A 144,179-nucleotide genomic window follows, 5' to 3' on the forward strand; every position below is an offset into this window, starting at 1 on the left:
AGTTCTTAATATTCTTGTCTCCGTGGTTTTACTCAAATAATAAATGCATTTTATACATTCTGGGATATTTCGCAATGGCTTGCATTTTTACTGCATCTATAGATTCATTATAAACATAATCCGAAGAGTGCCTTTAAATTTAATTCAAAACACTACATCAAAAGCTGTGATTTGGATCGAAAATTGAGTGCATCCTAGCTCTGTGCCGTGGAAGCAAAATGGAGGGCATCCTAGTTGCGCGATCTCTTGTAAAATTCATAAATGAATTCATAGAAAATACTGTACACTTGTAGTGATTTAATTGCATTCGCGGATGCAAACTTTTTGCTGGGCCTCTCTTATGCTTGGTTTACATTTACGAAATCCACTCGATTTCAACTGTCAAATCCATAGGTTAAACGTCAAATGAAATCAAGATGAGATTTCATTTGACGTTTGAGCTATGGAATTGACAGATGAAATCGAGTGGATTTCGTAAATGTAAACTTAGCATTATTTTTAGAATAAATATTTTCGCCAGCGGTGGGTAGGGATCAAGCAAGTGTTTTTTTTTTGTAGGGATCTCTAAAGCAACTGTTTATAAATTGTATACAAGGGAGTGCATTTTTCATAACTCCGTGTGGACTGCATCGAAGGATGTTGTGAAAACATAACTTCACATGCACATCTTCCAAAGCAAAATGGAGTTCATCCTAGCTCTCTTGTAAAATTCGTAAGTGAATTCATAGAAAAAGATGTACTCCAACGTCACTTATAGTGATTCAAGTGCACATTTTTTGCTGGGTCTCTCTTATTTTTAGAACAAATTATTTCGCCAGCGGTGGGTAGGGATCAAGCAACTGTTTTTTTTTTTTTGTAGGGATCTCTAAAGCAACTGTTTATAAATTGTATACAGCGGAGTGAATTTTTCATAACTCCGTGTGGACTGCATCGAAGGATGTTGTGAAATCATAACTTCACATGCACAACTTCCAAAATTTTTTGCTTGGTACTCCAACGGCACTTAAGGCCTGCGTACATAAGCTGCTTTGCCTGATTGCCTTGCTTACCTGCTTCATTTCTGACGTAATAAAAATAATAGAATAAAGACGAAATTTCGAACTGGGTTGCCATCAGTTGGAAATTGGGTCGGCCTTCTTTGTTCTTTTATTTTTTTATTGAAGCAGCAATGCAAGGCAATCAGGCAAAGCAGCTTATGTACGCAGGCCTTTATACTGTACGCTTGTAGTGATTCAACTGTATTCGCGGATGCAAACTTTTTGCTGGGTATTTTGACAATGTGGCATACGTAATCATCTAAGGCACAATTAGGACATTGCACAACAAACAATACGTCCATATTAAAGGAGCGACAGCTTTGACAATTCATTTCCACCCTTCACCCGCTTTGTAGTAGTTATTTTTTTATAATGGTAAGATTTTTAAATAAAATAAAAAAAACTTAATTAAAATACACATTATTACTATTTTAGAACATGAAAATACAGCGTATACGAACACCATTTCTCCTGGCATTTGTTGCTGTGCTGCTGGCTGTGACAATGGTAGATTCATACGACAAAGAAATGACTGTTCACATTGATGCAGGCAAGAAGGAATGCTATTTTCATCCTGTAAAAGCCGGCGAAACTATTGATATTGAGTATCAGGTAATAGATGGTGGTCATGGCGATTTGGATATTAGTTTTTCACTGGCAGATCCCATTGGACTGATCATTGTTAGTGATTTTAAGAAGCCGGAAAATATACATCGACATGATGTTCAAAAAGAAGGAGACTATCGATTCTGTTTTGATAATAGCTTCAGTACCTTCAATAGAAAAACTGTATTTTTCGAACTAATTGTGGAAAAGGAAGGCGAACAAAATCTTGGCGATGATCAATGGAATGATGTTTTCGAAGGTCTAACACCAGAGGAATTCTATGAAATGAAAGTACAAGACATTATGGATTACATTGGACGCATACGTATGCAAATGACCAAGGCTAGACAAATTCAGGATATGTTAAGATCGCATGAGGCACGCGATCGTAATTTGGCAGAATCGAATTTTATTAAGGTAAATACATGGTCATTGTTTCAAATTTGTGCCATGATTGCTGTGGGATTGCTTCAAGTGTTCTTGGTGCGTAGTATATTCGACACAAATACCCGGATGAGCAAGCTGTGGCAACGTATGCATCTGTGAAATTTAACCATAGCCCAATATACTTTAATTTCATCTATTGGTCCTCTGGTTAGTTATCTGCCTTTCCTCTCAGTGTAGCTCCCTTATACTGTCTTACCAAAGATTTTTTACTATTATTTTTATTTTTAAAATTCAAATGGAATTCAGGGTTTTGTGAAAAAGTTCCATACGTTTTGATCCTTATAATGAAAAATACTAAATGAAATTCTCCCACCTTTATTTTTGGTTTGACTTAGGCTAATAAAAGTTTTGTTTTAGTTTATATATTCATACACTTGCCATCACATATGTATATCTATAATATAGCAAATAAGAACACTTCCATAGAAAAAACCAAGTAACATGGAATTCCCAGTGAAGAATTATGTATAAATTTATTGTGCTGTGCAACTTTAAACATTTGTCGGTGTCTCGATGTTATCAAATAGAAAAATCATTTGGCACTTTCTTATCTTGAAGGCTAGTTTTTATGTTCTTTGATAAATGAAAAGAAAAATGATGTATAAAAAATAACATGTGTTTAAATTTATCTTAAATTTATTACATTTGCCATTGAATAATTATAAAAGATATCAATACAATCAAATAATGTTCTTTTTCACATTGTATTTTAGGTAGTTTGAATAAAAATAAAAGCAATAAAAATAAATAAATGAAAACTATCTGCATTTAAATATATACAGCCCAATCATGAACATCATCTCACCGTGAGTTTTCTCACTCTCGCCTCCTCCCTTATTATAAACATCATAAGGGAGAACAAAACTCACGTTCGTGAGAAAAGTAGCTATCATAAATGTCAAAAAAGTGAGAATGTGAGGCAATTTTCTCTCACCACAGAAATCAAGGTGAGTTGAACAAAAAAATGTAACTATGGACATTTTTTATAGAAAAAATCGACAAGAAACGAATCTTTTGCAATGATAATCAATTGTATTTATTTGTGTTTTACGTTAAAGGTAACAAATAAAAAACAATTAGAAATTCTTTTGGCAACTATACATGTTCATCCGTGTATCAATGAAGCAAGGAAGACCTCAATCGAGTTTGGCGTAATTTGGAGGTGGAGTTGAAGTTAGCCAAAATTTTTCAGATATGGGAACTGTTGATGCAAATCAGAATCATATGATGAAAACAGTAATGGAAGAGGATCCTATCAGGAGCAACACCTTTCTAAAATTTTTTTTGTAGGTACTTCCAAACTTTGCGGCCTCTCAAGATGATAAGTGACATATTTTAAGTGCCTTTGTATTGTTCTTTATTCGCTAAGGTTCCCAGCAAAATATTCGATGCCAAAGATTCTATTCAAGCATGAGTGCAAGTTATATGTCACCTTTTTACCACCTTCGCCCATTCTTTTTACAAGACTGTGACCCCTAAAAGATCCAAATCACATTGGATGGCATCTTCAATAACCCAGTGGAATGGTATCTTAACAACCACCTTGGCATGGCATATTCCACGAACAAGCCACAATAGGAAGGATTAAATTCATAAAAAAGGGCATGTTTATATTATATAGCCTTTTGCAGGGTTAACCTTCTTGAAAATTGAGAAATTGTATTTAAAATCCATGAAATTGGTTCAAATGTTGAATAGGATCCGAATTTCACGAATTGTACTTAGCATTCATATGATTGGTCCTATTGCTGGAGAAGAGATCGGATGTTTCACGTATTGTATTTATTTACAATTCTTGAAATTCCTTCCAAATGCTGAAAATGGGATCTTTCACAAATTCATTTGAACTAATACAAAAGATCCAGTGAGATATTGGCATGGAACGACTTCCACAAAATTTTGCTTGGTTTTCTTTGTATTCCTCAGCGTTTGTCGTTTCGCAAATCATTCAAAATGCAATATTAAACATTTTCATTTCTTTTTGCCATTTAATGACCTTTAAACGGTTTTTGTTCACTTTTTTGCAAATTGCAGAAATTCTTCGGGCGTAAATAAACAATTTTTACATATGTATGTATGTATCTGTCAAAACAAAACAAAAACAGCTGTTACAGATGTTGCCACATATCAAACATTTAATATTTTTATCAATTACCAAGTATTTTTAAAGTGGATTGTTGATAAAAATTATTTTTCGTTTTAGAAATATTAATTTAATTTAAAATAAAGTAATGTTTTATAAAAAAATTACGAATTTAGTTATTGCAAAATCATTTGTAAATAAAATAACGATATGGCAACGCAAATTATATTTTCAAGGGTTCACAAAATGCGGCACTATTTTCAATTTTCAAACTTGTGAACCCCTCTTCACTTTTTTCGCTCCTCCCTTGTCATTTGTGATAGGTCGAGACGTGAGAAGTGAGCTGCAACTCACTCGTGAGAAGCTCCCTACGTGAGTATTCATGATCGCTATGATATTGTTTTGTTCACTTTGGAAATTTCAGAAATTTGTAGCATTCTTTTAGGCGCTAAATATAATACGAAATGGCAATTTAGAGAAACAAAATAAAAACGTTTTTTGGTATTGTATAGGAGGTAATATATGTAATGATTACTGAAAAATTCTTCTGGAATTAAAATGAGAATGAGATTTTATGATATTACTTTACCCGGATCAAATCTGTGCAGAACGGAAGTTGCTTTGTGTTATTTAAACTTCGTTGTTCCTCCAAAATGCAACAAACGTTTTTAAACACGAATCTTTGCAGTTTTTAAGTACTACAGCGCTAAGAAACATAATCAGCCCAATCATGAACATCATCTCACCGTGAGTTTTCTCACTCTCGCCTCCTCCCTTATTATAAACATCATAAGGGAGAACAAAACTCACGTTCGTGAGAAAAGTAGCTATCATAAATGTCAAAAAAGTGAGAATGTGAGGCAATTTTCTCTCACCACAGAAATCAAGGTGAGTTGAACAAAAAAATGTAACTATGGACATTTTTTATAGAAAAAATCGACAAGAAACGAATCTTTTGCAATGATAATCAATTGTATTTATTTGTGTTTTACGTTAAAGGTAACAAATAAAAAACAATTAGAAATTCTTTTGGCAACTATACATGTTCATCCGTGTATCAATGAAGCAAGGAAGACCTCAATCGAGTTTGGCGTAATTTGGAGGTGGAGTTGAAGTTAGCCAAAATTTTTCAGATATGAGAACTGTTGATGCAAATCAGAATCATATGATGAAAACAGTAATGGAAGAGGATCCTATCAGGAGCACACACCTTTCTAAAATTTTTTTGGTAGGTACTTCCAAACTTTGCGGCCTCTCAAGATGATAAGTGACATATTTTAAGTGCCTTTGTATTGTTCTTTGTTCGCTAAGGTTCCCAGCAAAATATTCGATGCCAAAGATTCTATTCAAGCATGAGTGCAAGTTATCACCTTTTTACCACCTTCGCCCATTCTTTTTACAAGACTGTGACCCCTAAAAGATCCAAATCACATTGGATGGCATCTTCAATAACCCAGTGGAATGGCATCTTAACAACCACCTTGGCATGGCATATTCCACGAACAAGCCACAATAGGAAGGATTAAATTCATAAAAAGGGCATGTTTATATTATATAGCCTTTTGCAGGGTTAACCTTCTTGAAAATTGAGAAATTGTATTTAAAATCCATGAAATTGGTTCAAATGTTGAATAGGATCCGAATTTCACGAATTGTACTTAGCATTCATATGATTGGTCCTATTGCTGGAGAAGAGATCGGATGTTTCACGTATTGTATTTATTTACAATTCTTGAAATTCCTTCCAAATGCTGAAAATGGGATCTTTCACAACTTCATTTGAACTAATACAAAAGATCCAGTGAGATATTGGCATGGAACGAGTTCCACAAAATTTTGCTTGGTTTCCTCAGCGTTTGTCGTTTCGCAAATCATTCAAAATGCAATATTAAACATTTTCATTTCTTTTTGCCATTTAATGACCTTTAAACGGTTTTTGTTCACTTTTTTGCAAATTGCAGAAATTCTTCGGGCGTAAATAAACAATTTTTACATATGTATGTATGTATCTGTCAAAACAAAACAAAAACAGCTGTTACAGATGTTGCCACATATCAAACATTTAATATTTTTATCAATTACCAAGTATTTTTAAAGTGGATTGTTGATAAAAATTATTTTTCGTTTTAGAAATATTAATTTAATTTAAAATAAAGTAATGTTTTATAAAAAAATTACGAATTTAGTTATTGCAAAATTATTTGTAAATAAAATAACGATATGGCAACGCAAATTATATTTTCAAGGGTTCACAAAATGCGGCACTATTTTCAATTTTCAAACTTGTGAACCCCTCTTCACTTTTTTCGCTCCTCCCTTGTCATTTGTGATAGGTCGAGACGTGAGAAGTGAGCTGCAACTCACTCGTGAGAAGCTCCCTACGTGAGTATTCATGATCGCTATGAATACTTCACTCATAAGAAGTTGCCGTCCACCATCTGAAATTAAAGGAGGGTGTTGGTTTTAGATTTCATTGCTTACTGGGTCGTTTACGATTTCAGGGACCTTATAGCTGACTTCCGAAACGTCAGTTGCAATTTCATAAAATTACACCAGTATGGAACTCGATCTAAGATCCCCTGGTTTCAGGCACGACTACAAAGCATCTGACGTTTCGGAAGTCGGCCTATGTCTAGATGCGATTTTTATGGAGTTCGCTTCCGACAATCGTTTGAATTCCTATCTTATGACGTCTTGGGTGATTTCATGCTATCAAACTGTTTAAGAGAGGTTCATTTGGTTCCAATTTTGGTAAATTTCTCATATATAATGACAGCATAATTTTAGATACACATATGAGATCTTTAAGAACGGTTGGCTGAAGTCCTCCTTGCAGACAAATAAAAATGCTCGACCCTAAATTAATTCAGTCCCACGGCAGCGGGTTCTTTCGTTCCGGATTAACCCGAAACCATAGTGTTTCGGGCAGCGGCTGCTACAACAACAACCGGAATTAAATTTGTTACATATATCTGATGGCATAACGCTCGATTTCAGTTGATAATCTTGCGATTTTGGGTTCAACTTAAAATTGATTATATCAAGTAATTTCTCTTTAATATTTAAATAATGGTCTATTCTATTATTAACTGTCCATAAGCCATCGAAAAACATCTAAACAAATAGATACCAAAACGATCTAGTTTTGTTAACAACACACACAGAACACTTGAACAAACAAACGAAATTGAGAAAATGACTTAAGAACAACAATATTTTGGGTTCTTTAATTAATAACACGTAAAAAGCAGAATACCATCATAAACACTGAGAGACTAAGAAAAAGGCATGAAACAGAAAACCGGTTCAATTTAAAACTTAGCTGAAACAAAACATGTTAGCGGGGCAAATATGTTACTGTGCGAAATTCATCTTAAAATATGATTGTATATATTCAAATATTCACCAAAGGTCAATAATCTTTTAAGTATTACAAAATCCAATAGACAGAATGTAGACTCCAAACAGAAATATGTAAGTTGCTTTTTCCATTGGTATTCTTAAACAGAGTAAAGAAATAAAATGGAGCATTATAATAAAAAAGGTTATAGCCTAGAAAACAGTACTTAGTTTAGCGATAGTTTAAATTATGTCCAAATCCTTTAGTTTTTCCACTTGTGTTATAATAATTGAAAATGAAGACGAGGAACAGTTAAGTAATAAAATGAAAAGGCGTTGTTTAAGCTGTTGCTAAACAACTCAAAAGTGTAATTTTCACCTATACCTAATACCTTTTGTTGGTAAAACGTAGATCCAAAAATTGCCTGATGTTATACCTACAGCCAAAGACAATACAAAATTGTAAATGAAATCCATTGAAATTTCAAAACTTTAGAGACCCATATTTTGGACGTGAGCAAATCCTCCTCATGAGCTGTAACAATAATACACATATCAGGTCTAACTCTAATAATAATACCAAAGGAATCCAGACCGTACTTCTGAACGTTACCAAATCTCCTTTAGAGAACCGATTTTTTAAATAAAACACTTTTCGTTTTCTATAAAAAATGATACTAAATTATTTTAATTATTTAAAAATGAAGTGAAAACACTGGTCTTATAAATAAACAAATTCTTTTAAATTAATGCAAACATTAAAAAATCTTTTTTTTTTTTAAATTACATACTTAATATAAATATATAGTCACCTATGGATGTTTAATCTTAAGAATAAAGCCTATTTGTTGTTGTTTCTTTCAAGTTTAGTCTTCAAATGTCATACGCCCTGGGCCATGATTTTTCATATATCTACGGTAGGATTTATAACGTGGATTCTCAGCCATCTTCTTTTTCAACTCCTCCTCTTCTTGTCTGCGCCATTCTTCAAAGTTCTCCTTAATCCACAGCTCTAATCGAAGGAATTCCTCAATTTGTCTATCTTCCTGGGAATTGAATTGATGTTGACCCATTTTCATGTGACGACGTATCAAATACAGTTTCTCTTCCCGACCATAAGGTTTTTTACAAATTGTAAATTTCCATGTCCACAATAGATTCCACCACAACCATTTTGCCAAGGTATAGGGGAATATGATTATTTGTACCCATAAGACATCCCAAATTGTTGGTTTGGCACAACCACCCTTAACATCCATTTTCTCTTCAATCACCTTGATGATGATCTTTTCAATTTCTTCCTTTTGATCGGCTTTCGATAGACGATTTTTGCCCTTACGATTGTGTACCTTTTCGTTGATTTCCTCTTTGGCTATTTCCAAGGCTTTATTACGATATTTTGGAACAGTTGCAAAATATTTTATGGCCGAATCATAACGCTGCCAACCGGAATAATATTGTATGACAGAAATGATGGTCAATGTGACCACAATAACAATTCGAACATCGACTTTGGGAGCTACCCTTCTGCGATAATAACGATAGTAATGGGCATAGTATTCATCGGGATTGTCCAACATGTAATCATAATCTGTACGAGAATCATCATCTTTTAGAATTTCGTATGCAGTGGCAATTGCTTTGAATTGTTTCTCTGCTTCCTTTTTGGCGTCTTCTGTCCGATGTAAATCCGGATGATGTTTGCGGGCCAAGACACGATAGGCCTTACCAATTTCGGCCTTGGAGGATTCACGAGTAACACCCAAAACATCATAACAATTTTGTTTACCACAATAGAGACCTTCCAGTAGACCGAGGCAAACAGAAGGTAATGCCAGCATTAACACCATACTCAATAGCAGGTGACGCTGGTAACGTGGAGGTAGCATGTTGGTGCGCTGGTAATCTCTTCACACAAACAACTTTAACAACAACAGGTATAAATCATTAAGACCATTTATGATGATTGGTTGCCACGTTTATCGTTCTCTATTGTTTCGCTTAGAACTCATTGACCGGGTGGGTTGCTGGGTGACGACGAGACGAGCTTGATGACTTGAACCAACTTGTTGCTGCTTACGCCACTGCTTCTTTACTACTGAATGATGATGATTTGTTAAAACAATTCGATGAAAATTAACATTAAGCTGTCAGCAGAGTTTATGAAGATGCTGAGCAATGTTAAATGAGATGAGACATGGGAACTTTAAGATTTTGGCCTATGAACTAAAGAAAGTGAAGAAAGTTGTAGACTATGGAGCCGCATTGTTGTGTTACTTACGGCCGCTGTTGGCGACTCCATCGGCGTCGAACTACAGTTAAACATGCATAAGGTGACCCCCCATACCACTGCTATCGCAAACGATTCGTTTTCGAATGTTTTTCGATAGTTTTGCGGATATTTTGTTCGAAGACGACACACGAGAACGAATTGAAAACGATTCATTCGTCGCTCAGTTTGTGGCAGGAAAACCTTCGAATTCGAATATCATTAATAATATTAGGTATGTTCGTTTACTCAATAATTTGTACAAATTTGTACAAGTCCAGTAACTTCTTGTAAATGGCCAAAGTCTTTTGCATTGTACTGGAGAGTAAACGAACAACATCCAGTAACAATTTGTAAAAATTTTGAGTAAACGAACACACATATTAGGTGTGTTCGTTTACTTTTCCCGTAACATTTACTCAGCAAAAAGTGACTGAGAAAAAAAGAGCAATTTGACTCTCACAAGAGAAAAAAATACAAAAAGTAAACGAACAGCACATTACAAAACATTTGTAAGATAACAGCTGATCAATAAAAACAAAGAGATTGGCGCAAATAAATAAAATCGTAATTTCGAGCGCTGAAAAATAAAAAAAAGGAATTGAAAAATAAAAAAAAAAAATAAATAATGAAAGGAAACTGCTATATCCAAATTTTAACCGATTTGTATATAATTCGGCACACTTATTTCTGGAGTAAATACAGTCGCACATTCCAAATTTAATTGAAATAGGACATATATAGCGTGTTTTCTTGCACCATATGCCTTAAATCGAGCTAAAATATATATGGGGGCTATATCCAAATCTGAACCGATTTCTACCAAAATAAATAGCGTTCGTGCTTTGGCCAAAAAACTATCTTCCCCCATTTTCATGCGAATCGGACGATAAATGCCACCTGTACTTTGTTTAGAAAAATACATGGACAGACGGAAAGTGATTCTATGTATATCCCTAAAAGGAACTATGGGTCTATCTCGTTTCCTTTTACATGTTACAAACTAATGCACAAAGACATAGTACTCCTTACCACAAGGTGGTGTAGGGTATAAAAATTTCAAGCTGATTTAAGTGTGAAACAAATATTACGGTGCGCAAAAGTTTGGATTAAGAAAGCATTGATTTGTCCACGAAACACATTACATCACTGTAAACAGGACAGATGTTTCCAATGAAAACACTCTTGGAAGTCGATGTACGTTTGGAAGAAATTTTATTATTCCAAAGTTCCGGACTTGATTCAACTTGGTCTAAGTTTGGACAAAATATTACATCAAATCAAATTTGGAACAAATCAAGAGTTATCCTGCGTTCCAGCCAGTCGGACAGACAGATTGGCGGGTATGGTTTAATTGGCTCCAAAAAGTCCGAAAGGGATTTCATTCAAACATACTTGAGGTCAAACTATTATTTCAATGGGGTACATTTCCATAGTATCAAAGCTCCAAGAATCGTACCAGGACATTCAGTGTGCAAGACGGATGGCTACCTTCTATTCTAAACAAAGCCAAAAATGTTTGAAGACTGTTGGGTGCCACGATTAAATCCTATCCCTCTTGCACCTTTCAATTTTTGTGTGGGAGATAACCTTAAGATGTTCAAAAATACTTGGGGTCCAAAGCCGTTATTTCGATGTAGCCTCAGGGGGCATTACGACCACAGCCTGTCCTAAAATGTAAACATTACAAATCAATTACCATTAATTTGTTCCTTCAGAATCTTCAAATGACAACGGGTTGGACATATTCAAAGATGTTCCAGTCACTCCACTTGTTTTGCCACCTAAAATAAAAGTTCAGCGAAAGTCTTAAGTTATTTATTTTTACTTACTTTTTTCCGTCCATAAATTTTCCAATTGGCAAAAAAATCAAATGTAAATTTGTATTTTAACAACTCTTGTTTCTTTTTGTTTACAACAAAACAACTCAAATCAAGTGATTATTCAACAGCTGATCGAACTTACGAATTCTTACTGGACAAATTTTCCCAGCAAGAATTTGTAAGTTCTCAGTCACACAACTGTCAAAAGTGCTCTCTCAATTCGCTCTCTTTTGCTGGATAATTGTGTAAACGAACAACACCTCGTAACAATTTGTGCAAATTTGTACAAATTATCACGTAAACGAACACACCTATTATTTGCGAATGAAAGATGATAGTTTTTACGATAGTGGCGAACAACATTTTTGGTGGATGTTTCTGTTATGTGCCTTTTTCGTCTTATATTATATATACATTTACGAAATCCACTCGATTTCATCTGTCAATTCCTTTGTGTATACGTCAAATGAAAACTCATATGAAATCGATTGGATTTCATTTGACGTTTGAGCAATGGAATTGACAGTTGAAATCGAGTGGATTTCGTAAATGTAAACATAGTATTAATTTCTTTATTTGCTGGTATCCTGTGGTAGAAGAGAAAGTCATTTTCGATCTCTCCACTCTCACTCTCACATGTTAACAAATGGGAAAAATGGTAACCTCAGGTAAGTAAAGGAACACAGCTTTTATCAACACTTGTGCTAAGTTTACATTTACGAAATCCACTCGATTTCAACTGTCAATTCCATAACTCAAACGTCAAATGAAATCTCATCTGGATTTCATTTGACGTTTAACCTATGGATTTGACAGTTGAAATCGAGTGGATTTCGTTAATGTAAACTTAGCATTATTGTCTAAATTATGCGTAGCATTTATATCGAAATTATTTGAAAAAAGCAAATGGGAATTTTTTACAAAAAATATACATTTTTTTGAAACAAAAAAATTTTCAAAGTAAAAAATTTTTCTCGAAACAATTTTTCTTGTGAAGAAAAAACATTCGCCAAATGTTCGAAAACGATATCGTTTTTAAACTTTTGACGAACAAAAGAACAACGTGCTTGTGTACACCCGAAAAACATTTGCCAATTCTTCGAATGTGATATCGTTTTCGAAAGTTGTGCCGAACATTCGAATAATATCCGCAATTGGTATGAGGGGACCAACAAGGTTCATGTACAATGATATGCCAGTTCCAGAACCTGCAAGAAACTACTATGATAACAATATATCCTTTATGATATCGAATAAAACAGTAAAAATTAGTAGCAGTACCGGAAAAGACCACATGTATTTCAAAGTCTTGTGCCAGCCTATGAAAATTTTCATTAGAAAATTCTTTGTAATTCTCTTTTAAATTTTCGTTGACGTCCACACACGTACACATAGCCCAGAAAGTCTGCGTTAACCTTGCTACTTTTTAAAAATTATAAAGTCTGTCTGGTTACTTTCCCAGCAAGAACTTTCTCAGAGAGCAAGGGGTTTATATTCTCTTTTGCTTGAAAATTGTAAAAAGTAAACAGACACCTTCCCAGCAAAAACCAGCAAGCAATCAGCTGGCTTGCCAAAATAGAACAATTTGTCCGCCAATAAAGAAAGCAAACACGTTGTATTTTATTAAAAATAAAAAAGAAAATGAAACAAAATATTTTTCCACTTTACAACTTTGTTCTCCATAAAACAATACAATTAGACTATGTTATTTCCACAATAAAATAGTTTTTAATTTTCACAAACATAAATCAGCAACAAATTAAAAACAGATGATTGTTTTCAGGAAGAAGAATTGCTAGTTGCTGCTAGAAGAAATTTGTCCAGCAAAAATTTGCAAACTCTCAGTGAAAGAACTGTCAAATGTCTCTCTCGAATCGCTCTCTTTTGCTGGTTTTTTGTGTTAACAGACGACTTCCAGCAACAATTGGTACAAATTGTTACAAATTTTAGGGTAACCAGACAGACCTATACTAAAACATTACATAAAAATTCCGTCATGTTTATAGTTAACTACTACCCTCTGTATGGACTAATATGTTCTACATACATTTTCACCAATATATCGATAGCTTCTTCCATAAGTCCCGGTCCACACTAGCGTGAATTTCATTAAAAAGTTTCATGAAATTAGGTGTTCTTAAATCGAATTCCCCACTACAGCAATTTTATGATTTTACTCTGCTATGGACGTCGATCTAGTGACGCATAATTTCATATCAAAATTTCAATGAAATTACTGTAGTGTGACCCGGGACTAATTTACCTAGAATTTTCCTTTTATCAATGATAATTTATTTTCCCTTGTTTTCCATTCTTGAAATAATTTACTTTTTTAAGTTAAGTGTGCAAAAGAGCTCACAGAATGATCAGTTGTGACAAAAAATGGGAGAAAACCTCAAAAAAATTTAAAAAACTAACAAATCTTTGACATGAAACTGAGCGTGAAAATAGCGGCGTATTTCATTCTGTTCACACCTTTAAGCTTAAAATACATTGAAGTTTGTTGCTTGCTTCATGCTCAACTTTATGTAAATGAATAAAGGGCAAGTACTACCTAATTCAAATGCTGCCTAATTAATTTGAATTAGGTAGAACTTTGCCTTTAGTCTTTTACATTAAACTGAGCTTTCCAGCACAGAACGCAGACTTTTTTGGGCTCTAAAGGTGTGAACAGAATGAAACACACCGCTTTTATTTATTTATTCATATTTAAGTTATATTTAATATAAGGTAAATAATATGGGAAATACACATTTTTTGTCCTTGTTTTCAATTTTATGATATAGTGTTATAGCAGAAGTTTTTTGTTGGAACAATTCAGCGATGCATCTACCTTTATGATTGCCTAATGTCAAAAACAGCACAAAATGTCAACCTTGCTTTTGACAGATTAGGCCATAAAAGAAAAAAATTGTAATCAGCTGTTAGCTGTGGCCTACCTTCACTTTATTCTACCATGTTCTGAAAGTCATTTAGGACTCGGTGACTAATTTCGAGAAAATTAAGGGCGGTTTAGCCGTAATTTTTTAAGAGACTCCTCTGCCTTCCCTCCCAGTCCTTGGTTTGCCTGGCTTATGTATTTCACGAAATCGATTATTTCTGCATTTTCGTAACTTTTACACATTAGTTGTGTCTTTTTACCTTTTCAGTAATAATTATTCAGTAACTTCTTTTCAGAGAGTAAGAGAGATGTTACTCTTTAATACGAAAATAGAGAAAAATGTAAAAAGACAGCATTTCGTAAACTTTAGCAAGATAACAGTTGATAACCAAAACAAAAACATTGGCGCCAATGCATGAAAGAAAAACTAACTTTAGAGCAATGAAAAAGTTCTTCAATTTTAAGCAAATAAATAAAAAATAAGTAAAATATTAATAAAATAATCAATAAATATAGCTGAATCGTAATATTTATAGTATTTTTCCACAAAAATCAGATAAACATTGAGCAGCTGACCATTACCAGATGATTAAAAAACAGCTGATCGAACTTGCTAAATTTTGCTGGGAAAAATTCTTTCAGCAACTTTTAGCAATTTCTCAGCACACAACTGTCAAAATGGTTCTCTCACTTCGCTCTCTTTTACTGAACTTTTGTGTAAAAAGACACCATTTAGTAACATTTCGTAATAATTATTACAAATTATCACGTAAAAAGACACACCTATTATGTCAACTAAATTCGACTAAATATTCAAAAATAAGCAAAATTCCCTTTATTTCTGCCGTTTTTATAAAGAAATATAAACAGTTTTCTCTTTTCTAGGATAGCGTTTTTCCTTAGCCATAAATTGTAATAATTTGCTATGAAATATAATATTTTTGCACACAGGAACAAAGATTCTGTTCGCAATTATTGAAATTTATACTGTTACGAATGTAACTGATAGATTTATGTTAAATTAGTTTAATTTCCGTTAATTTAAAAATTTGAATTGTAACGTAAAGTTTTTATTACGCAGTTACTTTATTTAAGCAGCAACAACTACCATGTAGAACTCTCTTCATTATTCTGGATGTTACTTTACCTTTCATTAATGTGCTTTTATTTTGTTTCGCCATAGTCATGTAATTATTGTTTAGTTTGTCACTTCTTTTCTTACACTTATTTGTTGTTGTAATTACGTCATTGATCATCCCCCATGTATGTATGTGAGTATGGTTGTTCGCTTAGTGCGAATGTGCGTCTGTGTGTTCGTTGTACAGATTCGAGGTGTTGCCATATGCTCTAGATATTTCTCGAACAGGGAGACTTTGGGATATAAATGCACTGGAACTGGCAATGACGAGTAGTCGTGTTTTAAGCGTTGAACTGAACAGATCGGTTAAAGAATTGCTGCGTGCTAACTAGAGACGAGCTGCGTGCTTAGTAATTAAAGTCGGTTACGAAGAAGTGTAATAAAGTAAATAAAGCATTGTAGAAACGTAATCTAAAACGAACCCTGTTTTATTTGGTACAAATCGTATCGGGGAATAAAACAACGTCTACACGGACATTAGTTAAATCTAATTCCGTAACAATTGGTGTCAGGAAGTGAGATTACGATCATCCTACAATGAAGTTTAAGGATCTACGAGTGGAAGACTTGAAGAAGGAGCTAAGTAAGTTGGAGTTGTGTTCTACTGGCAACAAGGCCGAACTACAAAAACGCTTGTTGGAAGAGTTCGAGCGCCGTGGAATGAACATCGACGAATATGAGTTTGATATTAGAGATGAAACTTCAGACGCGGTTCCGAGTTATACGGAGGTTGCAAAAGTTATTGCAGTAACGTTGGCGAAGGAATTTAATAAGAGAATGGAAGAGGAATCTATTGCAATAAATGAAAGCTTCAAATGTCTGACGGAGGAATTCGACGAAAAATTGGAAGAATTAGAGGCAAAAATCAGCGAAAGACTCGATAATATTACGCAAGTTATTGGAAAGCGATTCGAGGTTATGGAAAACCATTTAAAGAAATTGGATAGGCAATTTCTGGCCCACGACGAGAAGATTGTGAATCTGGAAAAGAAAATGTCTGAACTGGAAATCAAAGGAGGACCAGTGCGAGTTATTGATAACACTCTGAAAATCAAGCCTCCTGAATTCGACGGATCTACATCGTTTGATGTCTTCAAATTACAATTTGAGACGGTTGCTTCGAGTAATTCGTGGAACGATAACGACAAGGCGGTTCGACTACTTATGGCATTGAAGGGCGGTGCTGCTGACGTATTACAGAATATTCCCGCCGCTTCTAGAAACAGTTATGGAGATATAATGGCTGCTCTTGAACTTAAGTACGGTGGCGGACATAAGCAAGAGACAATGGTGAAACCTCAGGCTTGCAATGTGCAGAGGCTGGAAGTTGAGGACAACAATCCTCAGACCGTTGTCGAACTAATGAAAGATGCACTAATGCAGGTAGTAGGTAAAGTGAAACGAAGGGCTGGTAAAACGAGAAGGACTTGCTACAACTGTCGGAAAGCTGGACACATTGCACGAGAATGCAGATTGCAACGACCAAGGCACGGACCCACCTCACCGCCTTCAAAAAGCGACGACCAACCGGTGGCCAAGAATCTGGAAAGAGAGACATCAGGTGAATCAAATAAAATGAATTCCGTCGATCACGAGGCGCCGCTGGCAGAGGATGAAAACGATGGTCCCACAATTTCTATAGCCATAGTCCAGCAGAAGAACCACAACTTAACGGTGAAAGGCTTCGTCAATGGTGTATTGCGTACCTTGACATTGGACACCGGTGCAACAAAGTCCATTATTAGACCGGATTTGGTGAAAGGGAAGGTATTGCCGTTAAATGGAGTCAAATTGCGGACGGCCACAGGCGAGACTACAACGGTGCATGGAAAGGCCTACCAAAGGCTGAGCATGGGTAGAAAATCGGTAAATTTCGATTTTATAGTGGCCGATATTGTGGACGAAGTTATACTTGGTGTAGACTTCATGATTGCCTTCGATATAAACCTGGACATAAAGCACCGTGTGATGACTTGGTCCAATGTGGAAATACCGATTAATGTGGGCTACAAAGAGAAGAAAAGCATGTGTCGCCCTAGCGCAGAATCTGACGAAATCGCTATAGATGTCCGTACGCTGAAGGTGGAAGCCGCCGAAAAATGGCCAGTACGAAAGCGGAAAAATCTCGCAACGAGGAGGGAAAAGCGAAGATGTACGTCGAGGAAACGTCCATCGAAAAGCGGCCGTACAACAAGGAAGGACAAGTTCGATGAAGACCAGGTGGCAGTTAGGATGGTGACCACAAAGAAAGAAGGTATAACGTCAAGATTCCTGGAGAGAAAGCAACGTCCAGAAGAGCAGAAGTCCAAAGCTGACGCAGTAGAGGGTACATCTAAATCGGTTGCCACCACTACGGAACGAGAACTGCGTCTAGTCAAGAGGAACAGGCTTAAGCGGGAGGCAGTGTTACCAATGCCCATACCACAGAGAGGGAACTGTGCCTATTCGGGACGAACAGGTAATTATTGTTTAGTTTGTCACTTCTTTTCTTACACTTATTTGTTGTTGTAATTACGTCATTGATCATCCCCCATGTATGTATGTGAGTATGGTTGTTCGCTTAGTGCGAATGTGCGTCTGTGTGTTCGTTGTACAGATTCGAGGTGTTGCCATATGCTCTAGATATTTCTCGAACAGGGAGACTTTGGGATATAAATGCACTGGAACTGGCAATGACGAGTAGTCGTGTTTTAAGCGTTGAACTGAACAGATCGGTTAAAGAATTGCTGCGTGCTAACTAGAGACGAGCTGCGTGCTTAGTAATTAAAGTCGGTTACGAAGAAGTGTAATAAAGTAAATAAAGCATTGTAGAAACGTAATCTAAAACGAACCCTGTTTTATTTGGTACAAATCGTATCGGGGAATAAAACAACGTCTACACGGACATTAGTTAAATCTAATTCCGTAACAATACTCATATTGCAGAAAAATTCCGATATTGGCCGGTTTTTTGCCAAAATATTTAACAAAAGTTACAAAAACCGAATATTTTTGACGCATAGAAAACAGGGTTAACAACTTCTTCTTTGTCATTCTCGCTGATAGGGTTGCCATGGATCCATGTTACATACATTTTTTAATTGCCACAGGACCAACATTTTTTTAAGTATTTGGTTTTTTGAATATTGGTTATGGGGTTCTAAAATACTGAGGTGTTATTATAGGTGAAATTGAAAACCGAATATTTTTGACACTCACTGTATGTTGTTTAACCATTTTTATTTTATATCTAAATTTACCTGAATTTCGTTAATTTTATTTTATTATATTTAAGTTAAGACACTAATAGTGCGGTTACACTACAGTTTTTTGCCGGGTTAACCCACTTTATGAGGATTTATTGCTTAATCTGGTCAAATCTGACCAGATTTGCCATACAAAAATTAAATCCTCTTACGACTGGGTTTATTTTAAATCCGGCACAAATCCACCAAAAATACAGTGTTGTATTCGGTATTTGTGCAAAAAAATCCAACTCTACTCAAAAAGTACCAAAAGTTGCAACTGTTTTTGCAACAGAGCTTGTCGTGTTTTACACGTTTACGATTGGTCGCATGAGATTTTATAGAGTTAATAAATCTAAAGTTACTTGAAAATCATAAAATTATTTATTTTTTTACATTAGACACTTTTTTAACAAAAAGTGCACTTGATACCATGATACAAAAATGTATCCCTGTGTGTAAAATATACCAATATGAGAAAAAAGGGGACGATATCTCATACGAGAAATTGTAAAAGTGTAAAACACGACTTTATTAGTTATTTTGTGTGTATACGTAAACAAACATCAGCTGACAGTTTATATCCTCGAAAAGCTAAGTGTAACCAGCAAAGATTAACCCACTGGATCTATTAAACCCAGTGGGTTAACCTTCAATAGTGTAACCGGGGTATAATGTAAAAATATAAAAAGGAATGAAATCGCTATCATTAACCAATTCTTACCAATCGCAGTTTTAATGAAAGAAACTGAAGTGGATACTTTTGACTGTGATTCACTGTATATTTGAGATTTTAAGGATAGAATAGTTCTAAATTAATAAATATGAAAATGAAATATGCTAAATTGAAAAATTGCGGCTAAATACAAAAAAAAAAAATAATGCTACATTTAGCTGCAAAAATTCTAAAATGGTCACATTGCTTTCAATTGGGTACTTTTTACTTGCAATGTTACATATCGTACAGGCATACAAATTTATGAGAAGAAAAATAGAATGTCAACTTTTCAATCTATAACCAAAATCGACTTCGATTTCAGCTTTGGAAATCTAATCGATTTATCGAAAGTCGACTTAAGTATCCCTATGGCCATGTGGACTGATTGAAGTAAATAATTTTTTAATTCCTACAATTCCTGTGAGAAAAGATGTCGGTGCAGAAAAGAAAACGTATTTCAAAGAAAAATAAATCAGCTTGGAGGAAAACTGATATTCAGGATGTTGAGGAATATCTGGAAGAACAACGGCAGGAGGAAAGAATTGGGTAAGTTGGTGAAAATGTTCAATAAACAACCACAAACAAGATGCATATTTTCATATTTTTTCTTTCCCTGCAGATCATTCACCGAAAAGAAAGATGAGGAATTATTTAAAATTGATGTGACACCAGCCGACGCCAAAAAGCCCACAGTTCTTACTGAGAAACAAAAGAGAAAACTAAATGCCAAGAAACCGTTACGTTCTTGGCAGGCATTAGAGAACACATCCAAGGTACAAGATCCCATTGTGAAGAGGTAAGGTGTTGGTAATACTTTTTATGAAATAATACTGGAAGGTTTTTTTAACTCCTAAGGAATATTATCAAACAAAAGAAAGCTGGGCGCAATATAGAAGAAGAAGTTGTAAATCCCACAAAACCCAGACATAAACAAGCTAATGAAGATCGTTTAAAAACATATGCCAAAGTGGAAGAGAAAATCAAAAAATTGGCAACGAAAATTCCCGATACCAATAAAGATATTTGGATGGAAGAAGATTTTCGTGATAAAGTCCCTGGACTTAAGGATGAAAAAGGATGGATATCAGAGGAATTGGCCAAATATAATGCCCAAAAATTGGGTATACCTGTTTACAAAGTTCATGATAGTATAAGGCATAAGACTACCAAAGCCAAGTAAGTAAAACTTCAAAAAATTTCATATCTCAGTAACACAACCTACAGCCAAAACGTTTTATCTTGCTAAGGTACAGAAGTATTCACATCTTGTGAAAATGGTCTACTGGAGTCATGATGTGGCATGCAGTTGCATCTCATCGTTCAGACAGTTTCTTTTTATTTTGTTGTACTCATATTATGGGACAATACCTGGCCCTAGTGCTGGCGTTTAGTGACTTGCGGACTTTGTTCGTACTTTCTAACTTCCCGCTTGGGCGATGGGCTAGATCGGCATCGGAAACTCGTCGATTCTCAGCGTTACAGTAACTAGTTCCACTTCTGACCCCTCACAGTGCAATCAACTGTAAATTTTAACATGGGGATGTCATAGGAGGTAACCAATTGACACTCTATGCATTACCTGTAGGTGGTATTGTACTAGTTCCAGGTTTACAGTCATATACCAGTTTATTTATAAAAAAAATGGTGGGAAATAGTCACAACTGACGCTTCGTCGTTTACTTGTGGATATATAGGTGTCAATTGGTTCCCTTCGCATTACTTATGGGTCAATTGTGAACTAGTACCACTTACCTTTAGTATAGGACTATTTAAATTGCGACAATTGGAATTGCTAGCGGGTAGAGAGAATAAGATGGCGATTTGCATATTTCCTTCGTATTCCATTTTTATACCAGAACAATATGTACGAAGATATTCAGTCCATCAACACTAGCTTCTGTTATTGGATGATTCATTTATATTAAAGTTATGAAGAAAATGTAAATGTGAATTATTTATACTACTCGTCGTTTAAGTTAAGTTAATTAAGTCGCAACTGACGCCTCCTCGTTTACTTGGGGATAAAAAGGTGACAATTGGTTCCCTTCGCATTACTTAGGGGCCAATATTTGTACTAGTACTGATTAGAACTAGTTCTGGACTACTTGAATTGCGACAATTGGAATTTTCGTCGCAAGCGGGTTGTTACAAGTAGTTGCGACGTTCATTTACGGCTTATACATCGAGTCGAATATGTGCTCGTGGGTGGTCTGAGTTGTAGATTCTCATCGTAGAGGTCCACGTGGTAAGCTGTATGGACGTAGATATGAAGAATTATTAATGTTCATTGTGGGAGATGTCTCACTATCACTACCCCGTCCTGTTATAAGTGGAAAAGTGGATGTCACGTTTGATTTAATATAAGTGTGTGGCTGACTTCTGAAACGTCATCAGACGTTTGGATTAATTCTGTATCACTGCGATATGGAAATCAGCCTATTATACATACATATGTTCCCACAACATCCCGAAGGGACAAAGGAGACTTCTCTCATATCAATGATTGCACGCCGATTCTCATTGAGCCAATTGATATGAGTAAGTCTTCCTTGTTCCCCTGGGAAAGTTGTGTTTTTACATATTTTAGTTTAAAATTTTTAGATTTTTTGTTCTTATTTTGGCTTCTGCCTCTATATTTATAACAAGGCAAGATCGGGAAATTCAGAAGTCTCCAACAGGTGTACATTTATAATTGGGATAATCACCTGCTAGACCAACTAGATCGGAGATTGGTTGCCATGAACAAGGTCTAGCAAAATGTCACACTTCTAATTGTGGTTAGAAATTTCTTTTTCGTTATGCAAAACTTGATCTTTTCAATATGTTCTGCTTGCGCTATACCTATCGGAATATTAGAAAATTTGTAATTTTCTGAAGTGATGATGCTGTTGTACAAGCCCTTTTCTTGTTAACGAGATTTGACAAGAGAGGTCTAATGAAATTTTGCTTTAGAAAAATTATTTTATGTCTTCCCTAAAAACTACTCTTTTATTACAGGAAATTCGAACCACCTCATCCAGGTACAAGTTACAATCCATCATTGGAGGATCATCAAAAGCTCATAGCTGATATTGTTGATAAAGAAGAAAAAATCATAAAGGAGGAGCAACATTTGAAACGTGTTACCACACAAATGTTCCGCAAAGTTACAGCTGAAGAAAGGGAACAGCAACATTTAAAGGAAATGAGTGCAGGCATCGATGATGATGATGAGGAAGAAGACGGCGAGGAAGATAGTGGTAACGAAGAAAACGATGGTGATGAAAATAATAAATCCAATAAGAAATCTGGTAAAAAGTCTAAAAATAAGAAAGAAAATAATGAGGATGATACGGCATATACCACATTAAATCCTCCTGTAGAAAATAAAAAGAAAAGTAAAGCTGCCCGCAACAGAGAACTTCGTCAAAAAGAATTACAAAAGAAGTTGGCTGAAAAGAGGGCATTGAAGAAACAAATTGCCGATTTGAATCGTATCAAATCAATTAAATCTGAAGTTCTCGCTGAAGAAGAAGAACTCAAAAAGTTGATGAAACGTCGTAAGAAGGCTGAATTTAAAAAGAAATTTGAAACAAAACGTTTGGGACGTTTGAAATTTAATGAACCCGATCAAGATGTTAATATGCCCGATGAATTATCTGGCAATGTACGTAATATACAGACGGGTACAAGCCTATTAATTGATCGTTTCAAGAACTTCCAGAAACGTAACATCCTGCCGGTCAGTGTCGCCACAGGTAAACAGAAGAAACCTAAGGTTAAACGTTTCCCACGCAGTTCTCATAAGGAGGCGGGCGTTTCCTACCAAATGTTACGTGACAAACGTATGGCTGAAAAGAAAGCCGCTCAACAAGCAGCAAAACTATAGAATAGAACATTAAATAATGTTTTTATTTTCATATCGTATAGAGAATTATCCTACCCATTTTATTAGTTTAAGCTAAATACATATTTTGTAAATAAAATTTTACATTTTTGTTTTTTGTTAATATTTTCGCTAGTAAATTAAACTCGGTTACCAACAAAAAATACATTGCATTTATGAACACATGCCAATGTAAAAATGGAAAAAAAATCGTCAGTTGCTTTACAAATAACTGAAAATATGCAAAGTATTATGTTTCTTAGACGTCAAAAAATACGCATTTTTAAAGCAGGTAAAAGAAACGTGTGTCATTCTTATTTCTGATGCAATTAGTTGCATTTTCGAGGAGCAATGCATGAGTGTGCAACCGAAATATTTTGACGAAGTTTAAACAACACAAAGCAAATGATGATACGGAAGTCAGCCAATGTTGTGCAGCATCAATGAGAGAGACAGTGGTCTGAATATCTAACATTTTTCAAAATCTAGATAGAATGTGCAGGTCGAGGTCAAAATAGTTATTATACCAACGATACCTTTCAATATTTCCCATTTATTAGCGCGTTCCCGTACTAAACAATTTGTAAACATTTTAGAATGTTTATAACAAAAAAAAAAATCGAAAAAATAGGTTCTTTCATATAATGGATGTTGTAGCAGGTCTAATACTGCTTTTCTTAACCATAGCAACATTTTTTATTTGCTTTGTAATTATATTATCATAGCAATCATGAATACTCACGTAGGGAGCTTCTCACGAGTGAGTTGCAGCTCACTTCTCACGTCTCGACCTATCACAAATGACAAGGGAGGAGCGAAAAAAGTGAAGAAGGGTTCACAAGTTGGAAAATTGAAAATAGTGCCGCATTTTCTGAACCCTTGAAAATATAATTTGTGTTGCCATATCGTTATTTTATTTACAAATGATTTTGCAATATCTAAATAATCGTTATTTTATATAAAACACTACTATATTTTAAATTAAATTAATATTTCTAAAACAAAAAATACTTTTTATCAACAATCCACTTTAAAAATACCTGGTAATTGATAAAAAATTACTAAATGTTTGACATGTGGCAGCATTTGTAACAGCTGTTTTTTTGTTTTGGCAAATATGTAAAAATTGTTTATTTACGCCCGAAGAATTTCTGCAATTTACAAAAAGTGATCAAACATCGTTTAAAGGTCATTAAATGGCAAAAAGAAATGAAAATGTTTAATATTGCATTTTGGATGATGGCCGAAACGACAAACGCTGAGGAATACAAAGAAAATCAAGCAAAATTTTGTGGAAGTTGTTCCATGCGATGCCAATATCTCACTGGATCTTTTGTATTAGTTCAAATGAAGTTGTGAAAGATCCCATCGTCAGCATTTGAAGGAATTTCAAGAATTGTAAATAAATACAATACGGAAACATCCGATCTTTTCACCAGCATTAGGACTAATTTTATGAAAGCTAAGTACAATTCAATTAAATCCCTTTCTTCAACATTTAAACCAATTTCATAATGTTATCTTTTTGTTATGTTTTTAATTATAGTATTTTTATATTTAACTTTATGAATTTAATCCTTCATATTTTGACTCCTTCTTGATGCCATCCAAAATGATTTGGATCTTTTGGTGGTAACGGTCTTGTAAAAAGAATGGGCGAAGGTGGTAAAAAGGTGACATTTCACTTGCACTCATGCTTAAATAGCAACTTTGGCATCGAATATTTTGCTGGGAACCTTAGCGAACAAAGAACAATTCAAAGGCACTTACGATATGTCACTCGAGTTGCCGCAAAGTTTGTAAGTACCTACATACATATGTACATTAATATGCACATGTTCTATCGAGCAACAACAATTGCAGAAAGGGGTTGCTCCTGATTGGGTCCTCTCCCATTCTTGTTGCCATCCTATGATTCTGAACCGCTTCCCATATCTGAAAAATATTGGCCAACTTCAACTCCGCCTCCAAATTACGCCAAACCTTGCTTCATTAAAAGAAGGATGAACATGTACAGTTGCCAAAAGAATTTCTAAGGGGTCGATCATCGATAACAATTATCGTTGAGTGGCGTTGCCAGTTGTCAAAATTGATCCACGTATGGCAACTCTCAACTGAAGTTGCGAATCTCAGTTGACGAAGCGGCTATTTTTCAGCAACCACCAATTTTCAGTTGCAGTGAACATTTTCGAAGAAACAAGAAGTAAAATAGAAGGAAAAATAAACATTTTGTTAACAATTATTGATTAATTAATTTTGTGTATCAATATGGTGAAAATAACGACAAAGCAGCAGTTCCAAATATTAATTGATAAACTGAGTGAAAATTCAAACTTAGCCCGAGGAGTTCGGGAGTTTTGGTGAAACCAAAGCCACAGCGGATGAAGCGTGGAGGTCTATTTCGGACAGTTTAAAGCAAAGTTGAAAAAGAAAATGCCTCAAAATAAAATTGTTATGTTCTTACGGAGGTGGTCGATTGAATGAAAGACGATGTTTAAACATAACAATCAATTCATTTATTGAATAAGACTTTAAGTTGTTTTATGAGTTGAAATAAAGTATTAATTATGAAGAACAATGAAATATGACGAAATATGTACAGATGAGATGTCTATTAATTGGTGGTTGCAAAGTAACTAACTGACTGTGTACTGACAATGAGTAGAGAGAGATAATAACTTAAAACTACTGATGCATGCAACACTGCTATGATGCTGCCAGATTGTTGCATTTTATGTGGTAGTACTAGGGTTACCCTAATATCTCCCCTTTTAAGTTTGAACCTGGGTTCTGGATATTACTTCAACTGGTTGTCTTCTGTGGGTGATTCTGGTTGATATGCTGTAGAATCTGTATACGGCAATTTAATGTTGAATTCTCGAAGTAATATGTCCAAAGGTGATAATTTTTTTGATGAAGCAGAAGTATCGCCTATTTTTGTTTGAAGTTGATCTGCATGTACCTTGATGCGACTTCCGTGTTTGGAATTATACTGACTTTCCTTTTTCTGATTTCTGTCCATGACTGATGAACATAGATTTTTATGAACGTTGAATACGTTGTGAGTTTTTCTTCTTGAAGATGCTTTTGCGGTCGCTCCTTCCTCTTCCCTTTTTTTGAGTGCTGTTTTGACTTGCCTATTTGGGCTGGGATGAAAGTGAGCATTGAGTACTTGATAAACATTGTTAAATGACTTAGTCCCTGTGAACTTAATCTGATGACACCATTTTGCTATTGGAATATCCCATAGATTAAATTTCTCAATCCAATCTATGCCTAGGACATTTAATGATTCCAAATTTGAAATGTAACAATCCACAATTTTTGATTTTCCTGCAACTGACACTTCTATTGGAAAAAGTTTTGCAAAAAATGTGAGTTTATTGCCACCTGCATCTTCGGCGGTGTCTGTGGTTTCAAATGCATCCGGCTTTCCGATTCTTTTCCACGTTGATTTGGAAATTATGGTAATGTCTGATGCCGTGTCCAACTGTAGTTTCACTTGCTTTGAATTAATACTCACTGTAGCATATTTTCTTGCCTGCTTGATTTTGACTGGATCTGTTGTAGATACTGTTTTTGTGCTGAATTTTGTTTTGTTGGTGTTAAAATTCTGATGACTCACATTGTTCTGTTCTGAGTTTTGATCATGATTGGTTTTGCTTTGTTGATGTTTGTCGTTGTTGTGTTTTGATTTGCTCTGCCTGTGCATGCTGTTGCAAAAACCATCTTTGTGACCAATCTGTTGACACTTGGTACACTTGTGCTTGGAGTAGGGGCAATGTTTTGCATAATGCATATCTCCACAATACCAACATGCTGTTTTTGGTATCTTTTGTTTTTGTTGAGGCTTACCAATTTTGTTGCACTGTTTTTGGCTTCCCTCAATTAGTGCTGTGTCACTTTTCAAATCCAAAATGCTTTGTGTTTCATCAACAAGCTTTTCTAAGTTGACTACTTCCTTACTTTCATTAAGATGCCTTAATAAACGGATTCTGATGTCACTGTCTTGTGATGATTTAAGACCAAGTATGAAAATTAAACACTTGAACTGGTCTGTAGTTAAGTCATCCAGTTTAAAAAGTTCACACTGAAGATTGACACGACTAGCGTATTCTTTAAAATCTTCATTTTCCATCTTTGTGATTTGGAGACACTTGTATCGTAGACTTACTTGTGTTTCTGTTCTGCCAAATAGTCTTGTAAGATGCTTGATTGTGTCTGCCAATGAAAGTTCTTGAGGTTGTTTTGGTAACACGAAATTCTTAAATCGTTCATGAATGTGATTGGACATTTTTCTCCACAAAAGTCCTACTTTGTCTGCATCGTCCAGTGCACTTGCTTCCCTTTCGAAGATGTGTTTGAAACGATTGTACCACGATTCAAATAATAAACCACTGTCAGGCTCATAATGAAAATCCGTCATGGAATTAGCTAAAGATTCCATGAGGTGGGCTTTTGCCACTGATGATTCACCTGGAATTGATGATGAAACTGTGTTTGCACCTTGTTGTCCAGCTATGATTTGTGTGAGTTTATTTAGTAATTCCTGTTGTTGCGCAAATTGTTCCTGCTGCTTAGCTATTTGCTCTTGCTGCTTTGCCAGTAATTTCACAATATTCGCTTGTTCCGACATGTCTAGATTTTTCTGGTTTCTGTGTTTTCAGCCGTTACAATTTTGTTAGAGACGCTGCCGTCGTATGTCTGTATGTGTGCGCTGCAAAAATGATGAAATTTCCCACGTTGCTATGGTGTGTGTGTTGAGCTGAAAAAAAAATTTCTGTATGTGTGAGACTGCAAACTGTTGTTTGTGTGAGTGTTGATCGCTGAAGATTTCTTGAAAATTCTTGTTAGAATATTCCTGATGAACTTGCGCCTGTGCGTTTTGATGTTTTCCTTGAAAATCTTCCTGCCACAACTTTTATTGTGTGCGATGTCTTGATGTTATTACGCAGCCTTGTTGAAAGTTCTGATGAAATTGTGAAATTCCTTTTGTTACTGAGTGCTGTTTTCAATTCACAATCCTCGTCGCCAAATTGTTAGCGAGAATGATACATATTTGTTCCAAAATCCTCGTCGCCAAATTGTTATGTTCTTACGGAGGTGGTCGATTGAATGAAAGACGATGTTTAAACATAACAATCAATTCATTTATTGAATAAAACTTTAAGTTGTTTTATGAGTTGAAATAAAGTATTAATTATGAAGAACAATGAAATATGACGAAATATGTACAGATGAGATGTCTATTAATTGGTGGTTGCAAAGTAACTAACTGACTGTGTACTGACAATGAGTAGAGAGAGATAATAACTTAAAACTACTGATGCATGCAACACTGCTATGATGCTGCCAGATTGTTGCATTTTATGTGGTAGTACTAGGGTTACCCTAATAAAAATAAACTTCAACGACACTGGTGGTGGTCCATCACAATAAGTGAATTTATCCGCCTTTGGACCGGACAGCAGCAAATCTTTTGCAAATGAATTTGGTGACAAATACAGTAAGTTCAGTTTAAGTACAAATGATGAACATCCTCCATCTATATAGCCAACTACACCAGGGAATTTCGTTTTTGAATAAAAATGGTTTTTATTTTGCCTTTTTTTCCTCCTCTGTCAACTTCGAAACGATTCAATTTTGGCACAATTTGTCCTCTATCAAGTGGACAACTTCCTTCAATACTCTCGACAATGTAGATTGAGCCATGCATTTGTTGAAATCATTGCCATGGGACTTTTGGAAACTTCCGTCCTCCAAGAATCGCAACACTGCGCACACTCTTAAAAGGGGGGTATTGCTGTTGATCTGTAACTTACTTTGAAGTCATCCTTTAACGTTTCCACAACGTAAACTACGGCATCCTTTGGCAATCGAAAATACGCCTTAAACCTGAAATAATTTACTGATTATACAGATCTTTCCACATGATCATCAGCTTAGAGTGCAGATGGCAATTCCAATGGATTCGACTTGTCCCTCAAATTTCTTCTAATAGATGCAATGTCCTGTACATTTTCTTCATCATCAAAAAATAATTCCACCTAACGTATAATTTTTTGGAACAGCAAACAAAACTTGACGATCCGAAGATTCAATGGGCAGGTTATATTCCAATCTTGGGTTGTTTTCCAAATTTGCTCGAAAACTCAGCCAAAATATTAAAATATTGTCCAGAATACACAAAAGAGTTTTCCAAAGCGCAATTATTTTTAAAATGTTTTTTTTTTTTCGCGAATAGAGGTCACAAGTTTGAAAAAACACTGATCGATAACATGTTTATCGACCACCCAGTTGAGTTGACATTAATGGTACAACATTTCGTCTCAGTCGCGCAGACAACTGACAACGCAACTCAAGTTTAGTGGCAATACAAGATAGACCCATAATTGTTTTTTATTTGTTACTTTCAACGTAAAACACAAATAAATGCAATTAATTATCATTACAAATGCAAAATATTCGTTTTCGTAGATTTTTTCTATAAAAAATTTCCATATTTACATTGTTTTGTTCAACTCACCTTGAATTCTGTAGTGAGAGAAAATTGCCTCACATTCTCACTTTTTTGACATTAATGGTAGCTACTTTTCTCACGATGATGTCCCTTATGATGTTTATAATAAGGGAGGAGGCGAGAGTGAGAAAACTCACGGTGAGATGATGTTTATGATTGGGCTGTATAATTTTGAGGTCAAAATTTTTCTAATTTTTCGATCCACCCAAACTCCAGAACACATTTCTTTACTTTTTAGTTTATTTACACTAAGAAAAAATTTGGAACTAATTGAATTCAATAATTTATGAACAATTTAACGTACTCTTATAGTATATTCATCCAGATGGATTTCCACTTCTTGACAATCGTTATCATCCTCAGCATCATTTTCAGATTTAAGATGTAACAGTGAATTTGGTACTAACATTTGATCGCCGTCATTACTGTTATTATCATCATCATAATCCTCCGCTATGTCTTCGTTATCACTTTTGTGGTGCTGGACTCCGCCGCCATCACTATCCTGTTGAGGACCGTTAATAAATTCAGATGTTAAAATAGAATCCATTGTGTTCAGTTGTTCATTATCTGTTTCAACTGTATCACCATCATCATCCTCTTCCTCCATTGTCAATTCATATGTGGTTACATCTCCAACATTACTGTGATACGTGTCCATGTGTGTCTGTAAATATGCCTTTTTGGTAAATCCTTTTGGACAATGATTACATTTGAATTTCTTCTCCCCGGTATGCGTTCTCAGATGGACAGATAATACATGAGGATAGGCAAAGGATTTGCCACAGGTTGTACAAACATATGGTCTTTCACCAGTGTGTGTACGTTCGTGTTTTATGCGGGAACCATAATCGGAAAAACGTCGATCACAATATTGGCAGGCGTAGGGCTTCTGACCGGTGTGTACTCTCATATGTCGACGGAGTTCAACGTTGGAGACAAACGCCTTAGAACACATTTCGCAGGGAAAAGGTTTATCATCGTAATGACGACGCATATGAGCCTTGAGGGCGTGTTGAAAACGATAAGAATTTCCACAGATTTCACATATTTTTGGAGCTTTGGCTGCTCCCGAATTTGCCTTGCGTTTACGTGAAGGATTTGTTTTCTCTGAATCATCATCATTGATTGGGTTTGCATTATCGTCGGAATCGAAATTTGGACTTGACACCTGTTGATGGGAATCATTTGACGGTATAAATTGCTGGTTATCTCTCCGTCTTACAGGCTTTGCAGTTTTTATAACTTCAGATACTTCCGATCCTTTTTCCTCATTTTGTGGTTTAGCCCGAGTTACAGTTCGTGTTGTAATTCCTTTGGTTATATTTGAAACCAATAACTTTGTGTCCGGTCGAGGAGGGTTCACTATCAATTTTTTGGATGCTATTGTTGAAATTCCTTTGCCCGTGTTGATGATTCGTGGTTGCTTTGTTTTAGCGATTCTACCGATTCTCTTCAATTCAGTGTTGCCATCCGACATTTGTTCATCTGTTAAATATTCTACAAGTTCTTGGACTTCTTGGCCTGTTGTTTCATCCACTGACTGATAGTCTTCGGTATCTTCTTGTGTAATACATTGTCTCAATTCCACGAATTTGCTTTTTGTTTCGTTTTCTGGTGTAACCAACTCTTCGGCGGCATCCACATCTATAGGTTCAAGATTGATTGATTGATTCTCCTCGTTGGCTTCCATCACTGAAGTTTCTTGTTGTTGTTTTGGATGCTCCTCATCAATTAACTCTTTTATTGTCATTTCAAATGTTTGTTGTTCAGTTGTTTCTGCACTTTCTGATGGCTCCTTTTCCTTCTCTTGATTTTCTGCAATCTTCTTTTCCCTACATTGTTCTTGTAACACAATGGGTTTTAGGATACTTTGAAAGACGGCCACAGCAGTTTGGCAATTTTTGTGAAATCTCCATGCAGCTCTAAGATCCTTTAAACAGCCATCACATATTTTATCGGGTAAATGCTCATTTTTTGAGTCGACGTTTAACTTGGATAATGTGGAAATTTTATGGGCTATTTGAATGCCGTTCTCGTCCGACTCTTCCTGAAATATGCTATGCATTTCGATTTCGGCTGAATGATGCAAACACACCAGGCATACTACATCCAAGTTGATCACCACACACATCTTAACAACAGATTACTTCTATGGAACGTTTTGAGGAACATTAACTTTCCACAGGATGGATTAATGGATTTTTTTTAATACACTCCTTGTGAACAAAAATAAAAAAACAAACGATATAGTTCTAAAAAACTGTTCCATCAAAAGAACGAATGGAACTATTTCCAGCTCATTCGTTTACATCGTTCATTTAGTTCCGTCACCATCCAAAAACATTTCAAAATCTAACATTGTTGGTTGGTCTGTTCCTTTACTTTTGAAAGTGGTAAAACCGGCAAAAGTAGCAAAAGTTGTAAACTGCTCCCATATGAATTGTATGGTGTCTGAAGTAAAGGAACGCTTTTCGAGTAAAAAGTGGTAAAACTTGAAGATTCTTGCACGTAAAGGAACAGAGCTAATGTTGACGCTTTTATACTAGCTTATGCTTGGTTTACATTAGGTGTCGTTTCGTGATTTCGAAGGCGTTTCGTGATTTCCCGCGGAATCAAGCAAAATTTATCTTGATTTCGCATACAAAAATGAAATCATCTAATTTCGTGATTTCAGCGAAATCAAAATGGAAATCACAGTACTCGTGTAGTTGTGTAGTTGCAACATTTTTCACGTATCACACTAAAGGGCTGTTTACACCATCTATCAATGTCGTATGAGATGTCAAATTTTCTACCTGCGAATGTTGTACACATAGTGTGACCACCATGAAAATTTTCATCTATCAAATGATTTGGCAACTCATATGTAAATTTTTCATTTAGGGAGCGCTCTATTTGGTACGGCATTCTCGTATGTAAACATAAATTTATCAGCTGTTTTCTGGCATTCTCAAAAACAAACTGAAAAACAAAATCTTTTAAAGAAGAAAATGGAAAGTTATGCATATTTAAATATTTAGAAAAGTAAATAAATGGTGTTTATAATGTTATTTTCAGATCGATTGGTCGAAAGAAGCAGTCTTGGATATGATTGCTTTGTGGCAAAAACATGAACGCCTCTATAACCCCAAAAACCTATTCTACCACAACAAACATGTTAGATATTCATTTTCCTTCAACCAAAATTAAAATTTGCAACTCAACAATAAATATAAACAATGACAAAAACAGCTGTTTTTATATTTATAGGTTATGTCATACGAAAATAACACTTGTAGGTATGAACGCGCAAATTTAAAGTTGTATGGATGACGTCAATTTTGACAAACATAGAGAATGTCGAATGGGTGAAAGAAATGATAGCTCATATGACATTGATAGATGGTGTAAACAGCCCTTAAACAATGTAGATGGTATATTTCTGCAACAATTCTAGCATACAAATTTATAAACAATTTATAAACAATAAAAAAAATTTAAATTACTTTGTTACAATGCTATTTTTCATTGTGTTCCCGTATTTTTTAATGGTAATGTTAGAAAACACGCGAATTGTCAAACATTGCTTTTCCATAAAATTTTTTTAAAAAATCACGGGAACGGAAAAATGACGGATATTGCAAAAACTCTAGCAGAAATTTCAAAATCAACGTAACAGCGTATTCAGATGACAATAAATATGCGGCTTGTTCCTTCTAGGCCAAATTTGTATAAAAGAAAAAAACAGGAGAAGAGGGCGTTACTCAGCGCTGTTTTTGTTTACAGAGAAGTGCTAGATTTCGAGGTACGCTAACGCATTTGTAGCACTAAACAGGAAAACTACTGCAAGTAGTAATATTTTGCAGGTTCTGAACACACCTTTTAACTATCAAAATTAATTATTATGATCTCTCAATGATAAAATCATTTTTTATATTTTCATTTGTTAGTATTATAGCACGTTTATATATAACCAGATTTAACTAACCCACTGGGTTTCCAATGTCAATTTCATTGCTTATATTTAAAAAAAATCCTCATAAAGAGGTTTAACCCTGCAAAAAGCTATAATATAAACACGGTTTTATACACAATTAATACGATATATAGATCATTTTCGAAATGAGGCAGTAAAGTTCAATACTGTTGTATATTTTTGATGACTAAATCTATTAACAACAACTTGCTTTGAAAATTCTTGTTCGATCAGCTGCCTTGATTATTGTGATATGTTTGAAAAAAAAAATAAGTGGTGATTTCAGGATTCCGTAAAATCCAGCGGATTTTGTAGCGTAAGTGTAAACTTGGCATTACTAGGCGTTTACACAAGACATGTATTCATGTATTGATTGTCAAAAACCCAAAACTTGCCTCTGTGACGTAGGCGTCCAGACAACTGCAAAAACAGTTGTAAAATTTTGAATGAAAATCATAGATTTCTTTTTGTTTTCCGTTCTCATATTTTGTTTTTGTATCTATTCTTTTGTTTTCAACACATTTGAATTATCATCTCACTTCTTATTTATTTATTTATATAATTTACCTTATATAAATATAAGATAAATTGGGAGAATAGCATAAGCAACTTAGGCCATCAGCTATCCAAATTTAGTTACAGAGTATTTTTGGTATAATGATTATAGTACATATCATGGTACAATGAATGGTCTGTTCCTTTACTTTAAAAAATGGTAACAGTGGCAAAAAATGGTGTTGGTGTTGACGCTTTTATACTAGCTTATGCTTGGTTTACATTAGGCGTCGTTTCGTGATTTCGAAGGCGTTTCGTGATTTCCCGCGGAATCAAGCAAAATTTATCTTGATTTCGCATACAAAAATGAAATCATCTAATTTCGTGATTTCAGCGAAATCAACATGGAAATCACAGTACTCGTGTAGTTGCAACATTTTTCACGTATCACAATAAACAATGTAGATGGTATATTGCTGCAACAATTCTAGTATACAAATTTATAAACAATTGAAAAAATTTTAAATTACTTTGTTACAATGCTATTTTTCATTGTGTTCCCGTATTTTTTAATGGTAATATTAGAAAACACGCGAATTGTCAAACATTGCTTTTCCATACAATTTTTTTAAAAAAACACGGGAACGGAAAAATGGCGGATATTGCAAAAACTCTAGCAGAAATTTCAAAATCAACGTAATATTTAGTTTACATTCGGCGACGTTTCGTGATTTCGAAGGCGTTTCGTGATTTCGCGCGGAATCAAGCTAAATTTATCATGATTTCGCATACAAAAATGAAATCATCTCATTTCGTGATTTCAGCGAAATCAACATCAAAATCACAGTACACATGATATAAAACCCTGTTTTTGCCTAAAAAAGTACCAAAAGTTGCAACACTTTTCACGTATCACAATAAACAAGGTAGATGGTCAATTGCTGCAACAAAAAATTTTAGTATCAAAATTTGTGAACAATGTTATTTTTCATTGTGTTCCCGTACTTTTTTAATGGTAATGTTAGAAAAAAGAGCGAATTGTCAAAAATTGCTTCCCCATACAAATTTCTTAAAAAATTCGGGAACGGAAAAATGACGGAAATTGCATAAATGTCAAAATCAACGTATCAGCTATAATATAAGATGCCAATGAAAATACTTGCTGCTAGTTTCTACTAGGCCGAAATTGTATAGCAGAAAACAGGAGAGGAGGGTGTTTGTTATTCAGCGCTATTTTTGTTTAAAGAGAAGTGCAAGTCTTGCTAGATTTCGGAGTACAGGATTTGTAGCACTAAGCGGGAAAATTACTGCAAGTAGTAATATTTTGCAGGTTCTTAACACAACTTTTATCTATCAATTTTTTTTTTATTTTTTCATTTGTTAGTACTATACACAATTAATACAATATATAGACAATTTTACGATAATTTTCCAAATAAAGTTGTAAAGTTCTATATTTCTATATTTTTTATGATTAATTCAATTTACAACAACTTGTGAAAATTCATGTTCGATTAGCTGCGCATATGCATCTACCTTGATCATTGTGATATGTTTGAAATCAACAAAAAATAAGTGTAAACACCGGGTTTTATTTCAGGATTTCGTGAAATCCAGTGGATTTTGGAGCGCTAGTGTAAACTTGGCATAACAGCGTATTCAGATGACAATAAATATGCGGCTTGTTCCTACTAGGCCAAATTTGTATAAAAGAAAAAAACAGGAGAAGAGGGCGTTACTCAGCGCTGTTTCTGTTTACAGAGAAGTGCTAGATTTCGAGGTACGCTAACGCATTTGTAACACTAAACAGCAAAACTACTGCAAGTAGTAATATTTTGCAGGTTCTGAACACACCTTTTAACTATCAAAATTAATTATTATGATCTCTCAATGATAAAATCATTTTTTATATTTTCATTTGTTAGTATTATAGCACGTTTATATATAACCAGATTTAACTAACCCACTGGGTTTCAAATGTCAATTTCATTGCTTATATTTAAAATAAATCCTCATAAAGAGGGTTAACCCTGCAAAAAGCTATAATATAAACACAATTAATACGATATATAGATAATTTTCGAAATGAGGCAGTAAAGTTCAATATTGTTGTACATTTTTGATGACTAAATCAATTAACAACAACTTGCTTTGAAAATTCTTGTTCGATCAGCTGCGCTTATGCATCTACCTTGATTATTGTGATATGTTGGAAAAAAATAAGTGGTGATTTCAGGATTCCGTAAAATCCAGCGGATTTTGTAGCGTAAGTGTAAAATTGGCATTACTAGGCGTTTACACAAGACATGTATTCATGTATTGATTGTCAAAAACCCAAAACTTGCCTCTGTGACGTAGGCGTCCAGACAACTGCAAAAACAGTTGTAAAATTATGAATGAAAATCATAGATTTCTTTTTGTTTTCCGTTCACATATGTATTTTGTTTTTGTATCTATTCTTTTGTTTTCAACACATTTAAATTATCATCTCACTTCTTATTTATTTATATTATTTACCTTATATAAATATAAGATAAAATAGTTACAGAGTATTTTTGGTATAATGATTATAGTACATATCATGGTACAATGAATGGTCTGTTCCTTTACTTTAAAAAATGGTAACAGTGGCAAAAAATGGTAAAAGTGGTGAACTGTAGTGGGATTCTGTAACTCATCGATAATTGTCGGTAAAATTACAATGCTTATAATTTCGATAATTAACGACATTTTTCGGTAAGTTAACGATGAATAAAAAGTAGTCGCTAGCCTCTACTGACACAAACAGTGATGCCAACTTTTTTAGTCACAATTTTGCGATTTCATTTTACCGATTTTTGTCGGTAACAGCAAAAATGAGTTACAGAATCTTACTACAGGTCTCATATAAATTGTATGCTTGTTGAAGTAAAGGAACGCTTTGCAGGTTAAAAATGGTAAGAAATGGTAACCTCAGGCACGTAAAGGAACAGAGCTGAAGTGGAGGTAGGCCAGGTATGAAAATCACTGAGAAATGTCACCCTGCAGTCATGGCTTAAAACGTCAAATGGCATGGTACAATAATAATGGTAGATGTACCTGCATAGCTATCCCGTATTACAAAAACATATGGAACTTAGAGCTTCACTTTTTATATGTTAAAAGTGCAATATAGTGTAAAAACATTTCTTTAGCTAGGCTCCAGAATATTCTCGTTGGAAAAGTGTTCCAAAAATAGCAAAAGTTCTTCCCAAACTTATGACAGTGAAAAAATGTCATTCACTTTTTTCCTACTTGACAAGTTTGGCTAATCTGACATCGTGATTGCTGGCATCCGATTTGCAGATAAATGTCAGCAGAATTTTGAAAAAAAATTTAATTTTTACATTCCCGTACTTTTGGAACAACTTTAAATTAATATCAATATTTGATAAATCGTTCATTCGTAAGTTTTGCTAAAAAAGTCGACAATTTTATTTTGCCACGCGAATACACATTTTTTGTCCTTGTTTTCAATTTTAAGATATAGTGTTACAGCAGAAGTTTTTTGTTGGAACAATTCAGCGATACATCTACTTTTATGATTGCATAATGTCAAAAACAGTACAAAATGTCAACCGTGCTTTTGACAGATTAGGCCATAAAAAGAAAAAAATTGTAATCAGCTGTAAGCTGTGGCCTACCTTTACTTTATTCTACCATGGTACATACTAAATGTGTATTTTACAATATGATATAAATCAGCCAAGATCATCCATATATGTACGTTAACGTGACTACAACAACAACAGGCGTTCTCTTTTTTTTCTCATCTGCCGTGGTTTAGCAAAGGAAAGACACTCTCAGAGAAACAAATGAACAAAATAATTTGAGCATCAATGATATAAATTCAAAAACTGCATTAACATTTTCAACTGTAGGAGTTATAAGAATATCCATTCCTTTGTTGTGTAGTATTATGTCATGTTCATACCAGCATTTGAATCACGTCGTTCGTTCTCATAATTACGTACACGAATTAACCCGTTCATACGACATGGTACACAATTCATAGCAACATGATTCATATTTTCATGGTTTTTGTTTATTGATTTTAAAGAAAGTTTCAACCAAAATGCGGGTAAAATTATTTTATATGAACTGAAAAAATATTTATCCTTCTTTCAGATATCTATTTAATATTAAATTCTATTATTTTCATTCATGTTTTCCATTTTTTCTCACAATTTTGGTGTTTTCAGTATATTTTCAATTTTTTCTATTTCAATAATTAACGAGAGAGAGACCTGCCAAACATATCTTTTTGGTATACAGACATTCCGGCAGGCATTTGATTTTTGTTTCTAAATTTGTACGCGAATTTGAAACGATGGACAAGAAATGCAACTGCAATGAAAGAGAAGACAAAATTTGCTATGATTTGAATGTATACTAGTCGTTAAACCGTTTACTTTTCATTCATATTTTGCTATTTTTCTAAAAAGTTTTGGATTTTTAATACATTTTTAATTTTTTATTTTTCCTGTCATAATTAATTTATTTCGATAAATTCTCTCATTTGTTAGAGATGGGACATATTTTATCGTCGTTCTGAGAATAATTTAAATTGAACAAAGTACACAAATCGTTGTTCGTTCTCAAAATTTTGTATGGGAAATGAAGTAATTATATCGTAATTTGGGGTCGAACAACGAATAGAGAGCGAATCACCGCTAGTCTGAACATGGCATTAGGTTGTGTTCTTGATGCAGAGACGGGCATTCAGAAAGGAAGTGACGGACGGTGCAAATATTAAGTCTGTCTGGTTACTTTCCCAGCAAGAATTGTCCAGCAAGAACTTTCTCAGAGAGTTTTTATTCTCTTTTGCTAGAAAATTGTAAAAAGTAAACAGACACCTTCCCAGCATCGATGCTCAAAATAAAAAAGAGAGTAAAGTAGTGAGAGAATCACAAGAAAGTTTGTACCAGCATTCAGTGGTTGCTAGACATGTGACCAGTAAACATGTGGCAGGTGTGCGCGGTTTTGTTCAGTGTCCCCACTAAAATTATGCGTATATCCATGCACATGTTTACTTGTCGGCTGCTCAGCGACGACTGATTGTTATTCTCACATACGTTAACGTATATGGATGATCTTGGCTGCCTTCCCAGCAAAAACCAGCAAGCAATCAGCTGACTTGCCAAAACAGAACATTTTGTCCGACAACAAAGGAAGCAAACACGTTGTATTTTATTAAAAATAAAAAAGAAAATGAAACCAAAAAGTATTTTTCCACTTTACAAATTTGTTCTCCATAAAACAATACAATTAGACTATGTTATTTCCACAATAAAATTGTTTTTAATGTTCACAAACATAACAACAATTGGTACAAATTGTTACAAATTTTAGGGTAACCAGACACAGCTATTGTTACATTTTTTACATTTATCATCAAAACTCTTGTTCAGTAGGTGTAAGTGTGTTGAAACTGTATGACCCATTCGCAATCTTGAAAAAGTTCTAATTATCCTTTTCTCCAATTTGGAATAAATCGGCAATGAATTATCGGGATTAATAATGTTGTAATGTTGGTGCGTGAAACTCTTGTACTTTTCATAAATATAAGAATTTATTTCTGATTTTATAACATTTTTTAAATCAACTTTTTCTATTAATGTATCTGCCACTAATGGGGCAGAGCATGCATATTTTGCTGCAGTATCAGCATATACATTTCCGGTGAGACCAACATGGCCAGGGATCCAAAAAAGTGTCATTTTGAGTTTGTTATCAATTAACAAATCACGTATATTATTAATAGATGCCCATTTGTTGTTTGCGATGTTGGATACAGCTTTTATAACAGATAAACTGTCCGTAAATATAATGGTTTTTGTTGCTGAATTCTTAGCGATGTTTATGGCGTGTAAGATTCCAGCTGCTTCTGCGGTAAATACCCAGCAAAAAAAAATGGAAGTGGTGCAAGTTGGAGTGAGGATTTCATTACATGCATGGATGCGCTTCCAGTGGACTAATGAAAAAGGCAATCCTTTTCCTCACATTTGGATTACATCCAACAAGCACTTTTATGTATAAACGATAAAAAATTCAATTTTCATTCAACAAATGAAATTAAAGTAATACGGCGTTTATATTATAGTTTTTTGCAGGGTTAACCTTCTTTATGAGGATTTGTTTGAAGTATATACAATGGAAATGACATTTGAAACCCAGACCCACTGGGTTAACCTTGTTATATATAAACGGCCTATAAGAATAAAATTAAAATGTCTTATTAATGGCCTGTTCCCGTACTTTACAAAGTGGTAAAAGTCGTAAACGATTTTCATACAAATTTTGTGTACGGGAACGCAAAACTCGTAAAAGTGGTAAAAATTGTAAAAATGGAGTGCTTCCTAGCTGCGTGCTGCGGAAGCAAAATGGAGTGCTTCCTAACTGCGTGCTGCGGAAGCAAAATGGAGTGCTTCCTTTCTGCGCGCTCCCTTGTAAAATTCACTGAGGAATTCATAGAAAAAGAAGCACTTCGTGACACTTGCACCAGTGATTTAACTGCTTCCGTGGATGCAAACTTTTTGCTGGGTATAGATGTTGTGTTTCCTAAAATGTGTGCTCCTAGAATCTGCCCAGTATTGTCGACAACAGCATATGCAGTAAATGAGTCATTTTTTGATGCGTCTGTAAATAACCATTTCGAATCCATATTTTTTTGATAAAAAGTTGCGGTAATGTTGTTCGAATGATGTATTTAGAACATGCTTTTTTCAATCTTGGTCGCACAAGCTCGGGGTATTCTAGGGTTTGGTTTTTTGGCCGTTTTCTTTTTGGGGACGACCCTCCAGGATCCAAGATCCCATAATAGTTTCCTCCAGAAGAGGAAGACATAGTTTTATTAACTTTCAATCACTTGTCAAATTAAATTTAACACCCTTTATCGGAGAAATATGGTGGCAAACAAAAAAGAACAAAGTTTTAAGTTATAATTGGTTGAGAAGCAGACAATGTTTTTGGTAGGTAAGCGCGTAACACAAAATCGACCGTTCACTATGAATGCTGAAGGTAGACGATCTCACTTCTTTTTTCACAAAATGTCAAAAATTTGTTAACCCTACTGTCTATGAAAAAATGATGGACAGCTGGGAGACAAACGACAAATGTATGTAAGTATTAGTAAATCAGAGTTGTATTTGAAGACAAACTGTCTGGTGTAAACGCCTAGTAAGTGAGGATAGAAAATATGCACTTAAGGCCGCACATACGGCGCGTTGAGCGTTGCGTTACAACAACGACCTTAATGGCCCCGGCACATACGGTCCGTTGTGCGTCGCGTCACGCGTTAAAAACAACAGCCACACGAAAAATGTGTAAGTGATGCCAAGTTTGTTCTTGAAGTTTTCATGTGGTTGTTGTAACGCGACGCTCAACGGACCGTATGTGCCGGGGCCTTAAGTGTTTTCATAGCCTTGTAACACAACACAAACCATCGGCATATTTACGTAACCAATAATCTAATTCAAGTTTCGCCTTCGTGTACCTTCAAAACTTGATGTGCATCAGAAACTTAATGAAATGGCGTTAGTTTTGAATGTCTAAGCAGGAAAATCAGTATACCACAAATTTTCCGGTCTTTCTGTGAACTCCAACACAAAAAGTACAAAGGAGGGAGACATGTATTTACCAATGACTTATTATGTGTTACAAGGCTATAAGAAGCTTTAACCTTATGATTTTTTTGGAATATTTTTGGATGGCATATGTGTTTCAGGAAATCTATTATTCCTATATTATCGAGACTTTTGCACATGTTTTGAACTATATTGGACTAAATACGCAAACGTAAGCCAAATTTCTTTTTCTTTTTGTCGTTTTTATAATGAGATATAGTCTCCTTTTTAAGAAAGCGTTTTTCCTCGGCGCCAAATTATACAAATTTCCTATAAAATATTACATTTTTACGCACAGTAACAAAGTTTCTACTCGCATTTATTAAAATGAATAATATAGCCGAAAATGATCGATAATGACCTGTTATTTGGCAAAATATTTAACAAAAGTTACAAAAACCGAATATTTTTGACGCATAGAAAACCCTTTACAAATCGACGAGTACTTCACACTCGAGCCATGCAAAAGTCTTTCAAAATCTACGAGTTTCACCCCAGTGAATGATAGACTCGCTGCAATTCGATTAAAAGCAAAATTCTTCAACATCAGTTTTACTTGCGCTCATGCTCTCACTGAAGAAACTTATGACCGTTGCCCTGCCCATGACATTATACTAGGCGATTTTAATGTCAAAATTGGAAAGGAGAATATCTTTGGCCCAACAGTCGGGAAATTCAGTCTCCGCAGTGAAACATCTGACAATGGTATGAGGCTGATAGACTTTGTAAGAAACCAGTACCAGTACCAGATTTAAGCAGAAGGGCACCTGCCTGTCGCCAGATCAAAGAACAAGAAATCAATTTGGTCACGTTGTGATAGATGGAAGACATGCATCAAGCGTGTTGGATGTACGATCGTTCCGAGGTGCAAACATAGACTCGGACCACTACCTTGTTGCAGCAAAGGTACGTACCAGATTAAACGTAGCAAACAAAGTGCAAACAGACACAATACGGAACTTGGACATCGGTAAGCTGCAATCTCAACAGATAGCCACAGCATATTCCACTCAACTGGCCTAACTGCTTAATCAAAGCACTCCTCGTCCCGATAAATACTGATGGAAATGATTTTTTGCCCACAGCAATGAGAAATCCCAAATCAGCAACATTTGTAATCACTATGGTAAACTACTTGATCTTAGATTTGTGAGCCAACCGAATGATATTTTACTCTCACTCCTACCATAAAAATTCAAATTCCATTATCTTCTAATTTTTCGCACAACGCCAAATCCAACACACATAGCTTCAAGTATAATTTTAGGAAAACTGATTATCGTCAATTGAATTTACTATTGAGTTCCATTGATTGGAATAAACTCTACTCATTAAAGACGCTAGACGAAATTCTACATATGTTCTATTGCATTCTTGAAGACTTGATATGCAATACTGTCCCTAAAAAAGAATTCTTTAGAAGTGCTGGTCCTCCCTGGAATTCTAAAACATTGTCAAAGTTGAAAAACAAAAAAATAAGTTATACAAGATGATGGCCTACCAGCCGAGCTGTTTAAAACCGGAGGCGACACGCTGATAAGGTGTATGCATAAGCTAGTTAGCTCCATCTGGCAGGAAGAACGCATACCCGACGATTGGAACCTTAGCATCTTGTGTCCCGGCCATAAAAAGGAGATAAGACTTTATGCTCCAACTATAGGGGCATAAGTTTTCTCCCTATCGCCTACAAGATAGTGTCAGGGATATTGTGCGAACGACTAAAGCCCATGGTCAATGAAATAATTGGACCATACCAATGCGGCGTTAGACCTGACAAGTCCACCATTGACCAGATATTTACCCTGCGGCAAATCCTGGAGAAGACCCAAGAAATGCAGATAGACACCTACCACCTCTTTGTCGATTATAAAACAGCCTTCGACAGCCCGCTACGTTCAAAGGTATTCCAAGCCATGTCTGAATTTGGTATCCCCGCAAATCTCATTCGGCTTTGTAAAATGACTCTAACTGACACAAGATTTCCAGTTAAAGTAGGAAAGGACTTCTCCGAAGAGTTTTGTACCAAAAGAGGTTTCAGGCAAGGAGACAGTCTTTCGTGTGATCTTTTCAACATCCTGCTAGAAAAGGTTATACGAGAGGCAAACGTCAAAAGAAGTGGCACAATCTGCACCAATAGCCACATGTTACTTGCTTATGCTGATGATATAGACATCATGGGACGATCAGTAAAAGAAGTAACCGATACCTTTATAAAGTTCGAAGGAGAATCTGCTAAAGTGGGTCTGGCGGTAAACGGCGAGAAGACCAAGTTGATGGTGTCGGCGCGCAAAGCGTCCATTGAGATCGGACCAACTGTTGAAGTTGGTTCCTATAATTTTGAGGTAGTAAAAGACTTCGTATACCTCGGCACCGTCGTAAACACAACAAAGTCCCGGGCCACACTAAGAGTAATTTCACTGAATTTTTGACATGAAAGTAAAAGAAAATATAAAATAAAATGGTGTTTGTTTCATACGAATATTGCAAAACAGCAAAATTGCAGAACACATGAAACCGTGTACACTAGTTTCAAATTAGGCATTTTCCCCAAAAAATGCAAAGTTTCATGTTAAAATTTCATTGAAATTAATCTAGTGTGGCCCGGGACAAACGACATCAGTTGTGAAATAAAAAGAAGAATTGTAGTGGCCAACAGATGCTACTTTGGCTTAAGTAAGCACTTCAAAAACAAAGACACAACTCGTCAAACAAAAATAGTGCTTTACAAAACACTGATAATACCCGTGCTGATGTATGGTTCCGAAGCCTGGGCACTTGCGCAAGCAGATAAGGCAGTGCTTGGCGTGTTTGAGAGAAAAATTCTTCGAAAGATCTATGGGCCGATCTGCGTTGACGGTATCGATATCGACGTCGTATGAACCACGAGCTGTATCTGCTATACAACGACATCAATATAGTTAAACGTGTCGAGATGCAGCGATTGCGTTGGCTAGGCCATATAATAAGAATGAGCGATGATGAACCCGCTAAAAAGGCGTACAAATTCGAGCCACAGGGCGGTGCACGCAGAATTGGCCAAAGAATAGATGGCGCAAACAAGTGGTAAGTAAGTAAGTAGTTTTGCAGTTTTTGTAAAAAAATTTTGTGTTTTGTTTTTTTCAAAATAGTCTGGCTTAATCCCATTGTTGTTGTTTTATTATTTTAAAACAACTAATTTATTAGGGGTAAGGCAGGGAAGACTAGTTTCGATCCACGCCACTGGATCTCATCAGTTCCCTTGTGTTTTGTTTGTGGATATTCTCCATCGAAGTTATTTTTCAATAACTTCTTCAACAAGAAATTTTTTATACCCAAACATCAGTACAAAGGAAAAACTTAAATGAGAAGATTTTCTGTGGCAACCTAACACAACTCCGACTAAAGTGTTTGCGAAACAAACCAAACCTTTTTCCACTGTTATATGTTGTTGAATTTCGACGAATGCACATAACAAAATGAAACTAGTCTTCCCTGCCTTACCCCTTGGCGAACAATGCCAAACTTTTTCCACTAATAAATTAGTTGTTTTAAAATAATAAAACAACAACAATGGGGTTAAGCCAGACTATTTTGAAAAAACAAAATTGTATTAGATATCCAATAAAAAAACGACGCCACCAATATTCAATTTTTGTGTTTTTAAAACATTTTTATATGTTGTATTTATTAATTTACAGCCTGTTTCTGTATGTCGAAACGAAAATGTGTGCGAATGAAACACGCCCAAACTCGTGTGTGTTTTTTCAAATTTGGTTTTATGTTGAAGATAAAGCAAACGTAAAAATATTTCGAAAACTAAAGTTTGGTCGTGTTTCATTCGCACACATTTTCGTTTCGACATACAGAAAGAAACAGGCAGTTATTTCGATAAATACTCGCATATGTTAGAGATGGGACATACATATTTTATCGTCGTTCGAAGAGTAATTTAATGTCATGTTCATACCAGCATTTGAATTGCGTTGTTCTCATAATTACGTATACAAATTAACCCGTTCAAACGACATGGTACACAATTCATGCCAACATGATTCAAATTAAGTCTGTACGATAACCTCGCAAGTGAAAAGTACTTGCAAATACTCAGCAAGTTCTCAGTAACCTCTCTCCACCATTTTTACTCTCTCGAAGCAAAAAATTTGCAGATTGTTATTGAACAGCAATTTGTAAAAACTTGCAAGAAGTCAGCTGATTTAATAAACAAGAAGAAGAAGTTTTCGGAAAAGATTAAATATAACAATTAAAGGTGTCTAGCATTTTTTTATTTTCCATTTAAAATGACAAAAATATGAGCAATAAGAGGAAAATAGGCCTCGAAAATGTGAGGAAATTCAGGCGCAAGTCCATACTTCCTGAGAAAATAGCCTTAAATGTGCAAAAAAAAAAAAACCTGTGACATCGTGTTTAATGGTTGGAGCTCAAGTTAACTCTCGAACGGATCTGCCGATTCGGTCCACAATTGGACCTTAGTAATATTTTGACCTAAGTATAAGTTCGAAGATAAGTCATATCAGTCAACTCCTTCAGGTACCTTCCCCACAAAAGTTCAGAAATGTTCGAAAAAATTGCACGATAACTCTTGAAGGGAGTGACCGATTTGGTCCATACTTTACACATCGTAATATATCTACCAGATATAGATCAGGTTCGAATATGAACCATATTTGTCCACTCCTTCGGGTACCTCCCACACAAAATTTCGGGTAAGTTTACTTAAAGACCTGCTCTCTAATCACTTTGATATTTTTTGAAGCAACTTGCATTCGCTGCCTCAATTACGATGGTAAATTTTTTTCAGGGGCAAGTCCATACTTCTTGTTAAAACAGCCCGAAAGTTGTAAAAACCTCTATTGCACCATACGTAGTGGCTGAAGAGCTCGATAACTCTCGAACTGGTCAACCGATTTGGTCCGAAAATTGTCCTTCGTAATATTTTGTACCGATGCTATTCGTTGTGGTCCTGTTTACAGCCATATTATGATTTCCGTGGTCAAGTCCATAACCGGTCCAAAAGTTGTACGATGGCCCACCGAAATGACTAGTGTGCGCGATATCTATCGGAAAGGTATGACTCCCAAAAAAAGATCAACTTCATAATGGACTATCTCTGTCCAATCCTTCAGGTACCTCCTCCGCAACACTTTTAAAACTTAATCTTATCGTGTTAAGGTCTCGGTACATAAGACTGAAATCATTTCTGCCTCTTATGTGACGAGGCCCTTAGTGTTGCTACAACTATAATTCCCTTTCCAATGCACAAATATAAAAAATGCTGGAACGCAGGGCGATGTTTGGCATACATAATTATTGATATCGTTGGAAATATCTGGCCGTCTACATCGTGTCTCTCCTACTCTTTGGATGCACCATTTTTGCTGGGATTTGATACCTTTAAAATAAAAAAATAGTCACCACAAACTACAAAATAAGTTATTTTACTTACATTATCGTTTTCCATAATTTATTTAATATTTTTTATATCTGTTTATTTTAATAGACAAATGTTTGTTTATGTTTTTGCCAAGAAGTCCGCCACAAAACATTAGAATTTTAATCAGCTGATCAAACAAATTCTTACAAGAAAAATTTTCCTTGCAAAAACTTGTAAACAAAACTCTCCAATATTCTCTCACAATTGTCTCCAAATTCTCTCTCATTTACTTTGCAGGTTTGTTATCGAACAGCATTTTGTAAAAGTTTGTGCAAATTTGCACAAACTTTGGGGTTATCGTACAGACCTATTTTCATACTTTTTATTTAGTGATTTTAAAGAAATTTTCAGCCAAAAGACAAGTTAAATTAGTTAATATGAAATGAAAAAATGTTTGTCTTCTTTCAGATATCTATTTAATAGTAAATTATATTATTTTCATTCATACCTTCTATCTTTTCTCACAATTTTGGTGTTTTCAGAACAATTTTTAATTTTTCTATTTTCAAAATTAAGGAGAGACCTGCAAAACAACTTTCTGGTATTCAGACTTTCTGGCAGGCATTTGATTTTTGTTTCTAGATTTTTACGCGAATTTGTAACGATGGACAAGAAATGCAACTGCAATAAAAGAGAAGACAAAATTTGCTACGGCTTGAATGTATACTAGTCGTTAAATAGTTTACTTTTTATTCATGTTTTGCAGATTTTCTAAAAATGTTTGGGTTTTTAATAAATTTTTAAATTTTGTATTTTTCCGGTCATAATTAATTTATTTCGATAAATACTCTCATTTGTTATAGCCCGTTTCCACAGTACGTCGTTCGTTCTCTATTCGTTGTTCGACCCATAACTACGAATAAATTACTTATTTCCCCACACAAAATTCTATAAACGAACGACGATTTTTCTACGTTGTTCGATTAGAAATACTCTCTGAACGACGAATAATTATGTCCCATCCCTAACAAATGAGAAAATTTATCGAAAAAATTAATTATGACATGTCTAAATTCAAAATTGAAAAATTTGTTGAAAACACAAAAATTTTTAGAAAAAAGGAAAAAGATGAATGAAAATTAATGAACTAAACATTTTATATAGATGCAGAAGGAAGATGGTTGTGTTTCCTTCTTAATTCCACACACATTTATTGTCCATTAGTTCAAAATCGCGTAAAAAAATCAGAAACAAAAAGGATAGAAATAACTGAAAGTCTGTATACACAAACATTGTTTGACATGTCACTCTCTCTTTAATTTTGAAAATAGAAACATAAAAATATATTGAAAATAAAAAATTATTCAGAATACATGGAACAAATTAATGAAATGTGTGTAGTTAAATATAGAAGATACATTTGAAGGAAAGTCTATTGCTTTTCCTATTCATTTAATGTATATTTGTTGTGTTTTCGGTTCAAATTTTCGTAAAAACAAGGAAACAAAAATGAAGGAAAATTTGTTATTTTTCTGTTAATTACAAATGGTGTCGTGGAAACGGGTTAATTCGTGTACGTCGTTCGACAGGCGAACAACGTAATTGAAACGCTCGTGTGAACATGACATTAGAGATGGGACATATTTTACCGTCGTTCGGAGAGTAACTTACATTGAAAAATGTACACAAATCGTTCTTCGCTCTCAAAAATTTGTATGGAAAATGAAATAATTATATTGTAAGCTCTGTTCCAGAACTTAAAAGTTTTTACAAGTTTTACCACTTTTACACATTTTGCGTTCCCGTACACAAAATTTGTATGAAAATCGTTTACGACTTTTACAACTTTTGACACTTTATAAAGTACAGGAACAGCCCAGTAATTTGGGTTCGAATAACGAATAGAGAGCGAATTAGCCTTAGTATGAACAAGGCATAAACTAAACAATGTACAAACCCAGCAAAAAGTTTGCATCCACGGATGCAGTTAAATCACTAGAACAATTGCCGCTGGAGTACATCTTTTTCTATGAATTCACCTATGAATTTTACAAGAAAGCGCGCAGCTAGGATGCACTCCATTTTGCTTCCACTGAACACAGCTAGGATGCACTCCATTTTCGATCCAAATCACAGCCTTTGATGTAGTGTTTTGGATTGAATTTAAATGCAGTCTAAAGATGCTATAAAATGCAAGCCATTGCAAATATCCCAAAATAGATAAAATACATTGCTTATTCGCTTTATAGACAAACACATGCGATAAAAAGAGACCATTTGGCGAAAAATTTGACAGTTTACATTACAAAAAAAGTTGCTTTGTTGTAGCAATTCGCCCATGCATCTACCTTTCTTATTGTACCATCGTACGTACCAAGGCATATTTATATAAGGTAGAAGTGACAATCAGCTGTATTCTTACTTTTTTTTTTTGTAAATTTAGTTTTCAAAATGTAATAGGGTCTACTCATCAAATTTGAAACTTCGAAATTTGTTACCATAAAATACTGCTCTTCATCCTAAACGTGTAATAAAAATTACCTACGAGTGTTCTGAATGCGTTATATTCACATTTTGATTCAAATTTGTTCTTTTTTAGAGGATTTTCACAACGTATTAATGTTTTCCTGAGAGAAATTTTTATATAATATTTTCTTTGACAATTAATTTTTCAATAACGACAATGTTGTTTTTGTAAATTTGTTAGTTGTTGTAATTCATGCATATACCTTATATAAATTTGCCTTGGTACGTACCATGGTACAATTACTTAGGTAGATCCCTCAGCCCAGCTGATCGAATCTAAAACGTCAAAAAACTAGGAATTCGCTATGAAAAATCAAAACAAAAAACCATATGATTCGGTAAGTAAGAGATAGCATGTGTTCACTTCACTGTACAAACACAAGCGATAAAAAGAGACAACAAGAAACCATTTGGCGAAAATTTTGACAGTTTACCATGGTACAATTAGAAAGGTAGATGCCTCAGCCCAGCTGATCGAATCTAAAACGTCAAAAAACTATGAATTCGCCATGAAAAATCAAAACAAAAAACCATATGATTCGGTAAGTAAGAGATAGCATGTCTACACTTTATAGACAAACACAAGCGATAAAAAGAGACAACAAGAGACCATTTGGCGAAAATTCTGACAGTTTACATTACAAAAAAAGTTGCTTTGTTGCATGGTACAATTAGGAAGGTAGATGCCTCAGCCCAGCTGATCGAATCTAAAACGTCAAAAAACTAGGAATTCGCCATGAAAAATCAAAACAAAAATCCATATGATTCGGTAAGTAAGAGATGGCATGTCTACACTTTACAGACAAACACAAGCGATAAAAAGAGACAACAAGAGACCATTTGGCGAAATTTTTGACAGTTTACATTACAAAAAAAGTTGCTTTGTTGTAGCAATTCGCCGATGCATCTACCTTTCTTATTGTACCATGCTTTGTTGTAGCAATTCGCCGATGCATCTTCCTTTCTTATTGTACCATGCAGTTTACATTACAAAAAAAGTTGCTTTGTTGTAGCAATTCGCCGATGTTTCTACCTAATAGCTATATTACATTACGTGTATTTCATGTGTATGTTTTGAATTTTGTTGTCCTCGTGTAATTCTTTGTGTGTGCGAAAAATGACATTTTACATAGGATTTATAATGTTTGCTATTACACCAGTATATGTTTTTTTGTGTGACATAACCTATAAATGTAAACAAAAACTTTATCAAATCGATTTATTTATGTTTCTTTAAGAAATTATTTCTTTCAGCAAATTTTGCGAATTTCTGCTTTCATCAAAACAAACAAATCAGCTGTATTCTATTTATTGTACATACAAAATTAGGAAGGGCTCTAAAACGAAAAAGTTGCACATGGCTTCACACATCATTTTGATAGATGACATTTTTTATATGGATCACACTATGTGTACAACATGTAGATGTAAAAAAATGCAAAACATACACTTAAAATACACGTAATGTAATATAGCTATAAGTAATTGTACCATGGTTGTAGCAATTCGCCTATGTTTCTACCATGGTACAATAATACAGGTAGCATTATCATGCCAGCTGATGGTAACATAAGCTCTGTTCCAGAACTAAAAAGTTTTTACAATTTTTACCACTTTTACACATTTTGCGTTCCCGTACACAAAATTTATATGAAAATCGTTTACGACTTTTACAACTTTTACGACTTTTACCACTTTATAAAGTACGGGAACAGGCCAATAATGTGTCAATTGCATTGAATTAAAGTCAAATTTTGACATCTTATGTTACCAACAATTGCCGATGCGGCTACCTGTGTATTTGTACCATGGTTTCTACCTAAGTAATTGTACCATGCCATGGTACAATTAGAAAGGTAGATGCCTCAGCCCAGCTGATCGAATCTAAAACGTCAAAAAACTAGGGATTCGGCCTGAAAATCAAAACAAAAAACCATATGATTCGGTAAGTAAGAGATAGCATGTCTACACTTTATAGGCAAACACAAGCGATAAAAAGAGACAACAAGAGACCATTTGGCGAAAATTTTGACAGTTTACATTACAAAAAAAGTTGCTTTGTTGTAGCAATTCGCCGATGCATCTAACTTTCTTATTGTACCATGTACCATGCAAATTAAGTAATTAAATTGTAATTGGGTGTCGAACGACGAATAGATACCGAACTACCGTCGGCATGAACAAGGCATAAATTCCCTTTACTGAATCCATTTATATGTAAACGAACCATTATAGTATTGTGGTAAAACCCCCCACAAATACAGTGAATTTTATTTGGTATTAGGTGTGTTCGTTTACTCAAAATTTGTACAAATTGTTACTGGACGTTGTTCGTTTACTCTACAGTACAATGCAAAAGACCTTAAGGCCTGCGTACATAAGCCGCTCTGCCTGATTGCCTTGCTTTCCTGCTTCATTTCTGACGTAATAAAAATAATAGAATAAAGACGAAATTTTGAACTGGGTTGCCATCAGTTGGAAATTGGGTCGGCCTTCTTTGTTCTTTTATTTTTTATTGAAGCAGCAAAGCAAGGCAATCAGGCAAAGCAGCTTATGTACGCAGGCCTTTAGTCGATTACATGAAGTTACTGGACTTGTACAAATATGTACAAATTGTAATTGTAATTAAGTAAACGAACACACCTATTGATATTTGTAATCCACTGGATTTTTCAGCGTCACCATGTGTATTTTGTCCGTGTTTAGATACACAAATTTTTCGGGAAAGTAAATTCAGTTTTTGGCAATAGGGGGTAGGAAAGAGTATTGAGGAGCTCTTTCCTCTCCGCTCTCACCCAAAAAACTCAATTTACTTTCCCGATAAATTTGTGTGTCTAAACACAGACTTTCGATAATTCATGCTATTGAAAGCCGTTTATAAATTTCCTTTGGCTTCGTTGTTTTCGTAACAGCTGATTTGGGATTTAGGTTTGACAACTCTGTCAGATGTCTCCATTTTTTCCAATTTATATTGAACCTATAGTCAGCAGCAGAGAGCGGAGCCGGAAAAACTTATAATTTTCCAAAATATTGTTTACACAAGAGAAAACAGGATGCAACATGTATAAATAATAAAAAAATTAAAACAATAAATTAAAGAAAAACACAAAGTTCATTGTTTCGACACTTATTAAGAAGTCAAGTCAGAAGCCTCAGAAGAAAAGTCAGGTGAAAGACGAAAAATTGTGGAGGGACAACTAAAACAACAACAAGATGAGGGAACCTAAGCTGGTATTGATGTTGGCCCAATCACTAATAGGTAAGGAGTGGAATCATTTCAATTTAAAGGGCTTACATACATATTTATTTCTTCCATTGTAGGTACTGGCTTCTTCTTTCTCTATGTTCATCATGTTCGGAATATTTTCGAGAATCGCACCAATATGGCACATCTAACACAGTTGGAACGAGAATCCCTGTTTCGACGTGAAGATGCCCTGTATCATAGTTTTTATAAGACACTGACCGAAGCTCCAGACTTTTGGACTGGTTGCCAGCAGCTAATGAATGTAACGGCTATTGAATATCCTAATAGTGTCAATGTTTTAAGCAGATTTCATGTACTGCCAGAGATAACAATAGGGTAAGTATGTGTGGCTAGATGTACGAGTATATGACTTTTTAATAACAACATCGACTAATTGTCGTCTTAGTTCTCTCGATAATTTGTGGTGCTGTGTGTGTTCTTATTGTTGTTCAATAGATATTGATCCATAAAAGAAAAGTGTACTGATTAATTATGAATATGATTTGTTACACTCTACGCAAATATTAGCAGATATTGTTGGTTGATAGACTTGTTTGTAATTCTCTGGGGAAGACAATGTGAACTTATGTATGCTCGAAAGCCAAGATTATAAACGGAAGAGACTTTTTCTAAATATAAGTGTTGTCTCTTCAGAGGCACCACCAAGATTGCTATGAAATACTTGCCAAAAGTAGCTTGTTGTCCTAGTTAAGATAATATGGATTTTAGCATTCAAATTTCTTGCATTCGAGCTCGGCTTACCCCTTGGCCCCCTATTTAATTATTTGAGAGCTATTTTTGCAGTATTTCACGTTGTCCTCTAAATTTGCACTGATAACCAAACCCTTTACTTCTGTTGGGATGTTTGATCTTATTTCATGTATTCGATATATAGTGAGCAGTTGCGGCAATAGTGGTTTACCAGAAAATGCTCTCAATAACCCAAAGATATGAGGGACTGAGCAGCATCTCTGAAGCGGAGACTCGAAAACCTTATGATTATTGCCTTGCCATGCAGCTTTCGCATGAAACAAGCGGTGTATTTACTGCGGCGATGATGGCAAGTTGGTCTAAGTCATTGGGAATTCCCAAAAAATCGAAGTTCAGAGGTTATGAAGTCATGTGATATGTTAACGGAGATGAAGATTGTCTGAGTGAAGGAAAATGATGGATAGCCAGAATATGTTATTCATCTTACCTGTACGATTCTGTAGTGCGATTTTCTAACACATTTTTTGAGTTACCGACAAAAATCGGTAAAATTAAAATGCTTACAATTTCGGTAATTAACGATATTTTTCGGTAAGTTAGCGACGAATAAAAAGTAATCTTAAAGTTCTACAGATAGAAAGAGAGTCGTCAACTTTTATTTGAACTTTTCATTCATAATTTTGCAATTTAATTTCAACATTAGAGAATCGCACTACTGGTGTCACAATCGAGCATACGAAAAGACGTAGAAACAGATTGTGAGAGCACCATTTTCCTTTGCTTTTCGTGGAATAGTTTGACCCAATAATTGTTGAACTTTTTGGATCCGATTTTCCATTTCTTGTTTGGGTGTAGAGTACTAAATGTTCGATATGACCAACCGACCCAAACACTGTTCATTTTTACATATTTTATTATAACAACTATTAATATTTCTTTTTTATGTTCTCTATTCTAGATTTCTTTATCATTTATTACGCTCCCACAGCAGATTGGGTATTTTATCTTTATTGAGCTGTTGGCGTTCTGATGATATACGTCTGACACTTGAACACGGCCGATGTGAAGGCCAAGCTTTGCAATTCTACTTTGAATGTGTATGGCTTTTGGGAGGCCTAACCGTCTTGATAATATACATGTATGGCTTGTTATTGAGTCGCAATCTATTTGGTGGCATTTATGCTGTTGTGTCCTACATTATGTTTCATAGTTTTGCAGCAAAAATCTATGAAAGGCCAATGGCCAGAGAAAATTTTGCATTTCCTGCTATATTCGTACAAATGTTCTATTTATGTATATGCATAAATCGGGTAACCGAGAGGAAGAAATACCGCATGTCAGTGTTGACGGTAAGTAATGTGATGTGAATGGCGATGAGTGTGTGCTAAGTAGGGGATTAACCCCTATCTATTCATTGTTCCCTTTTGTTTTCTTTTTGTAGTCACTGAAGCTGGTGTATTTGACAACAGTTGCTCTCTTGTGTTGGCAATTTTCTGCAATTATCTTTGCGAGCCAAATACTCATATTAATGCTACCATGGTCAATAAGTGGTGTACCGAATCGTGTGGTGGGCTTATTTACCTTGGACTATGTAATATCACAGTTAATGGCCAATTTCTTGGCCTACTATTATTCATTTGGTAATCGTAGATATCTTTTCGGTTGGCAATTGGGACCTTTAGTGGGTCTATCGTTAATAACAGCCGTGAGAATATTGAAGAAACCAACCCCAACTACTCAACAACAAAAGGATTCTGAGTTGGGTGTAATAACAGAAAATACTGCGGAATTTCTTTTCAAAACAATACCCTTGGGTATCTTGATTTCCATATGTAGCCAAGGTACTATAATTGATATGCTAGAAATGTCTGGCTTGGCCAGACCTTCAGAGAACACGTTTGTTCTCTATCGTGATCTCATCATTCACTGGATACTACAGGCCAAAGTAAATTTTGTTACCAGTCTTTCTGCCTGCAATCCAGAGCATGAACGTATGCAATGGTCTGAGTTATGGGGTTTTATAAAGAATCTCATAGTCAAACCCTACTGCCTGTATGGTGTGGTCATTATGGCAAGATTCTTTCGCAAGTGGCGAAAATCCACAGAGGTCAAGGAACCCAACTCAGATGTTATTGAAAGAGCAAAGAAATATATTTTGGAAGATTTCCTAGAAGAAAATCATGTTAGTATGCAGGATATGTCAAAGAAGGAAACTGAGGCCATGTTGAATGACTGCTTAGACCTGCTGGCCAAGTGTGACTATGATTATGAACGTTACAAGAAAGAGAAGACTAACTCCAAAAAAGACAAACCCAATGAACATATGGAATTTTTAAATGATATTAAGAAATTAAAAGAACAAATAAACGAACAGCGCGAACAAGAAAAAGAAAATGAAGAGAAAAATAATAAACACGAAGACGCCGGAGATAATAATGAAAAACAAAAGGCAACTGAAACAAACGAAAATGATGACAATATGGAAAATACAACCTCGCCCTCTAAGACAAGTACAAGTAATGAAAAAGAACAAGGAGAAGAAGAAAAGCCGTCCGTAAATGGTAAACACTCAACTACATCATCTTCCAATACTACTGAATCAGATGCTAGTAACAACTCAAAAACCCCAAAACGTCATCGCCATGCCAATGACTCCTCCTCAGATCATGATCTCTCTTATGATGCTGATGATGTCGATGATGAAAATACATGCAATTATCGCAGCTTTCATTATCTCTATAGTTTTCTACAAATGACCGTATTCACATTTATGGGTTTAAGTATAAGGAAACTATTTTTCCTATGCTTTACACAAGGTTGTGTTTTAGGTTCAACAATATGTTCCTCTTTTATGTCTAATAAAAATCGTCGCATTTTTTGGACTGCATATTTGCTGGTCTTCTTGACAAGTATTGCTAATCCTGGTATAAAGGTGAGCTTTATCCTTGTAATATGTAGATGTTTTCATCAATATTAAATACTTTGTATTGCTGTTTTAGAATATTCAAGAAGAATATTTCCCATCCACAAATGTCAAATTGATAAATGATGATTTGGATACAATGTTGGAATGGATTAAAATGAATACCGAGAAAGATGCCGTATTTGCAGGTAAATAGGAAAATTCCATGCAATATTTCGAAACAAAATAATAATACGTTTTTGATATACTTCGGTATATTCTTGTAGTGTGATTCTCTAAGTCATTTTTACGAGTTAGCAACAACAATCGATAAAATTAAGGATATTTGTTGGTAAGTTAGCGACTAAAATAAAGTTGTCGATAAGTCCTACCATTGGAAACAGTACTGTCAACATTTATTTTGCATTCATAGTTTTGCGTTTTAATTTACCGATTTTTTCGGTAACTCAAAAATGATTTAGAGAATCGCACTACTGTTTTGGGAATAAGGAATAATCTTAGCATAACTTTTTGATTCCACTGTTGCATATTAATAATGTATATTTTCTCTTTCTTTTAGGACCCATTGATATAATTGGTACTGTACATTTATCAACAAGAAGACCTATTGTTAATCATGCTCATCTAGAAATGAAACAAATCAGGTAAAGACCTTTCAGGGTTTGTTCTGTTTCCACTCAAGACTAATGACTTTTTTTTTTTTATTTCTTTCAGTGAACGCACTGAACATGTATATAGTATATTTAGTCGACAACAGTCTTCAGATATTTATAATCAATGTTCACAATTGAAAATACAGTATTTGATTATAACAGTTAAGGATTGTGAAAATCAGATTAGGTAAGTGCAATATAAATATGAAATGTTGTATACATTGAGATGCACAAATTCACACAGAATGCCTTAAAACGATTTTCAAATTATGCGAACTTTAGTTAGAGAATTGTCTAGGAAGGCGAAGTTCAGTCTTAAAAACGACAGAAATGGACTAAAAGAAATCGGTAAAAAGGAAAATGATGTTGACCATCATATTTTATTGTTGATAACATTGAAATTTCTGCCCGGATGGCAGATTCTATTTCTTCCTAAAAGTCCTTGACCTAATATAAAAACTGTAGATCCCATATTTATTTGCCCTCTTTCTCAGAAAACTTAGTTTTTGCTTTGATCATTGTCCTTGAATAATAAATCTGCATGTAAAAGAACCTGTAGTGATAAACTTGTCCATTAACATTGCTCGGAAAATCCTGCTGAATTTAAGATCATTAAGTTTTGAATTTCGTGCAAATGTCAATGTTCAAATCGAATAATTGGCGGAAAAACGGGCTCATTTTTTGCAAATTGAATAATATTGGACTGTAAATTAGCACTGATACGAGGCGATTGGATAAATGTCCAAAATTTTAACATACTTTTGGGGGCTTATAAAAATATAACGCAATACAGGACCGCGATGGAAATTCTTTAACTACCAATTAGCCAGAATTCTTCCATTAAAATATACATGGTTGATTTAGCTGGAGATAATTCGAATGTTTTTAGTTTAAAAAATAAACGAAAAAAAAAAATTAACAAAATATACAAATTACAGGGCGCACAGTGCGAAATATGCGAAGTTTAGTGGAACTTTAAGGAATTTTGAAAGTGCACAAAATTAATTAAATTTTTATTGAAAACGTTATCTAAAAATTCTACTGCAAATAACCCTTACTCAGTTTAGCGATTTACTCCGAGAAACGACTTAAAATGCACTTAAAGGCTGCATTTAATTTTATACCCTCAGCATTTATGCTAACGATGGTAAAATGTGCCTCATCGAAATAATGTTTTTAGGCCCCAAGTATGTTTGGACGAAATGTGTTTCAGACAATTTGGAGTTGATTTAGCCATGTCCGTCCGTCTGTCTGGTTGGCTGGAGCGCACGATAACTCTCGAACGGATCAACCGATTCGGTAAAAAGTTTGGGTTTCGTAATATTTTGTCCAAACTTAGTTTAAGTTCGAAGATGGGTTATATCGGTCCACTCCTTTAGGTACCTCCCCCACAAATGTTCAGCAATGTTCGGAAGAATTGTGCGCACGATAACTCTTCATGGGAGTGACCAATTTGGTCCCTACTTTACACATCCTAAAATATCTACCAGATATAGATCAGGTTCGAATATGGACTATATCTGTCCACTCTTTCGGGTACCACCCACACAAAATTTTGGATAAATTCAATTTCAGACCTGCTCTCGAATCGCTTTGATGTTTGTTGAAGCAACTTGCATTCGCGGCCTCAATTACGGCAGTAAAAGTTTTTAAGGGCAAGTCCATACTTCTTGAGAAAACAGCCCGAAAGTTGTAAAAAACCCCTATGACACCATATGTAGTAGTGGCTGGAGGGCTCGAATCGAATACTGCGTTCGTCCACACTTTGGATACTGTAATATTTTTTCGAATATTAGATGAAATTCGAAGTTGGTGCTTATAGGTCCACTCCTTCCGGTACCTCCCCCACAAAAGTTCGAAAATATTCGCTAAAATGGTACGCGCGATTTCTCATAGACGTAGCAACCGATTTGGTCCAAACATTGGATCTCTAAATATGTTCGAAACTTAGTTTATATTCAAATTTGGCCCATATCTGTTCAATCCTTGTGGTACCACCCACACAAATGTTGTTTTTCAATAAATTGATTTTCTATTCATTAAAGATAATTGAGTGGCGCGGACAAACGGTAAGACAGTATGACATGATTTCTTTTTTAATATTTTACAAAACTACTAGCTGACCCGGCCCGCGTTGCTCGCCCGTTTTTGAGGTCCCGGTATAAACATTTACAACTACAACTTTTTTCTACAACGGATTTCTACTACCAACACACCAACCACCAATTACCAATAATAATATCTGAAATTTGACGTTTTGGTCAAAACAGCTGTGGGGGAGGTCACCCGAGACCACTACTTCCCGTTATACTATGAGAATTTGCATTGAAAGCTGTTATTTCGATATTTTGAAGAACTTTGGCTGATTTCCCAATCGATTGTTTTGGAATTTTGGTCAAGTGCCATTTCAAATTATCGGAATTTTACTGTGAAAATTGTGAAGTTGACCGCAATGTCTAACTTATTGAAGCCAGTTTTTATAGCGCTTTTACAGACACGCGTACTAACATTACGGATATTATCTGCAATTATACATTTTTGAGAAAAAAAATTGTGGACCGCGATATTTCACTTCCGCGATGATCATTCAGGGTCAGGGTAATAATTACCATAGCATTGCAAACAATTTTTAAACAATAGGATGAAAAATAACTTCGATTTCACGTTTTGTTAAAAAAAATTGTGTGGGAGGTACCCTGGTCACTCCATTGACCACTATAAAAAGTAGTTAAAAACCTATTCTCAGACCTACAAACTCCACATACAAAAATTTCATCAAATTCAAAGCCGAACACCGTGACAGGAGAATTTTATATATATATGAGGAAAAGTCAAAATTTTTTAGTTTCCATGAAGCCAAGGTTTGCACTATTATAATACGCGAACTATTGTAGTTTACCAGTAACTATGACTATTGCTGGATTAAGTTAGTTGTTTTTGTACAAAGTTCAAAAATTTAGCAAAAAAATTTAATTTACGTGGTAGTTACGACCGCGTAAAGGAAAAAACATAGGTAAAAACACGTTGAAGCCAAACTGGTTTTTTACATTGTTATTCGATTTCTGATTAAACCATTCAAATGACGGACATCTGTCCAAAGTAAAAGTAGGAGTATACAAAATGAAGATTACACTTCCAATGTATCACTTTTCAAAATTTTCACTGCATCCACCTTTTATGGATGCTGACATTTTGAAGCCGGATTTCAGGTGTTTTTTGTATTTTTTATGTAACTGGGACGCGCATTCGGATATTTCGAAAAACCAATAATAGGATTAAAGAACTCGCGATTTCGCATAATCTGATACGTATATTGAGTATGTAGCCCACACAGCAGCAGAGTAATCTACTGCCAAAGGCCAAAATTTAGTGTGATATTTTTTCTAAAAAACCTATTTTTTGGGTACAGTATTTACAATATCGTTTTGAGTGTGCTGGTACCCCGCGATATTTTAGTTTTTCGACGATCCGGATCATATGAATCACAGATCGTAAAAATCCATCTACTAGAACGGCGGAAATGGCTACTGCAAAAATGGAAAAATTTGCGAAAAATGTTTTTCAAAATATCGCTGACTAATTCGCGTTTTATGTGGATCGTTTCCATTTCAATGAAGAAACTGAATCATCACTCGCGTTTGTGCGAAAACAGCGGCTTAAAAAATTTAGTGGCATGGGAGCTGTATCCGATTTATCCAAAAAAATACTGTGTGATGCTACATCCACGGTTCTTGATGGATTTTATTGAAATATGTTTAGATCGATGTATTTTTTCACGGTTGATAGTGAAATCGGATGCGCATAAAAAGTGTATGCACTTTTTGCAAATTATGAGCATTATACAGTTTTTGGCACACTAAACTGTAGACGATGCTACATCGCAGCCGCCAAAGTAAATCTTGTTAAAAGTATACAAACGAAAAGAAAACAATTCCTTGTATCGGGAAACCGCATGCGCATCAACTGATTTTGAGGATTTCGCTATTTTCACGCATTTCAAAATGTATATTACCTGATACAGTTTTCCTTCAAAATTATTCCCTATTTAAGGGAACCCATCATTTATTTGAAGGTCTTCCATATCTTCCTCAAGGTGTAAGCGTGTGTACTGAAGTGATTACAATAATAAATGTGCCTTTTCGCGTGAATTTTACCTAAAATAGATAAAGAACTCCAACCTATTTTTCCTATATTTTCTTCAACTATTTCATAAAATAAATTTGAAAAATATTTTTTTCTTTTTTGAATTTGCTCAATATAATTTTTGTTTTTGTTATAATATGCGAACAGCTAAATAGATTTGTAAAGTTTTGGTTTCATTTGAATACTCGTGATGTTTACATTACGCACATATTTTTAAAATATTTTTAGGATGCATAAACAGCTTGAATTCTATTAAAACATATTGCAAACTACCATTTTTTTTTAATTCTTTCTTATTTTCCGCGAAAATTTACAAAATTTTTACTAATGTTATAGCACCTCAGTAATCATATAGTACGTAGGAAGCCATTAGTTAACAGTTTTTCTCAATATAATGAGTAGTGATTTTTAAAGATTTTTTTCTTATTATCAAAATTGAAACCGCCATAACTTTTGCGCGCAATAACCGAAACTAGTATCTCGAACAGATTTGAGAATGGGAATTTTTTCTCAAGCCGTGTACGAAAAATCATTCATGTAGCTTTAAAAAAATTTTTTAATTTTTTTTCGATGAAAAACTAAAAAATTTTGTCTTTTCTTCATATATAGATTATATTTTACCCAATTTTAATCGGAAAGTAGTGCTATTTTTGGAGTTTATTTTTTTATATTTTCCGTGTTTCGAAAGTGATTCCCGTATATTTTCGTTTTAAAGTATATGTAATCTGTAAGATTGGATACTCCTCTGTCTGCAAAACTATTAAACAGCTGCAGAAACGCGCGGTCTTCGGAGATATTCAAGATATTTTAAAAAGATTTCGGAAATTTCATTTATTTGAATTTTCCAAAAGTGAAAGGTAAACGCCACCATTGCTGTGTTTTGAAAAAATGGACTCACTTATCCTAACAAAGAGGATGTCTGGGATATTAAGTATAATCTCGCCATTTTTCTTACTTATGTATATATCGTCACCATTAAAGCCCGAAGACGTAACCGACATGAAAATCGAAATTCGTATTTTGAAATGGAATTTCGGAAAATGGGATAATGTTGCAGATTTTGTTGTAATGGAGGATCTCAAAACTGAGCAATTCAGCGGTTTTGGTTTCACTACTTATTCCCCTTCCTATATGATCGATAATATCCCATAAACCCGACTTCATAAGATTAATATTCCGTAAAACAGTTTTTAATTTTATAAAGTGTTTTGCTTCTCCTGTAAAGTTTTGGTTTTGTGGGTTACGTCTTCGGGCATTTATGGTGACGATATAGTGCTACAGTTTTAGGTGCTGTGCAGGAAGTACCAATATACGGTGAAAATTGTAATGCAATGCCACCCTGAATTTATTTATTTGAGTCTAGAGAACATTGTTCCTTACAGACTAAAGAATTGAGTTATAATATTATATACAAAATATTTAAGTATTGTAGAATAATATTTTAAAAATGAGGTTTGGATGCAGTAAATTCCAACAAGTTTTTATTAGGAAATGAATTCAAGTAATTTAAGGCTCTAGTTAAAGGACCGTTTAATGCATAATTTCTTTGGTGTAATCCCACATAGAATGGGTTTCTATGCCTTAAAGATAACCTCCCTGGTACACTAAAAGGTATTTTACATAAAAGTTCCGGGCAGTCAATACCCCCATTTATCAAATCAAAAACAAACATCATTGACTGTAATTCACGTCTCTTTTCTAACGATGACATTCCCAAATGTGCACAATATACTTCATAGGAAGGACGAGGATTTATATAATGTAAGTGAGGCAATGCAAAGCGTATAAATCTTTTTTGAATTCGTTCGATTCTCGCGATGTGAACATTGCAACTTGGATTCCAGATTACAGATCCATATTCCAACTTGCATCTTACAAATGAACAATATATCATTTTTAATGTATATGGATCAGAAAATTCCTTAGCATTGCGTTTGATGAATGCAAGGGTAGAGTATATTTTTGGAATTAAATGGTCTAAATGAGAAATAAAGGATAATTTTGAATCAAACAGAATACCAAGATCCATAACTTCATTCAACTTTTGTAAAGGGCATTTATTTAATTCATATACAGAATGTATAAGATTTCTCAAACGAGAATATGTTACATGGGAACATTTCTCCAAGTTAACTTTTAAATGATTATTTTCGCACCATTTAATAAAATTGTCCAGATCACGCTGCAACCTAATTAAATCTGCAAGCGATTAAATTTTAGAATATATTTTCAAATCGTCCACATATAAGAGAAAATTAGAATGTTTAAAACATTCACTTATATCATTGATATAAATACTAAAAAGTAGTGGGCCTAGGATACTTCCCTGAGGCACACCGGATGTTTGTGAATAAGGAGACGAATTGTATTTGTCAATACGGACAATGCAAATTCGATTGTGAAGGTACGAAGAAAACCATTTAAGTGCCGTAGAGTGGACACCTAGCGAAGACAATTTCGAAATTAAAATAGAGTGCGAGATTTTATCGAATGCTTTCGACAAATCAGTATATATAGCGTCAACTTGAAAACCAGCTTCCATAACCGCCAAACAATAATCAGTAAAAACCACAAGATTAGAAATAGTGGATTTATTTTTACGGAAACCATGCTGTTGAGGTACATATTATCGTAGATTTTGTGCCAAAGTACAGGATATCAAAAATAGCATGCTCGAAAATTTTAGAAATAGTTGTAAGCTTAGATATCGACCTATAATTACAAATTTCATTACGTTTCCCAGATTTGAATATGGGGCTAACATAAGCTAATTTCCAGCGGTTTGCAAAAACTCCCTGAGCAAGAGATTGATTGAAAATAATCAATATAGGATGAATCAACGACTTACACAACGCTTGACTAAAACAGAACAAAGCCCATCTGCATCTGGCTTTGCAGAATTTTTAACTTTGGCAATAGCCGATAGTATGTCGTCTCTATTTAGTTGAAAATGTCCCAAATTTAAATTAGATGTTAAATTGCAGTTGAAGCTGCCAATATCCGAACATTCAAAATTTGATTTAAAGAAATTTGCAAAATAGTTTACAGTAACATCGCCTTCATCCGATGAAACATTATCATAAATCATGGACGAAGGGATGTCAGTGCTTTGCCCTTTAGAACGAATAAATGACCAAAACTGATTAGGATTAGTTTTAATGTTATTTTCAATGCTTAGTAAATATTGTTTGTATAAAAACTTGTTGAGAAAATTAAACTCTTTTGAGCAAAATTTATATTGAGCAAGAATGTCACTTGAACCTGTTTTCAAATAACTTTTATGTAATTTGTTTCTTCTATTTTTCAAAGATTTTAAGCCACTAGTGTACCAAGGATGTTTTATAGATATGTTTTTCTTCAAATGCACGAATCTATCGCACATATTTAAAACACTATTAACAAAAGCCTCATAAGAAGAATTAACGCATGTTGGATGGATAATATCAGACCAATTCAAGTTTGCAAAAGCGGAATTTAAAGCATCAATGTTAGTTTGTTAAATATATTATTCATTTGACAAAGATCCATTTCAGAAAATGAATCTATCAGACTGATTTCCCATTCTTTATTAACATTATAAGGAATTAAATTTTTGTTAAATTCTACCCAAATAAGATCAGATAAATTGAAGTCACGAAGAATCAAAAAATTTACATTTGATCCCATTTTCTCATACAGGAAGTTTATATTAGTTAGATGAGATAAATATAATTCATTATCACTAGCAGGCGGGATATATGAAACACATACACACAGAATAGAATCATGCATAGGGATACTAATAAATAATTGATCAAGCAAATCATCAACTGTGACGTCACTGCAAATTGTGAACTGAGTTTTCTTCTTACAGCCACAAGTACACCACCGCCACGAGATAGACCCATTCTTTCATAACATCTGTCTTTTCTATAGACTTAAAACAATTTCGTGTCAAAAAAATTCCGCACCGAAGAAATCATCGTTTAGCCAGGTTTCAACGATAACAAAAATGTCAACATTAGAAGAAGTAGAATATTGGAATAACTGATCACTTTTCGATCTCATTCCTGATACATTTTGGAACTCAGTTTGATTTTTTACATTCCGGGTGTCAGACCCACTGGCTTTTTTGGAAAAAAATAAAAGGTCTTATCTTTATTCCAACTGGCCATAAAGCAGGTTTAATAACTTCATTATAGAAATTTGGAGAAACACCCACTTTAAAATTCACGTGCTTACAACAAACGCACATCTGCATCTTTCTTCACTAGCATCGTGCATTCAAGGTATTGTTTATCAATCTTTGCCTTCTCTGCTATGTATTAATCATGAATAAAATGGATGTTATAGAACTGCTGAATGTACCAAGAAACTTTAGAGATACAAATAAAAAACAATTAATGACATTTTACTCCTTAATAAATGTGTAGCGTTGTGGAGCTACACCCAAACGTGGACCTACGTTGACCATTTTTGAGTAAAGAGGTTTTATTCGCTAAATTCTCAATATTTACATATGCACCAAAATCGGTAGCAATTTTTGTTTTTAACCTTGATCACACCTGGAATGGGGTACCTGACATATGCGTGCTCTATTAAAACGTGAATATATGTTGCTAATATTTCATACAGAGGTTTCCTATCTACGAAGAACATAAAATGCCAAAATACTGGAATACTGGAACCTTTAAAATATGTCCTATCGGCTAGAACCGTTGAACGGGCGCTATACCAGAAAGCGAAACTATATTGGCAGTATTTTGTACACAAGTTTTCTATCCGCTGAAAACTCAAAATACGAATTCCCAGCAAAATCGATTGAAAAGTAAATGTAAAACGTAAAAACGGCAGCCGCCGATGCATCATTAAGGGATTATAACCACTTATTTAGCACAAAAAATGAATTTTTCATAATTTTTTTACAAGAAATCTACCAAATTTGTTTAGAAGATTTTGTTTTCATATGATCGATCATACATTGAGCTACTTTCGTATTTTTGAAAAATTGATAAATATTGCACTAAAGCAGTGCCCACTGGAGCTCGAAAAGGAATAATGGGATCATTAACAACCTAAAAATCTTGAACTTAAGCGAAACGGAATTAAAAATATCCATTTTTAAAAAGCTGTCAGAGTCAAAGTATCGAATTTAACTAATAGAATTGATAGTTTTTTTTGCAATAAACAGTCAAATTTGTTTAAAGTCTTTCGCTTAAGTACCAGCTTTTTATATGTATAATAATCCCACAAAAACATATGGAAATCGGATCATCCGTTTTCGAGCTCCAGTGAGAAAACCGCGTTTAAAACTTCGATGTTACATACAAATCACGATGATTTTTGACGTCCATATCTCAGCTAATTTTTGTCCTATCGACTCGAAATTTCTTGTAACATATTCTACCCGCACTTTAAACTGAGCCAATAAAAAAATTCGATTTTGTAAAATTTATAAGTGGCCATATTCTCTAATATTTTCTCTGTTAGTAGATTTAACGGATCTGATTAGGGAGAGGTGAGAGTAGTGTTATTGTTGCCCTGGATTTGCCCAAAGGCGTTTGATTGTGTGGACCATTCGAGGTTAATAGAGAAGCTACGCTGTAAATATGCGTTTGATAGCACTTCTTGTAAGTTAATTTGTTCCTATTTGTCGGGACGTTCTCAGTACGTTTCCCTTAACGGTGTTATTTCCAGCAGATGTAATATATACAGTGGGGTACCTCAAGGTTCCATTTTAGGCCCTCTTCTTTTCGTTTTATACGTCAATGACATTGAAAGTTCGTTATATAATAGCAGTTGTCGTCCATTTTTGTATGCTGATGACATACAGGTAAATCTAGCGCTCAGTTAGAGCATGATATAAATACTACCTTATGCTCTATATCGCGTTGGTTAGGTAACAATAACCTTGTTGTGAATGTTTCTAAAACCAAAGCAATGATTCTGGGTCCATTGTGTCGTCTGAATAGTAGTATTAATATACAACTTAATGGACTGTCGATTGAGTTCGTTGATCGTTTAAAATGTTTAGGAGTTATACTCGACACAAAACTTGATTTTTCAGCGCATATAGATGCGTTATACCCAGGAGTAGTTAATATGCTTCGGAAATTGTATTCTACTGAATTCTTTCTCTGTCAAGAAAAAGCTTGCTTATTCTATGTTAATATCGATCATTTCTTATGGTATAGAAGTGATATCGGGTACAACGCAGGAACTTTTTGTAAAAGTAGAAAAACTGTTCAACATGATTCTAAGATATGTATATAACATGCGCCGATCTGAACATATTTCGGAACAGGCAATGATTTTCCTAGGAGTGCCTTTTAATGTTTTTGTTCAGCAACGAGTTATTTCATTTCTTTATAAATCGGTAATTTTTGAACTACCTGGTTTCCTGCGAGATCGGCTTGTTTTCTTTAGATCTACTAGAAACACACAATTTTTCCACGTTTTTCCACATCTTTATTCGAAAGATCTTTCATTATTCGCTCTGCACGTTTGTGAAATAAATTTCCTGCAGAGCTACGGCAGTTTTCGTTTTCCAGAAGTGTATTTCGACGATGGTTTCAAAGTTTTGCTGTTAATAATACGATGGGCTGATGTGATATTATAGTCACGTATATATCTTGTAATTTTTTGTAGATACTACTGTATTGGAATTACTGATGCATTGATTCAATTTGTATATTACCAACAATAGGCATATGATAACTCTTTCTTCATTTTGGCTGGGGAGCCTTATTTTTTGCGTTTTAGTTGTTTTGCGCACACACATGTGTACATTTAATTAAATACTTATTATTATAATATTTGAATTGTAATATTTTAAGATACATTTCCTGATTCGAAGAACACATTTGTAGTTTTTTTGCATGTTGTGACATTAATAGGCCAAATGGCTTCTTCGCAACATATAAACAAAAATAAATAAAAAAATAAATAAATATAATAAACATTTTTGCAAAACTCATGGGAGCTGCAGTTTATTCCGGAATGCCAGCTCCGAGATCTTTAGGTCCGAGACGGGAAAGAGATGAACCCCGAGTCATGGATCTGTTCCTTTGCCAGATCCGAATCCACTACATGCAAGTGTGGGTGAGGTGTAATGGATGCAGGGAGTGGGTGCACTTCCGAGGCTGCTCTGGCCATAACCGCATCCGGGACTACTGCGATTGGTGCGCACGATAATTCTCGAATGGATAAACAGGTTTAGGTCCAAAATTTCGGTCTCGTAATCTTTTGTTTGTCAAAACTCAGTTAAAGTTCGAAGATGATCCATCTGCTCATGTAGGTCCATGTTTTGGTATAGGCTACATATAACTGTACCTCCTGATTTTCGGTACTTTGAGAATTTTTGCTACAATTTTTAACCGAGCTGTAATTTGACGTTTGTATTCTCAGTGGTCACGAAACATCTTCGTCAATAATTGTAAACATAGGTCCATGTTTGGTATAGCCCCATATAATGGTATATTCCCATTTTAGATATTTAAGGTTTTTAGCTACATTTATTAACCGAACAAGCTATAATTTGACATTTGAGGTTCCCAGTGGTCTCCGCCGCCAAAAATTGTCAACATAGCCCCCATATAAAGGAACCACCCGATTGAAGGCATTTAGATACATTATCTGACCTAATTTAGGCATTTAGGTTATTTGTAGTCGAAAAATGTTTCCATTTTAATTCAGAATATTTTATGATGGAGGGTATTAAAAGCTATTTGAACATGTTATTGGTTTAGTTTTTGTTAATGATTTATTAATTTTTTTTCTTCCCCAATCTAGCGATGAATGTGATCTATTATCAATATGGGATGATATGCAACCAGCTTATCGTAAATATCCACAATTTTGTTCTGAATTAGCTGTTAAGAATATACCGAGCTTTTTAAAAGTATTTACCAACGATTACTATGCCATTATAAAAATGTTTTCGCAAAGTGTACAAATCAATTTGAAATACAATAAAATGCCGGAGAAACAAATGTAAGTTACCTCTGCCTCACAGACATACATACATATAGCGCTTAACAAACTAAGAAAAAAGACACGACATACACATGCAAACACATACATATATGATTACAAAGAGAGATAAATACATACACTTTTAACGAAATAACAATAATACTGCAGTGCAACTATATATACACTTAACTATATACATATATTTAACTGGATAATCATCAAAAGAGAGCCAATCTTAATCTATATACATATACATAAAGTAAACTGTGTGTGTTTGTGGGATAAAACTATTTTCAATATATATATATATATATATATATATATATATATATATATATATATATATATATATATATATATATATATATATATGGTATTACCTACCAGAATTTATTCAAAAAATGTTCGCTGGGCTATGATAAAATATGCAAAGGCAAAGACATGCAACTATAAAGCAGCGATAGGCACCATATTTGTCTGCATACTTTACAGGGTGTCATTGTGTAAGTGCATGCTTTTTCAATTGGTTTGGAGAGAGAAACTCTCATTGAGAGCACGTGGGCGCTCTATTGCTTAACGCTGCTAAAAAGGCAAGATATAACACATACAAAAAATTTTTTATGGAACAATGTATAGAAATATTACCCTTGACAGAAATAATGCAAGTTACTGGCAACTTAAAATCGCAATCAAGAAGGAAATTTTCAAGTTATATTAGGTGTGTCTTTTTACTTACTAAAAGTTGCTTAAACATTTTTTCAGCAACTTTTTCTTAATACAAATGTCAAAATCTGCAACTGTCTGCAACATTAGTAATAAGTATTACTAATTATCACGTAAAAAGACACAGCTAATATACTATTACTAGTTATCACGTGAAAACACAGCTATCATCAGAAGCGAAATGTATGAATTCAAGGATCTATTCAAGAAGAAATCCATGTCAATTGGATCGTTAAATTCGGTTAAATACGTACAAAACGTATAAAAGAACATAATTGTAAACATATGGTTAAATAACATTAATTAGATTAATTAATGCTATTTAACCATATCGTAAAATTACTGGTTTGTTCCTTTACTTTTGAAAGTAGTAAAATCGGCAAAAGTAGTAAAAGTTACAAACTGCTCCCATATGAATTGTATGGTGTCTAAAGTAAAGGAAGGCTTTTCGAGTAAAAAGCGGTAAAAATTGAAGATTCTTGCACGTAAAGGAACAGAGCTTACATTATGTTAAATTCAAAAGCCATTCTCTGATGAATGATGGCATTATAATGTCCTTTGGCAAAGGCAACGACTTCAACATAAAATAATGTCCATTCTATTAAAAATCGAAGTACTTGAGAACGAATGTTCTAAAAATAAGATAGCCTACTTCTTCTTTTAGTTTTCGGAAACTTTTAACTAATGGTTGATGTATTAAAATCTTTGCACACACACAGTGCTATCAATCAACAAAACAGTCAATTGCTTTCAACAACTACAACAAATAATCCATGTATTTACTTTATAGCTTTTTATATAAAGCAACAAAACAAGATAGTATTTAAATAAAACACAGCTTAAAAAAAATGCATCAACGGCTTCATTAAAAATAATAACAAAAAACAAAACCACATGCCCATCCTATATTGAATTTATTTATAACAAAACAATAACCATAATTAAAGCAAATAATAACAATAAAACTAAAAACACACACAAAAGCATGTAGAAGAAGATCAAAAAGAAAATATATAATTTTGAATTAAATATTGTATGCAGTATTTTAAAGGTTAATATTGTTAAAATAAAAAGAAATCATTTATAAGGTTGTATTGTAATTCAAAGGAAAGAAGAAAGAAAGGAAGATTCCAAATTATATAAAAATCTTGAAGAAACACAACAAAACACATAACCAATTTATGAGTACTATTTAGAATCCTCTTGAAAATCATCTTTCCAAAAAAGCTCCCAAAATATGTGTATGAATGTATGTAGTAAACTTCTTTATACAAATCAATTCGCTACGCAAATTCGCGTCACCCACATCCTATTCTTTTGTATGTATTTATATCAATTCTGGGATTTATTCTGAACGTGAATTCCCTGTGAGTTTTGTCACATTCTCCTTTAAGTTGTAATGATAGAAAGACAAAACTCCCGGGGAGTTTACATTCAGAACAACCGCTTTTTTGTAAATTAAAATTAAGAAAAAAGAAACCCCCTTTAACTTTTGCCAATTTAGTTTATAAGATATGGACTTTGATTATTCTATTTTTTAAAAACCAATGTATTATCTGTAAGGTATCAAAAAAATTACATTAAAACATTTCATCTACTTGTTAGTTTTAGCAGTGTCAAACACATAACAAAATTCACTTGTTTTTTATTAGGTACATCTATAATGTTCTTTTTAAGACGGCATTATTTTCATAGCATTATTAATAATAAAAACTTAGCATTTAGTATATCGTTTTTAATAATTTCTAGAAAGTGCATTCCTTGTTTTTTTAGAACACACATATTTCTACATAATTCAACATAATTACTTAAATATTTACCATTTCTGTCTTTTGTTGTTGTTATACTTCTCTCATCGTAAAATAGAAGAAAGGAAAAGATATCGGCTGGAGATTCAATTGTAATTCTAAATTACTAATAATATTGTAACAATCTAAATCTTTAACATCTCTAAAGAGGAAATTTTGAAAACCATCGAACCTTATGACTAGTCACTGATCTACGTCGCTATGTGTCCTTTTTCTAATGAAAATCTCTTGGATCATTAAACTCAGCTCAAAAACTATATTAAGCACTTATCAGATGATAAATCATCCCATTTCTATTTGTAAAGTAGTAAATTCTCATATAAATGAATTGTTCAATAATACTTATTATTGAGCTCGTGTCTATATAAAATTGGTGATGAATTGACGAAGAACTGATGCGAAATCTGTAACTCTCTGCTTTTCCTGAAAGCAAAGCAATATAAACACAACCCACATTAAAAACATGTTTTAAAATCTAGAACACCACAACTGATACAAAGAATTACTTTACAAGGAAAAAGTAAAACAAATCTCCACAAAACTTCCAACAAATGAATCATCCTACAATGGACAAGCCATCTATCAGTAATACGGTAATTGTCAATAATTTTTAATCATTTTCGACATGGTTTTTGACAATTTTAGTCTTTGATTATTTGGTATTCCATACGAACTCTCCAGCCCATCCATACCTGCTGATCATGAAGAATCAAATAAATATAAATTGTTCGCTTCATGTACATATATTTCTGAAATTAAAAAAAAATACAGTTGAGTGATAATATTAAAATAGTAAGAAAAAAAAAACAAATAAAATTAAATTTTATTATAAATGGAAAACGTACATACATATTTCTTTAATTATACATGTATACTACGAGTATCTACGTAAAACTAAAAGTTATATATGTAAAATAATGAATAAATAAAAAACAAATTATTTTTTAGGTGAAATTAAAAATAAACAATAAAAATCAAAAACAATTTCATAAAACCTGTGTTTTAATATTGAAAAGAAAACTTATACTCTGTCTTACCAAAAGAGGTACGCTTCTATGGGGGATATAGTGTGATGACGAAAGTCAATACATTCGTTTTCGCCCACACATTCTATTGTTATTGAATTGTTATTGTATAATTAATAATTGAATTTCTTAAATAAAGATGAATTACATGATGTAATTGTCTTCCCCTGTCGTATGTGAGGGTCACTGGCCGACAAAAACCAAGGTCACGAGGGAGTAATAGGTGGTACCTATCACCAGAGGGTAATAGAACCAGAACACAAATTTAATTAAAGTATTTAAGGAGTAATAGGTATCACCAGATTTTCCTATAAAAGGACGGCAGGAAATTGAAGAGGGATCAGTCGTGAAGTGGATTGTGAAGCAAACAAGTACCCAAACAAAGTACCCCAGGTGAGTTAGAGTGGTTTCTAGTATTGCCCTCGCTTCTAACCCTCTGTGTCGTCCGTAGCCCTTGGGTCCCCCACCTAGAGATCTGCCCTCGCGTCTAACCCTCTGTGGGGTCCGTAGCCCTTGGGTCCCCAACCTAGAAATCTGCCTTGCATCCCCAATCTAGATCTCGGCCCCGCGCCTAGCCCTACACATTTAACCCCTCTTGGAAGCTGCCCCGTTAAGTACCTTAGGTTCAACATCTTCCGTTACCCCTGGTACCTGTCCACTGCCACCATACGTGTAACCCAGTGGAGTACTTATCCAGGTCTCCGCTAACGACCGGCAGTTAGGAGTACTGAACCAGGTCTCCTCCGGACATCACAAGGAGTACTTATCCAGGTCTCCATGATCAATCGGACAACGAGGGGGACTCAGTCAAGCCGTCCCCGAACGTCGATAGGAGTACTTATCCAGGTCTCCACGAGCAGCAGGGCAATAAGGAGTACTAGCCAGATCCCCCCCGAGCTTCGGTAGGAGCACTAGCCCAGCCCCTTGCCAACAACCGGACCACCGGGAGTGCTTAGCCAGGCCTTCCTCGAGTTTCACTAGGGATCCAACATCAGATCTTGAAGCAGGCAAACCAGCCGGGTCACCCGATTGGAACCCCGCCATTAGCCCGAGAAGCGTGGCCGACACCGAGTTACCCTTTAATTTCCGATCCCTGTCAGAAACAAACCCCTAATAAACTCGAACTTTTGATTAAAGCCCAAATAATCGTGTTGTTACTCTCTCAGTCACTACAAGATACATTTCTGTGACAGACTCTGGTCCCCCGCAAGCTGTCAAAGCTATAGAGAGGGAACTTGTCGTTACAGTGGCGCCCGAGTGAGTCGTGCCTTCAGTATCTCGAATACCGTCTGCTGATCCTCCGTCCACCTCCAGTGCTTTCCTTTCTTTAAGAGGTTGTGTTAAGGATCTGGGGTAGCTGGGACTCCGAGTGGTGGTGTCGCCTGTTCTTCTCTCGACGCTGCAACCCTGCGTGGTGGTATCGCCGGCTCTTCTCTCGAAGGTGGGACTCGGCGTGGTGGTGTCGCCACCTCGTCGTCGGAGGACAGAACAATCGTTTCTACGATCATCGGTAGCGGCCTCGACAAGTTTTTGGTATAATGGTCCAATCCGTGTGGTAGATGGGCGCACCTTTCCAACAGGCTTGGGACAAGGTTTTTTATTTTTTTTTATTTATTTAACAATAATGCCCAGTCTTACGACCTAAGGCTGTAAACTACAATTCGATTTATATAACATGATTTAGATATAGTATAAATAAAAGGGATCGCTTACTACTTAAACAAAATTACATTAGTATAATAATATTATTGTTAAAAAATTATCTTTAAAAAAAATTAAAGGTTTGAAGCTACCCATAAAAAACAGTTGATAACTGTACAAAACGTATTCTAAGAATCGGAACTACTCGGGGTCGTGGTGTGAGTGGAAACGGTGGTGGCCTTCTGGGTTCCTTTGGACGTGGCAGTTTCTTCGACATTTCCGGTTCTGTACTCCTTCCCTTTAACTTTTGAGAGTCGAACTGCACAGGGCTTCATGGCGTCCATTAGCTGCCACTGCTGTTTGGAGGCGGCTTTTGTGCGCAAGGGTTGTGTTGGATGTGACATGAGTTGGTTTGTAAGGTGTTCTGTAGAGAAAAAAGGTTGAATATTAGAATGGATGAAATGACAATTTTCCTTTGCATTAGACATGGAAACAAAAGGTTTGATGTCGCCGGCCGACAAACACGAGCTATGACCGGAGATAGAAAATCAACGACCTCAAACGGACCGTCATACTTGGGGGCCAGTTTTGCCGCGAACTTGTCTATAGCTTTGGACAGGGGGTGCTGTTTGACAAGCACCAAATCCCCTATCAGCGGGGTCCATTCGCGACGTCGTAGATTGTACCTACGCCGCTGGTCCTCTCCCGCTCGTGCCAAACTTCTCCTCACGATTCCAAAGATTTCCTCAAGTTCGGAGGTCTTTTGCGTTGGGTTGGGGTTTCGTGCTCCGGTACCTGTTGCGACTTCGTCAAACAATGTCCCCGGCAATCGGGGCTCCCGATCTTGTACCAAAAATGCCGGACTATACCCTGTTGATTCTGAAGTGCCAGATTTCACAGCCAGCATGATCTCTGGCAAGTATTCGTCCCATTGGTGGTGTTTATCCCGGGCCAGCTGGGCAATTATTGCTTTTATGGTTCGATTTGCTCGCCGTAAACTGCTTTCTAACCCCAATCACCTTCAGGTACTTATCCAGGATGCGGCTGATGAATTGGCTCCCGTTGTCGGTGATGATGAGCTTGGATCCGTCCCCTGAAATCTTTGACTACTCCTTCCGCCGTGTCTTTCCGGAGTGGAATCAGCTCGACCCATTTTGAGAACCTGTCGAGAAACACCAAAAGCATACAATTACCATGTTTGCTGCGTGGTAGTGGGCCCACAAAATCGGCACATACGGTAGCCCACAGCATCTCGCCTGCCTGTGCCGTTTGGTTTGGTTTATACTTTTGACACAACTCACAACGCTGTACAAACCGTGTGATATCGCGGGTCATGCCAGGTAAGTAATAGCGCCCACATGTCCGGTGGATCGTCTTCCGGATACCCAGGTGTCCTGCTGATGGCTGACTATGGTTCTCATGCAGGACTCGTTCTCTTAGTGGGGTAGGGACGCATAATTTCCAAGGCGTATCGGGGTCGTCATTGGTGGTCTTTTGCATGCGCCGGTAGAGTTGTGTTCCTACAATAGAGTAATCAGGAAAATTCTTCGGGTTAGTTCTGACAGCATCCATTTTGTTTTCAAACCACGGGCATCGGTTAACAGATCCCTCCACCGCTCGTTGCAGGAACTCGGTAGGATTACGTGATAAGGCATCCGCTATCACGTTCAAACCTCCTCTTCGGTATTCGACCGTGAACGTATACTGTTGTAGTTCCAATGCCCAGCGGGCTAACCTTCCTGTGGGGTTATCTATTGAGTTTAGCCACTTAAGCGCCAGATGGTCGGTAATCACTTGGAAGTGGTAACTCTCCAAGTACTGCCGCATCTTTCTGATCCCCCACACTATCGCTAGGCATTCCTTCTCCGTGGCGGAATAGTTCTTTTCTGCTCCACTGAGGGTGCGGCTGGCGTAGGCTATTACCCGCTCACCTTCGTCGAACATTTGCGTAAGAACAGCTCCAAGGCCACAGTCGCTGGCATCGGTCTGCAAAACGAACTTGCAGCTAAAATCGAGACAGGCCAGGATTGGTGCCTGTGTGAGTCTTGTCTTCTCCTCCATCACCTTCACGGAAGAGATACCGTTCTTATGTCGGGAGGAGCTATCCGAGGAAGTGAAGCGAAAGCTCCAACCCTGTCTGCGAGAGGCATTACGTCGGAGAAAGCCTCGCCAGCCATATAAGCTAGTATTTCCAGTGGCAGGACATAAGTTGCTGGTCCTAATCAATCGCCAAGGAAAGATAATCGTCGCGATTCGTAGAGAAGCAGAAATTTAGCCGAGGGGGGTAGTGTGATGACGAAAGTCAATACATTCGTTTTCGCTCACACATTCTATTGTTATTGAATTGTTATTACATAATTAATAATTGAATTTCTTAAATAAAGATGAATTACATGATGTAATTGTCTACCCCTGTCGTACGTTAGGGTCACTGGCCGGCAAAAACCAAGGTCACGAGGGAGTAATAGGTGGTACCTATCACCAGAGGGTAATAGGTTCCCCTAAGAACCAGAACACAAATTTAATTAAAGTATTTAAGGAGTAATGGGTATCACATTTTCCTATAAAAGGACGGCAGGAAATTGAAGAGGGATCAGTCGTGAAGTGAATTGTGAAGCAAACAAGTACCCAAACAAAGTACCCCAGGAGAGTTAGAGTGGTGTTTCCCCTTAAATTCTGGTATTGCCCTCGCTTCTAACCCTCTGTGGCGTCCGTAGCCCTTGGGTCCCCAACCTAGAAATCTGTCCTAGCGTCTAACCCTTTGTGGCGTCCGTAGCCCTTGGGTCTCCCACGTAGAACTCTGCCCTCGCGCCTAACCCTCTGTGGCGTCCGTAGCCCTTGGGTCTCCCACCTAGAAATCTGCCCTCGGGTCTAACCCTCTGTGGCGTCCGTAGCCCTTGGGTCCCCAACCTAGAAATCTGCCCTAGCGTCTAACCCTCTGTGGCGTCCGTAGCCCTTGGGTCTCCCACGTAGAACTCTGCCCTCGCGCCTAACCCTCTGAGGTGTCCGTAACCCTTGGGTCCTTGGCTTGGAATCGTGTCCCGATGGAAGACTAACAGGCATGTCACAGAAACCAATTCCGATCGAAAGTGGAATTGATTCCGTATTTAGCTTCTTTAGAAACAGAAAAACGAACAATTTTTTGGGAATGCAACCACTTTTGGTTTCTCAAGTGGAATTGTATTTTTTGAAACATGTCAGTTTAAAACACTTTAAAATAATAAAAATATTGTTTCATTAACAAAATCACATTTAATTTCATATTTTTTATCATTTAATTAAAAAAATTCGCACATTTCAATTATTTCTCAATCAACGAAATCAATTGTTAACAAAGTATTGCCACATAATTTTTTAGTTGTAAATTTGTAAACACTAGACAATCTGATTACGAATGATTAATTAAAACAATGATGAAAGAAAACAAAATAAGAAAGAACTCCAGAAAGGGATTTTTCAATGTTAAGTTGATTGTTACAGTGTTTTATGCAACTTGCTTTGGTCCGTTTAGTTCAAATCTGGCAACACATTTTTAACACAGTTGCAGTTGACCAATCGGACTAAAACTTTGCACACTTTTCAGATTTGGGTGACAAAACATGAATATGAAATCAAAACCAATATTGGTCCAATTTATAGTGTTTTTACGGTGTTTTATTTAAACTGCATTTCAAATCCGGTAACTCAATTTTGACACAGTTGCAATTGACCAATGGGACTAAAACTTTGCACACTTTTCAGATTTGGGTGACAAAACATGAATAGGAAATTAAAACAAAGATTTGTCAATTTCACAGTGTTTTAACGTGTTTTATTTAAATTGCATTTTGCACACTTTTCAGATTTGGATGACAATAAATGAATATGAAATCAAAACCAACATTGGTCCATTTTTACCATTTTTACAGTGTTTTTGCGGTGTTTTATTTAAAATGCATTTAAAATCTGGTAACTCAATTTTGACACGGCTGCAGTTGACCAATCGGACTAAAACTTTGCAAACTTTTCAGATTTGGATGACAAAACATGAATATGGGACCAATTTTTCCTACAGCCCCCATATAGCGGTATCACCCGATTTCAGGTATTTTGAGGATTTTATCTTCATTTTTGCCCGAATTAGCTGTCATTTGGCATTTGGGATTTCCAATGATACAGACATTTCCCCACCGCAAATTTTGAACATAGGTCCAGGTTTTGGTATAGCCCCCTTATAGTGGTACCACCCGATTTCAAGTATTATGATTCCATCATGTGAAAGAATATATTTATTGAGGCTAAGCGACAATTATTTCCTAGTTTTAAGTGCATTTCTAAATAAAACACTGAAACTTAATTTTTTTAAATTATATTTTATTTCCGCCTCAATTACAGAAACAATAGAAAAATTGAAAATTTAATAAAAAAATGAACTTTCTTTTCGCACAAAAAAGTTTTCCTTAAAAACAACATTTTCACAATTCCCACTTCTATAGTCTTTTCTAATCATATGTTTTTGTTTCCTTTCTTTTGATTCCTCTAATGTTGCCACATTTATACAAATACAGGCATGTCACAGATTCCGATCGGAATGGTTTCAATTCCGTAATTTCATTTCGATCGTTTTTGTTTTAGCTTCTTCGTATTATATGGCAACATTAGAGGAATTAAAAGAAACAAAACATATAATCATATGTTTTGATTAGAAAACAGTGTAGAAGTGAGAATTGTGAAAATATTCTGTTGAAAGAAAGTTTGATTGTGCGAAAATAAAGTTAATTTTTATTGGAATTTCAATTTTTCTATTGTTACTGTAATCGAGACAAAAAGTAATAACCATAACATTAAATAATACCTTCTTTCAGTTCTTTCTTCTTTTGTTTCTTCTCTCTTTTACATTCGTAATGCCATATTGTTTAGTTCTTACAAATTTACAACAAAAAAATTATGTGGCAATACGTTGGTAATAATTGGTTTCGTTGATTGAGAAATAATGGAAATGTGCGAATTTTTTAAATAAAATGAGAAACAAATATAAATTAAATGTGATTTTGTTAGTAAAACAATATTTTTATTATTTTTAAGTGTTTTTGGGGTGTTTTAAAGTGACGTGTTTCCAAAAAAATACAATTCCACTTGAGAAACCAAAAGTGGTTTCATTCCGAAAAAAATTTTGTTTTTCGGTTTCTGAAGAAGCTAAATAAGGAATCAATTCCACTTTCAGAATTACGAAAATCGGGAGGTACCGTTCCATGGGGCTATCGAAACGTGGACCTATACCGACGAATTTCAGTCAGAAAGGCTTTTACTTCCAACAAAGACTAAATACCAATTTTCATTTCGGTGGGTTGCTGTGGCCACAACTTTCAAAATACCGAAAATCGGAAGGTGCCGTTCTATGGGGGCTATATGAAGGCGTGGACCTATACCGACAAATTTCTGGGAGAAAGTTGTATACCCCCAACGAAGACTAAGCACACCGAAATGGTGTGATAATGAGGTTAAAACCTTCAAAATACCGAAAATCTGGACGTACCGTTCTATGGGGGCTATATGAAGGCGGTGGCCCAATACCGACAAATTTCATATGGAAAGTTTTATACCACAAACGAAGACTAAATACCAAATTTCAGTCACATCGGTGGATTATTGTGGCCAAAACCAGCAAAATACCGAAAATCGGTATCGACCAAGTACCAAATTCCAGCCATTTCAGTGGAATAATGAGGCTAAAACCTTTAAAATACCGAAAATCGGGTGGTACCGTTCTATGGGGGATATATCGAAACGTGGACCGACATATCCCATTTGAAATAACATCCTAGGAGTAATATAAAATTCTATACCAAATTACAAAGCTCTATTTTTAAAATTGCGGGCTGTATCTTGATTTCAACAGACGTTCGGACAGACGGACATGGTTATATCGACTTAGAATTTTACCCTAATCAAGAATATATGTATATACTTTATAGGGTCTCCGATGAATATTTCGATGTGTTAAAAACGGAACGACAAATTAAATTATACCCTCTATATCAGCGTAGGTAGAAATACTTTATGAAACATTTCCAATGGTTTCGTTTCGTATTTTCCATAGGAGCAATACAAAACAAAACATAACCCACGTTGGACGAACTCGCTGTTTTGTTTACATTCGAGAGTGCGAAAAAAACGAATAGCGCTAAAGGTTCTCAATTCCACAACAACAGATAGAAAACGAAAAAGTTCAAAACACATGAATGATTCATTTGGTGGTTGAAAAAAAAAAAAACAAAATTCTGCATTTCGCGAGCAAGCAAAGAGAACTTTCGTTTCCACTCACTAATGATGATGTTAGCTGATAGGGTTGTTAAGCAATCAAATGTGTGTGCTTGTCTGAGTGTGGCATTGATCATTTCGCAAATGTTTGCCAAAAATTCTTTTTGTTAGGGTGGTAAATGAAACAACTCGGCAAAGCATAGCGAAGTACATTTCAGCAATCGTACGGTTTTCGTATTTTTGCACTGAAAAGTTTGTGGTTTTGTTTTGTTTTGAGAGCGAAACGATTCAGAGAAACTGACAAATTTTTGACTTTGTATGATTGGTACGGGAATCGTTTTGTTTGTTTGCGTTCATTGCTCCATATTATGGTGGAGGATACGAGGGTCACTCGAAAACCTTCTGGCCTAGGCAACTTGCAGTGTCGCCAGGTGTCATTTGACATTTTTTGTAAAATTTGACAGTTTTTAGCCAAAGCGTACTCAGGTCAGTTTGAGGTATCGTTCTATAGGGGCTATATCAAAACGTGGACCAGTACTGACAAATTTCTGGGGGAAAGTTTTAAACCACTAAGAACCATTGGCATTTACAGCTAATTTAGGCCAAAGATATAGATAAAACCGTGAAAATAACTGAAATATGATGGTACAGTAACATGATCCTATATAAAAAATTTTTGGAAGAGAAATTTCACGACTACTTGGAACCCTTAATGCCAAATTACTAGAGTTTTTTATGAATTTAAAATAAATCGATTTTATTCGATTTAACGCCGCAACAAGCAATAGGGATGAATCCACTAACTTTCTAATCGATTTTTAGGTTATTATTCGATTGATTTTTAGGTTATATTATGCATTAGCACATGTTAAGCGATGGCTTAACAGAACACCATTTTGTAAAGCCCGTAGGCGTAGTCCCTACATGGAAGTTTATGTCTTCACGGTGAGCCGTCCGAAGACGAACTGAATTACTAGAGTTGTGTAGTTCCGGAACGAACTAGTTCCAAGGAACTATTCCCGATAAGGAACTATTGGAACTATATCCAGCCCTTGCATTCATATAGATTTCTTTAGTTCATATAGTTCTTTCATCTTCCTTCCTTCAATTTCACACTCACTTCGATCTTTCTCGTTCGATTCGTTCATTATTCAGATGCTGCCACATTGTTAAATAAACGTAAATAACAATCGCTGCAATTTATTTTTAAGTCAATTTATTTATGTCGATTAATCCACCAAAAGATGAAAACAAAAATCGATCCGCTCCGGAAACTGGATTGCCCAACTCTACAAATTACAACCAAATTGAACGGAAAATGTCGATAAATACTTCAAAATACATGAAATCGGAACGTACCGTTATAGCCCCCATTTCAAAACATCGGCCTATGTATGTCAAAAATTTTTTATTGTAGAAGTAGCATTTTCTTAACCCTGCAACCGATCACTGAACTTTACATGGGTTTCCATTGAAAATCATAATTCGCATTGCGTCGTTTCACTTTGAGTCGGGTTTTTTGTTGGAACGTATTAACGAAACAAAGCGAGGTCTTGGTGTATCTGAAATCGAACGTTTCGTTTTACCAATTATGTATATGCAGCTAAGCTAAAATTGTTTTAACTTCCAAATTTCCGACGAATACTCGCTGGCGATTGTTTTAGTTTCGGGTCTCTGCTCGGGCGCCAAGCCTAGAGCTAAAGTAAGCTCAGTTGGTTCCTGGGACCCACAAACCTTACAATTTCAATGTTTATTACACTGTGACACAAAATGGAACTCAAAGTCTGGGGGGTGGAAAATTTCTTTTGGAGATGAAAGCCCTTGATGAGTACACTAAGAACCCAAACGGAAATTTTCGCCATAGGTCAAGTTTCTGAGATCTCGCGCGATGAAATTTTAGATTTTTTCCCTATAATACTTGGGAAAATAGCTACATATCTCTGTTTGGCGTTGTTGTAGCTTCGTTTGGAGGTGACATATCTTCAGTGAAATCGATTGGCGATTCTTTTTGTAGAACATTTCATTCTTCTAACTCAATGCCTTTCATGTCCTTTTCGTCCTTTATTTCTTGAACCGTGGTGAAAGTACCACAAGATGAGATTTTTCAGCATGCAAATATTCTACAAAAATGTTGTTCAGAAGAGTTTAGGTACGGTTCTCTTTGACAACTAATTGTTATGTCTACATACCTATACATAACAAATAACGAATATACAGAAAAACAAAACATATGGTTTGTTCTAGTTTAATTCTGAACCAAGTCTAAATAAATGTCAAAAATGACAATGAAAAAGGGACAAAATCGGTTAGTTGTCAAAGAGAACCGTACCTAAACTCTTCTGAACAACATTTTTGTAGAATATTTGCATGCTGAAAAATCTCATCTTGTGGTACTTTCACCACGGTTCAAGAAATAAAGGACGAAAAGGACATGAAAGGCATTGAGTTAGAAGAATGAAAAAAAAAAAACATTGTCCCACAACATCCCATACGGGACAAGGGAGACTTCTCTCATATCAATGAGTGCACCCCGATTCATATTAGCTCAATGATATGGGACCTACTGTTTATCGCCGAGTCCGAACGGCGTGTCTAAAGACACCACTTGTAGAGAAGTTTTACAAGGCTGAAATACTCAGGAAATGTCGCCACCATTACTGAGGGGTATTTTGCCACCGTTGAAAAATGTTTGATGTTGCCTGGCCGGGGAATCGAACCACCGACCTTCTGTGTGCAAGGCGGGCGTGCATACCATTGCACCACGGTGGCACCCCAGAAGAATGAAATGTTCTACAAAAAGATTCGCCAATCGATTTCACTGAAGATATGTCACCTCCAAACGAAGCTACAACAACGCCAAACAGAGATATGTAGCTATTTTCCCAAGTATTATAGGGAAAAAATCTAAAATTTCATCGCGCGATATCTCAGAAACTTGACCTATGGCGAAAATTTCCGTTTGGGTTCTTAGCGTACTCATCTAGGGCTTTCATCTCCAAAAGAAATTTTCCACCCCCAAAAATGCTGCTGCACAGTGTTATTGGTCTGTTCAAGAACTGCAAGAATCTACTATATTTCACTGTTTTTTCCGATAACATAAAGGAAAAAATGTTATCGTAATAAAAAATAGTAACATCTTGCAGGTTCTGGGAACAGAGCATATAAAACTGACTCTTGGTGTTGGATATACGAACAATGTGTGTGAGATATATGGATTTAATGTGAGTTTAATAATCTATTAGTTGTTGGTTCGATAAAAATAGGATTGTTATAGTCGGCTCAATGGTAAGTGGATTGTTTATTTCAGCTCGATTACAATCGGGTTGCTGGTGTCGGCTCAATGGCTCGGGTTGCTATGATAGATTAAATGACAATCGGGTTGACATAATTGGCTGGAAGATGGACGGGTTACAAAACAAAAGCTCAATTCTTAAAACTGAAGATATAAGTTAATTTTTTGAAGTTACAATTATACCGGGCTATGTGAGTGTTTTAAAGAGAGCTTCTAAAGAAGTGGTTGTAACTTTTCCACACAGAAAATTATCAATGTAGGTCCATTTTTTTGCATGTAATCCCTATAAATGTACCTACCTGTAAAATTCTGAGTCGATCTATGCATGTCCGTTCATCCATCTGTTGGCATCCACAAAAATAGAGATTTTAGGAAAATGCGCTATATCGGTCCACGTTTTTTTATAGCCCCCATATAATGGTACCTCCCGATTTCAGATATTTTAATGTTTTTGGTCAAATTTTCAGACCCAATTAGCTAGCGACCAAAAAACTTATATTCTCCCGATTTTCGGTATTTTGAGGATTTTAGTTACAATTTTTAACCGAACTGGCTGTAATTTAACATTTGAGGTTTTCAGTGGTCACGAAAGTGCTCCACCAAAAATTGTCAACACAGGTCCATGTTTTGGTATAGCCCCCATATAACGCTACCTCCCGATTTTCGGTATTTTGAGGATTTTAGTTACAATTTTTAACCGAACTGGCTGTAATTTAACATTTGAGGTTCTCAGTGGTCACGAAACTTTTTCGCTGAAAATCGTCAACATAGGTAAATATTTAGGTATAGCCCCATATAACGCTACCTCCCAATTTTCGGTATTCTGAGGGTCTTAGTTACATTGTTTGACTGAACTACGCGTAATTTAACATTCGAAGTTCGCTGCAGTTACAAAACTTCCCACCAAAAATGTTCAAATAGGTACACTCATAGATATAGCCCCCATATAAAAGCAGCACCTGGTTGAACATATTTTTTCGATCAAAAACTGTATGCATTTGGAGTATCCGCGGTCGATAAATATTTGCATTTAATTTTGTGGACAGTAGATGAAACTAATTATTCCATTTAATTAAGAATATCTTATGGTGGAGGGTATAAAAAGTTCGGCACGGTCGAACTTAACGACTTTTTACTTGTGAGTCTTTTATGGTAAAGGTCGGTCTTAGTGACCCATGCCTTATTTTTTAATTCCTATAGGAGAAGTTGGCTTTACTGTTTAAGAAGCACCAAAGATTCGAACAGTCACCATAAGCGTATTAACTTACATGACTTTTGTTTATACATATTAATCCAGTAATGTGAAACACTTGCTCGGTTTTACACGGTACTGTATATAAGAATATTGTCTTTTACATCACCAATCATTTCTTCTGGTGTTGTTTGGCATCGATAATATGACTTTATAAATTACATTATTATTAATATGTTGTCAGTGATAAAATCTGTGGGTATGCGTTCGCTTCATGGCGTATAGCATAACGTTCCGTTTGATAGCTAAATTATTGTTAATAATGGCCATACAAAGAAGACGAACAAGAATGCATCAACGATTGCTACGCATCGACATCAAATTACAGTCAGTCTTCAATGATGAGGTGGTGATTGTTATTGACGTGTTCAGCTTTAATGTGTCAGTCAGGCAGCGGTAAATCAATACTACCGTAAAGCAGGAAGAAAGATTTTGTAATATCCTCTGTTCGAAGGATTCAAAGATTGTGTTTGCTTTCGTGGGTTAAATTAATGGAAATTGTGGTCGAAGAGAAGAATATTCGTAGGTTAATGGATATTAAAATGACATTAAAATTGAGATTGCGAAGAAGTATTAATGCAATTTATTTGGCAATAATGGATCGAAATGTTGTGTCAATAATGGGCAGTAGAATGTCGTAGGTAATGATAATATTTTTATTACGGAAACAATGGAAGTGGAAGTGTTTCTCAATGAAAGTGATTAAAATTTTTAATTAATAATATTAATATTTAAAGGTTAATTTTCTATTATTTCCTGTATTTCTTTATTTTCAATACTGTCGTTTAATTCCTTGAAAATCCATTATATGAACATTATCATGCATGTGATTTTGTATTATCGCCACTGCATGTATGGATATGGATAACATAACAGATTTTATATGGCTTGGAATTTGGATTTATTAGAAGCAGTGATTCTATTAAGAAGTTAAACAAGTAAGAATGGCTTTTAGTTCGGACGGGTCGAACTTTTTATACTCTCAACCACGAAATGTACTGATGTAAAATGGAAGAATTATTTTCTTTTCGATTATGAAAGTACTAAGCTCTTCCGTTCTAACTGAATAGCATCACTTTCTTTTAAACAAGATTTAATACCTATGAAATATCGAAGTTTTCTACATATTCAGAATCCGAAATACCATGTCACAGTCACTACAGTTGACTAATCCTTTGGAAGATTTCAGATCGAACGGTATCGTAATAACTTCCAAACTGAGAACCCGCAATACCTTGTCTATGTGGCTAAAACCCTCTCAATGTCGAAAATCGGGAGGTACCGTTCTATGGGGGGTACATCACAACGTGGACCTACACTGATACATTCTGTATGAAAGTTTTGAAGTCCCAAAGAAGAGCAAGTACCAAATATCAGTAATTTCGGTAACATAATGTAGTTAAAACCTTCAAAATATTGAAAATCGGGAGGTATCGTTATATGGTGGCTATATTAAAACGTGGACCTCTTTTGACAAAATTCTGGGAAACATTTTTATAGTCCAAAGGAAGACAACATACCAAATTTCAACCAATTTGGTGTGGTAGTGAGGCTAAAACCTTCAAAATACCGCAAAAACGTGGACATATAACGACAAATTTTTTGGGAAACGTTTTGTAACCACAAAAAAAAAAAAAACAAATTTTAGCCATTTTGGTGTAGTAGTGAGGTTAAACCCTTGAAAATGTCGAAATCGGACGGTACCGTTCTATTGGTGCTACATCAAAACGTTGATCTCTTCTAACAAAATTCAGGGAGAAAGTTTTGTAGCCCCAGAGAAGACTAAATACCACATTTTACCCATTTGGGTGTGGTAGTGAGGCCACACAAAGGAAGATTAAATATAAAATTCCAGCCATTTCGGTGTGAACATGAAGCTAAAACCATCAAAATACCGAAAATCTACCGTTCTATGTGGGCTATATAAAAACGTCGACCTATACTGACAAATTTCTGTAGGAATGTTGGGCTACACAACACAAAGATGAGTAATTACCAAGTTTTAGTCATTTCGGTGTGATAATGAGGCTAAAACTTTAAAATACCGAAAAGGTACATTAATATGTAGACCTATACTGACAAATATCTGGGGGAATGTTTTGTAACCTCAAGAATGACTAAATACGAAATTTCCGCTATTTCGGTGAGGCTAAAACCTTCAAAATACCGAAAATCGGGAGGTATCGTTCTATGAAGGCTATATCAAAACGTGGACCCGTTCAAAAAGATTTCTGGTAAAAATTTGTGTGGTCCCAAAGAAGACTAAATACCAAATTTTACCCATTTCGGTGTTGCTGTGAAACTAAAACTTTCAAAATACCGCAAATCGGAGGTACCGTTCTATGAAGGCTATATTGACTTTTAGAATTTTATGTTGATCAAGAATATATTCACTTTTTGGGGTTTCCGATGTGTTACAAACGGAATGACAATGTTAATTATACCCTCTATATTATGGTGGAGGCCGATGGTCAAAGTTCATGCTCGGAAAGATCGCCAATTATTCTGCCAACGGTAAATCAAAAGTTTACATCCAAGCGAGAACGTTTCCGGACAAAATGGGCGAAGCCCGCTAGCAGGAAGAAGTTAAGGCATAATACCACTGTTTCTTCGACAATAAAACGACCCTTCAACGATATCGTTAATGACAATCTGATGTTTTCCGTGGCCAACGACAATAAAGAAAGCTGTCTCCTTTCAGCACAGCGGAATGGGGAAAAATAAGTTGTCGGAAGAAGTTATGGAACATATTTTTACAGATGAAGGTACTCCGTTTTAACTCTAGCAAATTGTATCGTGGTTACAGGGACATAAAATGCACGGTCGACTTCGAAAAAGAATAGCTAAGCTTAGCAACGCTTGGGCTGGTCCCTGACCAGAAAATCTAATCAGACCTCCTGGCAGGATAGAATGCGAGCAATTTTCTGAAAGGTAGGGCTAATATGAACAATGATGTTCCAATAGAGGAGTAGACCGTAATCGCCACTGAGCCAACCAACAACAATAACAAGAGTCTATATCCCTCGATAACAGAGGCTGGAGTGGAGGCACTGGAGATATTGGGAAAAAAGTTGTCCAAATCCCACCTGGCCCCAATGGAAAAACGACGTACATATATGACATTGATGATGCCGAAAAACTGCTGGACAATATACATTAACGCTCAACCGAAATTATGCATGAGGTCGTACAAATCAATCTAAGTCGCTTTAGCGGATCCTTCTGGTTGAGGAGGATCTAGACATTAGAGAACTGGGAGAAGGAAGTTCAACAGGGTTTTTAAAGATAAATTTCCCAATATTTCACACACGGATATTTGCATATTCCTCGCGTGGAAAAAGTTGATCAGATCAGCCAAACAGGAGTTCAGCCTTTCACAAATGACCTCAGGGAAGGTACCTGACTCCAAGCTTGTACAATCATTCCCATACGTTACGATCTCAATACCGTCTGGAGGGGGTAACACAATGGCAGGTACGGAGATATCACCCTACCTTGGGCAAAACTTCCTGTCTCACCCAATGCGTCTTGGACTTGTTGTTCCTGCATTCCACGTACGACTGGCGTCCATAAATATTATTGATTACCTAATGTTTCAAACTTGACCAGAGGGTTTCAAACTTGCTCGATGTCCTTAAACAGCGTGAAGTGATTTTGTTGAGTCGAACGCCACCAATACTGTTGTATCCCAAGGCTTGCTCTGGTTAAGTCCTCGACCAATGTGTGTGGATGATCGATCGGCACCTGGATAGCTATTTCTGGCACTGGAAAGGATTAAATCCTCAAGGGTCTTTGCTATGGGCGATAAAAGCGAATTCGGTCTATACGGTTCACCTTTCTTGCTGACTTCAGTAGAGGGACCACCCTGCCCATTTTCAAGACTTCGGCAGCAATGTGGGTGGGTAGCTGCAGGTTGAGAACTTTAGTGAGATACTTGACTCCTGGCTCATGCAGCTGTTTCAGCATTACCAGGGAGATTACACCATGGCCTAACGCTTTGGATGATTTAGCATTCCTGATGACATTCGCATTATCATCCATTGTAAATTGTGATGGTTCATCTTCGGCAGGAAGAGATATAATGCTCGAATTCTGATGACGGCGGGTTGCGTTCAGGTCGTAATTGCTTACATGGACGAGTTCAACCCCTGAGATGCACCTACTCCAGGCATCTATAGTAACTCTCCGAACACATCTATATTGGTCCTGTGTTTTCCTCCATTCTGGCACGGGCTAAAAGAGTCTCAAGTTATTTTTGTATGTTGGTTACTTTAATTATAGGTTTCCGTTGTTTGCCTAATATTTTCCGTTTCCAAAATTTGGACCTATATACTTGCTTATTTATACTTGCTTATTTATAGTATTTTGCATATTATAGACACTTCTTAAGCATCATTGCTTGTAATGGAAGATAAGTGTATACAAAGGTTATCCAACCGAACTTAACATCGTTTTTACTTATCGTCCTAACTTAATTTACATACTGTGGAGGAGGTTCATTGACGCGAGCTCGGTGTTACTTTTACATGCTGCAAATAAAACCATCAATAACTCTTTAGATTGCATAAAAATAGCATCGTTTTAAGTGTCGAATTTCAACAGATGCTCTTATCTCACCAGTGCACATTTGTATACATACAAATGTATGTATATGATTGAGTGCGTATATCTGGATGTTGAACAGCAAATGAACAAGCAAACAATCGAAGAGATATGAATTTCCCACATGAATGACAGATTCCATTACCGAAAAGTGCATCACCCAGGGAATAAGTGACAGAACACTATTGCGAGAACGGGTACAAAATTCCTTTTTATAGACCAGAAACAGACAAATAATCCAAAATCCAAAATAAAATCGATTTTTACGTAGGTTTTGTTCAATACTTGTCACCAACCGATTTTTTTTTCGAACTATATCGTAATATTTCTTCTAAACTTAGATCAAGTTCGGAGATGGACTATATTGGTCCACCTTTTCAGATATTTCGTTAGAAAAGTTCAAAGATGCCTGATTGTGTACAGTTTAAGTGTTCGAGAATAGTTTTTTGGAACTATTACGGAGGATAGCTCTTGTAGTTCAGATTACATTATACATTACATTCTGTCCAAAAACTCTAAAAAACCCTGCCGGAACCAACAAAAATGACAAATAAGAACGCAATCCCACGAGGGCAGGTTCTTCGATACCTGGTTGACCCGGAACCATACAAAATCCGTGTTCCGGCCACGATTGCCACCTCAGTGTACACATGTTTGTATTTCTATCGTTTTTCTGTGTTGGGAACAGCATACCCCGGATTCTCTTGGTCCATGCCGGGGCCGAGGAAAATCCGGGACCAATATGAATTTGCTAGGTTTGTCACATCCGCATCCACCACACTTAAACTTCGGTGATTTGAAATAGATGCCGGGAGCGGGGCATCTCAGGAGTTCCTCTGGACTCGTCTCACTGTGCTCTTGAACCAAATTTAAATGGGAGGTGCTTACACCTGGGAAGTTTTTGTGGATTCTGAAATACAATGTTCATAGATGAGAAAAATCAAAAAACAAAAAAATCGCCGGAGCGGCCGCAAGTAATATAAGGAGGCGATACAATCAATTTGAATTTCTATATCTCAATAACAGTAAAAACTACGAAGATATCATAAAAGCCAGTCTTGTAGAGAATTTTCATAGCTACAACATTTTCTCTGGTCTCATTTCGACAGGACTTGCGGTTTCCAAGCAAAATCGTGAAAACCTAATAAACCCTTATAATGTAAACTTGAATAGCGATTTATTTAAAAAAGCGCTTCGGCGATTTTTTTTTGTTTTTTGATTTTTCTCATCTACGAACATTGTAGTTTTAGAATGCGCAAAAACTTCCCAAGTGTAAGCACCTTCCATTTAAATTTGGGAGGGACTACGATAGGGGCTATCTTCCAGCGTGATCACAGCTCCTACACACAGAGAAGAGATATTGTTGGAACAATCATATTCTAAGAGCAAAATAGTGTATTTTAAAAATCTGAAAATATATATTGTTGTTTCAACCATATATTTTTTATTAGGAAACATGATGACACAAAATATATTGTTGCGCCAACAATTCATATTTTAAGAATTTAGAATACACTATTTTGCTCTTAGAATATGATTGTTCCAACTATATTTTTTCTCTGCGTGTAGTAAGTCATTGTCATCAGAATACGAGACTCCTCCCCAGTCCACCCAACAGCAGCCGCCCGCGCAGCACTTAACATCAGCCATTGGTGTTCCAATCCCTGAAAATGCATTGTGTGGACCTGTACTGATAATTCTCTTTAAGAATATTTGATACCCCCATCGAAAACTTAATATTTCGGTTTGATAATATATGACATGGTTTTATACCCCCAATGAGGATGGACAAAATTCCAAAAACGTGAACCGATATAGCCCATATTCAATACAAAACATCATAAGAGTAATAGAAACTTCTATACCAAATTATAAAGCTCTATTTTAAATATTGTGTTGATACCCAATTTCATCCATTTCGGTTTGATAATAATGCTGAAACCTTAAACCTTGAGGCCAGAACCTACAAAATACCGAAAATCAGGAGGTACTGTTCTGTGCGGGCTACATCAAAACGTGAACTGATATAGCCCATTATCAATACAAAACATCCTAAGAGTAATAGAAACTTATACACCACATTATAAAGCTCTATTTTAAATATTGTGTTGGGTGCAACCGTGGTGCAATGGTATGCACACTCGCCTTGCACTCAAAGAACGCCTTCAATAGGTTTGTTAAGTATTGCTTGAGATCTTCGGTGCCACAGGCTTTAAGAAAAATATGGTTCAGCGTCATCCCAAATTCCTTCTTTGCCATCTAAGACGGTCCTACACAGAGTGCAACAGAACAATTCCGTGATCTTAGAGGCCGTATTTCGTGATGCTCTTTTGGAATTAATGTCTTTATCTTTTCAACAACCTTTAAACATCCTCACTTCGTCAGAAACCGCAAAAATATTCTTTCATTTTACTTTTACCAAATACCTATTGATTTCGGATAGATAAACGACGTTTTCGATGTATGTTTTATAGGTCGGAAAAGTATGTCATATACGAGGGCAGTTCGGAAACTTCGTAGCCTAGCACAATTTTGTTTCGATCTGGCAACTGCTTCATATAGAAACAGGTGTTCAAAAAAATTTTTTACAATGACAAATTTGAAATGCCTGCTGTCATTAATTAAATATTTACATAAAAAAGGTTTATCGGGACAAGAAATTCATAATGATATGGTGAATGTGTTAGGTGAAAGTGCTCCTTCATATGCAACAGTAAAAAATTGGGTTGCTGAATTTAAAAGTGGTCGTACAAGCATTGAAGATGAACCACGTAGTGGACGTCCAAAAACCGCAACAACAACAGAAATTGTAGCCAAAGTGCATGATATGGTACTAAATTATCGACGAATAAAAGTGCGTGAAATTGCTAATATCATGGACATCTCAAATGATCGAGTCCATTTAATTCTGCATGAAGAACTACAGATGAAAAAGCTGTCTGCAAGATGGGTGCCGCATTTGTTAACAGTCGATCAAAAACGCATAAGAATGAAAATTTCTCAAGCTTGTTTGGATCGTTTTAAGCGAAATGAAATGGATTTTAAGCGTCGTTTCATAACTGTTGATGAGACATGGATCCACCACTATACTCCAGAGACAAAATAACAATCCAAACAATGGACTGAAGCTGGAGGAAGTGCCCCAAAGAAGGCAAAAACAATTCAATCGGCTGGTAAGGTTATGGCAACGGTTTTTTGGGACTTCAAAGGTATTTTATTGATTGACTATCTGCAAAAGGGTAAAACAATAAATTCAGAGTACTATTTCAATCTTTTGGATCAATTAAATGTACAAATTCGAGAAAAACGTCCTGGCTTACAACACAAAAAAATAATTTTTCATCAAGACAACGCACCAGCGCACAAGAGAGTTTTAACAATGGCTAAAATCAACGAATTAAAGTACGAGTTGCTTGACCACCCACCTTATTCTCCTGATTTAGCTCCCAGTGACTTTTATTTGTTCCCAAATCTAAAAAAAAATCCTTACTGGCAAGCTTTTTACCTCAAATGAAGATGCAATTACAGTTGTAAACCACTATTTTGAAGACCTTGAGGAAAACTATTTTAATCAAGGGATAGAATTGCTAGAAAAGCGTTGGACTAAGTGTGTTGAAGTTTCAGGAGATTATATTGAAAAATAAAAATATTTTTGAAAAACTAACTATTCTCTTTCATTGATAGGCTAAGGATTTTCCGAACCGCCCTCGTACGTCACACTTTCTGACAGGCCATCATCTCTTGTTGTAATATGAAATTCCAAAGTTGTATTTATTACCTTTGAATCCATTGTGAAAAAATACATAAATTCCTTTAGCTGATATTTCGAATCTGTTATGATTTTGTTCTGTCAGATGATTTTTATGTTCGCTGCATTTATCTCAAACTTCCAAGAATTTTTTATTATATATCTCCCATAGCAAAATATTTATATAATATAACATTTCAGAAAAATAATTGTGTAATACAGTATGTAATAGGCGTGCATATGTTTGAGTATGTACTGAATTTCTACATTGTGTGAATGCGGAACAAAAAATATTTCAAGCATTTATTATTTACAAAATTAAGGGCCATTATTATATGCTTTCTTTTACTATCAGATGGATTTGAAAACGAAAAATAAACTAGTTTGGAGATAATTAGAATATAATTATTAGATTGAAAGTTAATCCCAAGAACGTCCTCTTCAAATTTAATCATAACTTTTAACTTTAAACTTATCGGAACGCTATAAATCTGATCCAAAATCCAAACTTTAACTAAAGAAGACATATAATAATGGGGGTAAGCTGCATAAACTTCTCTCTAGAATTTGTATATTTTTGCCTGTTTAATCTCAATTGTTGTGGCAAAATACCAAAATTGTTGCATGTTTAATAAGGTGTTAACGATAGTTTTGTGCAAAAGTTCTGTTCTGGATTTCTGGTTGAGTGGGAAGTATGAAAAACGGGGTCATTAATATTAATAATATGAAAAAGGGGGGGATATAAATAAAACGCCATTACACTGCACTATAGGTAATTTGCCCAGTTTTTGAGGCAAAAAGTCGATTTTGCAACTTTTAATAATAATACTTTTTTAGTTGGCATTAAAAAAAGAACATGTCAAAATTGATTAATATGAATGATATATTTCAAAATAGCGTCATTATCGCGGTTTAAATTGCAGTCAAAGTGAGAATTTCGAAGAAGAACTGAAAAATATATATATTGTAAGACATATTTCAATGTATTTAAAACCGCGGAAAAATAAACCAAATGTAATATATGTAAAATGGAATAGATTGGTAATTGCGAGAGGAATTTATTTAATATATAATATAGCTCAAACATTATGGGTAGCGACCAAAAAATACAAAAAGTCAAAAATAAATATTTTATTTTTCTTAAACTCACTTCATATAGACTTATACTAAATTGGCCGTGTTTGGCCGTGATTCTGCTATTGGGAATATCTTCTGCAAAGGGTTCTGAATCAACTACATAATTACCAAGGTGCGATTTTTTGCGTTTTTTGAGTTATATCACTTTTTTGAAGGTGCCCTCCTTGCAGAAAAAAATATATATTTTTATACCCTCCACCATAGTATGGAGGGTATATTAAGTTTGTTTTTCCGTTTGTAACGCATTGAAATACTCATTTGCGACCCTATAAAGTATATATATTCTTGATCAGGGTAAAATTCTGAGTCGATTGGTGCACGTCCGTCCGTCTGTGGTAATAACTCTAGCATCCACAAAAATGGAGATAGAACGCTGAAATTTTGGGAAAATACGTCTTTTGTTTGCAGGCAGGTCAAGTTCGATGATTTGCTATATCGGTCCACGTTTTGGTATAGCCCCCATATAACGGTACCCCCGATTTACGGTATTTTGCCGTTTTTAGCTACATTTTCAAACCGATTTAGCTATAATTTGACATTTAGGGTTCTTAAGTGTCAATTAACTTATATAACAAAAGTTGTGGACATAGGTCCACGTTTTGGTATAGCCCCCATATAACGGTACCCCCGATTTACGGTATTTTGCCGTTTTTAGCTACATTTTCAGACCGATTTAGCTATAATTTGACATTTAGGGTTCTTAGGTGTCAATAAATATATATAACAAAAGTTGTGGACATCGGTCCACGTTTTGGTATAACCCCCATATAACGGTACCCCCCGATTTACGGTATTTTGCTGTTTTTAGGTACATTTTCAGACCGATTTTGCTATAATTTGACATTTAGGGTTCTTAAGTGTCAATAAACTTACATAACAAAAGTTGTGGACATAGGTCCACGTTTTGGTATAGCCCCCATATAACGGTACCCCGCGATTTACGGTATTTTGACGTTTTTAGCTAAATTTTCAGACCAGTTTAGCAATAATTTGACATTTAGGGTTCTTAAGTGCCAAAAAACTTATATAAGGAATCTTGTGGACATAGGTCCACGTTTTGGTATAGCCCCCATATAACGGTACCCCCGATTTACGGTATTTTGACGTTTTTAGCTACATTTTCAGACCGATGTAGCTATAATTTGACATTTAGGGTTCTTAAGTGTCAATAAACTTATATAACAAATGTTGTGGACATAGGTCCACGTTTTGGTATAGCCCCCATATAACGGTACCCCCCGATTTACGGTATTTTGCCGTTTTTAGCTACATTTTCAGACCGATTTAGCTATAATTTGATAGTTAGGGTTCTTAAGTGTCAATAAACTTATATAACAAAAGTTGTGGACATAGGTCCACGTTTTGGTATAGCCCCCATATAACGGTACAACCCGATTTACGGTATTTTGACGTTTTTAGCAACATTTTCAAACCAACTTAGCTTTAATTTGACATTTAGGGCTCTTAAGCGTCACTAAACTTATATAACAAAAGTTGTGGACATAGGTCCACGTTTTGGTATAGCCCCCGTATAACGGTACCCCCCGATTTTCGGTATTTTGACGTTTTTAGCTACATTTTCAGACCGATTTAGCTATAAATTGACATTTAGGGTTCTTTAGTGTCAATAAACTTATATAACAAAACTAGTGGACATATGTCAATGTTTTGGAATAGCCCCTATATAAAGTTACCGCCCGATTTTGACGTTTAAATTCACATTTCTAGACCGAATTAGCTATAATTTGACCAAAAAACTTATATTCGAAATAATTATGAACGTAGGTCCATATAACGGTACCTCGGTATAACGGATTTCGGTATACCCATATAACGGATTTTCGGTATTTTGCGAATTTTACCTACAAGTTTTAACCGAATTATCTGTAATTTGAACACCACACCTCTCCACCAAAAATTGTCAAGAAAGGTCGATGTATTGATAAAGCTTCCATATAAAAGTACCTCCCGATTTTCAGTAATTTGATGATTTTAACTACAATATTAAACCGAACTAGCAGTAATTTGACATTTGAAGTTCATAGTGGTCACAACACCTCTCCATAAAAAATTGTCAGCATAGGTCCATGTTCGGATATAGCTCCCATATAACGGTACCTCCCAATTTTCAGTAATTGGCAATTTTAGCTAAAATTTTTAACCGAACTAACTGTAATTTGACATTTGAAGGTTGTAGTGGTCATCACACATCTGCATCAACAATTTTCAACATAGCCCCAATATAACGATACTTCCCGATTTTCCGTACTTTGAGGATTTTACTTAAAATGTTTAACCGAACGCAGGTCCATGTTTTGGTATAGCCCCAAAACAAACCTCCCGATTTTACGTACCTTAGCTTTATTTTTTGGACAAACTTTCTGTAATTTGAAATTTAAAAGCCAACAACAATTGTTCATTTAAGTTCATATTTTCGTATAGCCCAAATACCTCCGAACTAGCTGTTAATGGCATTTGAAGTTCACACGTTATGTACCGATTTTCGGTATTTTGAGGATTCTAGCTACAATTTTTAACCGAATTAGGAGTTACTTGACATTAAAGGCTCCCATCAAAAACTGTCAACATAGGTCCATGTTTTATTATAACCCCTATATAACGGTACCTCCCAATTTCTACCCCATTATTCCATTTTAGTTCAGAATATTTTATGGTGGAGGGTATGAAAAGTTCGGCCCGGCCGAACTTAACGCTTTTTTACTTGTTTTTTTTGAAGATGCAATTACAGTTGTAAACCACTATTTTGAAGACCTTGAGGAAAACTATTTTAATCAAGGGATAGAATTGCTAGAAAAGCGTTGGACTAAGTGTATTGAAGTTTCAAGAGATTATATTGAAAAATAAAAATATTTTTGAAAAACTAACTATTCTCTTTCATTGATAGGCTAAGGATTTTCCGAACCGCCCTCGTACGTCACACTTTCTGACAGGCCATCATCTCTGGTTGTAATATGAAATTCCAAAGTTGTATTTATTACCTTTGAATCCATTGTGAAAAAAATACATAAATTCCTTTAGCTGATATTTCGAATCTGTTATGATTTTGTTCTGTCAGATGTTTTTTATGTTCGCTGCATTTATCTCAAACTTCCAAGAATTTTTTATTATATATATCCCATAGCAAAATATTTATATAATATAACATTTCAGAAAAATAATTGTGTAATTAATACAGTATGTAATAGGCGTGCATATGTTTGAGTATGTACTGAATTTCTACATTGTGTGAATGCGGAACAAAAAATATTTCAAGCATTTATTATTTACAAAATTAAGGGCCATTATTATATGCTTTCTTTTACTATCAGATGGATTTGAAAACGAAAAATAAACTAGTTTGGAGATAATTAGAATATAATTTTTAGATTGTAAGTTAATCCCAAGAACGTCCTCTTTCAAATTTAATCATAACTTTTAACTTTAAACTTATCGGAACGCTATAAATCTGATCCAAAATCCAAACTTTAACTAAAGAAGACATATAATAATGGGGGTAAGCTGCATAAACTTCTCTCTAGAATTTGTATATTTTTGCCTGTTTAATCTCAATTGTTGTGGCAAAATACCAAAATTGTTGCATGTTTAATAAGGTGTTAACGATAGTTTTGTGCAAAAGTTCTGTTCTGGATTTCTGGTTGAGTGGGAAGTATAAAAACGGGATCATTAATATTAATAATATGAAAAAGGGGGGATATAAATAAAACGCCATTACACTGCACTATAGGTAATTTGCCCAGTTTTTGAGGCAAAAAGTCGATTTTGCAACTTTTAATAATAATACTTTTTTAGTTGGCATTAAAAAAAGAACATGTCAAAATTTATTAATATGAATGATATATTTCAAAATGCGTCATTATCGCGGTTTAAATTGCAGTCAAAGTGAAAATTTCGAAGAAGAACTAAAAAATATATATGGTAACATGGGGCGCCTTCGCCACTGGGGCGGCTACGCCAGCGCCGATTTTCTCGCAAAATACAAGTGCTAGAAAAAATCCGTTAAAAGCAAAATTGTGAGTTTAATGAAGATCTATCATCTCCCAAAAGTTGGCAGTTGTGTCATAGGTACGATAGCGGACACACGCGGTTTTGTGTTTTGAGAGTATTGGAAAAAATAATTATGCTAGGTATTTTTTGGGATATCTTCTTTGCCTTTTGTGATATCAAAAACACATTTTATACCGTTAGAAAACAACTACTGAAGAATATAAATCCCAATAATTCGCATGAAAAAAGCAATTGCAAATTTCAATATATTAATATTATGAACTATGAAAGGGGTGGGGCGCCTACGCCATGATAGGGACGTGGTGGGTTAATGTTAGAAATTTGTCGTGTTTAACTTAAATTCTTTGTACCATAGATATACCACACTATAATATAAAGTTAAAATCAAATATTATCCTAAATGTATCTTGTTTTAGTTATATTATGATTTTTGTACCTAAATTCAAGGCACCTACTTCAATTAACCACTAGAATCGGTTACTTTTTGTGAATTTTAAAATAATTTTTGATTATTCAATAGAAAACATGTTCCTTGTTTGCATAATTTTGATATTTAAGGAAGAAGTATGGTAAATTACAGTTTTAGAGTCCGTTGGAGAATGTTCAATATCGATGGCGAAGCTGCCCCATGGGTGGGGAGGCTTCGCCACTTTTTACACTTTTTGCAAATTCTCAAAAATAATATTTTAAAAACAAAATTATAACCATTTATATATCAAAACTTATAGTCAAGATATGCTAATATTTGTACCAAAAATTATATTTGAAAAAACTTTAACGGTGTCGGTATGAGAACATTTTGAACAAAAACGTGGCGAAGGCGCCCCATGTTACCATATATATTGTAAGACATATTTCAATGTATTTAAAACCGCGGAAAAATAAAACAAATGTAAATATATGTAAAATGGAATAGATTGGTAATTGCGAGAGGAATTTATTTAATATATAATATAGCTCAAACATTATGGGTAGCGACTAAAAAACACAAAAAGTCAAAAATAAATATTTTATTTTTCTTAAACTCACTTCATATAGACTTATACTAAATTGGCCGTGTTTGGCCGTGATTCTGTTATTGGGAATATCTTCAGCAAAGGGTTCTGAATCAACTACATAATTACCAAGGTGCGATTTTTTGCGTTTTTTGAGTTATATCACTTTTTTGAATAGTATCGAGGGTACATTAAGTTTGTTTTTCCGTTCGTAACGCATTGAAATATATATATTCTTGATCAGGGTAAAATTCTGAGTCGATTGGTGCACGTCCGTCCGTCCGTCCGTCCGTCTGTGGTAATCACTCTAGCATCCACAAAAATGGAGATAGAACGCTGAAATTTTGGGAAAATACGTCTTTTGTTTGCAGACAGGTCAAGTTCGATGATGGGCTATATCGGTCCACGTTTTGGTATAGCCCCCATATAACGGTACCCCCGATTTACGGTATTTTGCCGTTTTTAGCTACATTTTCAGACCGATTTAGCTATAATTTGACATTTAGGGTTCTTAAGTGTCAATTAACTTATATAACAAAAGTTGTGGACATAGGTCCACGTTTTGGTATAGCCCCCATATAACGGTACCCCCGATTTACGGTATTTTGCCGTTTTTAGCTACATTTTCAGACCGATTTAGCTATAATTTGACATTTAGTGTTCTTAGGTGTCAATAAATTTATATAACAAAAGTTGTGGACATCGGTCCACGTTTTGGTATAACCCCAATATAACGGTACCCCCCGATTTACGGTATTTTGCTGTTTTTAGTTACATTTTCAGACCGATTTTGCTATAATTTGACATTTAGGGTTCTTAAGTGTCAATAAACTTATATAACAAAAGTTGTGGACATAGGTCCACGTTTTGATATAGCCCCCATATAACGGTACCCCCGATTTACGGTATTTTTCCGTTTTTAGCTACATTTTCAGACCGATTTAGCTATAATTTGACATTTAGGGTTCTTAGGTGTCAATAAATTTATATAACAAAAGTTGTGGACATCGGTCCACGTTTTGGTATAGCCCCCATATAACGGTACCCCCCGATTTACGGTATTTTGCTGTTTTTAGCTACATTTTCAGACTGATTTAGCTATAATTTGACATTTAGGGTTCTTAAGTGTCAATAAACTTATATAACAAAAGTTGTGGACATAGGTCCACGTTCTGGTATAGCCCCCATATAACGGTACCCCCCGAATTACTGTATTTTGCCATTTTTAGCTACATTTTCAGACCGATTTAGCTATAATTTGGCATTTAGGGTTCTTAGGTGTCAATAAATTTATATAACAAAAGTTGGGGACATCAGTCCACGTTTTGGTATAGCCCCCATATAACGGTACCCCCCGATTTACGGTATTTTGCTGTTTTTAGCTACATTTTCAGACCGATTTTGCTATAATTTGACATTTAGTAGCCCCGATTTATGGCATTTTGACGTTTTTAGTTACATTTTCAGACCGATTTAGCTATAAATTGGCATTTAGGGTTCCTTAATGCCAATAAACTTAAATAACTAGTAGACATAGACAACGTTACCGCACGATTTTAGGTATTTTGACGTTTAAATTCACATTTCTAGACCGAATTAGCTATAATTTCATATTTAGGGTTCTTAGTGACCAAAAAACTTATATTCGAAATAATTATGAACGTAGGTTCATGTTTTGGTATAGCCCCATACAACGGTACCTCCCGATTTTCGGTATTTTGAGAATTTTACCTACAAGTTTTACCGAAATATCTGCAATTTGAACATTTGACAGTTGAAATTCTTAGTGGTCACCACACCTCTCCACCAAAAATTGTCAAGAAAGGTCGATGTATTGATAAAGCCCCCATATAACGGTATCTCCCGATTTTCAGTAATTTGATGATTTTAGCTACAATACTAAACCGAACTAGCAGTAATTTGACATTTGAAGTTCTTAGTGGTCACAACACCTCTCCATCAAAAATTGTCAACATAACTCCATGTTCGGATATAGTCCCATATAACGGTACCTCCCAATTTTCAATAATTTGGCAATTTTAGCTACAATTTTTAACCGAACTAACTGTAATTTGACATTTGAAGGTTGTAGTGGTCACCACACATCTGCATCAACAATTTTCAACATAGCCCCAATATAACGATACTTCCCGATTTTCGGTACTTTGAGGATTTTACTTAAAATGTTTAACCGAACGTAGGTCCATGTTTTGGTATAGCCCCAAAACAAACCTCCCGATTACCTTAGCTTTATTTTTTGAACGAACTTTTTGTAATTTGAAATTTAAAATCCAACAAAAATTGTTCATTTAAGTTCATATTTTCGTATATCCCACATACCCCCGAACAAGCTGTTAATGACATTTGAAGTTCCCACGTTATGTACCGATTTTCGGTATTTTGAGGATTCTAGCTACAATTTTTAACCGAATTAGGAGATATTTGACATTAAAGGCTCCCATAAAAAACTGTCAACATAGGTCCATGTTTTATAATAACCTCTATATAACGGCACCTCCCAATCTCTAGCCCACAAAAAATTGTCAACATACATAGTTAGATATAGGCACCATAAAAAAGGGCCTCCCGAATGAAGCATTTTGTGTACATTATCTGACATTTTAACGTACCCACTTAAAGTTGGGGACAGGAATGAAAACTAATTATTCCATTTTAGTTCAGAATATTTTATGGTGGAGGGTATGAAAAGTTCGGCCCGGCCGAACTTAACGCATTTTTACTTGTTTTGTTTGGTGAAGGAAATATTAAATACGAAAAAGCATCCGATTTGACCTAAAAAGACATTTTCTTTAAAGTAATATTCACCATGTGTTCTAAAAATGTACATACGTGTTGTGGTCAACATTTTTGTTAATTATAGCTGTAATAAGTTCTAACTAGGGGTCATGATTGCGTGATTTATTTGGTCCTTAAAAAATATAATATTTATACAGATCTTTTCGCGAATAAATATTTTAAACATATCAATGTTCATAAAAATCTTTTGGCGGATCAGTACTTTAGGCATTATTCAGTTTTTTTAATTTTTCTCAAAAACGGTAAGACTTAGCAAAAGCCGGCTAAAGTAAAAGTTGTAGATTCAATAATTCTCTACAAGACTGGTCATTATGATTCTTAAGAAAGACTTACCATTTTCGATATATCACGATCTAAAAGTCAAATAAAAAAATTAGCCGCGTAAGTACATTATGAGGCAAATCTGCATAAAATGACTCAAACGTTGAATAAATCTACTAAACTCGCTCCGATTTTGTTGGAATTTTTTTAGAAGATAGCTATAATTTCGCTCTTCAAGAAAATATATATTTTTTTGGGGACAGACCCGATTACTTCGCTTATTTTAGCCGGTACGTCTAAATAATTGCATATTTCCCTTATAAGCGCATAAAAATCATGTGTTTTTTAGAACGGCTATATCTCAAGAATTGTTCCTTATAGGAAAAAATTATAAAGGTCAAAATTGTAGATAATTTTTCTGTCTACAATATTTACTTTAGTCACTTTTTGATTAGAACAACCGTTTTCAAAAAATAAATCCCAAAACCGAAAAACCCTTAAAATTTTACCTTTGACGCCGAATATTTTTGTTTGCACACATGGGATCGATGGGGACTTTTAGGACGTTGCTTCTAACGGCAAACCCTAGCTCTCCACCAAAATTCAGCTTTGTGGGAATTTTTGCTATTTCAATGTCTATTTTGCGGAATCTGAAACATCAATGTTCATATATAAGTAAAATCCGAAAACAAGAAAAAAGCGCTGGAGGGATTTATAAATAAAGCGCGGTCAAAGTTAATATTTTTAGGTTTATTTTAGATTTTCAGGATTTTGAAGGAGAAGGTTATAGCGCTGAAAATCCTCTACAACATTCTCTTTAATTCCATTTCGATACGATTTGTCGTTTTCAAGCAAAATCTTGAAATAAAATAAATAAAATAAACCTTAAAATGTGTACTATGACCGCGATTTATTTAAAAATTTCTCCAGCGATTTTTTTGATCTATGAACATTGTAGCTTCAGAATCCGCAAAAACGTCCCAGGTGTAAGTACCTTTCATTTAAAGTTAGTTAAGGTGCATCGTGTATAAGAGATAACTTTGTGGATTCAGACGCCGTATCACAGTAAGCTTAAATAATAATATTGTTACGGAATTAGATTTAACTAATCTCCGTGTAGACGTTGTTTTATTCCCCAGTACGATTTGTACCAAATAAAACAGGGTTCGTTTTAGATTACGTTTCTACAATGCTTTATTTACTTTATTACACTTATTCGGAACCGACTTTAATTACTAAGCACACAGCAAGTCTCTAGTTAGCACGCAGCTATTCTTTAACCGATCTGTTCAGTTCAACGCTTAAAACACAACTCAACTCGTCATTGCCAGTTCCCCTGTATTTATACCCCAAAGTCTCCCTGGTCTAGAATTATCCAGAAAGTCTGGCATCACCTCGAATCTGTGCAACGAACACACAGACGCACATTCGCACTAAGCGAACAACCATACTCACATACATACAAGGGGGGGGGGGGGGAATACAGGCGGACGACAAGCACAGTAATGACGTAATTACAACAACAAACAAATGCAAGAAAGAAGTAGCAACTAAACGATAATTACATGATTATGGCAAAACAGACAAAAGCACATTAATAAAAGGTAAAGTAACATCTAGAATAATGAAGAGAGTTCTACATGGTAGTTGTTGTTGCTTAAATAAAGTAACTGCGTAATAAAAACTTTACGTTACAATTCAAATTTTTAAATTAACGGAAATTAAACTAAATTAACCTAAACCTATCAGTTACATTCGTAACAATATAATAAGTGAGACTTCTCTCATATCAATGAGTGAGTGTACCCCGATTCATATTCGCTCAATGACATGGACCCAAAGTTTATCTCCAAATCCGAACGGCGTGTCCTAAAACACCACTTATAGAGACGTTTTACATGGCTGAAATAGTTAGGCAGTAGGTCTGTTATCTAGAACACACGTTATTGAAATTTGCCTCAGGGGCAAGGTCAGTAGTTTTTTTCATATGTAGGCTACTTTGCCGGTATATGGTAATATTCAAAAATGTTTTACAATCGTTGAAGTTGAGGTTCACCATTTAATAAGTCGCGAACTGTCAATATATTTTATACAATATGAATATATTTATATTAATTGAAGTGTTTTAGCCGGGGTCGCATAAAATGAACCAAAACAAATAATTTATGTGGAAGCTGTGTTGGTGGTAATATTAAAAAATGGGTAAAAATGTGTTGAAGTTTAGAAGTTTTTTTGTGTTCTTTCTTGATTTCTGGTCAAACAACGGAAAATTCAGACCTGAGCTAAAAGAAAGAATTGAAGAATACCCCTTGGGGAACATGGTTCTAATGTATGACTTTTCGATATATACACTGCACCCCCTAAAATCGATGCTGACATTTTGAAGTTTTGAAATCTGGGTTTTTTGAATTTTTCTTATAATTGGAGGTCGCAACCAGATAATTACCCAAACTATTTATTGGATTGTAGAACTAGTGATTCCACGTCGTTTGATGTATATCTCATGAGTGTGCTCCATACAGCTCCCTAGTAATAGGAGTCCAAAGTCGAAATTTTGGTCCGTAAATTTTCTTTAAAAACCTATTTTTTGGCTTCACAATTTACAACTGTGACTCTGGTACCCTTGAACCCAGCGTGATTTTAGTTTTTTTACGCGCCGGATCTAATGAACCCTTCCGCGTTCAAATCCATCCACTAAAACGGCGGTTATAGATACCTTGAAAGTAGGAAATTCTGCAAAATTATATTTTGATGATTCCGCGCATTGACCCGCGATTTTCTTTGGTCATTTTTACATAAATGGAATCCTTCATACGCGATTATATTATTTTCCAAAACCGTGTGGCATAAATTACCGAGATTCTGGAGTAATATTCGTATTTCATGTAAAATAGAATTTGGTAGCACATCCGCGGTTCTTGACGAATTTGTTTAAAATTTGTTATAATGACGTATTTTTTATAGGCGGTCAATGAAATCGGATGCGCCTTATAATCTTATGTACATCGCGCAATTTTTACCCACATAAAGGTTTTTTGAACAGTAAGATGCAGCTGACGGCACACTTTGGCCGATGAATGAAAAGTGGAAAAATCGCTACATATTGATAGAGATGCACTCGCTGTATCTGAAAAGCGCATGCGCCTTAACTGATTTTAACGAATTCGCGAATTATACGTTTTTTAATTTTTATGTTTTTACTTTGGTTGTAATTTCAGTATTACTTTCTATTTCATAATCCTATTGTCGATCAAAGTAAGCAAATACACTTTCGGGTTTGTCATCGCATTTTCCTTGAAGAAGTTCAGCGAAGTCCGTCAGTCCTTGCATCGAAATTTAGCGAAGAAGTAGAATAACTCCCAAAAATGTTTTTTCTATTTTTCGTATTGAACAAAAAAATATATTTTTGAAATAATATTCCAACAATAAGTTTTCGTCTTTTGTTGTTGCTGTAATATGGCAGTTATAAATCCTATCGTTAAAATTTTGGTCTCATATTTTTCTACGTGTTGTCTAGAATCTGTACGCATTTTTAATTTATTTTTTCGAGTTTTATTTGTACTCTAAATTAGAATAAATTAAATTTACTGGAAGATTTTTTCAGTATTTCTTGATTTTCCGCGAAAATAGAAATACATTTAGTAAATATTTAGGCATCTACGGATAGATATTAAATGCTGTTAACGCTTTATATATACATTTTCTTATTACAACAAAAATGGAATTTTTAAATATTTGTTGTTTATAAGGGTATAAAACCCCCCATAACTTTGGAGCGCAGCATCCAATTTTGTGAACGCGAACAGATTTGAAACCATGACTTTTTTCGTAATCTATGTTCCAAAAATTGCGGATGTGCTCGCAAAAAAATTTTTAAAATTTCTTCCAATGGAATTGCAAAAGAAATTTGAAATTTACCATATGCCCTCCAGGAAATAAAATATAGACCAAAAACATATTTCTTAATTTTTCATACATTATTTTTCTAAATATTGTCTGATCGCCATCTCAAATTGTATGCGATAATTGTATTCCTTGTCATATACTCTTACCTTATTTAAAATTTCGTGTTGATCGGACTATTATTGCGACCTACAGAGCCGCTACAAAATTGGATAAATATTAGTTTTTGGTCCATTTCACCCGCTAAATATTTCAAGATCATCACCAATAAAAATAGGGATCTATTCTGGTCTGAACCCGACCTCCATACAAAATTTCTTGACGATCGATCCATAATTGCGGCCTGCAGTTTGATTACAATTTATAATGGACAGATGGACGGACACACATCTCAAAATCGCTTTATCTCGTCGAGATATGAAGATTGTTAAATGAATTTTTACCGAAACAAACTTATAATACCCTTTCCACATAGTGGTGTAGGGTATAACTAGGTTGCCTTAGTTCGAACATTGGCTTGGCCTTCTTTATTCTTTTATCAGAAGCAAGCAAGGCTAGCAGCCGAGGCAGCTTATGTACCCAAGCCTTTACTGCCGAGGAGGAACTACCACAATTTACAATGGATGATTTTGTGAAAGACATCAGGAACGACAAAGCTTTGGCCCCGGTGGAATATCCATGATATTGCTGAAATTGCTGGGAGTTGAGTATCTCACTAAAGTTGTCAACATGTCGCTAGCCACCCACATCGTTGTCGATGTCAGGAAAATGGGCATGCTGCTGAAGTCATCCAACGATAGCTATCAGGAGAAATAGTTATCGTACAGGACGATTTTGCTTTTGTCGCCCGAAGTGCTGCACCTGCCCCCCACATGTTATTCGATTCCTCAACCAGAACAAGTCTTGCAACAGGACAGTGTTGCGCTCGACCGCAAGCGAGTTAGGTATGCATTGAAGGGACTCTTGGAATAGGAAAGCTAATCGCAACCTTCACTTGTGGTGCGATCTTCCTTCAGTGCGTTGTAACTATCACAACGCTGTAAGCTACAGTTGTTGTTTCCTGCATCGCCGCGTTTGGTTCATTCGACCAGTAGCTACATAAAGAGCGGCTGCAGCAGTGAGGATCTAAGGGAATGTATAATTTTCTGAAGCGGTGATTGTGAATTACCTGAGCCTTGCCAAGAAGCTTTCCTATGGTTCAGAAACGTACGCCGGGTGGTCTGTTTACGGAGACGATGGTGGGAAGATGGTCTGAGCCAAGGGACACGTCATTTATCAGACAGGTTGCCACAATAGCGATGTCTGGAAAGCTGTGGCAATCTTCTCTTATCCTCGTAGTAGCGCCTTCATTCATCGTGAAAAGTTTGGAGCTATCAATTTGCTCGGCCTGCGCTGTACCCCTCTGGTCATTTTTTAGAACGGAATTCCAAAGATCATGATGAGCATTGAAGTCCCCTAACACTAGAGGCTTGTTGCCAGCCAATATCGAACTAACGTTGGGCATCATATAACGCAAGGCACAGCTATTCATCGGCGGTAAATACACATTAAACAGCTTTACCTCGACAATCCCAAACTTTACTGCTACCCCTATACATTCCATGTATGGTACACTAGAGTCAAGCTCAAGCGAGATAGGTATGTACCGGATATACTGGTGTATTTGAATGCAAATCCTCCTCCTCCGCTTCTTGTGCGATCCTTCCGCAAAACGTTGTAACCATCGCAACTTTGCAAGCTACTGTTGACGGAGGGTTTGTTTCCCGGCGGCCATGGTGTTCCTCACAATGCTCGTCCTTTGTAAGAACATATATCTGCCAGTGCGTAATCTACACCTTTTTTAAATACTCCGAACATTCCGGGTGTAGATTCGTAGTTCATGGTCCCAAAAACGTTACAGGAGGTCGTCAATATTGTTTTTTTTTATACCATCCACCATAATACGGAGGGTATAATTAAGTTTGTCATTCCGTTTGTAACACATAGAAATATTCATTAGAGATCCTGTAAAGTATGCATGTATATTCTTGATCAGGGTAAAACTCTAAATCGATATAACCATATCCGTCTGTTGAAATCAAGATAGACCTTGCAATTTTTAAGATAGAGCTTTGTATTTTGGTATAGAAGTTTCTATTACTCCTAGGATGTTTGGTATTACAAATGGGCTATATCGGTCCACGTTTTGATATAGCCCCCATAGAACGGTACTTCCCGATGTTCGGTATTTTGAAGGTTATGGCCTCAATATCCCACCGAAATGGCTGAAATTTGTAGTCTTCGTTGAGGGTATACAACTTTCCATATGAAATTGTTCGGTGTTGCTCCACGTCTTCATATAGCCTCCGTACAGCTGCCCCTCCAATTTTTCGGTAGTTTTAAGACTTTAGTTCCAATATCCCTTTCTTCTTCTTTATTTGCCAACCCGAATTCGGGTGTTGGCGATCATACAATTGTTTTACATTGTTAACAATTTAATTATATTTTTTATTCCATTATAGATAGGTTTCGATTCTTGGCAGCATTCAGGAGGTTTCTTTCGTCTTGCAGTCCCGTCCATTCTTGAATATTTCTTATCCATGATGTTTCTTTTCTGCCTCTTGGTCTTCTTCCATCTATTGTGGTTTGGATAATGGCTTGGAGGAGCTTATATTTTTCATTGCGCATTATATGGCCCAGATAAGATGTTTTTCGGCTTTTTACATCGCGTGTTATTTGTCGTTCCACATTCATCCGTCGTAGTACTTCTTCATATCCCACCGAAATAGATTAAATTTGGTAGTTAGTTTTCGTTGGGGGCATAAAAGTTTCGGTATAGGCTCATGTATTCATATAGCCCCCATAAAACGGTTCCATCAGATTTTCTGTGTTTTGGATGTTGAATAATGTGGCTATTTAACCGGAATAACTGAAATTTGGTACATAGTCTTTGCTAAAGGTACTTACCTACTTACTTTGCTGGCCCATTACAGAACATTTATTCCATAAGTCGAACTAAAAAAAGATCTCCAATTCTCGCTGTTTGTTGCTTCGCTACAAATCCGCAACCAAACTCATACTTTGTGTTATGGCAGCTATAATACAGTGCGTGTTGTGACGTCTTTCCCAATCCATCGTATTTCCTGTATGGCGGTAACGTCGGCCTTCTACTCCCAAGTACATCTGGCAATGCGTAAACTGCACCTTCTCTATAACGAATGCGAACATTCCAGGTGCAGATTCGCAGTTCATAGTCCTTAAAACATTTGCGGGGTTTGTCAATTTTAGGGGGGTTTGTTTTTCTTTTCTTTCGTTTTTTCATAGTAGGCTGCTTTTTCTAGGATGGGTTACTAATGCCGGTCAGGACCGTTACTTGGTATCTTTCATCCCCTATGTCATCCCCTGTCGCCCTAAAGGTATAAAGATATTTATACAGGTACAAAACATCCTTTGCAAAAAATCAGACAGTATTGGCCCACGTTTTGGTATAGCCCCCATATAAGCGTATCCACTATTTACGAATTGTTGAAGATTTTAGTCACATTTTTCTACAGCATTTGTTGTTGTTCTGTGTTCACAGAAGATACTCGCAAACAAACTGTCCCAATTTTATGTATTTCAAGGTTTTTTTTTTTTGTCAAATTTTCGAACCGAGATTGCTGTAATTTAATATTGGTCCATGTTTTGAAAAGAAAAACGATGACTCTTTTTAAGGAGTATTTATTATCTATTAAGATATTCTGATGTTCGTAAACGAAAGGAAACTTATTGTTCCTAATTACTTCATATAATTCGTGTGGAGGATATAAAAAACTCGGTTTGGTCGAACTTAACGCCGTTCTTACTTGTTTTTCTTTTTCTTTGTTTTTTTTTTATAATAGATTTTTTGGAACAAGTTAGCTCACTACCTATAACGGGTGTTAAAGGCAATTGCGCAGGTGACATAGCTGGGAGATCAGTGTCCACTTGAGATGAAAGAGGAACCAAAATAAGTCCTGGGCTATACAATGCTAAAGTTAATTATGGAACGTTACTTGGTATTTAATCGAAGTCACTTTTTCTTCAAGAATATGGACATTTCGGGGTGGCACCGTGGTGCAATGGTATGCACACCCGCCTTGCACGCAGAAGGTCGTTGGTTCGATTCCCCGGCTAGACAACATCAAATGTTCAACGGTGGCAAAATACCCCTCAGTAATGTTGGCGATATTTCCTCAGTATTTTCAGCCCTGTAAAACTTCTCTACAAGTGGTGTCTTAGGACACGCCGTTTAGACTCGACGATAAACTGTAGGTCCCATATCATTGAGCTAATATGAATCGGGGTGCACTCATTGATATGATAGAAGTCTTCTTTTGTCCCGCCTGGGATGTTTGTGGAACAATTGTTAAATGGACAATTCGACTAAATTGCATAGTTTTTGCGTTTCTGTAAAATCTCACTATGGCAGCCCTATTGAAAAAAAAAAAAACAAAAAATTCTTTGAAAATGCAATTCAATTTTCGTTTTCTGTTCCCGTTAAAAATATAAAACCTGTTAAAAATGTTCACAAACATCATTGCCGTCCATCCCTAGACACTTCGACACTTTATGTATGACAGTATGTTTTCACTCCCTGGTACAGATGACATTTACTGCTTCCGGTTGGTGTTTTTTCGGACGCGAATATACGTTTGTTTTTCTTTCATGACACATTGTAATGGGCTCTTGCCAGTTGGGCGCAAATGTGATGTCGATACTGCAACATTGGCAAATGTTAAATCCTTAAAACAATTCGCACAGAGCAATGGCAATTAAACGGAAAACCAGAAAAATGTCATCCGTCCCAGCCACTCAGCTGACACATTTTAGAGCGCTGCTTTAAAGCGTCAGCAATATGTAGACCTTTTAGTAGCGAGATTGAATGTGAATTCAATATAATGATGGTGCTGTTATTGAGTAGAATGATTGACGTTTGGTATTTGGGTATTTCGGGATTTTGTTCAATCACGTTTTTTTTCCTTCAACATCTATGTTTATGTTAGGTTAGGTCGTAGATTGGCTGACGTAGGGGATAAAAAATACCAAGCAACGGCCATGACCGGCATTAACATGGCATAGCCAGGGGCTTATATTGGTCTCTCTTTCATCTGACACTGGACACGGACCTCCCCGTGGTGAGATGACTTTAACGCCCTTTAAAGGTAGTAAACTAACATGTGCCCCGGGTTCACCCATAGGAACGTTAAAAACTTGGGTTGGGCGTTGAACTAGCAATCCATCCCTACAAAAAGCAACTGTTGTATGTACTATAAAAAACAAAGAAAAAGAAAAGCAATTCCCTCTAAAGTTGACGACCCCCGCTACCGTTGTAAGGACTATGATCTGCGAATCTGCACCTGGAACGTTCGTATTCTTTATAGAGAAGGTGCAGTTTACTCACTGGCAGATGTAATTGAAAATTACAAGGCCGATATTACTGCCATACAGGAAATACGACGGTCGGAGGTAAAAACATATGGTCTTCAGCTTTACCCTAGTGAATGAAAGACGTACTACAATACGAATAAAAGCAAAATTCTTTAACAACAGCATTATTTGCGCTCATGCTCCACATTAGTACAAGGGTGAACAGACCAAAGGTATACTTTAAGACCGTTTAGAGAAACATATGACCGTTGTCCTGTCCATGACATTAAAATTATTCTAGACGGATATAATGCCAAAATTGGAAAGGAGAATATCTTTGGTCTAACAATCGGGAAATTCAGTCTCCACAGTGAAACATCTGACTATGGAATGAGGCTGATAGACTTTGCATCTGCAAAAAACATGGTAATTAGCAGTACCAGATTTAAGCATCTGGATATTCATAAGGGTAATTGGCTGTCTCCAGACCAAAAAAAGCATATTCCACTTAAAACATCCAATTGCTTTATCAAAGCACTCCAAATCCCGACAACATATAAGCACAGTTACAAAGTATTGTTCATTCCGTGCAAACAGCCACAAAATCAATACTTGGATACTAGAGACCTCCACCAAGGAACACCGGGTATGACCAGGAGGAGCATCGTGCTGCTACCGAAGTAGTAGCAACGCATAGCGCACGAGAGAGGTATCAGGAGAAAATGGTAGAGGTGAAAGTTTTTTCCGCAGGAAAAAGAGAGAAATGGAAAAGGGGGACGCAGGCGTCTTATGTCGTCTGTAGAAGACATTCTGAGGTCTCCTGTTGTCTATAGAAGACATACTGAGGTCTTCTGTTGTCTATAAAACACCTTTAGAAGTTTTCTGTCGTCTATAGAAGACCCACAAAGGTCTTCTGTTTTCTATTGAAGACCCTCAGAGGTCTCCTTTTGTCTATCAAAAACCTTCAGAGGTAATTTATTGTCTATAAAATACGTCCAGAGGTCTTCTGTCGTCTGTAGAAGACATTCAGGTTCCTTTTGTTGTATACAGACATCTGAGGTCTTCTCTTGTCTATAAAATATCTAAAAAAAGTCTTCTGTTTTCTACAGAAGACATCCAGAGGTCTTCTATTGTCTATAGAAGACATCTATAGGTCTTCTGTTATCTATAAAATACCTAGAAAGTCTTCTCTTTTCTATAGAAGAAGACCTCCAGAAGTCTTTTGTTGCCTATAGAAGACATACAGAGGTGTTTTGTTGTCTATAGAAAATCTCTATAGGTCTTCTGTTGCCTAAAGAAGACATCCTGAAGTCTTCTCTTGTCTTATAAAATACCTGGTAAAGTCGTCTGTTTTCTATAGAAGAGGTGTTCAGTTGTCTATAAAATACCACCAGGGGTCTTCTGTGGTCTATAGAAGACCTCTAGAGGTCTTTTGTTGTCTATCGAAAACATTTTGAGGTGTTCTGTTGTTTGTAGAAGACATCCAGAGGTCTTCTGTTGTCTATAAAATACCTCCTGAGGTCTTATGTTGTCTGTAAAATACCTCCAGATGTCTTCTGTCGTCAATAGATGACCTTCAAAAGTCTTCTGATTTCTGTAGAAGACCTCCAGAGGTCGTTTGGTTTCCCAATGCTTGCATTTGAGCAGTGAGTGTTCCACAGTGTCTTCGTATTCGTTGCAAATTACACATGTTGCACTTCCTTTAATATAAAACCTGGGCAAATAGGTTCCGAAGTTTCCATGACCACTGAGTACTTGTGTTATGAAAAAATTTACTTCTCCGTGCTTTCTGTTCCTCCAGGACTGTATAAAGGGAATTATTTCATATGTATATCTTCCTTTGCTGCTGTTTACCCAAGCTTCTTGCCACTTTCCAAGCAGTTGTTGGAATGAAGGTTTGGTAGGGATTTCCGTTGTTCATATACATACTTCCTACTTCCTTTCCTCGAATTGTAAGACTATGTGTGGTATACCGGATAGTACCGACAGAGCAACTGTTGATACTGTTCGGTACGCAGATGTCACCCGCAATGAACCTTTTCAATAATATTCGGCAGCTTTTTATTATCTTCTATGGCGTTGCATATATTAGGTGCCGCGTACAACAATTGTGCATAAGCTACTGATGTTATTTGTCTTCCTTCCTTTTAAATGGGGCGTACTAAATTAATTGCTGTCGCTAGAGCCTTCTCTGTTGCTATTTTCACGTGGTGTTCGAAAGACAGTTTAGAGTCCAAAAACACTCTTAGGTATTTCAGATGTTTGCTTATGTGTACATCATGTCCATCAACCATAGCCTTGGATTGCCGAAAAAAACAACGTTTTTGTTCCATGGCTTCTTTGACGTCTCCACTACTTATTTTATTGCGTCTACTGTTGACATTCCCTTAATGAAGCCAAACTGCATCTTTGAAAATCCTCCACTGTAGCTTACTTCGTATTCAAGTCTTCTTAATAGTAACTACTGAAAGAGTTTACCACAGGTATTTAACATGCAGAGTGGTCTGTATGATGAAGAGTTGTTTAGTGGTTTATTGTGTTTTTGGAGTAGCACAAGTTGTTGGTTTTTCCATATTTTTGGGAAGATACCCAAATTGAGTCTCTTATTGAAAGTGTGTAGGAAGAGCTCCGGCCACACATTTCCAACTAGTGAGATAACCTCATTTGGTATTCCATTTGGGCCTGGTGCTTTTCGCGTTTTAATCTTTCGGCAAATGTTTTGAATTTCAGCTATAGCAAAACACTGCACATTTTGTATGCCGCAGAAGGGATTTGTTCTCGAGGTGTTAAACTTTTTGGGAACAGCGTGCTTACAATTGTTCTTGCCCACTGTGGGTTTTTTATTCCTGGTATACTATTTCTGTTGCCAGTCTTCTTAATGATTAGTTTGTACGGGAGGTCCCAAGGATCATTTTCGATCTCATCGCACAACGCTTCCCACTATTTCTTCTTGGACTCTTTTACAGCCGTCCATAGGTTGTTTCTATGTTGCTTCAGCGTCGCCTTTTTTCTGGTTGCCGCTCTCTCTTTGTAGCACTTTTTTCGTAACTCTGCGTATCGTTGTTCCACCAGTAGGCTTGTTTTTTTTTTAAATACCTATATTTGTAGTTTTAGGCATACCCACATCAAATATTTGCGGTAATAAGTTCGTCAGATCTTTTACTGTATTATTTATATCTCTTTGGTCATGTATTTTGTACCTTTCTCTTAACTCGATTATTTTTTCCTTATATCTTTTCGGATTCATTTTCTTTGTATTCTATCTTGGTGTAGGTGTGTGTTGTGTTGTGCTTTATTGCCATCGTAATATATTGGTGGTCGCTTAAAGTTTCCTCGCTTAAGACTTCCCAATTACATGTTTTCCTAGCAATTGATATTGAACCAAGAGTAATGTCAATTATAGAATTTGCCTCCCCACGTAAAAACGTTGGGGTGTTACCTCTGTTAAGAACGATTGTCCGTAGTTCTTGATGACCACTCCGAGGACTTGCTATTAAAGTCGCCTCCAATAAGTACTGGCATGTCATAGCGTTTGATATGTTGTGCGAGTTTATCAACTTTCTGTAGCAAATCGGATATCTCTATGTTAGGTGAGAAATAACAGCTGTAGATCAAATGTGTTCTTCTTTGGCACGGCGGTGCGGAAGTTTTTCGGCAATTTACGCACATACGACCCGAATGCACAGAAAGCGCGTACGAAAGAGGGATAATGTTTTGATATGTTTTTGTTTTGTAGCGTGCGTGCATTATAACACACTAACACATAGTCATAAGTTGCCACACATTCACATTTTGGTCTGTTCTCTTCTTGGTCACCGATGCTGTAGATTCTCATGCCTGTTGTATGTACTAAGATGAAGCAAGAGTGAGGCTCTTTTCCACTTTGGATATATTTAACTGCGGGTTTCTTACATACACCGCGGATTTGTCCTGAACATCCTGGTACCAGTTATTTGATTCGCATTTTCTATATTATTCACTGATAAAAACTATGTCGATATCTTTCTCATCAGCTTTCAGCATCATTTAAAATTGGACTTGACGCCCCCTCCCAAGGTTTATTTGGAGTATTTTTAATTGTCATTTTAATGGGCATTTCTACAAGTCGCTCTAGTGCCTATGTAGTGATTAATGTCTTTATAACTAGCTTCGGGACATAATACACACCGGGGTTGGCTAGTGCAGGTGTTCGATTTGTGACCTTCTACACATTTGGCTTCGGTCTACACATTCACAGTCTCGAGCAAGGTGACCTTGTTGTAGGCCCACTGGGATTCTGTTATATTTTAGGACTTTTTCCGCTATGTTACCGGGAACCTCAACGAAGGCTTGTTTTGATATACCATAAGAATCACGTATACGTCGCACTTTAATATTCTCAGACTTAGTTTCGTTTGCGGTCTTTAGGATGCCTGCAATAATTTCATCGTCCTCTGTGATCTCTTCTAGGTCCCTGATATCTAAGAGGAACTTTTCTTCCCATGTTTCCACTGCGACATCTCCTAGTGATGTCTTGATTGCGCATTCGAGTTTTTTGGCGTAACCATCTCCTTTTCCCAGCTGGATGTATATGTTTCCCTCTTTTGTTTTGCAGATACCAACTCCAATTTCATCCGGTTTTATTGTGGTTTTATTTTTTTTACAATTTATGCGTAGTTACAATTTCCGGCCTGAATTGTTAGTGATTCTCCCTTTATCTTCACCGGTTTTTTGACAGTTACGGGTTCAGCTCTTCTATCAAATAAAGTCCACTGTGTCACTTCTTTTTCAGCACTATTTTCCATTTCGAGTTGAGTTCTCACCTTCTTAGATGTTTTACTTTTCTCCGGAGAGATTGACGCAGTTCTTTTTTGGTTGCTTTTAGAAACTATTTCGTATTCTGTCTGCTCTTCTTCATTTTTCTGCTGAATGCTTTTATTTTCTGGTAGATCTCCCACCCGATGCCATAGTATTTCGGCCAACGGCTGCCAGCCCAGCATCAAACCTATGCTTCTACGTAGGTTTTACGCTGCTACAACAACAACAATCTCAGAATAGAGACATTTTAAGTTAGTTCACATTCAAATTATAAATAAAGGGTGTTTTTTTAAGTCCGATAGAACTTGAAATTGTAAAAAATAACACAAAAAATTAAATTGTAATCAAAATTTTTTTTCAATACGTGACATTAACATTTGAAAATGATTTCGGACATATGGGCACCGCGGCTGTTCTTGACGAAGTGCATTCTGGACGTCCAATTTTTGGCCACTTTTTCGAGCACTGCTGGCCGTATGTCACGAATAACACGAACAATGCTGGCCTCCAAGGCATCAATTGTTGCTGGTTTATCAGCATAAACCAGTGACTTCACGTAGCCCCACAGGAAATAATCGAGAGGTGTCAAATCGCACGACATTGGGGGCCAATTGACATGTCCACTTCTCGAAATCAACTTATCGCCAAATTTTGATTTCAATAAGTCGATGGTTGCGTTCGCCGTATGGCACCAATGTCATCCATATTTTCAAGCAAAAAATCATTGATCATGGTGCGGTAACGATCTCCATTGACCGTAACGCGAGCTCCGGCCTCATTTTTGAAGAAATAAGGTCCGATGATGCCTCCAGCGTGAAAACCGCATTATACGGTGCATTTTTCTGGATGTAATGGAGTCTGTAGGGTCTCTTGTGGATTGGTCTCACTCCATATGCGGCAATTTTGCTTATTAACAAACCCGTTAAGCCAAAAATGCGCCTCATCGCTGAACACAATTTTGCGATCAAACAACGTCTATAAGTTGCGCGAATCAACGACTGATTTTCAAAGTAAATTTGGATAATTTCGTAGCGTTGTTCAAGCGTGAGTCTATTCATGATGATTTGTCAGAGTATACTGAAACAAATAAAAAAAAAGTTTCATCAAAATTTAATTTTTAGTGTTACTTTTTACAATTTAAATTTAAAAAAACACCCTTTAATAGGCAAATTCGATTGCTTGCGGAAATCATATTGGCAATGAGGAACACAAAGAGAGCATTTGTATGGTAAATCGTACGAAAACGTAAAGGCGTGTGCTCATTTCGTTCATAAAATTAATTACCTCATAATCCGGTGGTTTTGCGTTTTAATTGAAAAGTGAATAGAAGTAGAGCAATTGTTCGAAAAGTTCATTCAACTTTCTGAAGGAATTCTATTTAAATTTAAACAGCAATAATGTCGTCTATTCTACACCACGGTAACTTTCCGCTGATTGAAAATTAATTTAAAAACTTTTAAACTGCAAAGAAAAATTGGTTTAAAAATTTCCTGTTGCCAATTGAACAAATTTGTTGCTATTAATCATGATATGACTATGTTGTTGTCGTTATCGTTGTTGATGTTTCTACCATAGTAACCACAAACCAAACCAAACACTTACATGCAACTTACATACATATATGTACGCGTCATGCCATGCTATCCTGCCACCATGAACAACTCTTAATAAAAGTATGTGGTTAGTGGTGTTGCAGAAGGATGTCATGACATCCTCTCAGCCGATATAAGCGTTTTGTAACGACGACAGAAGATATTAAATTTTGACATGTTTACAAAACTAGAGTTTCTTTCTTTAGAAAGTAAACAACAAATTTTGAGCATTAGTAGCAGCTATAGAAGTAAACAAGTGCTCACTCAGCGTGCAGCACTAAAGTAATTCTAAAGAAATTTCTATTTCTACTTTTCTATAAAAAAGGTACATCATTTATTAGTTCCAACTGTGCGCCGTAGCCTGCCTGCAATCTATTCACACACATGAGGAACGTATATATATTTAAAAAAATTTTGTTCACTTGAAATTTGTGTGTTATGTGGAGGAACACCACAACAGCTCACCATTTATTGTAGGAGTAAGAATTTTGTGGCAATATTTCCATCATAACATGCCAGTTTCCGTAAAACACAAAATAGTAATACCATTTTAGGTTTTATTTTGGGAACAGTGATTTGGAATGTCAGTATGGCGTAGGATTGAAAGGTTTCTTCTAAAATACGACTTTTCTGGAGTAAAACGTTTTCCTTATCATCAATTTCTAAATTATGTATGAAATTCTATAGTAAGCATATTGAAACAAATGAAACTTTAAAACTAGGGCAAAATATTGAAATATGTGGGCGGGGAGTGTCTCTAAAGTTCAAATTTTTCTCCTAATTGGAAAAATTCATAATTTTTGCAAATTTTTGGAGATCGAAGCATCTATTTCTCAGACACTGTAATTGAAATTAGTGAAATTTTTTCTGTGTTGGTAAATACGAGGGGTAGGTGACGTAGGGGATGAATGATACCAAGCAACGGCCCGGCTTTGGGCAAATCCAAGGATTTATCTTGATTCCCCTGTCATCTAAAGTGGACTCTGACCTCCCTGTGGTGTCACCTGGGGAGCTGTCTTTAACACCCGTTAAAGGTAGGGGGCTAACATGTGCTGCGCGTTCACCCATAAGAACGATAACAAGTAAGAAAGTATCACTCAGCTGTGCTGACGGAGATATACCCTCAGCCACTGTCCAAAAAAAAAAAAAGAACAACAGGACTAAACCAAACACAATAGTTATGCAGTATGTATATGAAATATATTGATTTTGTATCACGAGTTTGCTTTAAAATCTGTAGGTACCGTACCGAATCAGAGATACATATATGAGTAAAGGGCAAAAAATTTAGTTTCCATGAAGCCAAGGTTTGTACTATTATAATACGCGAACTATTGTAGTTTACCAGTAACTAGGACTATTACTGGACCAAATTAAGTGTTTTTGAACAAAGCCCAAAAATTTAACAAAAAGTGTAATTTGCGTGGAAGATATGACCGCGTAAATGAATAAACGTAGTATAACGAGAGGTTTTGTCTTAGGCTGAGGTGAGTTCAGTCGCAGCCAGGGTCAACTCAAGCACCCACGAAACGTTAAGTGAAAACACGAGTGATGACAATTCAATTCTTTATTATCACCCCTTGGTGCTTAATTTATGATTAACATGTGGATACTTATGTGATAAGTGCAATTATATATGGTGGTTATTCGTCTCTGCTGGGTGGAACCTTACTGTGGGCTCGTAGTCAATCGTCTTCGGGCGACACGAGAAAAAGTGATGTTGGTGAAGTTGTAGTTGTAGCGCTGGTGGCAGGTGTTGGCTTGATCGTACCCAGTGGTAGTGGTCGTTACGTTGATGCACGGCTGCAGTACTCGCACCCAACGACTCGGCTTGTTTGGCTTCTGGGTTTTGCAGTCGTGTTGAATCGACTCGGGTTGATGGTATTCGGCTTGGTGTAGTCGTGTTGAAGCGACTCGGGTTGATGTTACTCGGCTTGGTGTAGTCGTGTTGAAGCGACTCGGGCTGATGTCTTCGGTTTGATGATACTCGGGTAGTGCAGTCGTGTTGAAGCGACTCGGGCTGATGTTTTCGGGTTGATTATACTCGGCTTAATGTAGTCGTGTTGAAGCGACTCGGGTTGAATTTACCTGGCTTGGTGCAGTCGTGTTGGATTGACTCGGGTTGATAATCCTCGGCTAGGTGAAGTCGTGTGGTGACCCTCGGCTCTGGATTCGGCTGTGGTAGTCGGGTTGGTGGTTCTCGTTGCGGCCCTTTGGTTTAGTCAGCCTGGGACGAGAAGACGATCGTATTTAGAGGGAAGCGAACGAATCGCGGAAGCGAACGAATCGCAGTGTATACAAAAGAAGCGAACGAGTCGCGGAAGCGAACGAATCGCAGGAAGCTTCGTTTATGTTGGGTACCAGGCGACTGCGGACACCGCCACACGTCAACTTCGTGTATCTTCGGTTAACTCCAGCACTTCACGACTTCTGGTATCAAAACCTGGAATACTTATTCTGGGGGCAATGCGGAGTAAATGAGAAGTACTTTCCCACACTTTAGAAATAATCATAATTTATATGCACTGAAGTAAAATAATTCCATTACTGTTACGAGACCTTTTAGCGTCGCTAGGATGGCTTCCGGCAGCTCATTGCCTCATGAGGTTCCAACCCTTCCAATCCTAGCCCAGGGAATGAACACTAAATTGAGACAGCATGAAAGAAACAACGACAAATATACTAATACAACACACCACGCATCATTCTTTCAGGAGGCTTGTTGGAGATGCCCCCACACTTGCCCTCCCAGCCATGATCTTTATTATCCAAAAAAACAATCACATATTACAAGGACCCCGTATCGACTACACTTATAGGACTTACCGACCTATGTAACTATTTTTGCACCCTCCCTCTAGTGTTATGAACTGATGGTATTTTAAGAAGACGGCAGGGTACGTATTGGCCGAAGGTAAATTCAGAAGTAGCGGTACTCATGGAAAGATGTACACTAAGGTGGGGCATATATTGAGGTGGGTAAACCAAAAATTAAAATATTGTTAAGGAAAAGAAATAAATGTAATTGTCACGTTACAATAGTCAAAAACACGTTGAAGCTATCGAGGTTTTTTACATTGCTATTCGATTGCTGGTTAAACCATTCAAATGACGGTCATCTGTCCAAAGTAAAAGTAGAAGAATACAAAATGAAGATTGCACTTCCAATGTATCACTTTTCAAAATTTCCACTGCATCCGCCTTTTTTTGATGCCGACATTTTGAAGGCGGATTTTAGGTGTTTTTTTTGTATTTTTGATTTAACTTGGACGTGCACACGGGTATTTCAAAAAAATTATCATAGGATTAAAGTACTCGCTACTAATGATATGATATGTATATTGACTATGTAGCTCACACAGCATCACAGTAATCTACTACCAAAGGCCAAAATTGAGTGCGATATTTTTTTCTAAAAACCTATTTTTTGGGTACTCGCGATCACGCATAATCTGATATGTATATTGACTATGTAGCTCACACAGCATCACAGTAATCTACTGCCAAAGGCCAAAATTGAGTGCGACATTTTTTCTAAAAAACCTATTTTTTGGGTACTTGCGATTACGCATAATCTGATATGTATATTGACTTTGTAGCTCACATGGCATCACAGTAATCTATTGCCAAAGGCCAACATTTAGTGCGATATTTTTTCTAAAAAACCTGTTTTTTGGGTACAGAATTTACAATATTCTTTTAAATGTGCTGGTACCCAGCGATATTTTAGTTTTCGGCGGTCCGGAATCCGGATCATATAAATCATAGATCGTAAAAATCCATTTACTAGATCGGTGAAAACGGCTGCTGCAAAAATTGAAAAATTTGCAAAAAATGAAAAAAATAATTTTTGAAAACATGGCGGATTAATTCGCGTTTTATTTGGATCGTTTCTATTTCAGTTAGGAAAACGACACATCCCACGCTTTTTTGTGGAAACAGAGGTTTAAAAAGTTAAGCAGTATGGAAAGTGTATCCGATTTATCCCCAAAATACTGTGTGATGCTACATACACGGTTCTTGATGGATTTTATTGAAATAGGCTTAGATCCATGTATTTTTTCACGGTTGATAGTGAAATCGGATGCGCATAAAAAGTGTGTGCACTTTGTGCAAATTATTAGCGTTATACAATTTTTTGTACACTAGACTGCAGACGATGCTACATCGCCGCCGCACAGTGGGAAAAATGCAGATCTAGCGTGCAGAAAATAAAAGTCGATGTTTTATTGCATGTTTATCCATAATTATGATAAGAATAGCTTTAGATTGACAATTTTCATTTATTGATATATTTGGCCGATTTGTATTATTTATATATTTTTTGGATATAACTTCCATAGGGCGGTACCTCCCGATTTATGTAATTTAGATGATAATAGCCGCATTATCCAACAAAATGGCTGAAATTTGGTATTTAGTCTTCCTTGAGGGTATAAAATATATCGACAGAGAATTGTCGGTACAGGTCCAATTTTTTTATATAGCCCCCATAGGAAGGTACCACCTGATTTTGGTAATTTTGAAGATTTTTGCCGCATTATCCTACTAAAATGGCTGAAATTTTACATTTAGTCTTTGTTGGGGGTATAAAATATTCCGACAGAGAATTGTCGGTTTTGATATAGCCCCCATAGAAAGGTACCGCCCGATTTTCGGTATTTTTAAAATTTCACCCACATCATCCAAACGAAATGGCTGAAATCTGATTTGAATATACATAATTTATGGTGGAGGGTGTAATAAGATTTCAAAATCACACTATTCTGCACTTTTTGGTAATAAAAACTTGTATTTAACAGTTTGTTTGGAGACGCATCACTGTATTAATTTTCCTACTTCCACTCGTATCGTTGGAAACATATGACGGACTTTTTCATTTTGTAATTTCTTATCTGCTATGCCGTGATCAATTCTAAGTGATATTTGATCTTATTTGTCAAAATGTTTCCCAAAATCGCATTTTTATTTGAACCAAATTTAAAAAAGCTTAGTTCCCGAATTTTCATATTTCCTAAAAATTGCTATAAAACCAAAGTCGCAGGAAAAAATTTAAGACATAAGTCTTGGCGTTTTTTTTATTTGGGATGACGACTTCTATTTTGTTTTTCAAAATAGTCAGGCTTAATCCCACAGTCGTTGTTTTAATATTTTATTAAAACAACTTTAATTTATTAGTGGGAAAAAATTGGCGATGTTTACCAAGAGGTAGGGCAAGGAAGACTATAGTTTCAGATCTCGCCACAGATCTTCATCAGTTCCCTTGTTTCTTGTTTTTCAACAAGAAACTTTTTATACCCAAGTGTCAATTTCCCGCTCAAATAGATACGTGTGCAAAAAAAGACTCTGATCGAGAATTTCTTTGGCACTACCTAAACTCGAGCAACTTCACTGGCAAACAAAACCAAATCTTTCCCACTGCTATGCGTTCGTCGATTCTCGACGAAAAAACACATAACTAATTTGTTGCTATTACATACTACAGCAATAAACAACATTTCGACGGTGTCCGGTCTCACAATTAGGAGGGTTGGCGTTTTTAATTTGGGATAACGACATCCATTTTGTTTTTCTTGTTGAAAAACAAGAAACAAGGGAACTGATGTAGATCTGTGGCGAGATCTGAAACTATAGTCTTCCCTGTCTTACCCCTTGGTAAGCATCGCTAATTTTTCCCACTAATAAATTAAAGTTGTTTTAATAAAATATTAAAACAAGGACTATGGGATTAAGCCTTACTTATTGACTTACTCCGGAAAAAAATTTACCGTTGCAAATGGGGCCGCTAGGACAATTTATTGAAAAAAGAATCAAAACGATCAGAGAGAAGCTTTTGATGTAGCCCCCCATGAACGGTACCACCCGATTTTCGGTATTTTGAAGGTTGTGGCCACAATAATCCACCGAAATGGCTGAAATTTAGTACTTTGTCTTCGTTGAGGGTATGAAACACTCCCCCAGAAACTTGTCGGTACAGATCCACTCCTTAATATAACCCCCATAGAACGGAACCTCCCCATTTCCGGTATTTTGAAGGTTTTTGGCCTCAATATTCCACCGAAATGGCTGAAATTTGGTATTTGGTCTTCATTTAGGGTCGCATATGAAATTTTTCGGATGGGTCCACGCTTCATATAGCCCCCATAGAACCGTACCTCCCGATTTTCGTTATTTTTTATTTTGAAGGTTTTAGTCTCATTATGACACCGAAATGGCTGAACTTTGTTACTTAGTCTCCGTTGGGGGTATTAAACTTTCTCCGAGAAATTTGTAGGTATGGTTCCACGCCTTCATATGGTCCCCATAGAACGGTTCCTCCCGATTTTCGGTATTTTGAAGGTTATGGCCACAGCAACCCATCGGTTGTTGCGTCAATATCCCACCGAAAGACTGAAATTTGTTATTTAGTCTTCCATGGGGTTACAAAATATTCTAAAAAAAGAATTATAAGTATGGGTCGGCGGGTTACTATATCCCAAATAGAAGCGTACCTCTTGATTTTCGCTATTTTGAAGATTTTATCGAAATATCGGAAATTTGGTATTTAGTCTTCTTTGAGTCTAAAAGCTTTCCACTAGAAATTTGTAGGTATAGACCGACGTTTTTATATACGTTCAACGGAACGGTACTTCCAGAATTTCAATATTTTTTTGCAGGTTAGCCACATTGCTTTGCCGAAAATGCTGAAATTTGGTTTTTAGTCTTCTTCAAAAACGAGAAGAAACTAATTGTTCCATTTTACTTCAATACAACTCATGGTGGCGGGTATAACAAGTTCGTCCTGGCCGATCTTAACGCCGTTCTTACTTGTTTTTAGACATTTTTAAAGATGAAACTGTTAGGAAGATGTTGCTGTGAAAATTTAACATTTTGAGTAATTTAAACTATGTAGAATTACGTCATCAGGACAAGATGTCCACGGCTATAGTCCAGTTAAAATAAATCGGTCATAACATCCGTAATTTAGGCCAGGATCTTGAAAATACCATGCATGATATATTATAGTTTTGCGTTGAAAAATTTTACATAATTTAGATTTCTATGTTAAATTATGTATATTTTTCAAAACAGATCTAGCAAATATATTTTTCGTACATCATTTCTTATGAATTGAGACTTTATGTACCAAGTTTTACTTCGATATATCTTTTAATGCCAGAGTAATTAATTTTGCCAACCTACAATTGGAAAAAGTCACACGGCACTGTGGTCTCAACTTGCGACAAAAATCGAAAAATCAATACTAACAAATTTCAATTAAAATTCAGCAAATTATCTCTAAACATATAATATTTTAATATTCCAACAATGTTTTTTATACCCTCCACCATAGTATGGAGGGTATATTAAGTTTGTTTTTCCGTTTGTAACGCATTGAAATACTCATTTGCGACCCTATAAAGTATATATATTCTTGATCAGGGTAAAATTCTAAGTCGATCTGAGCACGTCCGTCCGTCCGTCCGTCTGTGGTAATCACTCTAGCATCCACAAAAATAGAGATAGGACGCTGAAATTTTGGGAAAATGCGTCTTTTGTTTGCAGGCAGGTCAAGTTCGATGATGGGCTATATCGGTCCACGTTTTGGTATAGCCCCCATATAACGGTACCCCCCGATTTACGGTATTTTGACGTTTTTAGCTACATTTTCAGACCGATTTGGCTATAATTTGACATTTAGGGTTCTTAAGTGTCAACAAACTTATATAACAAAACTTGTGGACATAGGTCCACGTTTTGGTATAGCCCCCATATAACGGTACGCCCCGATTTGCGGTATTTTTACGTTTTTAGCTACATTTTTAGACCGATTTAGCTATAATTTGAAATTCAGGGTTCTTAAGTGTCAATAAACTTATATAACAAAAGTTGTGGACATAGGTCCACGTTTTGGTATACCCCCCATATAACGGTACCCCCCGATATACGGTATTTAGACGTTTTTAGCTACATTATCAGACCGATGTAGCTATAATTTGACATTTACTGTTCTTAAGTGTTAATAAACTTATAAATTAGAAGTTGTGGACATAGGTCCACGTTTTGGTATAGCCCCCATATAACGGTACCCCCCGATTTGCGGTATTTTGACGTTTTTAGCTACATTTTCAGACCGATGTAGCTATAATTTGACATTTGGGGTTCTTAAAAGTCAATAAACTTATATAACAAAAGTTGTGGACATAGGTCCACGTATTGGTATAGCCCCCTTATAACGGTACCCCCCGATTTACGGTATTTTGACGGGTTTAGCTACATTTTCAGAAGGATTTAGCTATAATTTGACATTTAGGGTTCTTAAAAGTCAATAAACTTCTATAACAAAAGTTGTGGACATAGGTCCACGTATTGGTATAGCCCCCATATAACGGTACCCCCCGATTTACGGTATTTTGACGGGTTTACCTACATTTTCAGACCGATTTAGCTATAATTTGACATTTGAAGTTCTTAAATGTCAATAAACTTATGTGACAAAACTTGTGGACATAGGTCTACGTTTTGGTATAGCCCCCATATAACGGTACCCCCCGATTTACGGTATTTTGACGCGTTTAGCCATATTTTCAGACCGATATAGCTATAATTTGACATTTAGGGTTCTTAAGTGTAACTAAACTTATATAACAAAAGTTGTGGACCTAGGTCCAAGTTTTGGTATAGCCCCCATATAACGGTACCCCCGATTTACGGCAGTTTGACGTTTTTATCTACATTTTCAGACCGATTTAGCTATCAATTGACATTTAGGGTTGTTAAATGTCAATAAACTTATATAACTAGTGGACATAGGTCCATGTTTTGGAATAGCCCCCATATAACGTTACCGCCCGATTTCAGGTATTTTGAGAATTTTACCAACAAGTTTTAAACGAGTTATCTGTAATTTGAACATTTGACATTTGAAATTCTTAGTGGTCACCACACCTCTCCAACAAAAATTGTCAAGAAAGGTCGATGTATTGATAAAGCTCCCATATAAAAGTACCTCCCGATTTTCAGTAATTTGATGATTTTAGCTATAATATTAAACCGAACAAGCAGTAATTTGACATTTGAAGTTCTTAGTGGTCACAACACCTCTCCATCAAAAATTGTCAACATAGGTCCATGTTCGGATATAGCTCCCATGTAACGATACCTTCCAATTTTCAGTAATTTGGCAATTTTAGCTACAATTTTTAACAGAACTAACTGTAATTTGACATTTGAAGGTTGTAGTGGTCACCACACATCTGCATCAACAATTTTCAACATAGCCCCAATATAACGATACTTCCCTATTTTCGGTACTTTGAGGATTTTACTTAAAATGTTAAACCGAACGTAGGTCCATGTTTTTGTATAGCCCCAAAACAAACCTCCCAATTTTCCGTACCTTTGCTTTATTTTTTGGACGAACTTTCTGTAATTTGAAATTTAAAAGTCAACAAAAATTCTGCAACAAAAATTGTTCTTTAAGTTCATATTTTCGTATAGCCCAGATACCTCCGAACTAGCTGTTAATGACATTTGAAGTTCCCACGTTATGTACCGATTTTCGATATTTTGAGGAGTCTAGCTAAATTTTTTAACCGAATTAGGAGTTATTTGACATTAAAGGCTCCCACCAAAAACTGTCAACATAGGCACATGTTTTATTATTACCCCTATATAACAGTACCTCCCAATTTCTAGCCCACCAAAAATTGTCAACAGTTAGATATAGGCACCATAAAAAAGGGCCTCCCGAATGAAGCATTTTATGTACATTATCTGACATTTTAACGTACTCACTTAAAGTTGGGGACTGGAATGAATATTTTATGGTGGAGGGTATGAAAAGTTCGGCCCGGCCGAACTTAATGCTTTTTTACTTGTTTAAATTATAACGGTACTTAAGAAAGCAAAACCGATGAAATTAACATTTACGTATGATCTTATAAAGACTTTAAAAACGTCAGTAAGGTTGTGACTTCTTGGAGTGCAAGTAACTAAACATTTCAAAGATAAAATTATTTTTGTTTTGAAATGGACGTTTTAGCTAAAGGTATATTAATTACTTTTACATAAAAAATTGTACAAATTATTCGCATATTCGAGCTGGAAATTAAAATTTTTTGAAAAAAAATTGTGGGTTTTTCCATGTCCTCAAAATTGAAGTTGAGTTTTACTAGCTATGGCATCCTATGCCACTCATAGGATTGGAGAATGTTCCAGCTGCATATATTTGCATATCCGTGTGTGACATCAAAAATACTAATGATTCCTCTGGTCGTTTTAGTGAATATGCTGTATTGTTGTGTTGTTTTGTTTTGTGTTTTAAGTGTTTATTTTGGGGTTTTTCGTTCAAGATTTAGATATTTTTGTTTAGGTATCTACTTATGAGAGTATATTTTCACACTTGTAAATTTTTGATATATGATTCTCTATACAAAATGAAAAACAAGTAAAAATTTTAAGTTCGGCCCGACCAAACTTTTTTATACACCCACCATGAAATATTCTGATCTGAAATAGAATAATTAGATTCCTTTCGGGTCCACAATATCAGGCGGAGACGTTTCCTGACCACTGAGAACCCCATAACCAAATTACAGCCAATTTAGGCTAAAAATTTGGATAAAAACTTCAAAGAACTTGAAATCTGACGGTACCGTTGTATGGGGGCTATACCAAGACCTGGGCCAATATCCACACTTTTTGGTGGGAAGTTTCCTAATCAATGAGAACTCCAAACACCAAATTGCTGCCAATTTGGCCGAAAATGTAGATAAAAACTTCAAAATACGTGAAATAGGGAGGTACCGTTATATGGGGGCTATACGAAAACCTAGACCTACGTCCACAATTTTTGATAAGGTAGGTTTCTGATTGCTGGGAACACTAAATTCTAAATTATAGCCAATTCGGACCAAAAATGTAGATAAAAGCTTCAAAATACCTGAAATCGGGATGTACCGTTATATGGGGGCTATACCAAAACCTGGACCTATGTCCACAATTTTTGGTGCGAAAGGTTTCTGACTACTGGGAACCCTTAATAACAAATTACAGCCAATTCGGACCGAAAATATAGAAAATATATGGGGGCTATTGGAAAAACTGTACTGTACTGTATTTTTTAATTATTTTAAGCATTTACTGAAAAAATCAGATCCATCCGACGATTAGAAATGTTTTTGTCGCATCTTCCCCTACAAGTGGGACCACTATGCACTGTGGGCCGTTGCTGTATCTATATCTACAATTGGATATATGGTGAGGAGGTTTTTGACCACTTACATGCCCAATTCTAGCTAATTCTGTCTGAAAACGTATCTAAAAATGTCAAAACACCGGAAATCAGGAGGTACCGTTATATTGGGGCTATTTGAAAACGTGGATCTATGTTCATAATATTAGGTGGAGCGTTTTTTTACTACTGGTAAGAGCAAAGGTGTTCCAAGCCATGTCTGAGTTTGGTATTCCTGGAAAATTATTACAATTATGCAGAATAACATTAACTAACACTAGATCAGCAGTTAAAATAGAAAATGACTTCTCCGAGACTTTCAATACCAAACGGAGTTTCAGTTTATCGAGTGACTTATTTCATATTTTGCAAATGTGTACACAAGGAATGACAAAAATTACACGATATGGAATAAAGAAATAATGTTACTGGCGTACGCAGCTGACATCGACTTCATATCGTCGGTGTAATGCTTAAGTGTTCCATACGCCATTTTTGACATTTTGAGATAAAGGCACCTTACTAGATTTTAAACCATGCTCTTTCATATTTTTTAATCGGTTTTCTTCTATCTCCTATAGTTGTTGAGATATTCAAATGTCAATATGTTCCATATTCGCTTTGTGACGCAAAAAATCATGTCTGTTTGTTCCATATCCATAAAGCCTGGCTTATGGAACAAAACAACTTTGAACTTTTTAGTTCCATATCCATGTCGTTTGGCGCATGGAACAAAAAGAGACAAGAACGAATTGTTCCGCCCAAAAAATCAAGGCGTTTGGAACAAAAAATTGCCCAATTTTCTTAAGTTATGAACAATGTGGCGTATGGAACAAATTACTTTAAAGGACTGGACTTAAAAACTGTAGGATAATAGTTTTTAATTCCAAATATTTTTGAATAATGTAATTTTATATGAAAACCACAATTTCTTTTCGCTTAAGGTAACGTCCCCTACAAACAATTCCTCATTTTAAGACAAGATTTTTATGTAAGCTCACAAAAATATACGCAGATACGTTCATTCGTCTTGAAGCTAATGTGGATACCGATTACAAAAATGGTGTTTTGAGAAAACATTTTTTATGTTTCATTAGAAATGTAAAAATCAGTTCCGATCTAAATTTTTCCACATATTCTACACTACTTCTATATATTTCAAATAAATAAATGTTAAGGAGACATATAATAATGGTCTTTAATATATTTATTTGCTCATATAAATGTTTCATTTGAAGCCGTGAATTTTTAACCTCACATTAGCACCTTAACATAAGGGAGGTGGAACACAATTGATAAAAAGTGGTTCTGTTGAAATGTGACAAAATGTGTTCCATGTGACACAAACAGCCAAAAACATGAAAAAAAGACTCCATGGAACAAATCAGCAACTTTTAGCAATTATAAAAATCGGCCATAACTTCTAGACTATCACAGATATCTGACAAAAATAAACTACTGATAAATTCTTTGAGTTTAGTAAAGTAGAACTGAGTTCTTAAAGTATTGGATTTTTGCACCACTTTTAATCCGTATGGGCTCAAACATTAACTTGAGTTTTTCTCGAATCTGGCAAATGGCGTATGGAACACTTAAGCATGACACCGACGATATGTCGATCAAAACGAACCGTAACCGCCACCCTTGGAAAAATTGGTTTAGTAGACACCGACCAACTGTGGACGTTGAAATATAAAAATTAAAGCAGTTAATGACGTCAACGGCATTTCCATAAATATAAATAAATAAAAACATCAGTTTCCACGGTGCGTCTGAACCGGATTCTGAAACTACTATGTTCATAGATGAGAAAAATCAAAAACAAAAAATCAACGGAGGGCTTTTTTAGTAAATCGCGGTCAAAGTTCACATTTTTAGGTTTTCACGAAACCGCAACCTATCGAAATGGGACTAAAGAAAATGTTGTAACAGTGAAAATTCCGTAATCAGCGCAACAAACCCCACCTTTTGACAAAATTTCAAAAAAAAAAATCGGAGAGTTTTCGTCGGTGTCGTTCTATTACACATGTGGGTTAAACGGGCTTTTCTTTCCAAAAAATGACACTTACTGGAATAACTTTACTAAATATGCTCCGAGCTTGTTGGAATTTTTATACCCTACACCACAATGTGGAAAGGGTATTATAAGTTTGTTTTTCTAAAAATTCATGTAACACCGCGAAATATTCGTCGTAGACCCCCCATGTGGTATAGCAAAATTCATATCTTGAGGAGATAAAGCGATTTTGAGATGAGCGTTTGTCCGTCCGTCCATTAAAAATTGTACGCACGCTACAGGCCGCAATTTTGTATGGAGGTCGGGTTCAGATCAGAATAGACCCATATAGTTTTTGGTGATCGTGAAATATTTAGCGGGTGAAATGGACCAAAAACAAAATTTTTATCCAATTTTGTAGCGACCCTGTAGGTAGCAATGATAGTCTGATCGGCGCGAAATTTTACATAAAGTTTGGGTTTACGATAAAGAATATGTCTGCAATTGTTGATAATGGTCACATAATATTTAGTGGGCTAAATTAGCCAAAACTTTTGTATGAAAATTGATACAATTTTTAGTATAATGACTATATTTTTATTGCTGGAACATATGTTCCTCCCACGTTAGTTATATTTGAAAGTGGAACTCTTGACCTTTCTACTGATACAAATTATGGTGATAAGCGTGGTCAGATAACAGAGTTACAGCCTATTTTATACAGGGATCCCACAGTTTTAGTTGTGTAGTGTAATAATAATCACTCTAGATATCGCAGTTATAGCTCAATACTGAAACATTTTTGCACGACTTAAGAGTTTTGGTCAAGGAGAATGCCATTCATCTTGGATAATAATAGAATAGTAGTTAGCGGGTGAAATTGAGCCTAATTCTCGTGGGAAAAATATTCAAATTTAGGTTTTGTTCCCCTTGGGGGCATTTTCCAACAAATTAGAAACGCGAAACTTGGAAACTAACTCTTGACCTATGCGTTGATACAAATTGTAGCAATATACCGGTTAATAACAAAACTACTACTGTCGAACGTATAAGTGGGTTCCTTTATCGTTTTGTTTGGCTTGCAAGGAACTATATTTACCGCAACTATATTGTGTACCACAGTTGGTAAAAACCAATGCAATACCTCGAAATATTAGTATTTATATACCTCAGCCGGTTTATACACTTTGATTCGACCAAATATGTGCCTAATCGAAATAATGGTTTTAAACTCCAAGTATGTTTGGCGGAAATTCGTTTCAGACAATTTGGAGTCGATTTAGCCCTGTCTGTCCGTCTGTCTGGCTGGTGCAAACAAATTTTGAAGTTCAAAAATGGGCCATATCGACCCACTCCTTCTTCCCACATACATTTTCAAAAATTTTCTGTAAAATGGTGCGGACGATAACTCTTGAGGGAAGCAATTTTGTAGCGACCCTGTAGGTCGCAATGATAGTCTGATCGGCGCGAAATTTTACATAAAGTTTGGGTTTACGATAAAGAATATGTCTGCAATTGTTGATAATGGTCAGATAATATTTAGTGGGCTAAATTAGCCAAAACTTTTGTATGAAAATTGATACAATTTTTAGTATAATGACTATATCTTTATTGCTGGAACATATGTTCCTCCCACGTTAGTTATGTTTGAAAGTGGAACTCTTGACTTTTCTACTGATACAAATTATGGTGATAAGCGTGGTCAGATAACAGAGTTACAGCCTATTTTATACAGGGATCCCACAGTTTTAGTTGTGTAGTGTAATAATAATCACTCTAGATATCGCAGTTATAGCTCAATACTGAAACATTTTTGCACGACGTAAGAGTTTTGGTCAAGGAGAATGCCAATCATCTTGGATAATAATAGAATAGTAGTTAGCGGGTGAAATTGAGCCTAATTCTCGTGGGAAAAATATTCAAATTTAGTTTTTATTTCCCTTGGGGACATTTTCCAACAAATTAGAAACGCGAAACTTGGAAACTAACTCTTGACCTATGCGTTGATACAAATTGTTGCAATATACCGGTTAATAACAAAACTACTACTGTCGAACGTATAAGTGGGTTCCTTAATCGTTTTGTTTGGCTTGCAAGGAACTATATTTACCGCAACTATATTGTGTACCACCGTTGGTAAAAAGCAATGCAATACCTCGAAATATTAGTATTTATATACCTCTGCCGGTTTATACACTTTGATTCGACCAAATATGTGCCTAATCGAAATAATGGTTTTAAACTCCAAGTATGTTTGGCGGAAATTCGTTTCAGACAATTTGGAGTCGATTTAGCCCTGTCTGTCCGTCTGTCTGGCTGGTGCAAACAAATTTTGAAGTTCAAAAATGGGCCATATCGACCCACTCCTTCTTCCCACATACATTTTCACACATTTTCTGTAAAATGGTGCGGACGATAACTCTTGAGGGAAGCAATTTTGTAGCGACCCTGTAGGTCGCAATGATAGTCTGATCGGCGCGAAATTTTACATAAAGTTTGGGTTTACGATAAAGAATATGTCTGCAATTGTTGATAATGGTCAGATAATATTTAGTGGGCTAAATTAGCCAAAACTTTTGTATGAAAATTGATACAATTTTTAGTATAATGACTATATCTTTATTGCTGGAACATATGTTCCTCCCACGTTAGTTATGTTTGAAAGTGGAACTCTTGACTTTTCTACTGATACAAATTATGGTGATAAGCGTGGTCAGATAACAGAGTTACAGCCTATTTTATACAGGGATCCCACAGTTTTAGTTGTGTAGTGTAATAATAATCACTCTAGATATCGCAGTTATAGCTCAATACTGAAACATTTTTGCACGACGTAAGAGTTTTGGTCAAGGAGAATGCCAATCATCTTGGATAATAATAGAATAGTAGTTAGCGGGTGAAATTGAGCCTAATTCTCGTGGGAAAAATATTCAAATTTAGTTTTTATTTCCCTTGGGGACATTTTCCAACAAATTAGAAACGCGAAACTTGGAAACTAACTCTTGACCTATGCGTTGATACAAATTGTTGCAATATACCGGTTAATAACAAAACTACTACTGTCGAACGTATAAGTGGGTTCCTTAATCGTTTTGTTTGGCTTGCAAGGAACTATATTTACCGCAACTATATTGTGTACCACCGTTGGTAAAAAGCAATGCAATACCTCGAAATATTAGTATTTATATACCTCTGCCGGTTTATACACTTTGATTCGACCAAATATGTGCCTAATCGAAATAATGGTTTTAAACTCCAAGTATGTTTGGCGGAAATTCGTTTCAGACAATTTGGAGTCGATTTAGCCCTGTCTGTCCGTCTGTCTGGCTGGTGCAAACAAATTTTGAAGTTCAAAAATGGGCCATATCGACCCACTCCTTCTTCCCACATACATTTTCACAAATTTTCTGTAAAATGGTGCGGACGATAACTCTTGAGGGAAGCAATCGATTTGGTCCCAACTTTGCACATCATATTATTGCTTCTAGACATACGTAGAGTTCGAATATGGAATATATCGGTCCACACCTTCGGGTAGCTTTCACATAAATTTCGGAGAAAATTAAGTTTAAGAGCTTCTCTCGGATTATTTTGATTCTTTTCAGGTCGGTACAAATTAAGGCCATAGTTCCTGAGATAATGGACTAAAAACATCAAGAAACCTTGACGACACCAACTAAAATGACAAATTCGCAAGGTAACTCTGGCAGGGAGTTTCTGATTTGTGCAAACTTTGCACATAGTATTATTTTACCCAGTCGTGCATCAGGTTGGAATGTGGACTTTATCGGTCCGGACCTGCGGGTACCTCTTACACAAAATTTGGAAAAAGTGCAGTGTGAGGACTCGTCGCGGATCTATTTGCATAAGGTTTTTTTCACAACGATACAATTTTTTCCGTAGTAAGTCCATACTTCCTGAAATAGCCGAAAGCTCCAAAAAACCCTGCCGGCACATACTAAAGTGCTTGATATGCAAGATAACTCTCAAACTTTTTTTTAAAAAATTGCATCCAAACTTAGTTTAACGTAATTTAGTATTTAGAGTTCTCTATGAATTAGAAGTTTGCTTACTAAAAATTGTTGTACACCTCTGTGATTTGGTATAGCCCCACATTACGGTACCACAGATTCACACAAATTTTGAAGCAAACTCGTGATACAAAATCAATATATTTTATATCCTGTAAAATGATTGTGTTTGCTTCTTTTTTGGTCAGAGGCTGAGGATATATCTTCGCCAGCACAGCTGACTGATGCTCTCTTACTTGTTTTTGGCCAATTCGGTAAAAGTCATTTAATGCTATTTTTGAATGCTTTTAATCTCGTTTTTAATTAAAATTTTAAAACAAAATATAACGTGTCGCAATAACATAAAATAAATTCCGTGCAAAACTAATGCTCAGGGCAAGTGGTGTAGGGTATCACATGGTCGGCCCGTCCGACTATAGCCCTCTCTTACTTGTTTTGTTTACAAATACCGGTGACACTAACGTTACAAACAAAAACAAATTGCTATGTGGTCACTGTTAAGTTGTATTTGTTATAGTATTTACTTTACCTTATTTGTTCTACCATGCCAATAGATGTTAATTTGGTTTAAGTAAACAGTTTAAAAGCAAAGTCACCCCTCGTCTAACAAAAATCACACTCCACCAGACACTGATACAACCATACATATGTATGGCTCCGAAATAGGGTGATGAGACGACTCCTAGTCTCATCACAAATGCACCCAAGAAACTAAAGGAAAAATAACCTAAGAGAATGAAAACACCCGCGTTAGCGATGTTGTTCGTTTCGTTGCTTTAGAGAGACCCATTCTTTATTTACATTCTACCTTAACACTAAATCTTACAATCTTACAATAACACACATACACATACATTCCGTTTGGACGCACATTAGAAATGCACGCTGCATCTATAAATACATTATGACGCCGTGCACACACACGTTGCGCCGATAATGGAAAATACATATTTTATTATCGACCCTTCGCTATCTTTACTATTTTGGGTACGACATTTGTTCCATTATTTATGACAGGCAGTTGGCTATTTTTAAACATAGATTCTTAGACCACATGCATTAAAAGAAATCTACCTGACTCTATTTACACAGAAAAGAGTCTTCTACAAAATTCACCAATGGGTACTTGCGAAAGCAGATATGGCAGGAAGTATGTACATAAATGCGATTCTTCCTCTGCAGTTCCAAATTTTGCAACACATACTCGTTCATTCCATGCAACATCACAAGAAAGGCTGTCTCCTTATTCGAAACCTCTTTTGATATTGAACTGTTGTTTTTTTTATACCCTCCGCCATAGTATGGAGGGTATATTAAGTTTGTTTTTCCGCTTGTAACGCATTGAAATACTCATTTGCGACCCTATAAAGTATATATATTCTTGATCAGGGTAAAATTCTAAGTCGATCTGAGCACGTCCGTCCGTCCGTCCGTCCGTCTGTGGTAATCACTCTAGCATCCACAAATGAAATTTTGGGAAAATGCGTCTTTTGTTTGCAGGCAGGTCAAGTTCGATGATGGGCTATATCGGTCCACGTTTTGGTATAGCCCCCATATAACGGTACCCCCCGATTTACGATATTTTGACGTTTTTAGCTACATTTTTAGACCGATTTGGCTATAATTTGACATTTAGGGTTCTTAAATGTCAGTAAACATATATAACAAAACTTGTGGACATAGGTCCACGTTTTGGTATAGCCCCCATATAACGGTACCCCCCGATTTGCGGTATTTTGACGTTTTTAGCTACATTTTTAGACCGATTTGTCTATAATTTGACATTTAGGGTTCTTAGGTATCAATAAACATAAATAACGAAAGTTGTGGACATAGGTCCACGTTTTGGTATAGCCCCCATATAACGGTACCCCCAGATATACGGTATTTTGACGTTTTTAGCTACAATATCAGACCGATGTAGCTATAATTTGACATTTAGGGTTCTTAAATGTCAGTAAACTTATATAACAAAAGTTGTGGACATAGGTCCACGTTTTGGTATAGCCCCCATGTAACGGTACCCCCCGATTTACGGTATTTTGACGGTTTTAGCTACATTTTCAGACCGACTTAGCTATATTTTGACATTTAGGGTTCTAGGTGTCATTAAACTTATTTAACAAAACTTGTGGACATAGGTCCACGTTTTGGTATAGCGCCCATATAACGGTACCCCTTGATTTACGGTATTTTGACGTTTTTAGCTACATTTTCAGACCGATGTAGCTATAATTTGACATTTGAAGTTCTTAAAAGTCAATAAACTTATGTGACAAAACTTGTGGACATCGGTCCACGTTTTGGTATAGCCCCCATATAACGGTACCCCCCGATTTACGGTATTTTGACGTTTTTAGCTACATTTTCAGACCGATATAGCTATAATTTGACATTTAGGGTTCTTAAGTGTAACTAAACTTATATAACTAGTGGACATAGGTCCATGTTTTGGAATAGCCCCCATATAACGTTTCAGGTATTTTGAGAATTTTACCAACAAGCTTTAACCGAATTATCTGTAATTTGAACATTTGACATTTGAAATTCTTAGTTGTCACCACACCTCTCCACCAAAAATTGTCAAGAAAGGCCCCATATAACGGTACCTCCCGATTTTCAATAATTTGATGATTTTAGCTACAATACTAAACCGAACTAGCAGTAATTTGACATTTGAAGTTCTTAGTGGTCACAACACCTCTCCATCAAAAATTGTCAACAAAGATCCATGTTCGGATATAGCTCCCATGTAACGGTACCTCCCAATTTTCAGTAATTTGGCAATTTTAGCTACAATTTTTAACAGAACTAACTGAAATTTGACATTTGAAGGTTGTAGTGGTCACCACACATCTGCATCAACAATTTTCAACATACTTCTCGATTTTCGGTACTTTGAGGATTTTACTTAAAATGTTTAACCGAACGTAGGCCCATGTTTTTGTATAGCCCCAAAACAAACCTACCGATTTTCCGTACCTTAGCTTTATTTTTTGGACGAACTTTCTGTAATTTGAAAGTCAACAAAAATTCTGCAACAAAAATTTTTCATTTAAGTTCATATTTTCGTATAGCCCAGATACCTCCGAACCAGCTGTTAATGACATTTGAAGTTCCCACGTTATGTACCGATTTTCGATATTTTGAGGGTTCTAGCTAAATTTTTTAACCGAATTAGGAGTTATTTGACATTAAAGGCTCCCATCAAAAACTGTCAACATAGGCCCATGTTTTATTATAACCCCTATATAACAGTACCTCCCAATTTCTAGCCCACCAAAAATTGTCAACAGTTAGATATAGGCACCATAAAAAAGGGCCTCCCGAATGAAGCATTTTATGTACATTATCTGACATTTTAACGTACTCATTTAATGTTCGGGACAGGAATGAATATTTTATGGTGGAGGGTATGAAAAGTTCGGCCCGGCCGAACTTAATGCTTTTTTACTTGTTCTTATTTTAACTGAGGCCGGGTATCAGTTAGAGTCATCTTACGAAGTCGAATGAGCCATGACTTCTTGGAATACATTTGAACGTTCGTATTTTATATTCATAATTTATTTTCTATGTTTAATCGGGTACATACCTTTGCTGCAGCAAGATGGTGGTCCGAGTCTATGTTTGCTCCTCGGAACGAACGTACGTGTTGGATACACGCTCGATGAATGTATTCCATGTCCCACAAAGTCATAAATTTGATTTGTTGTTTTTTAGTATGGAGCCAGTCAGGCGTCTTACGAATGTCGAGATGCTTAAATCCGGTACTGCTTACTACCATGTTTTTTAACTGTGGATACTGAATTTCTTCAAGTGGATCTGCCAATGCGTAAACTATAAAGAGTGCGAACATTCCAGGTGCAAATCCGCATTTCATTTCCTTTGTTATACCCTTCACCATAATATGAAGGGTATAATTAAATGTTTCATTCCGTTTTTAATCCTCGCAGATCCCATAAGGTATATATATTCTAGATCGGCACAAAATTCTAAGTCGATATAACCATGTCCGTTTGTCTGTTGAAATCAAGATACAGCTCGTAATGTTTAAGATAGAGCATTATAATTTGGTGTAGAAGTTTCTATTACTCTTAGGATGTTTGGTATTGCACCTTTCGGTTTGATTTGAACACATTATTGGGCCCTTCGCGTTTCTGATTCCTGGGATTATACTGAGCAGAAAAGTATCCACTTATCCCCATCTCACCACTGATGTTAAAAACTTCGGAGTTCATACAAGTAGGTTTGCTTTTACTATGTTGTGGACGAATTTGACGTTTAGAATAGACAAGCCCAGGTCTTTTTTTCAAACTTTCCTCAAATTATCCAAGCCAAACCACAGTGATATATTTGATGTTCTGATGTTTGCTGGATTTTTTTGCGGTTTAGAGCTTAATGCATTTTTCTACTTCTCGTTTGTGTTCCAACGTTTCCATGCATAGCAGAATTTTTAGTTTTAACAAATCTCTACTTAAACATCGACAACACATGTACAACATTGATGTGGTTCTCAGGGTGTGTATATGTGTGTGGGTTTGCTATGATAATAATGTTAGCATTGATGGCTTAATATCTTTGGAAGGAGTGGAAAGGTTCCTTGCAGCATTCGAAACAAGATAAACATCTGTGCAGCACCATTTGTGAAATATACTTTAGGTGTTGAACATTAGAAAGATAGACTCTCTACGTCATACATCAAGATGGAACATCTGTAACGGTTGATGTTGCTATAGTTGCAGGTTTTGTGGTTCCTTTTTTGTGAAGATACAACTTGTTTGTATTGAGTATATGTGTGAACAAAATTTAACGGTAAAAAACTTTTCCCTAATGGAGTGATTGAAAAGATTATTTAATGACAAGTTTAGCTGAAGTTGTGTAAAGGTTAATAGGAAATTCAATTTTGTTATTTGTAAGGTTTTCTTTGTATTTAATCTATAAATGTTTAAACAAGAGCTCAACAGAAAAGTTGTGGTTTAGGGTATTTTTTGGAAAATTTTAACAACGCAAACGCTTGAGTAAATTTAAAGAAGTAAGTTTCTTCACACAGAAAAAATGGCCTCTCTAACATATGTCCCAACATATTTTGCAGCAAACATATATTTGTTTGCAAGCAGTCCCAAACATAACATATGTTCGAGTCCTGCAAACAAATATATGTTTGGTTGCAAACAAATTATAGGGTAGGTGCACCAATAGTCGGCACTTTAAGAGTTTGCCTAACTTCAATCCTACCATTTTCCAATAGTCGGCACCTTGTATTTTAGCATATAAATGTTCTTTTTTATTATTTTAAATAACAAAAAACATAATTTTACTCAAATAGTACATATTTTAACCCGTATTGTTTTAAAAAATAAATAAAGGTTTTGTTAACATTTGGAATTCATTTAAAATTTTTCGTTTTAGATTTGTTTTTAACATAAACTAAATTACTTGAATGGTCAGTAGTATCTACAGTATTAGTTCATATTCCAAATAATTGTGAATCATAAAAGTAGGAAATTGTAAATATATTGCTTAAATAGATTAGTTTGTGCTATAGTCGGCAACTATTACCCAGTTGCCGGCATGACACAAATGTACGCACTTCAAACCATGCCTAAAATCACTTGGAAACAACATTGTCGAAATTTTTGGGTGATAATTTTTAAAATGTTTATTCAAGCTGGCGAGCATGTGCCAAATTCTGTGTCTGTTATACCCTCCACCATAGCATGGAGGGTATATTAAGATTGTTTTTCCGTTTGTAACGCATTGAAGTAATAACTTGCCACCATACACTTGAGGTTCTCTGTGGTCACAACACTTCTCTACCAAAAATTGTCAACATAGGTCTATGTTTTGGTATTGTCCCAGTATATTGGTACCTCCCGACCGTATTTTGAGGGTCTTAGCTACATTGTTAGACGGAACTATCCGTAATTTGGCATTTGAGGTTCCCCGCAGTTATAAAACTTTTCCTCTAAAAATTTTCAAGGTAGGTCGACACTTTGATACAGCCTCCATATAACAGTACCTCCCGATTTTCGGTCTTTTGAGGGTTTTAGTTAAAATTTTTAACCGAACTATCTGTTATTTAATATTTGGATTTCTCTGTGGTCAAGAAAATTCTCCAACAAAAATCGTCAACATAGGTCCATGTTTCGATATAGCCCCCATATAACGGTACCTCCCAATTTTCGGTATTTTGAGGGTCTTAGCTACATTGTTTGACAGAACTGCTCGTAATTTGACATTAGAGGTTCCCTGCAGCTACAAAAAATTTCCAACAAAAATTTTCAAGATGGGTCCACACTTTGATACAGCCTCCGTATAACGGTTCTTCCCGATTTCGACATTTAGAGGATTTTAGCTTAAACTTTTAACCGAACTAGCTGTAATTTGACATTTAAAGTTCTCAGTCACGAAACTTCTCCAACAAAAATCGTCAACATTGGTCCATGTTTTGTTATAGTCCCCATATAACGGTACCTCTGGATTTTCGGTATTTTGAGGATCTTAGCTACATTGTTTGACGGAACCACCCGTAATTTGACATTTGAGGTTCCCTGCAGTTATAAAACTTATCCAACAAAAATTGTCAAGATAGGTCCACACTTTGATACAGTACCTCCCGATTTGCGGTCTTTTAGGGTTTTAGCTACAATTTTTAACCGAACTATCAGTAATTTGTTATTTGGGTTTTACTGTGTTCGAGAAAATTCTCAACCAAAAATCGTCAACATAGGTCCATGTTTCGATATAGCCATATAACGGTACCTCCTATTTTCACAATTGTATATAATTGAATGTCGGAGATCATGAAGACGTACAACTTTTGGACCAAATCGGCTTCTCCCTTCGAGGGTTATCTTACGTACTATCCAGTATAGTTCGTGCCGGCAAGCTTGTTTTTGGAGATTTTGGGCCATTATCTCAGGAAATATGGACTTGACGCCGAAAAAAAATGCGCTGCACAGTGGTTCAGAATCGTTTTTTCCTGGTCAAAATCCTGTTACTTTTGAACGGATACAGATATTTTCATTATTCCTTTTTTGTTAGACAGAATGCACAATTAGCTATCCGATGATTTAGATGCGGTCAAATTCGGTCTGGTAGGAAATCAAGGCCAAAGTTCAACTTTTGAGTTTTTTACTATTTTTCATCAAAATATGAGTGTTTTGTGTTTTTTATACCTTCCTATATATTAACAAGTAAGAAAAGTCTATAGTCGGACGGAGCCGACCATGGGATACCCTATACCACTATCCCTGGACAATCGCTCTCCACGGAACTTCTTTTCAATGATTGTGAAAATTTAATTATAAAATATCAGAGATGTAATGTATAATACTTATGACCAAAACCAAAAAGTTATCTAGCATTATAAAGACATTTTTGTAGCAGGAAAGGAAAATTTAGTTCACACAAACTAAAATGTAATGAAACCCACTTATGTAGTACTACTACTTCCGTTGCTTAACCGCGACGTTATTAAAATCTTTACCAATTTTACACAAAAGTTACGTTGATTTGTACGCTTCTTCTTCATCATAACCTCAAATTTTGTTTAAAATTTTGCGGGTTATTATTTTTACCTACAGAGCCGCTACACGATTGATTAAAATTTTGTTTTTGATCCATTTCATCCCCTGAACATTTCACGATCATCACCAAAAACTAATCATTTCTACTCTGGCCCGAACCCAACCTCCTTAAAAATTCGTTACAATCGGCCCATAATTGTGGCCTTAAGCTTGTTTACAATTTTTAATGGACGGACACACATCGCTAAATCGGGGGTCTAGGACGAATATTTCGTGGTGTTACATAAACTTTTGGAGAGACAATAAGTAGCATGGGATAAAAATGTGGTTCTCTACACAGAACCCATTATATGTTAGGCAGTAGGACCGTTATCTAGCAAACACTTTATTGAAATTTACATTAGAGGAAAGGTCAGTAGTTTTTTTTCCATATGTAGGTTACTTTGCGAAATATATATGTCTTCAAGGAATTAAAATATCGACCAAAAATAAAATTTTTATAATTTTCAGACAAAAGTAATCGTCCATTTCACCCGCTAAAGAATATCAGATCATCATTCAAAATTGTAGGCATCTTTTTCGACCTATACTCTTACCCGGTGCAAAATT

The 144,179-nt window shown here is 35.7% G+C and overlaps 5 protein-coding genes across 5 annotated transcripts; 3 read left to right on the forward strand and 2 right to left on the reverse strand.

Moving 5' to 3' along the window:
- Nucleotides 1–1,307: 1,307 nt before the first annotated feature.
- On the forward strand, nt 1,308–2,863 carry opm (transmembrane emp24 domain-containing protein opossum). The gene is made up of 2 exons (XM_073973317.1): nt 1,308–1,412; nt 1,473–2,863. The coding sequence occupies exons 1-2, from the start codon at nt 1,410–1,412 to the stop codon at nt 2,187–2,189; spliced, it is 720 nt and encodes a 239-aa protein (XP_073829418.1). The 5' UTR covers nt 1,308–1,409; the 3' UTR covers nt 2,190–2,863.
- A 5,307-nt stretch (nt 2,864–8,170) lies between these two features.
- Nucleotides 8,171–9,794, reverse strand: LOC141397221 (dnaJ homolog subfamily C member 25 homolog). The gene has a single exon (XM_073973316.1). The coding sequence runs from the start codon at nt 9,399–9,401 to the stop codon at nt 8,379–8,381; it is 1,023 nt and encodes a 340-aa protein (XP_073829417.1). The 5' UTR covers nt 9,402–9,794; the 3' UTR covers nt 8,171–8,378.
- Nucleotides 9,795–19,892: 10,098 nt separating this feature from the next.
- On the forward strand, nt 19,893–23,530 carry LOC141397219 (ribosome biogenesis protein NOP53). Its single transcript, XM_073973313.1, has 4 exons — nt 19,893–20,111; nt 20,185–20,361; nt 20,421–20,741; nt 22,563–23,530. Exons 1-4 carry the CDS (start codon nt 19,996–19,998, stop codon nt 23,431–23,433), a joined length of 1,485 nt encoding a protein of 494 aa, XP_073829414.1. The 5' UTR covers nt 19,893–19,995; the 3' UTR covers nt 23,434–23,530.
- Nucleotides 23,531–30,172: 6,642 nt separating this feature from the next.
- Nucleotides 30,173–32,218, reverse strand: LOC141397223 (uncharacterized). The gene is made up of 2 exons (XM_073973318.1): nt 30,255–32,218; nt 30,173–30,198 (listed from the first exon to the last, which is right to left on the reverse strand). Exons 1-2 carry the CDS (start codon nt 32,082–32,084, stop codon nt 30,190–30,192), a joined length of 1,839 nt encoding a protein of 612 aa, XP_073829419.1. The 5' UTR covers nt 32,085–32,218; the 3' UTR covers nt 30,173–30,189.
- Nucleotides 32,219–52,842: 20,624 nt separating this feature from the next.
- On the forward strand, nt 52,843–69,734 carry LOC141397216 (C-mannosyltransferase dpy-19 homolog). The gene is made up of 8 exons (XM_073973296.1): nt 52,843–53,202; nt 53,265–53,526; nt 54,860–55,250; nt 55,343–56,833; nt 56,901–57,012; nt 57,384–57,468; nt 57,539–57,664; nt 69,391–69,734. The coding sequence occupies exons 1-8, from the start codon at nt 53,157–53,159 to the stop codon at nt 69,593–69,595; spliced, it is 2,718 nt and encodes a 905-aa protein (XP_073829397.1). The 5' UTR covers nt 52,843–53,156; the 3' UTR covers nt 69,596–69,734.
- The last annotated feature ends 74,445 nt before the right edge of the window (nt 69,735–144,179 follow it).

The sequence above is a fragment of the Musca autumnalis genome, unplaced genomic scaffold (genome assembly GCF_047663935.1).
Source record: "Musca autumnalis isolate F117 unplaced genomic scaffold, ASM4766393v1 scaffold_3, whole genome shotgun sequence".
Taxonomy (NCBI): Eukaryota; Metazoa; Arthropoda; class Insecta; order Diptera; family Muscidae; genus Musca; species Musca autumnalis.

Bases quoted from the DNA above. Each gene is read 5' to 3' on its own strand.
- LOC141397221 (XM_073973316.1), bottom strand. From the start codon at position 9,401: ATGCTACCTCCACGTTACCAGCGTCACCTGCTATTGAGTATGGTGTTA.
- LOC141397223 (XM_073973318.1), bottom strand. From the start codon at position 32,084: ATGTGTGTGGTGATCAACTTGGATGTAGTATGCCTGGTGTGTTTGCAT.
- LOC141397219 (XM_073973313.1), top strand. From the start codon at position 19,996: ATGTCGGTGCAGAAAAGAAAACGTATTTCAAAGAAAAATAAATCAGCT. The intron at 20,112-20,184 runs GTAAGTTGGTGA...CTTTCCCTGCAG, and splicing joins CGGCAGGAGGAAAGAATTGG to ATCATTCACCGAAAAGAAAG. The intron at 20,362-20,420 runs GTAAGGTGTTGG...TTAACTCCTAAG, and splicing joins CAAGATCCCATTGTGAAGAG to GAATATTATCAAACAAAAGA.
- LOC141397216 (XM_073973296.1), top strand. From the start codon at position 53,157: ATGAGGGAACCTAAGCTGGTATTGATGTTGGCCCAATCACTAATAG. The intron at 55,251-55,342 runs GTAAGTAATGTG...TTCTTTTTGTAG, and splicing joins ACCGCATGTCAGTGTTGACG to TCACTGAAGCTGGTGTATTT. The intron at 57,013-57,383 runs GTAAATAGGAAA...TCTTTCTTTTAG, and splicing joins GAAAGATGCCGTATTTGCAG to GACCCATTGATATAATTGGT.